Source organism: Columba livia, chromosome 2, assembly GCF_036013475.1.
Source record: "Columba livia isolate bColLiv1 breed racing homer chromosome 2, bColLiv1.pat.W.v2, whole genome shotgun sequence".
In the NCBI taxonomy this organism is placed as follows: Eukaryota; Metazoa; Chordata; class Aves; order Columbiformes; family Columbidae; genus Columba; species Columba livia.
In genome coordinates, this window is record NC_088603.1 from 116646036 (window position 1) to 116790214 (window position 144179).

Consider the following 144179-nt stretch of genomic DNA (forward strand, 5'->3'; position numbering starts at 1 on the left):
TGCTCAATAAAACCCATGGGATTAAAGAACAAGGTCCTGCACTGCAATACAGCCTCTCTTTTCTAGTGTTTTCTGTCGTGTAGGTAACAGATCCCTTCCAAAGAACAATGATTTCTCTGGCTTTGTAATTGATCTCTTAAAATAAGATGTTCTCTGGCAGCACATCAACACTTTCCTGTTCTCGAAGGACGAGTCCCTTAGGAAGCACTTATGCCATTTTTCTTTCAGAAGTTTTGACACATTTTGTAATGAAAAGAAAAACAATACTTAACCTGATTAATAGAACTGCAGCTAACAAAAGGTGCCCTGTGGGAGCAGTAAGTTTCCTTATTGGTCTTATCATCAAGTAATGCCAGAGCAAAGTCTCTAGCAGCACCTCTCCATCTCCTTTCCCTTCACTCTTCTTCCTCTCAGTTTTGCTTGATTTTAACTGCAGGCAGCTCTACCAGCCTGCTGGGCTTGTATAGGTGGTGAGGGAAAATAAACATCTCAGCATCCCAGTTCATTGTGTAATGGTTTCTGTATGACTGTCACCCTAAGTCAAAAGGAAAAACTGATCAGTGACACCTTTAGAAAAGAGACCTTTTAGGGATGTAGGGTATTTTTCTAACAGCAAAATTTAAGAAGGGGTTGAGAAAAAAAATTACACAGAACTGCACAGGATGCCCCCTCCCACAGAAAGCTAACAGTATTGTTATGTGCTATGCAGCACAGTACATTTTGCATCCCTATTACTTCTCCTTGCTTTGTAGGCTTTCTTCTATCAGTGCTTCTTTCTTTCATAGTCCATCCTTTCCATCTTGCTATGCTGGAGGAAACATAAGAGGAGACTAGACTTTACCTAGACTCAAGACTAGACCCTATTTGCCACAAAGGTACTATTATATTTGCTTCATCAGGTAATTTCCTCAGTACCTAGACACAGGCACCACAAGAGGGTCCAGCAATTCCTTTTCTTTCTGAGCAGAGCTCAGCTTGGGATAAAGGGCAAGTGTAACTCTAATGGGAGTTCCTATGTTAATCACAGCAGTTATGTAGGGAAATGTATGTAATTAAAATGTGAAGGACAAATTAGTCACCTTGTCATAACTGGATATGCTGACAAACAGCAAGGCTGCCATAGTCCTAGTCATTTCGTTTTCACAGGTGTAAGGAATTTAGTTTTTGATAACTCTGGTCAAAGATGGAGTTTAGACTAATGCAGACGACTAATCATGGAAACAGTAAGATGCCTGTAGGAATGAAAAGAGAATGCTCTTTTTGGAGGGTATCTTTTTTCTCTCCATGATGAGTTGAGATGAAGGGTCTTAACTGATCTTAGGCAAAACATTTTTTTTCTCCAAAAGCAGACTGCTCATGGGGGCAATCTGTGCATGCCACTGCTCAGAAGTGCACACTGGACCCTCTGCCTACTCGCTTCTCTGCTCTCCACCATCTCCACATGGAAGTTCTCCCAAGCCCTTACTTCTGGACCGACCTCTGGGCAATGCGTGATGAAGTCAGTGCTACCCATTCAGACTGAAATCCCAAAGAACTGTGTGTCAGAGCTGAAGATCCAAATGGGCTCAGATGGGAAGGAAAGAAAGGGAGCAACCTCCTGTCCTCATCCAGGCTGCTGTGCCAAAACAAAAGAGCTGCAAGGGCTGAAAACACCTCCTACAGCTTTCTGCTAAGGATGGAGAGAAATCACAACCCATTTCCTTCTTCTAGTCTGAAGGAGACTTATAACATACATGGAAAAAATCTGTTGTGGGGTAGGAACTGCAAAGTGAGTGTTTGCCTTGTGTTTGATCAGCTGAATTAGCACATCCCAGGAAGAAGAGTTCCATTTTTGGACCCACTACTCTAGTCACTAGCTACCCCCATGTGACCACTGATCTAAAACTGATCTTAACAAACACGGTGTCCTGTTTAAAAACAGCACAGTTATGTCCAAAGAGAAATTACATGCATATCTAAGGCAGGGTGGAGTGACAGGAGAATTACACAATCTCTTCAGAAAAAATGACACTGAGTATTCATTCTTTCTAAAATCTGAAACAAAAACAAACAAACAAATGTGTCCTTTGCAAGAGGCTCTGTAAAGCAGGATGTACAGCAAACACAAGGCCTTGAGTAAGCACATGGGCAGCACGTGTTTAGTGTCAGCTACAGTTTAAAATACAGAGACTGCCCCAGAAAATGTTATTTCAGTCTCGTTTTTTCCTGAGTTACTGCTTCCCTGGGAGACTCAAGCATAAAAGACATTGAAAATACCTGTCCCATGGAAAGCAAGTGTATTGATAAGGCAATAGGTAATGGCTTTAAACTGAAAGAGGGTATTTTTAGATTAGATATAAGGAATAAATTGTTCACCATGAGGGTGGTGAGGCACTGGAACAGGCTGCCCAGAGAAGCTGTGGATGCCCCATCACTGGAAATGTTCCAGGCCAGGCTGGATGGGGCTGTGAGCAACATGGTCTAGTGGAAGGTGTCCCTGCCCATGGCAGGGGGACTGGAACTAGGTGATTTTTAAGGTCCCTTCCAAGCCCAAACCAGTCTATGATTCTATGAACTTCCCACAGAATTGCTTTTCTATACATTGCTACTTTATATTTCTGTGTTTTATTTGCATGACAGTCTGTGTCTGTCATCTCCTGAAAGTGTATCCCTCTGTTTACCTCTTTCCCTCCACACATCTTTCCCTTCTGTTGTTTTTGCGGCTTTTGTTTCTGACCATCCCTCCATGCCAATCCTACTTTTTACTTCTATTTTAGCCAGTATATTCTTCTCCCCTTCCCTGCTCTTACTAAATGCTCAGCTCACTTTCCTTCCTCCTCCTCAGTCTGAGAGACAGGTCCTCACACAGCTCTGCCCTTCTTTCTGCCTCCTTTTTCTCGTATGGTTCTCCTCAGTGTAGCTTTTCCACTTAAAAATAGTCTGAACTGCTTTCCTATGCGAGGAGGTCTTTGCTTCTCATGCATCTGTGAATGCATGTGCTGTACATAACCATCCCCTCTCCCCAGCTGATAAACTACATCTCCTTGCCAGAAACTCTGTCTGCATACCCAACACCAGCCAGCTGTGCTGTTTCCTGATTTTTCTGTGCCTGTTTCACTGATTCCCTCTCAAACCCCACTCTAAGCAATTTCTGCCAGCGGTTAACCCTAAACATTTAACAATTGCTTTGGCCTCTCAGGTTTGTTTCTTCGTTCACTTTCTGAAGCTGCTTGACCACTTTTGCTCGAGAGAGTGGAACCGTGTTGGCTGGGAAATGTGCAAATGGGCAACCTCTGGAAGATTTGAACTCTCTAAACCATTTTATACACTCTTTCCTGCTTTCTCTGAAAATAAACCATTTAGAAAGATGAGGGTAGGACTTTAGTTTCTGATACCCTTTCCCCCAAGAGCAGAGACCCTTGAGGTACCCCAGAAGGTAGAGCAACCCTGGGATGCAGAAGCTGATGGTGGAAAGGAAGAGCCAGATGTTCAGGATTCTGACCAGCCCATGAGGGTAACAGATCTGTGGAGGGGTGAGGGTGGGGTAGGAGCACAGCAGCTAAAAATCAGTTCTCAAATAAGTAACTGAAATGTATAATTACACAAGAGCACTGAAGAGAGGTTTGTGTTAATCTATGATCTGATAATCTCCTTTTGTTGCCACTTAGCAACAGAATTACAAACTGAGGATGGAAAGCCTTAAGGGTGAATTAAAATTCCTGTCTTTGCTGAGCAGAGAGGAGAAAAGGTCCCTTTCTGGGCAGGCACAACAGATTTTCCAGGTACTGGCTATATTGTGCCTTTTAGCTCTATCATGCAGACACTTGAATTTCAAGTTGCCCAAAGTCCAGTTTACCTGGGCAAATAAAATCATTTATAAGAACTGGCAAACTTACTCACAGAAACATAGGATTAATCCAAACAAATATATCCACTGACTGTGTTATAAGCAGGAGGCATGTAGAAGGAGGGACCAGTGGGCCAAACCTGCTACACTGGAAATTACTCTTAACTAGTGGACAAAAACAACAGTCATCACACCTTTTTGTGGATCCACAATGTCACAAAGATGCTCACAGAGTGGTGCAGGGGGGTGTTATCCTGCTGCCATGATCTCTACCCAGAGCCACTAGCCTTCATTCTCCTGTCTTTGAGAGACGCTCCGCACCTGACAGAGTTCCAGCCTGCCTCAGCCCTGTTCCCGCTTCAGCTGTTTTCATGAACATCAGAAGAAGTGTTAGGTTTAGATGCCTATCACAATGTTTGTTATGTTTCAGCCTCTTTTTTCCACCTCCTTCTTACCTTTTTTTTCCTTTCCTGTGCTTTTTCATTAAAGAGTCTGGAGCAGTCAGACAAGCTGTCGTCCTTTGCAATGTTGCTATGAATCTGCAGGCAGAGAGGCACTTAAAAGACATTTCTACAAGCTGCTTGACAGTCAGGCTCAACCACATCTTGGAGGAGCTGGTAAGACTGCACACCCTGCTCATCACTCAGCAGGCTCTCTCCCATAGTCCAGCTTGGATAACTTTTTCTTTCTTTGCATGTGTCATGATCGTCAGAGACAAGACTCCAGTGATGACAGCTTCTTCCCACCTTGAGCAATTTGCTCCCTGCACAGGAGAAGGGATGGGCTCCCATCCCAGTGGTGCTGCCCAGCAGCAGAGACAGGAGGTGTTCCAGCCAAAGGGCAACAGACCCCAGGGTGCTCTTAAAATGAAAGTTTAATGTAATATTTACCTTTCAAAAGGATTAATTTTGCTTTGCCAGGTTTGTTTATCTTCAGTGAAGGACATGGCTTTTTTTTTTTGCTTTTTTTTTTTTACAGTGATGTTTTCTCTGAAACTGAGCAGCCAAGACCTGCCCATGACAGACCCATTAACAGAGTCACTTTGTACCATGACGTGACTCTGTTCCAGGTCGCTGGAGCTGTTTATTCCCCAGCCAAACCAACCATGGTGGCATGGGTCTGGCCAAGAGAGCTCTAAAGCTTTACAGCCACTGGATGACCTGCCATGGACCATGGGGCGGGGTCCCCTTCAGGAAGGAGCCGACAGGCAGGCAAAAGGGAAGGGCAGAACTGGGCACTCTGCTACCTGTCCTCTACTTTTTTTTTGGGTGGTTGGGTGAAAGGAACAGCCAGAGGAGTGCTGGTTTTCAAAAGAGCCCTGGGGGTGGTTTCTCAAAGCCATTACACTTGTGTTGGTAGATATTACTACTTACAGATGTCTGCAGGAAATAGACCCACGATCCCCAAGCCAGTCGTGTGTATGCAGCATGAAGTTGTGCATGCCACTGCAGGCAGAGCTGAGGAGAAGTCTTATAAACCATGTATACCTCCGTGTATTCATGCACAGAGTTTTTCCCTACTTCTGCATGCCAACCCTGGGTTTAAAAAAAAAAAAAATATATATATATATAGATATAAATATATATATATATATATATTGATGCAGAGAAATGAGTGTGACTAGCAACTACACACTTTTCCTGCTATTTACAGCCTTCCTTACACAATGGTATAAAGAAGGAGCTAAATTAGTATGTGTTCCTCTTTTTATGTGACTTTTTTGTACTTTGTGGAGGAGCTTTAACAGAATCATCAAGTTGATACTAATAAAAGATCTACAATTCCGTCTGGAGTCAAATATTCCCTAGATAATAGTCGTGGGCTGGAGTTATTTGCTGGTTTTGCCCATCTCAGGCTATGCTTCTTTTATCATTTGTCAAAGACTAAAGCACCTACTTGCTGAGTATCATCTTTAAAGAGAAAGATAAAATTTACTCCTGGTGACTCCTGTCACCAGGAGCCCAATAGCTAATGGTGTCAAGCTCATGGGAAATCATCAACATAAACTAGTAGCCAATAGTGTAGACAAGTCTAATACTGAGGACAGAGGGAATCTTTTAAATTGTATGAAGGAAAGCAGAATAAAGAAAATCATCCAGAGTGCATAAATCTTTAGTCCTCTCTTGAAGGAGAATGCTAATCAGCAAGGGTGGATGAGGATTTCGATCTAACATTTCAAAGCATTTTGAGGGACTAGGGCTCCTAAAGGCTTGTCTATTTGGTCACACTTGAGAGTTAGTTAAGGCAGAATGCGAACTTGAAGTGTGGTAACAATTCTGCTAGGTGTGAGCAAGCTGCTAGCTGTGAGGCCTTCTCTGGCCTGCATGGAAGAGGATTAAAATTCCTTTGAAACACGCTTAGAGGGGAAAATCACAGAGATGAAGAGGATTAAATGAATTTAGTTTACCAGTACATATTTTCCTAAGCTGGTTTCCAGTGGCTCCAACACTATGGGCTGTGATGCAGTTTCAGGAAGACGTGGGATGCTGTGCACTACATCCTGCAGTAGTGAAGGGACTGTAGTTCTGACCTGCTAACAGGAGGGCACTACCTGGCAGACACCTTTGTGTAGGAGTGCTTGTGGGGCCCCAGATCAGCTCTGCACCAACATTGAGGTGATGAGGAGCAGGAGTGGTCCACGAGCTCTGGTCTGGGAACTGCTGTATGAAGGGCCACTACAATAACCACAGCTTATACTATAAGGATCCCAGATTTTCTTGGATTACTCTCATCAGGTGGCATAGAATTCCTCAGAGATTTGAAAACCCAAACTCAACCTCTGTACAAAAAATTGTCTTGAAAGGTAAAACACAACCTGGGCTTTTTTTTTCTGGTATGTTCTACAGCACAATCTACATTATAGAATTTATAGATTCTAGAGCCAAGCAAGGAAAAGGGTTTTAGACTAATTGCCTGAATATGAAAGACCTGTGGCTTATATTGAAGTTAAGTCATTGGTATTTAGCACTCACTGGACAAACACCCAGTGTCAAGGGATCCTTTGGACAGCTCTGCTACTAACTTGAATTGCTGTATGCAAGGAAAACAAGCTTTTATAGAAAGTTGCTTGGACCTTCACATCCCATGACAGTGAGCAGTGGAGATAATTCCACAATAGTCCCATGCTCATCCAGCGCTGTTGATCACTCCATTTCCACAGCAGGTTTTTTTACACAATATTTAAAATCACTATTGGACTCCAGATTTGTAAAACAGGATGTTGGAGTCAGGAACTCAAACTTCCTACCTCTCTGACTGAAGTGCAGATATACATCTTTTTCCCTAACTATAGGAGAGTGCCGACTGGCTGCTGTAAGCCAGCTACTGTTTCACTCCCTGGACACTACATACTGCATGACACATAGAGGGACTGCTCAATAAAGTGATCGTTGTTCTGCCTGAGTTTGTCCTAAACACGCAGCAGGCCTCTGCTTCTTTATTATTATTAATGCATCCCTAGAAGCAGAACAATTCCTGAACAGTCCTATGACCAAATAGTTTCTCAGCAATGGTATGCAGTGGGCCCACACAAGCAGACCAAGAAAGAGAAGCTATATGCTTCCCAGGAGGAACATACAGAGACACAGGGCAGGGATAAAATGCATACACTTACTACAAAAAGCAGATTTCAGATCTAGAACAGCGGCACAACAGTCACACATACAGCTAAGTTGTAGCCTCAGCTGATACAAATTTTATTTTTGTGCTACAAGAGGCGTTCTGAACCTAGTTCAGAGATACTGAGCTAAGAAACTGCTATTTTTATCCTCAGCAAGTGTTGCACTGAACTATTTATAAGATCACACTCTATAAACCTGAGCATGTACCTGTTAAGTGATTAGAATTCAGCCTCCCAGCTTGGCTGGCAGTAGGCAATGCGGTTATAACTGTAGAGGCTTCATCAGAAAGAAGTATACACTTGTTGCATTCGTTCGTTCGTTTAAAGCAGCAATCTGTGTTTGCAACTATGGAAAGTCAACAGCACTCCATACAGAACACATACTGGAGAGTTTGTGTATTTACATATATGAAAACATACCCAGTCCAGATTTGCCCTTACAGTATACCAAGCCATAACTGCCAGTTAATCTCCTATTGACTTATGTAGCCTACAGCATTTCAAAGTGTACAAATGATTTTTTGACCCAGGCAGTACAAACCTAGCTCAACATAACTGGCAACATGGTGAGAAGCACTAGGAATCTCATAGCTACTCATACTTTTTTATAGTATGCCTTCAGCACATATTTCCTACCTTGCTCACAGAGTTAGCTTTCAGATCTACTGCAAGTTTAACAAGCAAGAGCTTTTGGCTCAGATAATCTGGTCTAAGAGTAGATGCTGGTCTACAATAGCTGGTGACTCTTTTCTTTTGCTTATGCACCACACTGTTTGCTGGTTCTGCAGCACAGAAGTGTCTAGCCTTTCTTCAACAGTTTTTCTTCTTGCAATGTTGTAGCATACTTTATGCTTAAAACTTGAGGGAGACAAAAAAGACCAAAAAAAATCATCTAGATGTTATTACTGTATTGTACATAAGGATCACAATCTGCCCTGTTCATGCCCTTTTCAGGTACTTCTTTCTCTCCCTCAAAAGATACAAGGTTTTTTCCTCTCTGATCCATTTTCATGCGGTACACGTTTGTTTTACCCAGACCAGTGACACTGATAAATGTACTTGGAAGCTGATGCGAAAGCTCAGTGAAGCCCGTGTCACCTACAGGAACACAGTTTATGAGATAAAATGATTAGCACAGCATTTCTTCAGAGCTTTTGGCAGGAATCAGGCACCGGTTCAATTAGTAAAAAGAAAGGCATAGATGTGTGACTGTCATTGTAGCTTAGTAGCTTCCCACTCAACAGCATGCTCAGTGGATCATATTCCAGGGCAGCCGGGGATCTTATTCCAAGGTGGGGCAGATTGGCAGGAGGGAGAGACCGGGCAGCCCAGGAAACGCGACAGGGTGTAAAGGTACCCTTGGGCACTACAGTGACAGTTCACATCTCCACTAAAGAAAGAACTGAGTCATTTAAGTGACATTATAGGATGATTAGCCATTAACTGATGGCTAATTTGGCCCTGTGCAAATTTGAAGAAGCTTTTGAGGAGACTACCCAGGTGTCCCTGCATGCTGGAAAAACAGGCATTTCCACACATCTATTTGTATTCAGGTACCAGGATGAAGTGCCTTAGACTCAGCATTTTACAATCTCGAATAGCAAGATGCTGAGCAAAGTACACAGCTGCAAAAGCTTCAGCAAATATATAGATAACCTAAGAAAATATTATAATTTAACCCTTCAGAATCTTTGTGGTGGTCATAATAGGTAGGGGAAGATTTTCATTGTCATGTCTGATCAAATTGTTCATTTGACATCTGCAGTCCACTGAGAATAAATTGAGAGTTTATGGAGATTCCCTTAAAAAAATGTCACGGCCTCTGTTAATGTTTTTTGTTATCAGAAACATTGCATCATGTTGTAGATTTACTGTGTATCTCTTACTGTAAGAAGGGAACAAAAAATAAATTTGTAACCTAAACCATCTAAGCATTTTGCTAGGAAAGAAATTGACCTTTAAAAATATTGATCTCATGGCAAGTTCCAAGCATCTTTCAGCAACAGGAAAGGTTAGGGCATCAGGGTTGGCACAAGGTTATGCAGTCAGCATTATGTATTAATTGATTTGTTGTTTTACTTTTTGCAGTCACTTGTCTAGACTGATGGATTAGTATGTAGACATGAATACATATTAAAGTTAAAGAACAGAAGTCTGTTTTAGAGGGATCACAGGGGCTACAGGGGTAGCTAATGAAGTAGTACCTCATAGTGATCAGTACCCAGTGACCTTGGGGTTTGAACACTTCAGAGCAAAAGCCTGCTGAGATATGCAGGTGTCAGGTGAATTCACACATTACAAATGCCCCAAAGCAACAACCATCTATTTAGATGTTTCTTTTTTCTTGGACTTCGGACTATGTCCCAGGATGCTCCCTGGACATAAACTTGAAATGATCAAAAACTGTGATTTTATACCTGAAGCTCCACTCAACCCATCCGTCTTTTAAATTGTTTTTTAATAGTTTACACTTCCTTTTCAAATTAAATGGACTTGATACAGGATACAAGATAAGGATGATTTTCTTATTTTTCTGTTTAGGATCAGTAGTGTTTCCTGACTTCCCATTAAAAAAGACAGTGCTAATCTTCTGAAATTCTCAGATATCTTTATCTGAGAATGAGTATTAAAACTCTAAATACAGACGCGCTCCCCACAGAACATCAAAATGAGCAGCAGGCTGATAAACATGCACATATCACACACACCTGAAATGTCACTGGTTTTAATGTAATTCTATACAAATTGAAATTCAAGCTCAAACATGAACATCCCTGAGCACATTTTTTAATTAGAAAAGTATTATCCCTGGCTTTCCAGAGAGGGAAAATGTTGCATAATTAACAAGTAGTGAAATCAACAGAAAATCTCCGACTGGCTTCATCAGTTACTGCATTGAGCACTTGCCGACATGCCAGAGCTCTGCCACAACAACTCAGCGCCAGATACCTGGAGTGAAAAATCAAAGAGTTCTTGACTCTAGTTCAGAAAATTCAGGCAAACTTCTTTGAGATGTAAATCTCAAGTCTTTTCCTCTAAGTCCCTGTGGAATGTTACTCCAGAAAAGTGAAAGAAGGTGACACATTCAGGTCTCTATACTATAGAAAGCATTTTTTCAAAGCTCAGGAATTCATTAATTCTTTGGAGACTGCTAGGGAAACCTATCCGGATTACTGAATGCCTTACTACCTATCAGCCCCTTTCACTCCAGTGTCACAGGAGAAGCTTACAGGTTTTTATGGTTGAAGTCAGATTTCCCAGCCTGTCTGAGCATTTTTGTCATGTAGAAGCAGTTTTCTTTCTAAATAAAAACAAAAGGGAATGGAGCAGAGAATAAGGAGCTTATCTATGTAAAACAAGTATAAGTGTGAGACCACATGGAAGAGAAAGAAAAATACTGTAGAGCAGTTGGAAAAATCCTTGACATAAACAAGAGTATTAGTGGGACATGTTTATTCTTGACCTGAACACTGTAATGCTTCAAAGTGGGGAACATACTTTCATTAAAAATAGGCATTAATTCTAATTCTTCAGAGATGAACTTCAACTGATGTGGAATTCAGATAAGCCTTAAAGCATTTACATATTTGAGGATTATCTAATTTTTTCCATAAATGGGGGTCTCATACTTCTTGGCTTCCATGAGGCTGAGGTTACTGTGTACACCATGGACTCTTTGCTCCTCTCCGGCCCCCTAATCACACTGTATGCTGTGTGACCAGCCTTTCTTCTGGGTTTTGTGTGTCCCCCTAGCCCCCAAATAGCCTTATGCTAACCCTGTACTAGCTAGGTAACCCTCCTGTTTCTTCCACACCACAATTTCTAAATATCTCTTTCTGAGGATGACTCTGGGTTTTGGTTGGTTGGTTTTTGTTTGTTTTTGTTTTGGTTTTTGGTTTTGTCTGAGTTAAGTTATTCAGTTCATGAACTTCAGAGTCCCATTGCACAGAAAAGGTTTAACAACCATAGACAACACTCAATCAGTACTTGTTGGATGCTCAGCAGTTACCCATCCCCTTTTCCTCTTCCCTGCCACAATCACAGATTTTCAGTCTCCACCAAGGGAGAATCACTCTTCTCAGCCAGCTATTCCAAATTCCTGAGCCCTCACACACATTTTATGGAAAGCACTAGCTAATAGATTGAGGCTAACAATGGAAGGAGGAACATCAACCTAGCATTGGTTTCACTGGGCTGTAGTAACTTTAAATTAGGTTCATATGGGATTTTAATAAAATTCTGTATAAATTCTAGATGCTCCATGGCCTTCCAATCAGAGTAACAATAAAGACTTTTCCTTTATTTTTTTTACCTTCTTGCTGAGTTCACTTGTATCTTAGAACTTAGAGAAATAACCTAATTATCTGCAAAATGTGTGAATGGAGATGCACAAACACACAAAGTGTAATTTCCCTTCAGAATGCTGCTCCTGCTAACAGTCAAAGCATCCCTGTCTAGGCCATGTATGGGATGGCGAGAGCTGAAAATAACAGCAAATGAAGGAGAAGAAAGAAAACAAAGCAAAACAAAACAAAATGTTTGGGGTTAGAATTTTCCATGCTCCTTATTCCCTTTAAAAACCAGCTGCCAAAAGGTCAATTTTATAAAAAAGGAAACTAAAACAGATAATATGGCCAGCTTAAATGTACTATCCCTGTAGACCTGATTTTTAATAAACTGCTACCTTGCAGGAAAACCTAGGAAAAATAATTATTTTTTAAAAGTATTTCTCCTCTCCGACAGCAATTTTACATGCAGGCAGGTGCCAATATCATTAGCTCCTTGGCATTATTTCTTTGCAGAACAGCCGACAGCAAATGACAGGACAGTCTACTTGCGTTGGAATACAGATCATTTCCTGACATACAAAGCTTTACGGCTTCAGATAAATATTTACAAACATGAGAGGAAAATAATGAAGTCAAATATCAACACACAGATCAAAGAGCAGTATTTACCTTTCCAAGATCTGAATACAACCCACAAGCACTGGATTGCAGCATGATTCCTTACTGCTGGGCACCTTGCATTGACTTTTACATGCACACAAAGCAAGCATAGAATGCTATCTACACCCCAGCTTACTTTGCTCTAAGTGCAAAGGGCACTTTGATCCCAGTTTAGGAGATTACTGTAATATAGATTTTTTTCAAAACCTAACTTTGTCTGAAGAGAACAACTGCATAAAGCATATTGAAAGCATGAAAGCCACTGGAGAATACCATCTACCACTTCTATGACCTTCATGGTAATCCTGTTCAAGGTAAGAAGCAAAATTGCCTTTTGTTGGAATACTGTGAAATCAGTAAAAACTTAGAGTGCCAGCTCCTGAGAACAGAAGGGTAGCCTCAGGCTGGTTTAGGACATGGGGAGAAGGAAATGCCAAACAGGGCTGTTTCTTTGTCTTTCAACTAGCACAGGGTACAGTATGGATAATTTTTATGTGATGCAGCTGAAGAAACCCAGCTACACCATGTCTGCTCCCCCACTTGACATCTTCTCCCAACTTAGGTTGGGGCTGGGTTCATCCCTGAACAACCTTTTATCAAAATGTACATTTCAGAGCATAACAAATAACATTTCCAACATAATAAGAGTTTGGCAACTAGGACGTTAGCTAGATGCTAACATAAACTACCAGTCTATGCTAGTTGCCTTGGCTCCTTCTGGGGTACATGGAGCAAGACAGGCCCTATTTCACTTTTCTGAGACTTCTGTCTTCCCAAGGGGATGGGTATCTCCAGGTGTCTTCCCAGTGACTAAGAAGAAATGTCAATGTCTGCTTAAAGACTAGGCAAGATGAATCCTCAGGAACTTCTGGTGAAAGGCAGATGATGTCTAGTAGGGGAACTGCTTGGGAATGTTTCCCAGCATGGACCATTAGCATTGCTTGAGACAGGTGATGCACAAGCTCCATCACCCATATACTGAGTCTGCATCTACACGTGGGAACTGGTCTTCAGAAAGCACTGAATACATTGAGAAGAAACATGGACCAGGCACAGAGAAAGCATTGGGGCATTATCCTGCGTAACCTGAGGGCAAGGTAACGAAGATCTCCTAGAACTGGTTGGATTTTTGGGCAAACAAAGGTCATTTGCATTATTTCATGGAGGGCTTTCTATGAGTCTAATCTCCCCGGGCAAGGGTCATGTTTGTGTGCATTACTTATTCTCTTTGCTCTAGTGATCCTGTGGTCCTTCCATTGACTGTAATGGCAGTGCTATTCATTGACTGACTTTAGGATTGGACTGTTTACTAAGCAAATAATCAGAATCAGCAGATTTGGAGTCATATGGGTACCCAGTAAGCAGCCTTTTTTTTTTTGTCGGATTGGCTATAAAAATCCCAAATCCCCTCAGCTCGTAGCTGCTGGCACCAAGGCTCACTAACAGCAAGCAGAATGGCCTTTCACTCTGTGCTCTTTGTTTTCTTAGCTGGACTGGTACTTTTCTCTGAAGCTGCACCACTGGTGAGTCTCTTTTTATTCAAACTCAATCATGACAAGAATGATAATCTAGATTTTCTAGATGACTAGCATCCTCCTCACCCATGAAATTCTGTAACCATTAGGCTTTTCTGGAGTGTTATTTTACTACCATTTTTAAAGCAGTTTCTTCAGAATTCTTAAAACTTTTTTTATTTTTTCTACTTACACATCTATTTTAAGATATTATGAAAGGGCAATGGATCTAGGACATGTGACCTTTTATTTCTGTCTGTTTCTCTCAGTTCATTACTCACATCCCCTGTCTTCAATGTAGAGGTAGCTCAACCTTCTTCACCAAACAAGAGCTTCTCTAAAGCACTAAAAAAATGTTTTCAAAGTATGACTAGGGTTTCCTTGTAGTAAAATGAATCTTAAGAAACTATTATTTCGGCCCTAGGAATGTCACAGGTATTTCTTCATTAGTTTCCTATGCTAATATAGGCTGCCTGCACTTTCAATAATTTACTATTTTATTACTTTTGACCTAATTAAGAAAGGTATACTTAATAAGATTTTACCAGGGCCATATGCAATTCTAAATACTTATCAACCAATCTCTTTGAGTGTGCATGTGTGCAATAAGGTTATCAGCATAAACCTCTAACAGACTCTGCTTTAAGAAACAGATGTTTAAAAATTAGAGTTGAATACTGTTTGTCAAAGAATGTGCTTTTAGGTCAACATTAATTCTGCAATAAGAATCCAACTTTTGTTTGAAGGAAAGTCTTTGCTGAGCTGGTGAACAGCTCCTACACAACCTCTCCTGCTTTCCCCAAGGTCACCCATGGCTCTGTTGATTCCAAATGCCCTCTCATGGTGAAAGTGCTGGATGCAGTCAGAGGAAGTCCTGCCGCTAACGTGGCTGTTAAAGTCTTTAAAAAGGCTGCAGATGGAAGCTGGCAGGACTTTGCTACTGGGTAAGTTATGTGGTCTTACGGAGCCATTTTCAAGGTACCTCAGGCAAACAATTGAGAAATAAAAGGAATAGAGCTCTGATCATAAAAGCAATATGTTCTCTAGCACATGCCACACTATCACTGTCAACAGCACCTGAATTCTGGTCTAAAGTGGAATCTATCCATGACTGAAATACATGCTAATTGCAAAAACATATTGAGATGTTCATCTTGCCTTTGCAAGGGGATAGGTTTAATAATTAATTTTTCTCCTAGCTTCAGTACTATCTTTCCTTTCTATAAAAAGAAAAAAATAATTACCTGAATTTTGTAGGTAATCCAGACTAACCTACTGTCTTCATGTGCAATGGATATAGAGCTTTACTTGCAGCAGTCATACAAAATCTTCTCTGTAAGCTTTGTCTGTACACACACAAATAATAAGCACATTAGTCACCTTTTCCTCTGTAAGAAACATGTTGGTTACAAGACACTCCTTGACGAGAAAGTTTTAAAGAGCCTCATCATAACACACACAGAAGCACAATCTCAGCATTTTTTGTGGTAATTGCTATAGATCTGCATGTTTTTTCCTAGAATGACATCTTAATACTTACAAAGCATCCTCAGAACATGACTGAGGGATGGGCAATAATACTATTCTCTTCAGTTTGAGGAAAGAGTATGGGTAACAGAGGAATACACTTTACTAAAATCCAAATAGGCAAGGTATTCAGCATTTAAGTTTCATTGTAACAGCCCATTGAATCAGATTTTTAAATATGTCAAGAGAAATCTCTACTAACAGCAGGATATTCAAGCACAGAATGACAAGCATAAGCATGGACAGGAGCCACAAGAGCATCCAAGTGTCTTTTACTAGGATTTTTATCTCATTACTTAAAAATCCCCAAACAAACAAACAAAAATGAAACAACCAACAAAAAAACAGAGGAGAAGACTACAAGTAGAGAGATTCCTTTCTTTCTATCTGAAGGGTTTCTTACAAAACCCAAAACACAAAATACTTTTCCACATTGAAAGGTAGCAAGAAAAGTTAGAAGACTGAAGAAGAAACAAACACTTCCAAATGCTGAGTGCTGATTTAGGAACAAATAACTCTCAGAATTGATTGATACACTTTACCCAACAGAGAAGCCCCATGAAAAAGAATTACACGTTGTTTTCAAGGAAAGTGAGGATCAGGATAATGTCTTGCCCTTAGTGTTTCTGCCTTTATTAGGAAACCCTTATTATTTCAGATGTTTCATCAAGTGTTCTTAAACATGTAGTACAAAATACAGTTCACAGAGGAATAAGATAAATGCAACATCATTGTTAAATTTCCTCACTTTTGGGGCATAATGGTGTTTTCTTGTTCAGTTTGCAGTGCTGCTATCAACAAGTCTAAGGAGAAAAATCTGCAGTTCTTCTTAGCCAAGCTATGCTGATCCTCTATTTCGGTACACCCCTAGAAAATCAAATCAGTTCTTAACTATAAGTTGATAAGATTAACCCTAGGCAGATGAGAAGTATTTTGCTGAGGGAAGGCAGCACAGAAACATAAATCCACAATTTATGTTGCAGGCAAAGGTTTTGACCTTTCCCTTGACTTGCACCTTAACCAAGGCTGCTTTCAGCAATACCTTTGACTTCAGCTGATGACACTTCATTTGAACTGAATTTGCACATGTGATTGCAATTTTTTTTTCTCTTGGGAAAACCAGTTCCTTTGCATTAAAAAAGATGAAAAGCTGAATGAAATCAAGGAATGCAATCTGTAATGACTACTGTCAGGTTAATAATATTTTGAAGTCACAGTATCTAGCAGATGCATTTTGTAGAAATATATACAGAAGTGGGGTTTTTTTTTACCTTTTGGTTTGTTTGTTTTTACTTTGCTAAAATATTAAGGGAATGAAGCAAATGCACCTGGAAGCCAGTGAATTTAGAGTAATAGTATTTAAAAAGTGGGGAGGAAACTAGCATAGTAACAGCAGACTTTACTAAGAGGCTTATTTCAAAATTAGTCTAGCCAAAAATATGCAAGAAGAGACAATTAGAGCTGGGATGTACTCTGAGAAAGGCTTTGGGGCACAGAGACCTGGGAAGCACATGATCTGAGATCTATATGAGCTCCTCTCATGCCCAGCTTTGACATTTTTACTGATCACGTTTTTGGAAAATTAGGTCTTATCACATAGTTCATTAATTGCGTTCACCAAACGTAGTTCTCATGTAACCTAGGTTGTAAATCATTTAAAAAAAACAAAACATGTTCCTGAGCTATTTCTTCAGCAGTCTCCATCTGGGAGCAGGGTTTATCTCAGTGCAGTTATGTGCCCCAAGAGTTCATAAATGTCATTGCACAGACAGTACAGATTTAACCTGGTCACAATATACAACTAAGGTCCAGACAGTGAAAAAGGGGATCAGGATTGCAGTCTAGGCTGAAGCCTTAGTAACTTAACCAGAGGCTTGCAAATTTTTTGCTGGAAAAGCACAGCTTTTTAAACTTAACTATCCATCTTACAGCAGATACTGGCAGTCCATATCCTATAATGAATGAGCAACCATACTATATTTATTCCCCTACTCAGACAGAAATAAGGGCTGTTCAGAAGGAATCATTTGTAGCATTTTGCTACCAGGGCTGAATGCAGGGCACCCTCTGCCTTCTGCTAATCCCAGACAGGCTCTGAATTGCACACTGTCCTGCTGGCTGTCAGTGCAGCAGTAATGCTGAAGGGCTTGCTCGTGAGACTACTTGCTCTGAACTAAAATTTGGAATGTGCCGTTAGCTCTTGGTAGTGGGCAAGACTCTTCAAGTGAACCCTTTTCCAGTTTTCCAGCTGCTCTGCATGGTTAACATCTGGGGCAGAACCCATTAGGGAAAGCAACATTCAAGCTGCATCCACACTTCTCTCAAACTAAATCTTATCTGTTTACCTGAACAAAGATTTTGAGGCAGACACCATTTTTCCCTTTAATTGGTTTGTGCCTAGACTATCCAACTTGTAAGCAGATGTATGTGAATTTTAACTTGCACTCTGAACACTTCTGCAGGATCTCAGCAATTCTGTTTTCACAGTTTCAAGGACAATCACCAATTAATTATCCACGCTTTTACCTTTGGTCTTTTATCAAGGCAATACAGGTTAAGCCAGGAAGTACTAATTAAAGCAAAAGAAAACAATGTGTACACTTCACAAACAGCCTGTGAACCATGTTTCAAACAGGGCAGGTTTGGTTTACCCAGAATACAGTTGATTTCATTTCTGCTGGACCAGTGAGACGCCTGTCAGTCTTCAAAGCACTGAGTTGAAATATAAGAAAACCTGAAAATTAGCATGGGGTTTTTAATTCTGTTACTTCTTAACTTAAGCAAAGGCAAAATTTTGATTCACCATCATTAACCAAAGATGACAAAAAAGATGAATGAGACAACAGCGTCAGGGAAATAAAAGCCACAATATCTCAACTGATTCTGTCTCAGATGAGCAGTGTGTTACTGCTTTCTGACCCCCACCACCACTCTTCCTCCTCAAGCTTCTGTTTTCTGCCTAAACAACCACTCCTTTCCACAAGATGGGCAAGTTCCGCTAGTTCTTCAAGTCAGGGATTTCTTCATTTTTCCTTCAACTACATCATCTGGTTATGAAGTTCTATAAAGTATTTTCAGCAGAGAAAAAACAACAACAACAACAACAACAAACACCTGGTAAAAAAAATCACAAATAAAAGGAAAGAAAAAAGATAAAAGGTGTTTAGGAACAAAGTATGTAAACATTCAAACAGCTGTCATACAAAGCTCACTGCTTTTCAAATAAACAGGGTGCAATGCCAGCTATATTTGCTTCTTGCTTCTGGATTTCATTCATCCACATTTTTTTGTTATAAGCTGAGTACACAATCTCTCTGAGCTGGGTATTCCTATTGCTCATTTATATGGCACCCAGTAGAAGAGGACCCTGTTCTTTGACCAAGGCATTGTAATTCAAATTAATAAAATATTATGATGTTAAATCGCTGTTACAAGACACTACCACTCAGGGTCACATAAAAACACATAAAACCCTCCAGTATAGGGGTAAAACCTATAGCCACAGTGATAATAACTAAATAATAAAATAATTTTCCACTAAAATATCTCTTCTCTCTTTAATTATAATTTAAGATTTGGCATCTTGCCTTTCATTATGACAGTCGTTTTCCTAAGCCACTAACATCTGTTGTCAGAGGCAACTTGGCAAAAATTAAACATGATATTAAAAGAGGAGCCTTAACTATAATCCCTGCTGTAGCAAGAGAAATCATGAAAAAAAAGCCAGCCAGCTTTGATATGTGATGTAAATGGATGAGTTGGTAGCAAGGGCAGGCTCTGCAATACAGAAACTTACCCTGTAGGAGGGAATTATTTCAGGTATCAGAAGCTATTCAATGTAGAATTTAGCTGTGCAGCACCTCTGCTATTTAAAATTCCTCACTGACTGCTATTTTACTGTTACAGGAAAACCACAGAGTATGGGGAGATCCATGACCTCACAACAGATGAGCAGTTTGTAGAAGGAATATACAGGGTTGAGTTTGACACCAGCTCTTATTGGAAGGGACTTGGCCTTTCCCCGTTCCATGAATATGCAGATGTAAGTATTTGCAAAGATACTTAATAACCTATATTTTGTGTAGTGGCATCAGTTGGAAAGAACAAATAAGGATTTGAAAATGCTCATTTTATAGGAAATAAGCTCTTCTTTAATCAGAGGGATTTCCCTCATATCACTCAGCTGAACATCCACAAATTCTAGTATGACCTGCAATTACAGGATAAAACAATTCTTTCTGATGGGCCCTTTATTTTTAAATGTTGCACAGTACTGAATTATGCAACAGAAAAAGAAGGCATAAAAATATGAAGTAATAACTTTACAAGGAAAAGTAGGTTGTTTCATCAACACCAAAATTTCATAAGCAGGCTGGCAATATAATCATGCCTTGTGTCTCTCTTTGCTCTCAGCCCTATACTGATTCATCATGTGCTCTATTCTACCACATTTACTTAGCACTTCCAAAAATGTTGTTTAAATCGTTCAGGCTTAACCTGCTATTAAAGTTGCTCCAAAATAAGTAGTCTGGAATGGCCACAGACTGTGTTGTAGAATACTTTAAAACACAAGTTTTTGGAGCTCTGTGGAAGACTAGAACGAATGACTGAGGCTTCGGTCTATAAAAGTCTGATGTGTGGCTGGGGTCATTTAGGTCAAATAAACAATCTCACAAAATATTTCCTAACCTTTTGGATGTCTGAAAGCTGCTGGAGGCTATGGAAGAACTTCACCTGAAAAGGTGCTTAAAAGAACCTAGTTAGGACTGTTCCAGCTAGGCAGTTGAAGCAGCTTTCCTTTGATGTAATACCCTAGAGGTCAACAAATTAGCCTGGGAAATGGGCAGAGTTCAATGACTGTCTGTGTACAAGGTAACTGAAGCAGACAGTCCTCATATCCCAGCAGTTTAGAGTTTGGCAGGACCAGGATGACACCAAGCAGAGCAGTGCAGCTGACATGCCTAAGGGGCAAGATGCCATCCAGACAGATCTGGACAAGCTTGAGAAGCGGGCCCATGCAAACCTCCTGAGGTTCAACAAGGCCAAGTGTATGGTTCTGCACCTGGGTCAGGGCAACCCCCAGTATCAACACAGGCTGGTAGATGAACGGATTGAGAGCAGCACTGCAGAGGACTTGAGGGTACCTGTGTATTAAAAGCTGGATGTGCCAGCAATGTGCGCTCACAGCCCAGAAAATCAAATGAACCCCGGGCTGTCAAAAAAAGAGTGGCCAGCAGGCTGAGGGAGGTGATTCTGCCCCTCTACTCTGTTCTGGTGAGACCTCACCTGGAGTACTGCATCCAGTTTTGGAGCCCTCAGTACAGGAAAGACATGGACCTGTTGGAGACGGTCCAGAGGAGGCCACCAAGATGACCAGGGGGATGGAACAGCTCTGCTGTGAGGACAGGCTGAGAGAACTCAGGTTGTTCAGCCTGGAGAAGAGAAAGCCCAGGGGAGACCTTATTGCGTCCTTTCAGTATATAAAAAGAGGGCCTATAGGAAAGAAGGGTGGAGACTTTTTAGTAGGGTGTGTTTGATAGGGATAATGGTTTTAAACTCAAAGGGGGTAGATTCAGGCTAGAAAAGAGGAAGAAATTTTTTATGATGAGGGTGGTGAAACACTGGCACAGGTTGCCCAGAGGGGTGGTAGATGCCCCATCCCTGGAGACATTCCAGGCCAGGCTGGACAGGGCTCTGAGCAACCTGATCTGGTAGAAGATGTCCCTGCTCATTGCAGGGGGTTTGCACTAGATGACCTTTGAAGGTCTCTTACAACCAAAACTATTATATGATTCTTTGTGGACTTGGGTCCAAATCTCACAAATTTCTCAGTCTTTGGTGAGCATCACAAAGTAATAGGGAGTATTACGCTCCAGAAGGGTAAAATCATTGAATGAACAGAACTGGCAAAGTAGGCTGCAGAGGAAATGGAATGTGCTTGCTAATTCTTAATAAGGTAGTTTTGAATGTACATTGTTCATCTGATCACAAGGTTTCTCTTTTTCAGGTGGTGTTCACCGCTAATGATTCCGGTCACCGCCACTATACCATTGCCGCTCTCCTCAGTCCTTTCTCTTATTCAACCACCGCTGTTGTCACTGTTCCCCAGGAATAAACACGTACTGTCATTACACAAATACCCTCCTCCACTAGAACTATCATAGGCTTTTAGGAGGAAGGTTTTTCCTACTGCTAATGCATAAGTTTTTGCTACATTAGGGTTTGGATTTTTTTTCCATTTTGTAACTTGGCAAACTTCAGACAAGTAATTAAATGTTACTTCTTTAAAACAGTTTTAATTTTATCAGTGAGTTTTATTGTGTTCTAAGGTGTGATGGTTTGTGTTCAAGTGCAAAAGACATCTGGAAGCCATGCATGGCACATGGATGCAAATTAACATTTGTTTTGGGTCTGTTATCTTCCTCCACTACCTTAAAGTCTCACCAAATGCATTTGCTCTAAATAAGAAAGAGTTGTGCTACCCTAGAAAATTTGACCAAACACACGCAAAATAAGAAAATAATCCATGCTACTCATAGTTTAGACACAGAAGAGACAGTCCCATATCAACTAGGTCACAGGATAAATAGGAGAAATTCCAAATACCTAGCAGAAGAACAAACAATGCAGAAATAGTGTTGAAATATATATATATGTATATATATACAGAGAGCTGAAAGAGTTAAAAATCTGTGTAACTTTACTTAAAATTTAAGGCAAACCTCAGCATTTTGTCCTTTCAAGAGGAAAGTTTGCTGATGATCAATCTAGGAAGTTGTGAGGCAATTTCAACTAGCACCCTTTTAACAACTTAGATCTTTAACCCAGTTGGCTACTGTATTCAAGTGCATTCCTGTTAAATCTCTAATAAGTCAAGTCTCTAGCCATTCTTAAAGAAAGTCCTAAAATAGAAGCATCATCTTAACAGTCTCTTTTTATTTTTAGAAACAGCAAAAGATAAACTGTAGAGTGACTGTGATTCAAATAATGTTGTTGATAAACTGACAAAAGAGTTTGAAGGCTTTAGCTGTCATTTATGTGGACTGATGGCCTATTATATTTATAATACCCTGAAGGAGAGGAATTGTTGTTTAATAGGATGACAGAAACTACAGAGATTGTTACTGAAATCATGCCATCCAGAAAGCAGCAGCACTGACCTTGGAGTTTATCTCTACACCTGAAGCCTGCTGGAGTAACTGCATACCAAGCGAATTCACAAGTTACAAAAGCTTCCCTTTAACGATTAACTAATTGGTTACTTTCCCCCCCCCCTGATTTCAGGACACTACCACAGTTACACAACTTTTGTAAGCAGTGCAAATAGTTCCAAAACAGCACCCACCTTAAAGCATGCAGATTTCACGGGATCCTACTATTCCTAAAGCTTGGAAACCAGTGAGTTTTGTTTGCGGTGGGCTATGCCCAGCCCTCAAAATAGGACAAATATATCCATACAGTCATGGTGCCATTATAAAAATAATCAAACAAAAAAACTGCTCTGCCTGTAGTCATCCACCTGAGGCCAGGATAAACCAAGTAAAAGAGTGTATGTGCATGTGTCTAAGTAAAAAGGAGAAAGACTAAGTTTAATTTCAAGAAGTAACAGTTCCTTAAAATGAAGCACAGACTTCTGGTGGGGAGTGACTTGCCATTGTATAGGGAAGGTCCTGAAACTTGCACTGAATCTAAGGCACAAGTGATGTGACAGGATTTGGAACACTGACTCTGCTCCAGGAGTAGGTATGTAGGTGTCTAGTTATCATGCTGAAAACCCTAAGTGACATTTTTCCCAGGTGAGTGCATAAGATAACTAGATAGCCCACACATTATCCACTTACCTTTTATCAGAGGTGGGGCTGAGGCCACCACAGAGAGAAATCTCATAATAGATAAACATGGGTGAGTCAGGCCGAGCTATAACCACAGAGAAATACTCACTGAAACAGAAATTGCTGAGTGGACAAGAAATTTGTATTTCTCTCAACTGTACGAGATGATTACAGCCCTATTCCTCAATGAAAAGAGAAAAATGAAACAGAATAGACATTGTTTCCAAGAAAACACATCACTGCAGTTGAGCTAGGCAATATTCACAATATTTCCACAGTCAATGATAGAAGAGACTTATTTTTGCAGACAAGGTTCATGTTTGTATGGGTTACTTATTTTCTCATTGTTTACCAAGTAAATAATATGAACCATCATGTTGAAATTCATATAGGTTTTCTGATAAGTAGCCTCAGTTTAGAGGCCTTGATATAAAAACCAGAGATCCCATCCGTTTCTACTTGCTGACACTGAGACTTCCTAGTGGTAGGCAAAATGTCTTTTCATTCTGTATTTCTTGTTCTCTTAGCTGGCCTGGCATTTTTCTCTGAAGCCGCACCACCGGTAAGTGTCTCAGGATTAAGGTCCTTCATACTGATGTAGTCCCAGCCTTTTTGTTGTTGTTCTTTATATCTTAATTAGTGTAAATGAAAAATAGGATATTCCATTTTCTTGCAATTATTTTGATTTTACAGTATGTGTTGACTGTAGTTCTATTGCTCTTTTTTCTGGTCCTTCTTCTCCAGTGACTAGTGAGAGAGCTTTACGGTTAGAGAAGCAGCACTTGTCACTAGGCTCAGCGACTACATGAAAAACAATGTGAGAGAAGAGAGCAAAAAAAAATATATCATATTAACTACACAAAAGCCTTGGGCCTGTTGAAAAGTAACTAATAGCCCCTATAACACAATGAACAAGCTCCTGCGGTGAGGGATTTCATTTGCTGTTGTAAGATCCATGCTGGAGAAATGCCTTCTGTAGTCCTCTCCTTTCCTGCTCTACCCACCACAGCTGTTACATGTAAACAAGAAGGGATCTCCACACTCATTGACACAAGCACAGCACTGAGCCAAAGCCAGGATCCCACTTCCAGGGGGCTCATTGATTCCAGCAAAGCCAGCTAGACAGACACCTCAGCCTGAAAATCTCCTAGGACAGACTTGTCTCTCTTTCCTCCCCTACTCATTCTTTCTCTCGAGCTCTAATTTTTGGGAAAATGAATACATGACCAGCCTTTGTGAGGAAGCAGACTTCCACTCAGCTCCCAGGGTGCAAAAGCCAGGAAAACGGCTGGTGGTACTAGAGCCCCCATTGTCAATGCCTCACAAGACACACTCACAAGGAGCCTGTGCCCTGCAGAAAGGGAGCCGGAGGAGTCACGGCCTACAGGCGGTATAGATACATGCCCATACATCCATCTGATATAGGGCAGGGTTCCTGGCCAACGGGGCAGTCAGTACATTACAGACTATGAGAGAGGAAGTAAGAGAGAGTTATTAGTTTTTAACATCTATATCGTGATCAATTCCACAATGACTAAAAGGACATCAGTGATTGCTATTTTGACATCATCCCCGATTAGCAACATCCACAAAGCACCGTTTTCTCCCTTTTCGTATACAGAATTAGGTAATGGAAGGTCGAAGCCCTGATTCAACTCTGCAATTGCATAGGTAAAGCACCAGGGCCTAACTACTGCTTGTGACGAACATCTTGGGAGTGAAACTACCATCACCTCTTCTTTGAAGGTTTTCCTCTCCTATCCCTGCATAGCTGCCAGGGGCTGACAAATATGATCCAACATTGTGTTAGGAGAGAGTTCTTGTGTGGTGCTTATCAGGTTTACAGCAGAATTAAGGTAACTCTATGGCAACAAGATATTAGTGGCTCTCACATCCAGAAAACTGTGCTTGAATTGCCACTTCAAAATGCAGAGGAAGAGTCGCCAGGTTTTAAACATTCCTACTATTTCTGACGATTATTTCCTGTTGAGGTTACAATTTAGTTACAACTTCATGCTGGAGATGATGTGTAGCTAGGCCACAACAAAGAGAAAACAGAGATATGTTCTCACATACAGCTGCAGTGCCACCCCAGTGCACATGGCTACTTTCCCCAGCAACTCCTGACATCTTCCTACCCTGTTCCACCACACCCAGCACCCAGAAACCTCCAGGTTACATATGTCTGTAGTACACAGTGATCATGTTGAGAAAAATATGGTATATTCTGCAGATCTAAAGAATAAGATTCCTTACTGCTTTATTATGCACCGCCGCTTATCTTTCTTACAATGTAAAAATTTTCTCTTCCTACCTGAAGGGCTTTGCTGACTCTAAGCATCCTCTTTTTATAAAAATTCTGGATTCAGTCCGAGGAAGTCCAGCTTCAAATGTTCCAGTTAAGTTATATAAAGAAGCTGCAGATGGATCTTGGGAGCTGTTAAATTCGAAGTAAGTCATACCAAAATAATGACTGAAAGAAGGGAAAGGCAATGGGAAGAGGCCAAATAGGACAAACACTGTCACATTCTCTAACGTGTCTTTTTCACTCAGAGGAAGGGTAACATACTATTGAATTAATTTATTGCAGACCGTCTTTTAACTGTAATACAGTTTCAACTACATAGAAGGTTTTAAAATGCTTTATAATTGTGGTGAGCACAAGAAAGTATTTTAAACTAGCCCTTAATTCAATCATCGCTTCTCTTCAATTTCATTACAAAGGATTATATTACTTTTTAGTACTCACCAATGAACTGCTGCATTATTACCAGAACAATCAGGCAGACTCTTCTAGTTTGCTTGAAACTAAGACTTTGGCTATTTTCCTTCTATCTAAATGGATTTTCATTTCATACAACCGCACAGCTTTAAAAAGAAAACACTGAACTATTTTTAACATATACCACGTCATAATTGATAGTTGACTTTGCTTCAAGAAAGAGGAATCAGCCAAAAGGAGAAAATTTGGGGACAAAGCCTTCTCACCTCCTCCCCCATAGAGAAGCAATTACATCTAAAATAAGAAAAAGAATCTCCTAGATATGTAAATGATATCATGTCTTTTAAAAATATAACTGCAGGATTTCAAATGTAGATGATTTTTTTTTCAATTTCAGTATACATTAAGATTTTTAAAAACTCAAAAGCATTTTTAAGAGTATAATCTGCAACAAAATTGAAAAGCTTCTTACGGGGTACACAGAATTAAAGCTCTCTCTCTGTTCCACAAGCAACTTATCACTTACACACCTTCTCCCCATGGTATTTGCAGAGTGTCACCCTCTTTCCTCTGTTAGTGGTCTATTCTACCTGAAAAAGTGAAATAGGTGCTTACTTATCACCAAATCTGAGCTTAGAGACTCAAAAGATACTTATAAAAATACCTGACTGAACAGCTGGATGTTGACAGAAACCTTAAAAACATACTTAACATGTGAAACAAAGAACAAAGTAACCTTAAGGTATGCAAAAGTCCTGATAATACTAAATTAACCTCTCCAGCCCTGGTAATTTGTAAATAACAATGTTACTGAGAGACTCTGAAATAACCATTCTCAGTTAAAGATGTGTGGTTTTAGCTGAGAAAGCTTATTGGAAAAATGAACAATTAATTATGAATCTATGTCAAAGAAAACAGAGACATTTGAACTGATAACGAGTCTGATAACTGACCACACAGCATCTTGTAAGACACAAATTATGGTCTATGACTTCAGTTATAAGCTACATTAAAGCACAAATTCTAAGTAATGCACTGGATAATGATGTTAAAATCACTCATTTATATTTTGCTGCAATTTGAACAAAATATGTTCAGAAAAAGATTCGTCAGCTATAACATAAAGGAGTTGCTTGTGACTACCAAAGTCAGGTACTATCAGCATTGTTATTTGTGGATAACCTACGCAATCAGAAACCTAGTATTATATAACTTATTTCAAAGAAATAGGCTTCAACCCAGACATGTCTGAGAGACAGCATTCAATATTGGTTCTGGACCCCCAAACTGGTTGGTGTTCAAAGGTCTCTAGCTTCATGCCAGTACTACGGCCTTGGACAGCCCTGATAGCATCTTCAAATCAAACAAAACCATCTGTTTGTGGAGGGTGAAAAAACAACTGATTGATATAGACAACAGGGAATTCCATAAGGCTACACTGTTGGCTGACCTACAGCCATTTCAAATAGTAAATCTCATATTTCAGCCATCTGTAAAAAATATTCATATTGATAAAACAACTCAATGTATTTCAATAAGAAAACAATGGAAAAAAAAAAAATCAAGAGTTAACCCTACTTACTACCTACAGAATAAGTGCATCATAGAGCTTCCACTTTGCTTACAGCAGTTAAGTTCTCCCTCTGACTGAGTTAATTTAATTAACTCCAAGAGTCTGCCAAGAGTCTACAAACGCCAGCTTTTGGCTCAGCCCTAAACCATGCTGTGGCAATCGTGGAAACAGCAAACACCAAGATAAGCTCCGAAGCATCCACAGTACAGATGGACATAAGCTATTCCAAATCAATAGAAGTATTCATCATATTACTTAAGTCACACATCACTCAAGTTCAGTTGCTAAGAACTGCATTTTTCTCAGGCTTTTAAACAATATATGAAAGTGCATTCTTCTGCCATCACACAGACAAACCAATGACAATGGAGAGCTCCATGAGCTCACAACTAAAGAACAATTTGCAACAGGGATATACAAGATCGAGCTTGACACAGCCTCTTACTGGAAGATACTGGGCTTGAATCCCTTCCATCACCACGCTGATGTGAGTATTCATTTTCTCCTGTACTTCAGTTGCAAAGAATAAAGATACTTTATATGCCTAGGCTTCAACTACTAATTGCACATGTTGAACTTTCTTTTCACTTTAAATCATTTTGGAATTAACACTTTAAATGCACAATCTCAAAGCTTTGTAACAACATACTCATGAGAAAATCTAGTTACCATCTTCCCCATAACTCTCAATAAGCTCTTAGATGCATTACTTATGAGGAGGCTTTCTGTCCTTCTAGCTCTACTTAAGCCTGTGAATCTTTCTGTGATTATTTCTAGACACTGGAGGGAGAACAGGCAGAGTACTCTATTAAGCCTCCTAGAAAATGGATTTTTCTGCTTTTGGATCCAGTATTTGTATGGCTGAAGACAAAGCTTATAATTTAGATTTTTTAATATGATGGAAGTATGAACTGCATTCTGGATCCTTGGATCCTCAGTTTACAAGAGGAAAAGCCAACACAAACAGGCCTTTTTAGTTTGCATGGGACAGATAAACTGGTTAGATGGTGGCCCTAACCTGGTAGGGTAGCCTCTGTGGGGGCTGCCCCTTTCCCCACCACAGCATCATCCCTTTCACAAGACCTTTCAGCAGCAGCAGCAGTCCAGTGTTAGTTGCTTGCTGGGCTGTGACAGATCAGTGGCACCACCAGCTGTACAGTTCACAAATGCTGCTCAAACAGCCATTCCTCACCTCCTTTGAAAAAAACATGTAAACGCCTGGGCTAAATTTTGTTTCTGCCTCCCTGAAATGGATAACATACTAGAAAGTAATGAAGGTTAATACTGGATAGTTTTGCCTTCAGTGATAACTGAAATAAAAATTACGGTGAAAGATTTACAGTGGAAAAGCAAACTGGGTATACATCAACACTATATTTAAGTCTACATCCCAGACTAGAATTTAATCCAGGCTGCAAGAACCTCCTTTCTTAAAAACAAGCCTCAACAGGGATCATGTTTTGCTCAGTTCCCTAGTTGTTTCATATGCACCTTTTAAATTAAGGTTGAAAGGAACACAAGCTGCACATCACAGAAAGTTAAACTGTGTCTATTTTAAAAGTTGACACCCATCATCTCTCAACACAAAATAATCTACTCTGTAGAGGGAGAAATCAAAGGACAGGACATGAACCTATCAGGGAAATGTTAAAACTGCTGTTGTAAATGATTCATACATAAGGCTATTATCACATTGTGGCCAAAGGACTAACACAATCCTTCTCTATCTACGAAATATGTAAGCAGGATTAAAGAAAATAATTGCTTCATATTTTGACCTGACAGTATTTACTGTAGCACTATGTTATGCTTAATTCTGTTCCTCAAAGTTCAGGACTTCATAAAAGCATGAAAAATATTCAAACACTTGAAAAAATGTTTGCCTTTTTTTTTTTAATAAAGACAATCAATGGGGTTCAATGTAGGTCTTCAACAGGGGAAAAAAAAAAAAATCTTGTTTCCTTTAATGAGTACCAACAAGGAAACATCCATTTGGATAATAAATATATTTAATAAAAGTTTAAATAATGTAAGTGACATGTATGCTTTTAACAAAGGATATTTCACCTGCGGCAAAAAACACCAACTGTGTGAGGCAGGCAATCACAGATTACACTGGTCAAATCACCACAAGAGAAGATATTTCCATTAGATGAAATGATCACAACGGTTCCATCTAGACTCATATCTAGAGATCATTTCTCATTTGTCTTCTATGCTTTTTCTTTTTCCAGGTGGTTTTCACAGCTAATGATGCTGGTTACCGACATTACTCCATTGCTGTTCTCCTCAGTCCCTTTTCTTACTCAACCACAGCAGTAGTTAGTGAGCCAGTGGAATAGAAGCTGATATAAAGCATGAAAATTTAGATGTGTAAACTAAAATTTCCACAAGTGAGAAGAACTTAGTTTTCAACCATATCAACAGCTTAAGATTTCAGTTTAAGTCACTAACAGTAACAGTCATTTATCCACTTCGTTAACTTCAGGAAGAATGTGTGTTGACTTTGTTTTCAAATACTCTCCTGAATAAAAGTATTCTGCATGTCCGCATTCTGTAAGTATTGCTCTTCTGAATAAAAGTTTAGGTTTGAAAAAACTCATTACATTAAAAAAAAAGAAAAAATGCATTGAAGCTCCATTACTGCGATTCTGAGAATAAACCGAAGTCTTCCATGAAGCTAATAAACTATAATCCTTCCTGCAGAGGAAATGAGCCAAGCACATCTGAATGGTGTCTCATGAAAAGCAAGCACACAGGAAACGAAGTCCACCACCTACCACCATCTCTACCTTATTACTGAAGCCCACAATATCTGAAGTCACATGGGACAACCACCCAGGGCCCCACATAACCATGAGAGAAACTCGCCTCTCAATTCTGATTTGTAAGATACAGAAGCAAAACAAGCTTAAAAGTGACAGAAAGGTAGAACAGCATTTAAGGATGCTACACATATTTAAAAAGCATTTTTTCCTGCTTTCTGATATATTATAAGTGGTAACACTTTCAAGGGGAGTCCATACCCAGTGTTGCAGAAAAGTATATCCATCAAACATACTTGAAAAAGTTTATTCATGTTTCTTCATAAAATCCTGCAAATACCTTTGTCCTCAGTTGAAGTGCTCCCAAAAATTACTTGTACACCTCTAACTGTCAGACACTTTTGTAATGGCTACATGATACAAAGAAAAATAAGGATAACCAACAACTCCTGAAAAAAGCAGCTCCCTATTTAATGCCAGAAGAAATATGGCTGGATACTTTTATTTCCCATTCTTGTAATCCATATATTTGGGGAAGATTATTCCTATGTATACACATAAAGAGGAGCCATTGGGAGATTCAACAGAATAGCAACCCTATTTTGGAAAATTACACAAAAATGTTGAGTCATTTAGCATAATAAAACCAAAAGCTGAAAGCATACAAATACCAACAAAGGAAAAACAATTTATTAGCCTAAGACTTGATCCCATCACAGCCTAACCTGATGTATTTGCTGGCCAGGTTTCCCTTCCTTTTGTTGTTACTTTGGGATACCAAGCACTATAAAAATGAGCACTTTGTCTATGCACAAAACAAAGATATATTCTCCACAGAACCCCAGAATAAACAAACCAACACAATCTTTAGAACATTATATTTCATAAAAGACAATGATAAAAAAGTACAAACATTTTCATGAACAACAAAAAAACCAAAACTATGATAGTACAGAGGAAATTCCCAGCATTTGTTTCAGTGCATTTTTCATTAAGCCTATCTTACATATCTCTACAAATTAAATAATCTTAAGTACACTTCTTGCCAATACGCAATGGATCCTTTTTATATTTTTAAATAACTGCTTCATTAGTAACCCACTACAACGTAGTCATTAGTAATCATAATGATAGAAAAATAGACTGGCAAGATCCAAGGAAAAAGGACATTTTGCACTTTTCAATATACTGTCTATTGCAAAATGGATTTTGTATTTTATATTCTCCTACTTAAATGTGAAATACAGCAAATGGGTTTAAGAGCATATCAACCAGATTCCACTGTTAATATTTCTGTACATTTTTATTTGTTAATTTGAAAGACCCTCAGAATCTCTTAAATTACTCCTTTCTTTCTCTTCCCTCCACACCCACTACTTGAAGAGATGTCTTTAATTTGCCTTGTCATCAATGCAAAAGCCAGTGTGATTGGCTTCTCTCTACATTTTACAAGAATCATGAAAATATCAAAAGGAACGTGCACAACATTAAGTTCTGCATCACATTTATTTCATTGAAGGCACTGTCTATGTTAAAAGTCACCACAGAATAGTATTGAGTTCAAGCAGGTAGTTTGCAAACACTATTTTTGATATAATTTGAGATGGCAACTTTTATCACTTTGTTGGGAAGTTTTAAAAGGTATTTAAAGAAGAGTGTTGGTTAACAAGTCATAATTTAACATCCATCTCTTTGGGGCACCAAAATGCAAACTTTAAGAACTCAGCTATATGTCATAATCCATTCACATACTGGTTTAAGCCATATTTTTCTAAGATCATACATGATTAATCACTTAAAGCTGTAAAGTTACATTAGTTCAGCATATGTGTAATATAGTATGCATATATGTATGTATATATACATATGTATGCATTAGCATTTTTTTAAAATTGAACATTAATTTCACAGAATGCCTAACAAATGGGCACAAACGCATGCTTTGGAAAACAGTACAGACCTACTGTATCAAAGGATGTTTCATAATCAGAAGTGTTAAATTGTAGGTGAATTTGTACTGAAAACCAGAAGTCACTTCAAAATTACAGCAAGGATGTAAAATTTTATTAAAGAATTGTATTAGTCTGTTATGAAATAAGACTAATTTTATTTTGAAGATGTAATTGTTCATACAGTGTATTAATAATCTCCCCCTTATCCATATGCTTCAGGATTATCTATACACTCAATTATAGAAAAATATATCAGGAGATGATCAAACCACATAAGCATAAGAAGGCTATTTTGTTCACTTTATGCTCACTTTTTGTTATTTTCATTGCATTATATCATTCCTAAAGCATATTAGAGTAACTGGTAGATTTCAAGGTAATTCCAATGTGGTTTAAAATATCCCTTACGATTTTCTCAACTACTTAAATTAAATCATTACATTCCTACTAAATATTTGGGATGCCTACAACTAAGTTCATAACTTTACTGAAGAATGGCTAAGGGCAAAATTTGCTGCTGGGATGTCAAAAAAATAAAAGCTGTTTATGGCAAACAAACTCAAATATACAAAGCACCACACGATCTGTGGCAGCAGTTTAGGAAACCAACACATAGTAATGAGTTCAAGTTAGTATTCTTGTCAACTCTCTTACAGAACACTCTATGGATGAACAATCCTTATTATATACTGCTTTCCGTTCTTCATGGGAGCAAGAGTCAGTCTTTGGTTCCTAAAGAGTTGAGTAACCGTGACAAACAAAACAGTTTAGTGGATCTTGGTCAGTATCTTTGCATTAACATAGAAAATAAATTATCTGGTCCTTTTCCTTAGTATTAAGAAAGGGTGTAAAAAAATATTGGGAAGGGATAATAATGCTTAGCAGTGGGATACTTTAAGGTAGCATAACATTACAAACAAACAGAAGATATGTTTTTCATTATAAGCCAAGGAAAGAGGCTAGTTACTCATACATCTAACACCACAGGAATAGAGATACAGACAGGACCAATCCTTAGTGGGACTGTGCAACCTCAATCTCATTGAAAGTCATTGACTTGAGGATACTTAGTGCATCATAGAAGCACACTCAGCACTCTAGGAGAATAGACCCTAAAATAGCTATATTGATTAATATATTATGGGTGGAATTTTAAGAAGGACTTGGTATTGGCCTGCTTTCAGTTCTGCTTACGCTACTATCATCATCAAAACATTGATCAACACCATCTTTCTGAAAATCCCACACTGCAAGCATTAGAACTATTAGAACTATGTTTTCTTATTTTCTTAAAAATCTAACTTTTATATTCTTCCAAAGAAGACACATTTTTGGCTCTTCTGATTTTGGAGGAATAAAAGTGCCGTTTACTAGAATTAAAAAAAAATAAAGAACAATACCAAAATACTGTACGCACCCAGACACATTGTTTTAGGCATTAAAATCCCTGACATTGACACTAGTGGCACACTTGGAAACAGTTAAGAGTTCCTGTAGATCATAATACGCAACAACTGCAAGATTTTCTGTAATACACATGCAATATGCATATAAATAGGATTTCAGTGACAGGCAGGGTATCATACAATTTTGCTGGCAATAAATAAAACTGAAAGCTTTCTTTCTAGCAAGTTCATATATGAAACTGATTTTTCTATATAGATATGCAGGAGGCCTAGAGCTCAAAACTAGTATAACAGTTTACAGTCATAGCTGGCCAACAATTAATATTTCCTTCATTTCACATAAGGTATAACCTTTTTAAGCATACATACATTTTACACTTGTTCTTTCATGCTAATGAAAACCATTCTATAGAACTAAAATGAGAACACGCTCAAGTACATACTGCAGCATAAAATATTGAGCAATTTAAAAGCAATATACACACATTAATTTACATCACATATTTACAAAACACATTTTAAAAAGAAACAAAAGCATTCATTTAAATATGAGGGGGGCGGTTTAGTATAAAAAAAATCCTGGAACAGGAGGCCTCTGTCCTTACTTCCAGAGAAGCTACAAGTCTCTTTTCTGCAGTTTATTTAGTTGAGTTTTAAAATAGAGAATATGAAGAATGAAGGCTTGAACAGTAGTCTCATGCTGTAAACATCTGAGTGGTAGCTGCTGGCTTTTCTTTCAGAACAAAGCACACGGTACATACAATCACTTCACTTCTCATCCCAAATATGCATCACCAAATGGTCAAAAATCTCTAAGCTGCTGTTTATTGTTTTTGTTTTGTTTTACAGTGTCTATTAGTAGCTTCCAGTGTTAAAAGTTTATTCTGGAAGGGTAGCTTGCTATTCCACTTCCGTCAATAGTCTCTAACAGGAGCAAGTTCTGGTACGAGATTAACAGTTATATTTTTATACAATCTACTGACAAGTATTTTAGGAGTATATATTAAATTGTTCAACCCATCAATATACTGACGTTCTCTGGAATACCTCAGAAGTTTATATCTGCAGAGAAAGTTGGAAGAAGAAAACGTAAGATTTGCAAGAAACAATTCAATTGATGTTAGACATGATACTGTAAGTAATTTCATTTTGAAATACTATTTGATTCTGAAACTACCTCTCAGCCCTTTAAAATTACCAAATTACCTACCTGAGGTTTAAAAGTAAGCCACATTCTGTTTTTATTACACTTCAATTTTATGTTCACATACACAATGTTAACATTAAGAATAAATAAGAAAGAAGGCATTTAGTATGTATACATCTCATGGTCCCAAGCTAAACTGATTTTTAAAGAACATTCAATTTTTTCATGTTCTTTCGCTATAAAAATCAACTATGGAGCTCAGTGAAGACTTAGGAAACTTCCCTGTTCATCAATACATACTTAAATGTCTGAATTGTTTTGCATGTCATCCTTGAGACTCCTGCATTTGCAAACATGTAAATTTCAGGTCATTTAAAAGAACAGTTTCCCTTCCCGTCCCCCTGAATACCTACTTACTCATGTCTACTGTACATGTCTATTTAAAAACTCTCAATAAAACAGAAAATAAAGATGTTCCCAGAGAAAGAGACACCTATCAAATCAACAACAGCATTGAGCAGTATTTATAATTATCTGAAAACAGATACCATAAACACTTTATTTTGCATTTCACATACTAATTTTTAGGTGTAGCTCATCTACTACATTCTGCTTGCTATTCTGATCTAGAGTAGCCAGAAGCTACTGGCCAGTTAAAGTGTTTTGCATCTTTGCAGCAAAAAAATGAACCCAAAAAGTACATGTCAATGTAAGCAAGAAATGAGAAGACTTGTATCTCAGAATAAGGAATAAAATATCATGTAAAAAAAAAAAATCTTTGAGGAGTTTTAAAATCTCTTTTCACAGAGGAGCCATTTCCCCCAGCTGTACTGCTTGCTTTTGTAAAATATCCAAATTAACCAGCTAGTGGAGCACTGACAGCACTAATGCCCAAACTATAAGAGAACAATGGCATTCTGCATCAAAGATTATGACGAAAACATCTTCTGACACACAAACTCAGTCTCTCTCATAGCTAAATAAGAAATATCTTAGCATCAAACACAGTATATTTAAGAAAATGCCAAGTTTAGCACTAAAGAGGGAACAACAGTGATAAGCACTGACTATTTGTATGTGTGGAAGATTTGCATGTAAGAAAAAAACATTACATCTTTAGCTCTAGTATTTGAACAGTTCGCTGTTTTTCTTACCGTCCTAAAAACTGGACTTCACCTCTGTGATGATGAGGAATGGATTTGTACTTCCCTAAATCTCCCTCTGGCCTTGTTACATTGTATCCAGCAAAATGAACCCTGCAGTATAACACAGAGACATCTATATGAAGAGCATTAAAAATGTTTTTATAAGTTACAGCAAAAGTGAAAAATATGCATCAAATCTTGGAGAGCTAAGTCTTTGCATTCACTGACATTCTCTCCCTAAAGAAAACTCATACCACTCCTAACACAACAACTAAAAAAGCTGACAAAAATCAATACATGTTGAAATAATAATTTCATATTTAGTATTTCCTGCTTGGTCCTTAAAGAAAAATATGAAAATAGCAAGGAAAAATATTATAAAACAAACTCTTCCTTTAAAATCTGTCTCTCTATATAATCTCATGCAGATACTTAGTTTCAACAGCTCAGCTGGAACATTTTGCAGTTGTTTACTGCCAGCTGTTAGTAAGACAGTGAGCATTGTTACACATTGTCCAATTTGGGACTATCAGTATAGTCACAAATTAACCTCTCTCTAAAACACTGCTCCTAAGATACAAACTATAATTAAATTCACACTTACTCTACTCTGTGGGATGCTATCCCATAATGCTAGCAGCAAGAGAGTTATAAAAGTAAAAAGTAATGCACAGTTGACTACAAGGAATGAGACTAAATATGCTTAATACTGTTATCTGTTGTTATATCTAATTTTTGTTGCAAGACCTCTCTCTTAAAAGCCTGTAGCTGTCCTCAGGCCAAGAAAGAGAACATCATACTTAACCCTTCAAATGGTATGTTCTGATATTTCTAAATTGAACTCTTTAGAAACGTTAGAATTTGTTCATCTAAAACAAATTTTTAAAAAGGTAACAACTAAAAGAAAAAACACCTCGTTACTCTCCAGAAGTGGATACCACAGAACAATGAGAAAGACATAAGCACTGAACATTCACCTGTTCCAAAGATCATCATCTTCTCCACCCCATCCCCAAAAGGCATTTGGAAACCCATTGATCTTCTTGAATTGTTCCACAGTCAGTCCACTTACACCACCAAAGAACTCATTGTATGGAAGACTGAAAACAAAAGACAAATTCTGCATTATTAGCTGAACTTTCACAGACAGCCCCTTTCTTTGAACAGCACCTTTCAAAAAAAGAACCCCAAACTAAGGACATGAACAGATGTTGAATGCATCCAATAATGGAAACTGGTTCACAGGTCACTGGTATTAGGTAACATATAGGAAAGCTGAATAAAATGTTTGCAGTAGTGTCTGTTTTGCATGAATGGTACTCTTAGACTGTAGCTCAAATTAGTACCACCACATAAAACAAAAGTTTATCGCAGATGGTTGATTTAGATCCAAAGTTGAAGCGTAAAGTGAAGCCCTCAAACTATTTTAACACTACTCAATGGAAATAAAACCCCTCTCTTTCATCAACTGAAAAAAAATTACAAATCAGTAATGCATCAATTCAGTAATTTTAATTCACGACTACATTCCACAGAACTGTTAAAACTTGAGGGGAACAGTTTAACAGTACATGTTAAACCACAGCAAAATACATACTTATTTAAAAAAACAATTTTCCAGGTTTTACATGCTGAAGCACGTATAGCATCTATAGGCAGTTCTGTCAGCACGCATACAGTAATTACTAACACATTATTAAGTAATAAGCAGCTGGCCAACATAAAGAGCCACTATTAGTATGTAACATAACATACTATGGCCCAAGAAGTGTGATTTCCAATTCTCAAAACAATTTGTCAATTATATTTAAAAAACAAGTATATTTAAGTATCTGTATTTACTTCCATCAATATTGACTTGCATCCTCAACCCTGAAGCTGCTACAGTAAAGAGTGTTCTGCTTTCAGAAACAGCACACAATTTCACCAAATGAAAGTAATCAAAACATTTCTCAGGAGATGCTTCCAAACCTGAAACCTTCAGGAGTTAGGACTATCTACAAAAAGATTTACCAATGCTTAGGACAGAATTGCCACACTAGCATGCAAGGGGAAAGAAAAAGAAATACAGGGTCACGTAATTTCTGATCTCTGTGGAAACACAGGATTCAAACAAATCTTAATGTTTTGGGGAAGGCTGTTACTATATATATCCCTTTCAACATTTCAATGAAATAACAGGTGTTCTCAAAACTACAAGTAAAAAAAACAAACGAAAAAAACAAAACCAAACAGAACTCAAAACCAGACCACAAACAAACGTCACCTCCCCCCCCCCACCCCCACCAAACCAACAACAAAAAAATGACATAAAAACAACACACCAAAGAAAAATAAAAACAAATGGGGTATGACAGTTTATGGAACTCTTTGTGGTTTTTACACATATACATGTATGTATTTTTCTGTGGTCAATGTGCCCTTTTTTGTATATTTGCATAAATGTAAATAGAAATATGTATTTATACAATATAATAACATTTTGTAAATACCTGTATTTAGACATTTTATAAATTTTACAAATGTATATATAAATTCATACAGTGTTTTATAAAGAAGTATAATGATAGATTAAATATCTTACATATTTATATGTGTTTATTTATGTACATATAAGTACTTTGAAGTTTTGACTGCTAATCAGCTGAAAATGTGAAGTCCAAACATAAGAGTCTTGTTTTCAATCCATTGCTTTTGATGTGTCAGGTTGACCAGGTTGTCAAGTTTATCAACTTCACAAATAAAATTTCAGGATAGCAAATAAATACATGTAGTAAGCAATAAACTACAGTTTCACATTAAGTGATTAAAACAGTGTCACGAGACAGCAGAATGTTAAAAAGCAAGTGAAATGTCATTAATGTAGAATGGCAGAAGGAAAAGAGGTAACATTAATCAAATTTCAGCAGAGTCTGAATACATGACAAAATGGTCTAGCAGTAAGGAAATCATTTAAAAAGTTGCACAAACCAGAAATGAACTGTACATTCATGAGAAAATTAAGACACTTTCTTGTGGAATTTTGCTGCAGATTATCTGCTTATCTTTGTTGACAGCCACCATAAAGTCTTACATAGCCAGAAAAGATTTCTAAGCAGGGTAAGTTTTTCCCCCCTGACACATGTAGCCACCTTTCTTTTCCAACACTGAAAATGATAAATAACACCTTCAAATTAGGAACATATCAAATATAGACACTAAACTTACATCTTCCTTTTAATTACTAGATATTATGTAAATAACATGGTAGAAGGCTGTTTAATTGGTTTCACCTACCATACATACCATCACAAAATTCATATACACTTTAAGAATGTTTCTGGATCTTAAAGAAACAATGCGAATAAGTCTAGCTACTTACATGTACATGTATTTGTCGAGCTTCGCTGCAAAATGGCGTGGCATTTCTCCACATCCATAATAATTTCGGTCATTTTCAGGTAAGTGATCCACATCATGAAATATTATGCAGTCCCAGGGAGCATCCTTCATAGCCTCTTTGAAGCCAACATTAAAGAGCATTGCACGATTAAAAGGTTGTGTACCTGTCTTCAAACAGAAAACAAAGCAGACACTGTAAGAATCAAGAAGAGACCAAGTTTAAATAGTATGAAAAAATACATCATCTACCACATGGAAAAAAATAATAATGGACAAAGATGCCTGTTACTCCTCTAGGTTAGCAGAGCAATAGCTCCAGTTAGCACCAACTACATCTACTGTGATTTTAAAAGTCTAGATATTCTCTCATCTTACACAAAACTTAACAGCATTAGAAACTTACAGCATTAGGAACTCTGAAATAACTAAATATGGGTGGTTTGGATTAATAGAGCATGACAAGTTAAAGAAATACTGATACAAACTATGAAAGAAATACTCAGTTTTGTTTCTTGTTAAAACAGTCAACTACTGAAAAACTTCGAATGATGTGACAATGCCTACAACTCGTTACATATTATAATTAACGTTAGAACTTACTTCCAGTTTCTTAAAAACTTTAAGTCAGATTCAAATATTTTTTTATCTCCAGTACAATTTAAATCTCATTTTGAACAAACAAGACAACATAAGACCTTTTGATATTGCAAATGCATCCTACATGCCTAGATAAACCATGAAAAATAAGTCCTGTAATTTGTTTAGGGATCTAGCTATTTACTATAGTCAACAATGGTGCAAATTCCTAAAGCTACCCATCCGAACTGCTTTATTCCTTGACTGTGGCTTGCAGAAGGCCCCTCTTTTTTTGTTAAGTGTTTGTTTTGTTTTTTTTTTTTTTTTTTTTTTTTTCTTTTTTTTTTTTTTTTTTTTTTTTTCTTTTTACTCCATATCCATTCCCTTCTTTTTCTGAAGACACCCTTAGCCAAGAGTACTAGTTGGTAATTTTATATCTCTAATGCCTCCACTCTAATTTACCTATATAAACTGGACAGTGTACATTCTAATACTATTGTCTTCAACTGGATTTCAGTGAGCATGTGCTGTAAATCTGCCTCCTACAAATGACCATTTCCAATTCTTACACATAAAACAACGATAATCAATTCAAAAAGGCCATATTATCACCCACAAAATATCAGTCTGTATTTGAAGAAAAGCAACATGTAACTGGCCACTGCTCAAACTGGGGAATGGAGTTGAACTTTCCTGTTTCATTCAAAGGATTATAACAGTAGGATAACAATTATAAAATTCTGGATTCAACCAAGTCTTGGTAGGAGTATGAAATCCCCTTTAGCAAGGAATCTTGGAGAGTCACTCTTCAAGTAAATGCTGTTACCTGTTCAACAACATAGAAGGCAAACTCCAGCCGCTGCTTCTGTAACATGGGTATCAGGTGACGGAAAAAAATTGGAAGATGCTCATGGCGATTCCGAAATGGAATAAGGATTGCCACCTTCAAAAAATTACATATATTTTAAGCTTTTATATTAGCATTTTTTTAATTTTAATATTTCAATACAGACCAAGTCTCCCATGGATTACATAAGCTTCTCGACTTTTGCATGTAAATTGGCTCACTGTTTTACACTTTTGTTCCCACTAGGAAAGTGTTGGAATTTTGTTCAAACAACTATAAACAGAAAAAAATTCTGAGTAAAATACATATAAGATTTCCCTTTTATGTTCACTTGCTTCTAATTACACTTTAAGTAACATACAAGGAAGTTTGCATCCATACAATAAAATGTTTAGTAACAAGAGCTAATGAACCTTTAGAAGTCCTTGACAATCCATTTCAGATTTTCTTTCAAGCTTTAGTCTCTTCTTGAGCACAGAGAGCATACTACCTATTAGGTGACATACTACCTATTACATAAACTATATGGCAGTAAAAGACTAACTGCTTGCACCAATGAACTAACAAACAACAACAACAAAAAACAAACAACAAACAAAAAACCAGCACCCACACAAACAGAAAAGCAGCATCTCACCTTCCACCGTGGCTTACAGTCTTTTGGTTTCCAGTGTCCCCCTGGTTTAATGTCTAAATCCTTTGAAAACAGTTGCTGAATTTCATCAAAACTAATTTCACTCATATTTACCTCAATAAGGCCTCCTAAAGAGAAGAAAAAAATATTTATTCATTTCAATTAAGACAACAAATAGCATCAGAAATTTCTATTTACACTACTGTGCTGGTTTGACTAAAAACAAATTATTTCCCTTAATGCAGTTAGAAACCTTTCTTTTCATAGCTAGCACGGTCATTGTTTGGACTTAGAGAAGAAGAAAACACCCCAGCACAGAGTTAATGTTTTTTATTGTTGATTTTGCCAAGGACTTTTTCTGAGCTCTCTAACCACAGGTGTGAGGCAGCTGGAAAGGGGGGCATAGATGGAGCAGACCTTGACTGACATCCAGACCAATCACTAAGAATATTCCATCCTATTCACATCATGCTTTCTAGTTAAGGAGAGTCAGGATCTTCTGGCTAGCTCTTGAGAGCCAGGACAGAGACCTCTCTGGGGGAGTTCTGTTCAGGACTTGTCTTTAGTTTGGCCTTTTGCCATCCTGCTGTTTTGCAGAGGCCTCTGAGCCTTTCTGCCTTTTTCTCTCTTCTCTCTCTGGGATCAGCTGTTCTGGACCAGGGTGCTGATTCCTGAGACAGGCTCCTCAGTGAGGATGGAGTTCAGGAGGAATTGCATTGAGTACCTTTTATTTTATATTCTATTTTATACACACACACACACACACACATATATATTTATGTATTTACTAGTAGTGTATTAGTATTTTATTATTTTATTAAACTGCGTTTATCTCAATCTACAAGTTTCTGCCTTCCCTTTTGATTCTCTCCCCGACTTAGGGGTGGGAGAGGGGGATAGCAAGTGAGCACCTGTCATGGTTACATTTCCTAGCTGGGGTTAATCCCATGACAACAACCCACAGAAAAAAAGAAACAATTTATACTATCTGCAAATGCCTACTGATGAGGCTGGAATTCAGTAAGACACTGAATAAAGACCACAACATGGTAGAAAAACGGTTAGTACTTCTTATGAGAAAATATTTACACTTAGCTGATAGCTGAAAGTTGTCAGTGTTAGCTTATGGATGTGTATAAAGTTCAAAACTGGAAATGATGATTCATAGTAAACACTCTAAGCCCAAAAGCAGAAGTAGAAGCAATCAAGAAAATGTGGGCAGAACAGTGTAACAATCATCAACCAGGATCTCAAGTTGCTCTTGGCAACTACTGTACTGGATAATCATGAAAGACCCTGCAATAACTATCTGACACCATAAAATATTCTACATTTTTTTGTCTAAAAATTTAAGTCTTTTGGTGAAGGCTGGAATTTCAAAGTCAATGAAAGAAATAACATCCATTTTCTTCCCTGTGCCCATACTCAAAAGATCCTATTTGTGTCCAAAAGACTGCTTCATGTTGTAACACTAAATTGACTAACTATCTAAATCTTCCGGAAATATTAACATTTTTGGAGCTTATTGGAAATAACTATTGTTTTCAGAACAAGGCAGAAGATACTGGAAGAGCTACTTTAGTTTTGGACATGATTAAATGTAGAACTACTTGTAAATGTAGAAGGTAACATAAAAAGAAAATTACAGGAAAAAAATCATCATGAACAGCACAATAAGGAGAAGATCTTTAAAGAGCAGATTTAAAGAAACATTTGTTTATTTTAGAAGAAAAAGGAAACTTGGCAGTTGCTGAAAAAAGTATAAATATACACCAGAACAAACTAATCCTACATGGCTTTAAAACAAAATGAAACAAAAAACAGTTTATATGGTCATTGTGGTTGTGTCTGAAACTCTTAAATAACCAATAACCTGAAAGATAAAAAAAAAAAATCTTACAAAAAGTAGAAACAAGGACAATAAACAAAGAACCAGTATATAGAGCATAAACATGTAGAAATTAAACTTAAAAAAAATAAATCAATAAATCAGTTTCAACTACCAAAAGACAGAAGTAAAAAGAACCTTTAAGTTTATTTATAGAATCTAATAGGAAAACAAAGATAAATAAAGGTCAATTAGTAGACCAGAAAAGGAAGCAAACAACACATGACGCAAAGGACTCGGGTGCCTTAGTCTTCTGAGAAAAGTTTAGATGTGACCACATGCTTCCAGAGTTTAAACAAAAAATAAAATTTTAAAAAGGAAAAATGGTGAAACAGTATTTATATAAGGCAGGTGCTTCTAACTTGGTAGGACATGATGAAATTCCCTCCAGACTGTTTAAAAAAATAACTACAGTAAACCCTGAAATATTGGTACTATCAGAAGTGCACAGGAGATAGGCAAATATTAATAGAAATCAGCAGTATTCCCCTGTTGGGGAGGGGGGATGGGGAGAAGAAAAGGCATCTCTGTAAATATCTGGGCTTAGCATTCACTACTTCCACTAAAGTCAAGCATGCTGCAATAAAACATGTATACAACCTGCAAAAAAAGAAAGCTGAGGAAGCAGAAAACATTTTGAAGAACAGAATCAGAAGAAAAAATAACTTCAACAAACCAGGATACATACTGAAATCAAGAGAGTGAAATTTTAAAAAGCATGGATTGTTACTGAAGAGGCAGTGAAGCATACACACACAAAAGAAGAAATACCTGACTATGCCGCAATACAGAGAAAGATACTTCGATGGTTTTTAATGGATTGTTTATTAATATGAGACAAACTATATTGCAACTGCACAAAAATGGCAAGTCTTATTCTGGAACACACTAACTACTGTTATATGAAAGACAATCACTAGTTTGTTTTGTCATCAGGGTTTTAGCCAGTTGTGATGCTTCAAAAGGAAATCAAATCAGAAAGTCTACATTACAAAAATGAAGAATGACAAGAGCTTTAGAAACTATGTAGTCTACAAAGGCTGAAGCTACTTGTTTATCTACAAAGGAAGAGACTGACAAAACCATAAATCTTTGCCAAGACAGAATAATTTGGTACATAGACGGTAACCAGGTTTTTTCCAAGCACCAAGAAGGGTAAGGGAAGATCCAAATAACTTGCAAGAGGATAGGAAAAAAAAGAAGATAGTAAATGCAGGTTGAGTATTAGGAAAAGCTTAACCAGGCAGTTGAATACTATAATATACTACTTCCGGAGACAACAGAACTTCCTCCACTGATTACTTTTTTAAAAATACAAAATAGGTATTTCTAATATCTCTTTAAAATCGTTTAGGTATATTCAACCCCAGTGTCCTGTGGTGATCAAACTAGAAGATATTTCTTATAGCTCATTAAGAGGCAGTTTTTAGACAAACCATGGAGTGACTTGGGTAAACTGTTTATAACTTCTTAACAGGAGGGGTTTATTTCATATTAATGAAAAAAACTTATCTGCTTTCCTTTTACCTCTCGAGTCAGTATTAAAATTATGCTGATTAAATATTTTTTGTACTGCATCTACCTTGAATTAGAGGTGTCTTGCTTATGAATTAGCACAGCAGTGCTCAATAGGTGGCTTACAACCCAAAAGAGTGAGTCACACAGAAAAGGCACCAGTTGGTCCTATTTAAAAGCATATGTACTTGGGACAAAACGTGATTTTACCATACTCCTTCCACAATACAAAGTTAGCAAGTTGATATAAAGAAGAGTAGTTGACTTTTATAACAACCTTAGACTATTAAACAGGTCAAAATATATGTGATTCAAGACGCTTTCTTCCCTATCTCAGGACTACCTACAACATTTCATTGCATTAAACAATCTTTGTAGAAGTTTTATTTAGATTATAATTACATAAACAGATGGTGATTTTAAAGGTATACCTGAAAACCAAAGGGTGAGACATACATCTCTTTGCTGAATAGTAACTTATCCAGTGAATTATTTTCCATTAAGATTATTATTTCTCTATTAATTTCAGCAGGACAGAGTAAGTACAAAGATGCACCAACACAAAAGAAAGAAAAGAGAGTAACAATAAGGAGATCTATAGACAAATTCTGGTAGAATTACATATAGCAAATGAAGTTGATAGCAAGGTTGGCAGCATAGAATGCATCCCTACTCTGGCAATTCTAAACACCTGCCAGTTGAAACAAATCCGCATCAATGACTTAAGATAACATGCTATAAGTAGGCTGACCTACTAAGACACCTTAGTACCTTCTAACTTGCCTCATCCCTCCACTCCTGGACAGCAGACTAATACACAGGTAGAACGGATAGCAGAAGCCAATACAGTGTTGAACTAACTAATCCAGCAGAATTCAGCTGCTAGATCCCTTGAAAGTTTCATTAAAAATACAAATTTAGATGCTTTTTTCAATCAACATAATCATCATTCTTGTTTCTCTGGTTATCCAGTGTTGACATTTTTCAAACTTCTCATTATTTTCCAAAGTAGCTAAAATATTTACTATTGGAATAATTTAGTTTTATTTGGTTACATGTGCAACATTGCAGAAAAGAACATCCACATGATTTAGAAAGTAAAACCCTCTTAATGGAGGGAAAGAGATTGAAATAAGGGTATAATCACATTGTGGCTAATTGCTACTTGGCTTATTAAGACAGTTTTCTACATGACTTAAATTCATAAGCAACAGCAACTGACATACTTTTGCCTACAGGCACGTTTGTTTATAATACAAGAGACAAAGTTTAGAATCCAGCATCATTAAAAAAAAACAAAACAAGCACTGTTACTGTACTCTTCACTGGATAAACTTCTCTGTTGAGATTAAAAAGGAAATTAGAATGGAATCTCGATTAGCCTAATAAAATCCACTATTTTTCTTTGAAGAAACTATGATCGGGAATTCAGTTTGGCTGTCAGCAACATTGTTTGATATGATATGGATCTGAACTGCTATATTAAATGCTTAATTACTTGTTCATGCTGAATGACAGCCCAAAGCCTAACCCAGGTGTTAGACTAAAACACAAGAGGTTAGAACACTGGACAGTGTCACAAATATCTTCAGAAATTATTTCTAATTTTCTCTCTTACAATTCTGTAGTTTACTTGTTTGGTTTTAAACATAGCAAGTAAAATAAACATGTTAGCATAACAGATACTGAACAGTCACTTCTAGTAACAGACCAAGGACTGCTTTCTCTACAATACAGAGGAAAGCAAACAATGCCCAGAATTTTGGCTGAATCTGAAAAGTGGCAAGTTTGTAGAAAATTCACATGAAAATTTACAGTTCTTACCAAGAATTTTTAGGAATGTTCCCAAACAAAACTATACTTTGTCTACAGAAAGAAGATGAAAGGGTCATACCACATGATTACACCAGAGTAAGGACACTGAATTACATCAAGGAACACCTCCAATATCAGTTTGTGTAACTGCTTTAGTTGTGCAATCCCTGCTTATAAGACCTACCCACGCTGGGATACTGCTGCTGAGCACAGCTGTGGTACTACAGGTTTTAGAAAAACCCAGCAAAGCAAAACAGCAATGGTGCCAAAGTACTCAACTCAGTTTCTTATTTCTGCATGAATAATCAGAAGTTTTGATTCTAGGCTTAAAGATAACGTTAGAGTTACCTAGCAAGTTCTGTTTAATAGCTTGAGATCTTAAACAGCTTGGTTTGAAAGCTTAATTTTAAAATTTCATGACTTGTTATTTAAGTACTACTTCCTCATTATGACAGGGCTTTAGCACTTCCTTACTTCCATCAATTCTCGCTTCACCATCTTGTTCAGTTTCCTACATATTGCACTATCTGTGATTAACTGAAGATTTGAGAACTTCTTTCTGACTCATAAATCTTTGTAATAAAAAAAAATTCCAAAAAAGAAATTTTTAACTGTTCCTCAAAATACTTTTTACAAGTTAGAGTATTCCTACACATTAATAAAAACATTTAGAATTTAATTTGTAGAAAGTAAAATTATGTAAATAAAATTAAATTTTTTAAATAAAATTTAACACACGACAAGTAAAGAGACCAGAAGTTTTAGTAATACAACAGTTAAGGCAAAATTCTGCTAAGCATTATTGTCCATTCTCGGATATTTTGTCTTAAGTACAATTCAATTTACTAGATAAGCATTAAGGTCAGTTTAAAAACTTACTCATGTAAGGCAGCTTCTCTGGACAAGCCTGGTAAGGAGAGTAAGTGAAGTTTTCTGGAAGATACATTGTTGTTTGAGCAACACAGTCACTAGAATTGTTTCCTTCTGGATAATCTTAAAAAGATAAATTGATTTCTGTAAAAATCTGTGTTATCCACTGAAATTTGTAACATATCATGCAGGTGAGAACATTAATTTTAAGTAACAAATTCCTAGCAGCATGATTAAAAAAAAAAGGCAAATAAAACCAAACCAATCCAACAAATTTTCTGCACTAAACAAAGAATAATTTAATTAATCTTTTTCACAGCTGTAACAAATATGTCTTACCAAAGTGAATGGATAAACAGCAGCTATTCAGCCATCACTGCAGTTAGAAAGAAGTAGGACTTCAGTCTGGGTTTTCATAAGCAAGCTATGTCACAAAGGTTCGGCATGTTTTTGTTTTGTTTTCGTTTTCATAAAGCTCTTTTTAAAATGAAATTAAAGAAGAAATATTCTTACCTGTGCCATTCAGTGTAGTATTTTTGTTAGTGTACAATCTGATCATGTGTCCTATTGTTTTCACATTTTCTCTCAACATTATACCACGAGCTTGCACCATAAAGAGATACGTGTTTGCTGATAAAACAAAAAGTAATTTTGAATTTGAATTAAAATAAGGTATTTTCAAATTAACATCAATTTATAATGTGTTCAATATTTTTTACTGTGTCTGAATCCATGGCTAGTGGACATCAGTCCTTCAAGATGAAGATCTACAGAGTGAAACCTAATAGCAACAAAACAAAATAAATGGATTCATAACCACTGGTCTGTATAAAGACCAAAAATTATAAAATGTCATTACACACTTTACATGACACTTCCTGTCTCTTTTATTTACAAAAAACAACTGGTAGTGCCAAGAAACAACTGAATTTACCAATAAAAAGGTTTTCATATGTAGATACACCCCTCATATGCATTTACATATACATCACAGAAACACAGGACAAAAAAAAATGTATTAAAAACATTTTAGTCCCATAGATTAGTCCCCCCTTTTACTAATAAGTTAGCACAACTTTCAGTCAAAATGTACTGCTGTTCATTCACGCCAACATCTGTTTCACTATACAGCTGCTGAAACTCATTGCCAATCTCAAACTATTCACATTTGATAATTATATGTGAAATATTTATTGTAGGCATCAAGGGTGAGCAAATCAACATTCTGTGTAATTAAGCAACTCACTAAAAACAAAAGCATGAAATATTCTTCTGTCTCAGCGTTGCACTCGAAACCTAAAATCTTATCTCAAAACAATTATTTGTCCTAAACAGAAGAAAGTAATTTGGAAAAGAAGGTGCATTTAAGAAGGTGCATTTATGTCTGAGTAAGCAAATGTCTATTCAGGACTCACAGAGCCCAAAAAAAAATAATGTAAAAAAAAAAGACAAATTTCCTCTGCAGAATAGTTTTTACTCTGGGCCACGAAGAGGATCAAAGGGATCACCTGTCACTTCACCTATGTTAAGCATTCATTTGTCTGGCAGATATTTGGCTTACTGTAAATAGTAACCACCCTAACCAAAAAATGCTCTGAGACTTTGGAGGACAGGCCTAAACATACCAGGAAAAACAGCAGAATAGTCTCAATCTGACCTACAGACATTAAAGAAAGTTAGAATATTATCTCAGTAACTTTACTTAATCAGATGACCCAGCACTGGTGGCATGACATAAATAACTCCAGACCAGCTGATACCTTCTTACAGCCCAAAGAGACTAGAGATACAGAGAACTTTTTATAAAGACTGGGGCATTTCCAGAAGAAAACACAGTGACTAATTCCACATTAGTAAACAATACTACTGACACCCACAGAGATACAAATACCAACATAATCGTTTAAAGGAAATTATTTGCAAACCCTACAATAATGGGGTTTTCTTCAAAATAATACATAGGGGTTGGGTTCGTCCTGGCTTTCAAAGAACTCCTTATTAAAACAAGAAATATTATGACTTAAAAGACAGGTTCTGAACATGTCAGGCGCTATGCATGGCATGTAATTCTCAAGCTCTTGGCCAGCATGACTAGCTGTTTTGTTTAACAAGAGTTTATACTTGTGTAAAGGTTACTCAGCTGCTAGGACCCTGAAGTTGTCTCAACACCTCACAGCCACTAAACCAGAAACAAAACAAAAAAATTACAACCTTGGCCTGATGACACAGGTAGGAAATCCAACAAGAATGATTCTTACTGGAATCCAAGACAACTGGATCCAAGACAACAGATGACGTTCGGATTTTCTTACAGAAAACGACTGCAAAATCATCTCAAAATTTTAACCCATTTAACTGTAAAGCAGCACTCTGGGGTTCAAAGTATTATCTTACATATGTCATTTTCCATTCAAATTCTATTTTTTTTTAGGGTGTCTTTATTAAACATTTCAGAGAATCTGTAAAAATCTTGAGTTCATATACAAAGTTACCTACTCAAGAAACCTTTTCCTGTAGGAATTAACATAAAAACAATTTGATCTGCTCCTCCAAGAACAATTTTTTATCTTCAAACAAACAATTTCAAAATTCAAAAGTTTTACTTTCAGGGAAGCCAAGTAGATTTGCGCCTTTCAAATAGGATAAAATTTTCCTAATTATCAAAGAATTACTTTCTTCCAACTTTAACATATTTCAAATTGGTATCCTCCTTTCTCTTTTCCCCACATATTATTGCACAGCTTTTCTCTTTGTTATCTTTAATATATATCAGTTAGTAAATATTGATTTCAGAGAAATTCTGGAAGTCTGTGTGCTATATTCTCCTTTTTAATGTAATACCAAAAGCAAAAGTCACTTGCATTTTTAGCACTGCAGAAGAGCAAATTTATAGAGACATAACCTTAATTCACACATATTGGGTGTGGTGGGTTGACCCTGCTGCCAGGTAAGTCCCCACCCACTCGCTTGCTCACTCCTTTGCAGTGGGATGCAGGAAAGAATTAGAAGGGTAAAAGTGATGAAAAACAAAAACAACGAAATAAAACACTCCAACCAAACTCACCACCGTGAGACAGATGCCCTGCCAGTCCCCAAGCAACAGCTACTTTGGGGAAAAAAATCCACCAGTTTTCTTGCTGAGCCTGACATAACCTTCTATGTGGTCACTACAGGTCAGCTGTGTCAGCAGCATCCCCTCCCAACCTCTTGCCCACCCCCACCCTACAGTGGAACACAAAATAGCCTTGATGCTCTGCAAGCACTGTTCAGCAATTGATAAAAACAATGTCTCTATCAACACTGGTTTGGTCACAAATCCAAAGCATGAGCCTCTGGAAACCTATGCTTAAGACCTCTTTCTAATAGCCCATAAATCATTTCATTAGCTGCTGCTTCTTCCTTTTTCATCATCAACACTACAAGCCCCTAACTTCAAACTTCCTAAGAATGACACCACCTTTCTTACAGAGAAATATCAGTGCTTTTTCTTCTAGTTACATCTTCACCAGCCTTAGAAATTTCTTTCTGGCTGCTACAAAATCTGTTAGACAAACAGATGTCACTTACTACACCCCCAGTGACAGAAACTATGGACACTGTGCAGCCAGTGAGCATATTCTCCAGCATTGCTCCTGATATGGTTGACATGAAAGACTTGCCCCAGAAGTCACTGCAAGAAACGACAGAAAAATCTACTCACATACGTTACTGTTGCAGTCCTACGAATCTGATACAGTACAGAACTGAGACCTCCAAACAAGTTCACAAGGAAGTCAACACAGCCATATAACTGTTCTCAATTCCTATGGGAAAATTTAATTGTAGCCCAGATGATGCAGATATAAACCTTGATAAATCACTTTCTCCAAAAGCATTTGCATCTCCCCTTTGCTGAAGAACAAGTTCCTTCTTCTGACAAAGCAGAGAAAAATTAGAACAAAAACATCAGACCTTTGTGAGAAACAAAGGTAGAAAAGACACTTCTCTCTAAAGTAGGCATGCTGAAAAGGCAGAATAAAAAAAACACCACACACACAAAAAACACACAAACCACAAACACCACACACACACCCCAAAAAAAAAAAAAAAAACAAAAAAAACCCAAAAAAAACAACAACAGGCAAAGTCTGCTGCCACCTTGGCCTAAGTATTGAAGAGCTGCTCTTGCTAATAGGAATATCTAGTCTTGCCATGTCTTCATCAGGCTATTCTTGTAGTCTGTCCCAGTCCAACACATCCTCTTCCTGGCTGATCTGCTTGCCAATTCTACATCCAGCTCTACCCAAATACACAAACACAATGAAACATCTTCCTTGCTGTGCACTCTTTGTCTCAGCTAGCTGGGTCTCCAGCACAATCATAGTTTCAAGGGGTACAAACCTGACCAGTTTATTCCACTGTCATTCAACAGCTGCTTAGATAGTAGCAGATGCTTGAGTAGCCAATTAATTACTTCAGAAGCTAAAAGCATCAGGCAAAACTTAGAGAATAATTTAGCCCTAAAAACAGAGCTCATCTACTGGCACAGGTTTGTCAGCAAAGACCTGTGAAAAAAAGCACAGTTCATATGTCACATCAACCCACAGTGACAGCAACAAAAGATTCAAGATAATCCAGAACACCCAGAAGCATCACAGAGAAATACATCTTTTTCTGCTAGAGTGGTGAGAGAACAAGGACGGCCATCAGAATACTAAGGGCTGGAGCTTGGTGGATCCACAGCAATCCTCTTTTCAGCTGTCATTGGTACTTTAATACTGTTCATCTTCCTGAGCTTGGCATGCATTTCCACAAACCTTACCTATGCTGTCATCAATATGACCCTTAATGTATTTGTGTGCCCATATAGTAATGCATGCAATATGGGGAATAAACATGATGAGTTAAGAAATCTGCATGCAGTTCCAGGGCTACAGTCTTACTGGGATCACAGAGACGTGGTGGGATGGTTCCCATGACTGGAATGTTACAATGGAGCGATACAGGCTGTTTATGGAGGGCAGGAAGGGAAGGTGAGGAAGGAGAGTTAACCTCTATGTGAGAGAGCAGCTGGAGTGGATGGAGCTCTGCCTGGGGATGGAAGAGGAGCCAACTGGGAGCTTCTGGTTTAGGATTAAAGGTGGCATTAAAGTGGGTGTCTTCTATAGGCCACCTGACCAGGAAGAAAAGTGGATTGTGACCTTTATAGATGATGGGAAAACAGCCTCACATTCACAGTCCCTGGTCCTCATGGGGGACTTCAACCATGTTGATTATCTGCTGGAAGGACAACACAGTTAAATAAAAGCAGTCCGGGAGGTTCCTGGAGAGCTTTGACAATAACTTCCTGACACAAGTGATAAAGGAGCCAACAAGGAGAGGTGCTCTTCTGGACCTCATACTACTTACCAAGAAGAGGCTCACTGGAGATGTGAAGATCAAAGGCAGCCTCAGCTGCAGTGACCATGAGATGGTGGAGTTCAGGATCCCGGGAGAAGGAAGGAGAAGGAAAAGCTCACAACCCTGGACTTCAGCCTCTTCAGAGATCTGCTAAGTAGACTCCCATGGCATAAGAACCTAGAGGTAGGCGGGTACAACAAGAAAGCTGGATAATATTCAAGGATCACCTCCAAGCTCCAGAGAGCTCCATCCCAGTGAATATGAAGTCAGGCAAAAATGCCAGAAGGCCTGCATGGATGAACAGGTAGCTCCTAGCCAAACTCAAACATAAAAACGAAGTCTACAGAAGGTGGAAGCAAAGACAGATAATGTCAGAGGAATACAGAAATAATGTCCAAGCATCCAACGATGCAGTTAGGAAAGCTGAAGCTCAAATGGAATTGAATCTGCCCAAGAACAAAAGACAACAACGGTTTCTATAAGTACATAGTCAGCAAAAGAAAGGCTAGGGAAAACGTGAGCCCATTGCTCAGTGAGTTGGAGGACGTGGTTACACACAACATGGAAAAGGATGCAGTACTGAACGACACCTCTGCTTCAGTCTTTACTAGCAAGACCAGACTTCAGGAATCCCAGGTCGCAGAGATCAGGAGAAATGCTGGAACAAGACAATGCACCCTTGGTGGAAAAGGATCAGGTCAGGGAATACTTAAGCAAACTGGGCATACGTAAGTATACCCTGATGTTATGCACCCACGAGTGCTGAGAGGGCTGACAGATGTCTTTGAGAGGGTACTCTTGGTAATCTTTGACCAGTAATGGTGACTTGGAGAAATGCCCAAGGACTGGAAGAAAGCAAATACCATCCCTATCTTCAAGGAGGAGAACCCAGGGAATGACAGGCCAATCAGCCTCACCTCAGTCCTTGGAAAGGTGATAAAGCAGCTAACCTTGGAAACCATTCTTCAGGTACATAAGCAACAAGTAAATCATCAGGAATAGTCAGCATGACTTCACCAAGAGGAAGGCATGCTTGACCAACTTGATAAACTTCTGCAATGAAAGTAGTGTCTTGATATGTGAGTAATGGAGCAGTGGATACTGTATTCTGGGACATCAGTAATGCCTTTCATACTGTATCCCATAAGACTGTCATAGAGAAGCTGTTGATGTACAGGCTGGATGAGCAAAGAGTGAGGTGGATTGAAAACTGGCTGACTGACCAGACCCAGAGGGTGGGATCAGTGGCACAAAGTCTAGCTGGAGGAGTAGGGCAACAAAGATGATTAAGGGAGTGGAGCATCTCCAGTATGAGGAAAGGCTGAGGGAGCTGGGTCTCTTTAGCCTGGAGAAGAGGAGACTGAGGGGTGACCTCATTAATGTTTACAGATATATAAAGGGTGAGTGTCATGAGGATGGAGGCAGGCTCTTCTCAGTGACAACCAATGATATGACAAGGGGTAATGGGTACAAACTGGAACACAAAAGGTTCCCCTTAAATTTGAGAAAAAACTTCTCAGTGAGGGTGACAACACTGGAACAGGCTGCCCAGGGAGGTTGTGGAGTCTCCTGCTCTGGAGGCATTCAAGATCTGCCTGGATGCCTTCCTGTGTAACCTTATCTAGGTGTTCCTGCTCCGGCAGGGGGATTGGACTAGGTGATCTTTCAAGGTCCCTTCCAATCCCTAACATTCTGTGATTCTGTGAGTGACCAGCAGTGTACCTCAAGGGTCAATACCGGCTCCAGTCCTGTTCAACATTTCATTAGTGATCTGGATGATGGGGCAGAATGTACCCTCAGAAAGTCTGCTTATGACACAAAAGTGTGATAAGTAGCTGATATGCCAGAAGGTCATGCTACCATCCAAAGAAACCTCAACAGGCTGTAGAAATGGGCCAACAGGAACCTCATGAAGTTCAACAAGGAAGAGCACGAAGTCCTGCACCTGGGGAATAACTTCAGGCACCAATATATGGTGGGGGCCACACAGCTGGAAAGCAGCTTGGCAGAAAAGGCCTTGAAGGTCCTGGTAGACACCAAGCTGGACATTAGCCAGCAAAATGCATCTGCTGCAAAGAAGGCCAATGGCAACCTGGGTTGCATTAAGAGGAATGTTGCCAGTGGGTCCAAGTAATCCTGACTCTCTACTCAGCACTGGTGAGACCACACCTGAAGTACTGTGTCCAGTCCTGGGCTACCCAGTAGAAAAGAGAGATAGGCATACTGGAGAGAATCCAACACAGGGCCATGAAGAACATGAAGGGACTGGAGCATCTCTCTTATGAGGAAAGGCTGGGAGAGCTTGGACTGTTCAGCCTGGAGAAGGATCAGGGAGATCACATTATTCTATATAAAGGGTGGGTGTATATGTATATAATGCATATGAAAGGAGGGTGACAAGAGGACAGAGCCAGGCTCTTTTCAGTAGTGCCCAGTGACAGCACAAGACACAATGGCCACAAACTGAAACATCAGAGGTTTGACCTGAACATCTGGAAACACTTCTTTACTGTGAGGGTAACAGCACTGGCACAGGTCACCCATGAAGGTTGTGGATTCTCTATCTGCAGAGATACTGAGAAGTTGTCTGGACACAGTCCTGGGCAACTGACTTGAGGTGACCCTGCTTGAGCAGGGGGGTTGGACCAGATGACATCCAGAGGCTCCATCCGATCTCAACTATTCTGTGACTTTCTTCCACTACTGTCTTTCTGTGTTTGCACCAACCACCATTCCTGTCACAATGCAAGGTAATGCACAAATCAGGAAAGCAAAACTTCACATTTAACTAAAGAAAATATCTAAAAATGTAACCACCTAGAACTAGTTGAATTCATGTTCTCCTGACTTCACTGTACACGGCCCATAGTGAGTAAGAAACAGCACTTCTTATACATAATCCTGATGGCCACATTGTTTACAAGGCAAGCAAATGGGAAGTGCGATGCAAGATATAAAACAATAACACCCATACAGGACACCTTGGAATAAATACTATACTAAATGTTCCACCTAAGCAACTGCAAGGTGAGCATGAGCTCATACCTAATTCAGATGAAATTTACACTAGCAATTGATCCAGACCTGTATCAGCAATCACAGACACACAGCTTCAAGTCAATCATCAAAAGTCCTGGTTTCAGGGTATTATTTAAAATTCATTTTGATAGAGCACATTAGGGCATTAGGGGGATCTTCCTGTATTTCAGAGGAGACCCTAAAAATATCAGATGGATCATTTTTTGTCTCCAGCCTTTACAGTTCACTGGTTATTAATAGTTTTATATGTTAGACTGAAAACAAGACCGGGAAGACTGGGGATGGGTGGGGACGTGGACGGGAACAGAAAGGGGGAAATGTAGTAATCCTTATAATACAAACAAATATCTGTAAAAATGGCTCAATGTTTTACCTCAGGTAGTTTCCTGTTATTTAATCATTCACCCAAGGACTATTTACATCTTTTCTAAAGAGAAAAATCCCATTCACAGATCACTCTCCATTAGGGAATCAAACTTATTCCAAGCCATATACCAAAGATGAAAGCACTTCTTACAACACTGCATTAATCATCCTTTAGCTTCACATAAAAAGCACAAAACTCAGTTTTATACACAAACTTAATAATTTATCATGCTGTACACATACACCAAAGCAAAGCCGAAATAATGTGCCATGCACTTAGAAGCAATCCAAGTAGTAAAGTCTACAACAGAACAAATAAATTTAAAACTGGATCAGAGTAACATTCTGAGGAACAGTAGGAAGTTAGAACTGTGATTATTTTAACAAGAATGCCAGAATAGCATTAACAAAATTACAAACTATGATTTCTTAAATGCCAAAAAGAAAATATGAACAGACTTGGAGACTACAAAATTTCATTTTAAAATGCAGCTTTTATTAAAAAAAAAAAAACAAACACACACACAACACCAAAAAACACACAAAACCCACACACACACAGGAAAAAAGGCCTTACATAAATAATGCTTTCAAAGCAATTAGCAAAAGAAGTTAACACCCACACACTTAAAAAGCAAAAAGATCAGAGCACCTCTAGCAACACTATACACTGATCTTCCAAGAAAACAAAAATACTGAAAAGCCCAGATAGGAGATACTTCATAGAGAATCCAGTGACACCACAAAATTCCAATGCAATAAACAGAGCTTTGCAGCAAACAGGCCTTGCCAAATGACCATTGGCCCTAACATTATTAATCTGCAAGTCAACATCTGTTTTCACAGGACTTCTGAAAAACATGTTCAACACATTGCACAAAAATTGACAGGGACTTGAATAGGTTAATAGAAACTTCTCCATTAGTAATTGTAAATGGGGAATCATCTCATGGGGACATTTCTAGAACAAGTCCCATGTGGATCTCTTCTCATCTCAAGGTTGTATGATATTCTCAGCAACACAAGAGTTATAAATATACTACTGCCAGAGTTCATACACAGCAACTTAACACAAAAGTGTTAAAGATTAAGTTCTACAAACTAATCTAAATATACACTAAGTGGAGCTCAGCTGAACATTGCATCTAAAACATCACAGTCACAATTTTAGGAGCTAGGTGTATTTTCCACAGCTACAGGGACTTTAGTCTATAAAACACTCAATAAACAATTTTGCAGTGAAGTATGATACCCAAAGTAATGTAATACTACTATAAACTGTTTCCTAGTCACAAATTAATATCTACAGAGAATATAGATAAAGCCTATTTACTACATTAAATAAGTAAATCCTATTTACCATAAGTGCTCAACTTCCATAGGATTTTATTGTTACACATTAGTTGATAATTAGAAGGTGTTTCTAAAACATATGCAACAACCAGAAAAAAAGCAAAAAAATTGTATGCATTGAAACATTTTTACTTGATTTGTTGTTGAATATATAATACCAGTTTTTGTACTATTTGTAATTTAACAATAAATCCAAACTTATTTCATAGGCATGGTGAGATTGCATTTGCATCTGCATATCTACACCTCCTCCTTGTAGGGAAAATATATTAGAAAGATAATGACTTCAATCTAATGAAAATATCAACAACTGCAGATATATCTGGAGGTTAACAGGGATCATTCATATGGTGCAGATGGATGAATCTGTATCAGCTACAGAGAGTCTTCAAAATTGTTTTTAGTGGTAGTGTTTTTCAGTGTGCATTCACTGCCACGAAACACATGCCAAATGGAGGAGTCCTCTGACTGCAAGTCTGAGGGTTTCAACACATGTCAGTTCAGTGCTTATTTGAGCCAGTAAAAGAGTAAATCTCATGGGTCAAAACCTCCATTTATTGGTGAAAAAATATTTCTCTAGCAGTATTTTTAAGCATGATACATTACACAACATTCAGTATAACTTCTGCTACATTTGACTCTATTCTGTCTTCCAATCTGACGCTATTAGTTAATTAATTAGCAAGTTCTAAATAATTCCATAGGTAATTCCAAAACAGCATCCTACAGAAATTTTTAAAAATCAGCATTGTTGTAACCACTAAAAATGCAATTTATATATTTACGTGGGTTGTGTGGTTTTTTCTATCTTTTATTTTTTTTTTTTAACTCTACTCAAGGTAAATTCAACCAGGAAGGCAATTATTTTTACATAAATATTTTTATTTTAATTTCTACTATTTTAGCAACATTTCAACTCCAGCTTTAAAATACTTAATTAAACTTAGTTAAAACATTGGTTCAATGAAGACTGTTCTAAACAAGATGTCTTTGGACACCAACAGTTACATGACTTTATACTGACATTTTAAGCTTAAGTCTCACCAATTCTTCTGAAATTTTGTCTTAAGGAGTTCAGTCATTGAGAAAAATAGAAAACTGTAGGATCTTTAAATCAAATATTCCAAGTATTATAATAAATTAAATAAATAAAAAAACACCACACACATAATAATAATAATAATGTGAAGATAAAGAAGGGCAACTGCAAATTTAAGAAGTTGAACCAACCATTGGGGATACTTTGCAAAAAGACATCTGTTGTATCTGAAAGCCCTGAAACCAATCTCTGCACTGTATTCACAGAAATATAGCACCAGACCCCACAACAATGCACAACCATTGCATGCTGCTACCTATAACATCATTGCATTATTTGAATACAAAATATTACCCAAAACAGAGGAAGAGCTGTAGAAAAACAAGCAAAGATAGTCACTTGCAGAAATGGTCTTAGTAAAGACAAGCCAGTAGATAAGCTATCTTTCAACACAGACAGAGGTGAAAATGGTTAAAGACTGACCCATATCAGTGAAGCACCTCAGTTCAAATAAATTTTCCCAGGGCACAGTTTCTCCCCGCAAACGGATGACAAAAACACATTCAAATAATTGGCTAGCTTAAGTGAAAATTCATTTCACATGAGGTCTCGTAATTACTTTGTCCTTGTGAAGTTAACTGCACACCATAAGTGCCTGTATTTTTTTTCCCCTTTTCTGACTAAAAGCAAGACCACAAAATAAGTACTCCATGAAATCTTATGCAGGCAAGTTCTCTGACTAATAACTAAGGGCTTTAGGAAAAGTATCAGATAAAGATGGAAAACAACTGATTCAGAAAGAAATATGCATGTTTAGTCAAAGCTTATGTGTCAGTAAAAGTACAAGACAGTCATGAATGACTGAACTGCAATGATTTATTCAGCATCAGGTGCTAGGAATGACTGTGCTGGGCCAACATCATGAAAAAATCTTTGCATCTCCCAGAATAAGGTGGAAAACTTACCCATGAAACTGCCCAAGTTCATCACAAGCTCAAGCTATTAGTCAGAATGCCAAGGAACTTTTTGATCACTGGAAACCAGTGATCCAGCAGAAGAATGTGTAAGCCTCATACTCCTCTTTGCACATGGAAAAAAAAAAAAAAAAGGGGGGGGGGCGGGGAGGGAAGACCCTATTGATCAGAAAGTTGAGTAATATGTTTCTGTTAAAGGGTTTTGTTGTAATTTGTGGAACTGAACTGAAAAGCTGCACAGCAAGCAAGGAAAGGACCACTGCAGTGAATGAAATTCCTCCTGCTTCCAAATAAAGCCTTAATAACAGATGAACCTTAACAAAGCAATATAGTTGAAAATAGCTCCCAAACAACAACTAGGTCTGTAATACAGACATCTCCCTGCAGAAATTATGAAACAAAGGGACAGGTAAGTTTACAGTGAAGAAACTTTTAAGAGAACCATGAGAACAACTCCCTAGAAAGGCATAAAAGAAGACAACAGCAGCAGAAAAAACATTAACATTGACAACATCAGATGATATTTCCACACAGCAAAGGAGGAAAGTAACGAAGGATCTGTTTTGTTTTCAACAGGCTAGCTGTATTATTCCTATTTCAGTGCAGCTCTTGAGCTGCACTAAACCTATCGCCTTGAAGACAATAGACACCTCAGAAAAGGTATTGTCATCTGCGTATCACTGTGGCAAACACAGTCAACAGTATGCTGTCCTCTATTAGCAACAGCATAACTAGCATATCAATAGGAGCAACTATTCTCCACTGTTCAGCAATTTGTGAAACCATATTTAGGGTACTGTGTCCAGTTTGGGGAGCCCAGTAAGAGACAGACATTAACATACCAGAACAAGCCCAGAGGAAAACTTTGAAGATGGAGCACATGATGTACAAGTAGAAACTGAAAGAAATGGGCTTGTTCAGTCTTTAGTAGAAACAGCTAAAGGGAGGATGAATTTTTCCACTGTCATTAATTATGTAGTGGAAGTATATAGAGAAGATGAAATTGAACACTTGGAGGTACCCAGTGAAAAGACATGAGGCAATGAACAGAAGATGCAAGATGGGAAATTAAAATGACATGTTACAATTTTCTCACAGTTGTCAAACACTGGAACAGGTTTCCCAGAGAGACTGAAGAATCTCCATCCCTGGAGTTATTCAAAACTCAACAGGACACGGCCCTGAGCAATCTGATCTAGTAGGATCTGCTTTCAGCAAGAGGTTGGATCAGATGACTACCAGAGGCCCCTGCCAATCTAAGTTGTTCTATGATCAACCAGAAAGTCTTTAGAAATATCACAGCTGCCAAGAACAAAGAATATTAGCACAAAGGCTGTGCTTGTATCTATTGGCTCAGCACCTGGAAACACTGACAACCATTTATCTTGCTGATAGAATTTTCAGCTCTTTCCTTCACTTCTGCACAAGTTTAAAAAGGAGTGATATCACCCTTTCCTGTTAGGAAAATTATTTCCTAGTAACAGAATAGATTGATATCAAATTGTGAGCTAAAACCAATGGAGATATTTTCACATTCCACCTAGCCTGCATAGCTGCCCTTTGGGTAGGATTGCCAGAGAAATAGTGAAGTTTTAATAAGAGAAGCAAAAGACCAGAAGAGAGAAAACATTAGTTGTATTTTCCTCCTCAATCTCATTCCACTATTCAGGATTTCTAGTTACTGATGTCAGACTGTATCTTCCATGATTGCTGCACTGTTCCATAACCAGTTCTTACGAGAACTATACAGATCATGTCCAAGCTGGCTACATTAGACTGCAATTAGCTAAAATATTCACAGCTCTAACGTACTCTTCCAACCAATCTAGCAAGAAAGGAGTAGCCCAGAGATGAGTAAGAGATCATTTTCTGAGATCAGTTATATTGTCCAAAGTGATGTCAGTTATAATGCTGACAGAAAAATGGGGAAAGCAAAGAAAAAAAATTTTGGCAACACTCAGATTGACTTGGCAGTGAAATTAGACCAGCAAATGATCTATCTTGGTCACCACCACCTTGCTACTTTGTCTTATTCTTGTCTTTGGATCCTTTCCATGATGTAAACTTGAACCTAAATATGTGTTCTGAATAGCTGTCAGCACCAGATGTCAACTATTCAAGTCCCTTTTATCAGTACTGTTATCTACAACATTGAAGAACACACTGGTGCCAAAGATTCCTGCTCTCAGCTAGCTTCTTCAGTCTCTAACTTGCAGTATACATGGATATTCATAACTGCCAGTGAAGTTTCAGGATCACTAGGCATCTCCATTGACAAATTCAAAACGAGCACCTTTAGTTTGTATCTTTTCACTTCATGTACCAGAGAAGGAGCACCAGATGAAGTACTGTCAGAAAAGCAGTCTTTCTGGAGAAGCAGCACCTGCTACCTGCTTCCATCAAATACTTGAGACTATCATATAGAAGTATTATTTAAACAACATTTTTTAATTTCAAACATTTAAAGTGTTTTCTACCATTTTATTCTGCCATCCTAACCCTCTAGGTTTTGCTTCAAAATATCCATTCAAACAGGGAAGATGAAAACCAGAAAAATAGTTGTTTTCTCTAATCGGCACTTGGAAATCTATTTGCTTCCATGTTTGAGCTCCTCTGACTTTTGAAAAGACCACCAGAGTGCCGGGGTAGTGTTGTAGCCATCTCTACCCCACCCCATCATCTGGTCTTACGTAAGAGGGGAAAGGAGGCACACAAACAACCCCAACATAACGTACAAATTCTTCTCAACCACATACACCCTGTAGGTTTATATTATGTGGAGTATTACATGTTTTAGTCTCAAAACACAGAACAGTGTCTGAAAAACTGAAATTTAAATGCTTTTCCTCTCCACATATTTTAAAATACACGGGATAACAAAAGTTTCTATTTCTCAATGAACCAACATTCTGTAAGGCCTCTACAAAAATAAAAATAAAGTGATACACAGGTAATTATTGTGCAAATTGTAATATTTAGACAGACACAAAACCTGAAAATAAGTAATTATTTTTCCCTCTAAATAAATTGTCAGTATTCCAAATTGACCTGAACTGCATTTGTCACAAAATCAGCAATTCCACTAAAAAGCACAGTAACTCCATCTTCTAATTAGCATGAAAGAGGGAATGTGATAATGACCCCTTTGAGAATTCTACCAGTGCTAAGAGTATAGTTGTGTAGACATCTCCCTTTAATAAGCCATGAACTGCCTGCTAGGAGGAAATTCCACTCTATTAGCCCTTACAAATTCAAATTTTCACTCAACTTTGACATCTCAGGAAGCCATTCCGCTACATCTTCACCCTCCCACCTTCCAGTACACTGCTGCTCCATTTGGGAGTGCAACTCCTCCCTCTCTTTTCAGTTCCTTTGACCACCAGGAAGAGAAACCAGCCAGGGAGCACCTCCAGCTCCCTACACTACAATTAGAACTTTCCTCCTCCCTGTCATGGTGCCTTGTAGCTTGTTGACAAATAAAGTCTCCTGATGTACCAAATATCTTCACTAACACATGTCGGTACACATAAATGATGACAGAACCCAACTATGACTTAACTGCAGAATATATTTCGTGAAAGCTGCTAACAGATAAGGTGGCTGAACTTCCATAAGCAACCTTAAGACCTCCTCCTCTCCATACACAATCGGCTTTGATTTAGATACACCTATTCCACCACACCCAATGGAAAGAAACAAGCACATATTGCAATATGCAAATGACATCAGCATTCAGCAAGGATTATTAGACAAATCATCTATCTATAAACTTGGGGGGTAGGGTGTTACTGGATTTTTTTGCAAATCTTCAATTCTCACAACTTACATTTTCCTCAAGAATACTGAGAGGATGCCTGTTGGTTTTACGATAATATTTCACCTTCTTCCTCTCCATTCTATACTGTAACATTTCCAGGAGCAAATTTCTGGGAAATTGGCATCACATCTGCAAGCCAAAAGGCTTCAATTACCAGTGTAAAATCTTCCTACTGCACTTTACCATGTTCTATATTCCTTCCCCCATTAAGACCAGCACAGGATGGCAGCATTTTGAACTGCCAAGAAGTGTCATAAACAAAGAATAAGCCCAATATTGTAAGGTTTTGATTTAAGCTGGATGACTTCACAGCACAACTGTATACAAAGGGCAGCATACTACTGAACAGTAGCCAGAAAGAGCTGTAATCTTGAAAACTAGTGTAACTACCGATGATTTTTATATTGTTAAACCACAGCTTGAAAGGACTAACTGCAGTATATGTCTGCGACAGCAAGAAAGACCAATTTAAGTTAATACTATTTTTTTCCTTAAGGTTGATCAGACCTAAATAACCTACCCCAAGAATTCTTTTCATGTATACTGCTGATTTCATTTTACTTCTGGTACAAATGAAACCTAACAGACATATAAACCCAGTGGCTAAGCAGCAAGATGCAGTCGGGAAAGCGTCATCACTAGAGGCACTGATTTTGACCAAGGTACTGCATAAGCCTTGTAAGAAGAGAATATATTTCTAAGAAGATATCTGTTGAAGAATAAACATTTAAATAATGAAGTAAAACTCCAGTTGCATATGTTATGCAAGATGTTGGTAGTTTTGTTTACAAAGATGCAGAAAATGCACTTTTCTAAGTCATACACCAACTTGCTCGTTCTTGAAGTCTACTCTAATCTTGCACTAGTGTTTCATAGAACTAAGATGTCTAAAGGGACCCTAGCAGCACCATTATCTCTCACAAGACTAAATTATATCCCTTTGAGAGGGGCAAGAATGACAAACAAGAAACTCAAAAACTCCAACCCATGATATTTCCCCAAATTTTTTTTATATTTGTTTGAGCTACAACCATGATTGACAGGCACGTCAATATTGTATGAAGTGCCTCAAGTATGGGAACAGTAATTGCATATTGAAAGGGTTTACAAGCTAAATAGAAGACTGTGAACAAGAGAAAGCCAAACAGCATGAAGACACCAATCAACAGGAAACTACTGTGTATATTCAGCAGCCAAATCAATGTAGACATTTTGTGGCAACGACTGCAACGAAGAGTTTTAAGAACTGAGGGCAAAGAGCAAAATGTTTTTAAAGGTATTTAAGTAGCACCTGATAAGCGAGGAGAAGCATATCCCGGGATAAAAAGGAGAACATTGCCCATCCAACACACATCCAATACAGTGAACTACCACAGAGCATCACAGAGGATTCAGCTTGCTTTAGCTCAGGGTAAGGCTAACCCGTTTGGAAAGGATCATCCAGCAAGAAAAAGCCTGACGGTCTTCCAGAAACAGCAGAAGAGCAAACTAATGAAAACAGCACATTTCTTTTTGTCTAGCCCAGATTTTCACAGTTACTTATTTAGCTTTTCTTCAAGAAACTGTTTGTCTCCCCTCTTAACTGGTTCTTTCAAAAGTGGAAGTTAACAAACTGTAAAACCTGTGAAGAGCGATACCACTGACAACAATAAATGACAAATATTCAAACTGGTTCTTTGCTCACACGTGCAGTATTATTAATGCAGTTACTAATTATTAGAATTCAGGTGACCCTATCTTTCCTGGTTTCTACTTTAAATTTATAACACAATGCAACAGTGAGCTGCTTTTTTGCCTCAGTCTTCTGGCCTGGGAAGCAAGAACAGCATTCACCTACCTCGCGACTGAAGATGAATCTTCCAGAGCATTTGAAACCAGCAGAACAAAGATGCGACGTTAACACCCGTTACCGCCGCTGCGACGGGCCCTTGTCGGCCGCCCCGACCCTCCCTCAGCAGAGAGGCCTGCGTTCCGACCCCCGAGCCGCCCCTCGCCTGCCGCCGCCCGCCGTGCCGGGCCGGGGGAGGCGGGTGCGCACCGCCCAAGACGCCCCCCGCCCTCACACTCCCCTGCCCACCCCCTCCCCCGAGGGGGGCGGCTCCCGACTCACCGATCCCGGGGGCCACATAGATGAAGTAGAGGCAGGAGGAAGAGAAGGAGAAAAAGAAGATGAAGGCGAGCATGGAGCGATTGGAGACCCGCAGCACCTTCCGAAGCAGTGGCATCCTCCCTCTGCGCCGGCGGCCGGCCGCTCCGCTCAATCCCGGCGAGCCGCGGCGGGGCTTCCCAGAGGAAGGCGGCCCGTTCCTCCCATGGATCGGGCAGAGAGAAGGTGACGAGTGGGCTCCACTCGCCCCCCACCTCCCTCTCTCCCGCCGCCTCCCCGGGCGCGGGCGGGCCGGTGGGGGCCGGCAGGGGCAGCGCCGCGGCTCAAGGAAGGAGAGCGGCGGGCGCTCTGTGGCCGGCCCGGCTGCCCCCCTCGCGGGCAGACGGAGGGGCCCTGCCTTCGCGCTGCGCCTCCGGGCGGGTTGAACCCGCCGCCGCGGTTCGCAGGTGTCGGCCGGAGCGGGGAGGGGTCCCTAGCGCTGCCGCGGGGCTCGGGGAACGTTCCCGCCGCTGCTCATGCTGCCGGGAGCCGCGGCTGCCTGCCCTCCCGCCTGCTGCCCCCTCATAAGCGGCGGCGGCGGCAGCAGCAGCAGCATCCCCGCTGCCGGCGGCCAGTCACCTCCGCGCCCAGCCCAGCTCCGCCGCTCCCACCTCCTCCCGCAGCGGCGGGACCCCGCCCCGCCGAGACCCGGCTACTGCGGCGGTTGGAGCGTGCGCGAGCCCCGGCGCGCCAGCAGCGGACTGCAGAGCTGCGGCGGGCGCGCGCTCGCCCCGCGCTCCAGCGGAGGGGGCCTGGGGGGGGAGAAAGGGGGACGTCGGAGGTGCCGCCGCTATACTGCGGCGCGCGCGCACCGCCCTGCGCTTCGGAACCAATGAAAGGCCAGGGAGAAGGGAACGCGCTCTCCCCATTGGCTGGTGCGGGGACGGGCGTTTGTATCAGCGGGGCAGGGGGAGGGGTGCGAGGCGGCCTGGCCGGCGCGGCCGGGGTCCGGAGGGGTCCCCGCGGGCGTCACGTGAGGGCGGGGCGGGAAAAGCTGTTGGGGAGCAGCGGCGGTGAGGGCGGCTTATCTCTCCCGGCGTTCGGTTGTGTCCGGCCGTCAGGCAGGGGACACCTTTTTCGTGCCACGCCACCTCGGCCTTTTCGCGGGACACGGCGGGGAAGGGCCGGGTTCCGCGGACGGTGGCACCGCCGCGCCTCTCGGGAATTCGACCTGCACCGTCCGTGCCCGCTTTTTGGTAGTGGGGCTGGCCTCTGCTTGTCTGCCCCTTAACAGCCCGTAGTGGTCCTTTGTCAAGTGCAGCCACAGGCTTACCTCTTACTGCAGCTGCAGAACAGTTGGAAATGGCAGTCAGGGCTAGCACACCCAACAGTTCTCCACAGCGCAAATGAGAAAACCTTTTCCTAGCTACAGTTGTGCTTTCATATTTGCTGAACTCATATGTGATGATCTACGTGCTCCGTTAGGTGTTTGCTCTCAAGCCCGTTGCACAAAAAAGGTATTTTAAAAGTCAGTAATATAAAGCTTCATGTCAAGTAGTTGTTCTTGCTTGCTTTAGCAACTAACCTTAGCTACCACAAGTTGCTAGGTGACCTGGTCAAGTCAGTGATCTCCATGCCTCTGCAGGACACTGTCACCGATGGGAAGATGTGTGCCAAGTGGCTGGCAGCTGGCCAGGATGTGCTTGAGTGCACCTGAGATGGCAGCAGGATCTGGTTGCTTAAGAATCCAGGTCTGTGTTGTTAACTGGTGTTGAGTTTATTCAGATATAGGGTAAAAAGACTGGAGATATAGAATCGTTTCCCCCCTTCCTCCAAATATAACTTAATCTCAGTCACTGTACTCGCACTATGGTTTTATGCAATATGCATTACTGGTAACTTCATTCTGTTTTAGCAATAATTGAGACAAAACATTCACCCAGCACAGCTCATGGTCAAATAGAGTTTATCCTGTAGCCTAAGGGGATGACCTTATCACTTCCTTCACTTCAGTCACAGACAAACAAAGAGTCTGTAGGCTTCCTTATCAGTATTTTTGTATCATAAATGTAAAAAGCCTAAGTCAGTTGACATGTAAATGTCAGAGCTAGAAATACAAAATGATTGGTTAATCAGTGAAGTAGTGATGCAAAAAATGCAGGTTTACTCAAGATCTTTTCCTTAAGTAGTCAAAACCAGGCTACTCTATGCTCCAGTCTTGCTATGTGTTGAACAGGAACATTTCTATGCACAGGAGAATACAGTACACATAGAAACTAACAATCTATAGCCACATCATGGGATTTCCAGATTATCACTTTGATGCAGAATATAGACACAAGAATTTCCCAGTAATGGTTTCCATAGGAGAGATATTCTGCTCCTTCCGCTCTGAAACAGATATCTGTCAGTAATAGTTTGTTAGATGTTATTGCAATGGTTATCAGACGGATGTATAGACTGAGTGATGCATTTTGTCACAAAACTTTTTCTGAATTGTCAGTAGTAGCTATGTAACTTGAGGTATGTCATTTATTTTATTGAAAAGAGTGTAAGACTAGCTATAAAAATACAATATTTTACTACTATATACATATATTGCTTAAATTTGAAGCTTCAGCTGACTGTAATATAGAGAGTCTGTATGGACATGAACTTTGGTTTATGAAGTAAAAATTTACTGCATCTTTATGGTTTGCTGCTATCTCACATTGAAGTAAAATTTATTTTATATGTCATCCAGTGTTACTGCTTTATTTTTACATACTAAAGCTATCGATTTACTCTGTTAACTGCAATAGCTGAGTATTGACACATCCTTCTCCAGTATTCCTCTTTTATTAGTGTCTTTCATACTGTTTTAGAATATTTTTTTCTATGCTGTAAACATAGAGGAGGACGTTAGAAGATCAAAGCAATGACAACCTGCAGGGTCTTGTCAGAGACAAGAGTGAGATCCGAGGTACATGAAATCTTAAGACCGGCCCTAACTTTTGTGTGGAGGAACGTTGAGCAGTGCCGTACACATCACAGTCTCTGAACGACTAAAAGCGAGTGCTCTGTCTTCAGCTCAACAGAATTAATTTTGTTCTAATTGCTTAGACCATTAGGTGCATTTTTGTAAGACTTTAAATGCTACTGTGATAATCATGAGAAAACCTGAGGGATAATATCTTAAATGTATAGAGACACTTGTGGAAGAATATAAAAATGGAATTTCAGAAGATAGATGTGTCGTGTTTAATTGAATCTCCAGCAGCAGGACATTGAAGTAGCAGCAGCATGACTCACACACAGTTGTGGTAGATGACTACGCGCAGCTATCTGCTTTGAAAAGAATATTTGAAACATCCTTCATCGTCTCTAAATATTGCTTTCTTCAGTAAAAAGATTACTGCACAGTAAGTAGATAACTTCTTTGAATAAGTTGCAATATTGCAATTTACTTATTGTAATAAAAGGAAATTCCATTGCATATATGTTGCTCTTTGCTGTTGTTCATCCTGCAATGGAATTTTTGCAGAAAAGTTTTTAAACAATTATAGGTTACTCTGGGAGAAGATGATATTTCACAAAAACTCCTCCTTCATTCCTGTTTTCAGTCTAACCATTCAAAAGTGAATTTTCTATGGATCAGCAAACATGAAATCAAACAAGATCTCACCAGAACAACAAGTGCAAAACCATCAATGTCTCTGAAGCTACAATAATCAACACATCTGTCAGTTGTTCCAAGAAGTCATATATTTCATCAAGTCCAACAAGCACTACCATAGGAAGTACATGTGTGAAACTAAACTAAAGTGCTTCCGTTGTCATTTATCTGTTTAAAACACTTTTTTTCAACAATAAAATACCACGTAAATCTTGCAATTTTTAACTGTCTTCTTTGTTTCTGCAAGTTTAATCATTAGCACCAACATCATTGTATCTTCTCTACATTTTGCCTTTATATTCCAATACAGTCATGTTTATTTAGTCTCTGGTTGCTGGCTGTCACTTTGTCTTCACTTTCAGCTAAGCCAGCCCAACCATCTTGTTTAGGCTGTAGTTAGTAGTTCATCAAGCAGAACAATTCTTTCACAGTCTTTTTGCAATAACTCTCTCCCACTCACAGCACCTGTTCCCCAAACAAGCCTGGTGAACTGCAGCCAAGTCACAAACCTCCCTTGGTTCCAAGCGACCCCCTGAGCCACAGGCAAAAGTACATGATCAGCTTTCTCCTCACCACAGAGAATTCCATGAAATCTTCCCCATGGCTTGACTTATTCAGTCGTTTGCCAACACTGCTTTTGTTTTCTTCCTTGCCTTTTCTGTTTTCCTAAATGATAGTAATAAAAAATTGGTAAATGAGAGTAAAGTGGTTTCATTATTAATCCTACATGTAGCAGTTACTTTTTTTGGTGTTGTTCATAAGAACGTTTGGGGTTTTATTTACTTGGATTTAGCAGCTTGATTTTTATTAACACTTTTTTATATAGGGCAGCTGCATTTTAGGATCTTGTAAAATAACTGATACATGATCCATCTTGGTAGGTCAGTATGGAGTTCAAATGCCTTGGGTTATAAAGCTCAGGGTAAGAAGCATGAGAACAGGTCCAACAGTTCCAAGAAAATACACAGTCTGTGTAAGCTTTATAAAGGTGAAGATTTTTAAGATAAATATTAATTACAATTTTTAAAGATTAAATAAAGTTGTGTCAGAGTGATCTAGACTGTAACCTAGCAAGGAAAGTTAGTGTCCCTCAATGTGAAACATGAACACATAAAACTTACATCCATAAATACTGAGAACTACAGAAATGTACTTAAGTGTGAGGTCACATGACCTCACTGCATCAGCTATAATCCCATTATTGAATCAAATGCCAACTTGAAAGTGTTTTGAGAATGTTTTGGATTTTTCTGGTGGCAGAACTTTGAACCTGAAACTTATTTTTAATAACTGCAGTCTCTGATTTCTACATTCAAAGATAAGTGTGTGTGTTGTTGCCACCATAAAAGAGCATTATCCAACAAGAAGTCCTGTGAACCTGTCACAGGTGGAATGAAAAAACTGAAACATTAGGTAAGGCCTTGTATTCTTCACTTTCAGCATTCCTCCCATGTTTCCCAGGCTGCGATGTTTTGCAAAATCATACTCTTTTATCTTCAGCTAAGTTAATAGATAACAACTTGGTTCACATTTCACTCACATGTAACTTTTCTAGCTGCTACTGCTTTTTTGTTTGTTTGTTTGAAGTAGATCCAGATGCCATTTCTTATAAAAAGCTTCAATTAGTAATTTAGGAAAGATTATGGAAAAAAAAGGCAAATTTTTCTAATTCTAATCTTGACTCTATAGATCACAAGCCATGTCCATTCTAGAGCTAACCCATGCAACACAGAGAAGAGGGAGGAAAGCTGTTCGTTTTCATGAAGAGACTCACCTTAGGATTTAATGTTTTAACGCTGCAGATAACCCAAAATAAAGTCATTTCTCTCTGTAACAGTTAAATCAAAAATCAGAAAATAATATTTTGGAGGGGAGTGTTTCTTTTGAAATTTTATTGTTAAATGTTAGAAGGCTACTTCTATTAACATAATTTACTAGCCATTATATATCTGTCTACCAATAACTACAAAAGGTGCAAAACTTCTCAGCCAAATTGTAACACACAGTTTTATAAAGTCAATAAACAGGAATATATAATAAACTATTATATGCCATATTAATATTTTTATCAAAGAAAATAGAGCATGGGGGAATAAGTTTTAAAGTCAACAAATGAAGTTAAAATATTCTTGTTTAAGAATATGTCAAGATTTTTCTGCCAGCAAAAGCCCAGTTTGTTGAAGTTGAAATATTGGAACACACCAGCTTAAGTGAAGCTTTTCTTGGAAAATGTGTCTGAAGTTCAGAATGGCAGTTCAGAGGGTTTCAGTCCTCATTATCCCTATTTTCAGACAAGTGTGTGTTCTGTTACAGAACGAGAACATGTGCAGACCCTTGCTTCTGAAGGGTTGGAGTTTGGTGCCCCGTGACTTTTATCATTTTTATATTTTGATTAAATCTATCGTGAAGTCTCATCTGTCTTATCTTTCCAATGATAGAGCACTGGTGTTCAATCAATTTACCCGAGTCAGTTTGGAGCAGTTAGTAGTTCTTATCACTAAAAAACTTTGTATTAATAGTACTGCACGGGACAAATAAAGGGAGACACAGTAAATAAAGAATTAACCATAACCTTTGGATTTACAGATGATCCTTTTAGCAAAATCAGTAGGAGCAAGGGACAGATCAGAGCCACAGAACACATCTTCTTGTATAGTCCTTTATTGATATTACTTAAAGAGAGTGAAGAGAGACCTGTGCAATTAGATAGAGGAGATAATACAGTCACATGACTTCAGACTTTCTCACATAATCAGTCAAATGAAAGAAGGACCTTTAGATTTTACAGACCCTGCAGTTGCCATAAGGAGCTTCTGTTAACTTGGCTGTGTGATTATTCCCCGTGTTATCAGAGGTACGCGAGATATCCAGAATCACAAATAATCAGTCATTACTGTGGGAGAACACTCATTGTCTTATACAGTGCTGTCGTGTATCTTCAGAAGAGTGAATTTAATAAGGATGATCATATTGAGATTAGGCAATTCATAATTTTGTATGTCACGGATGTTTGCTATGGCATAACATTATAAGCATCTTTATGTGGAAAAGACAGTATGTTGCAGTAAATCACGTAGAGATTCCTTTTAAATGGTGAGTGTGTAGTTGTTTGAAATCTACAAAGCAAGGTTAATGTGCCAGTAAAAATGTTTTAATTGCTGTAAAAGTGCAGTATGAAGAGACATTGATAAAATAATAGGTTTACTATTTGAATATAATCAGTGTTATTTCACTATAATTTGTACACGTGAAAAATAAGTGCAAAAGGAGACAAAATCACCACTAACTAACATCAAATATTTTTACAGAAATCAGAATTTATGTGTCCTGAATTACTGGCATCAGAACTACTCTGAAACCTCTATTTGCCACATTTGTAGTAATAGCAGTCCTTAAAACATTTCTGAAAAAGGAGTGTGACTAAGAAATCCTAAGAGCATACTGCGGGCTAAGCTTACACTCTTGGATTGCTTCCCTAACCTCGCTTTTGGAGATTTCATTCCAGTCTTAAAAATCAGTGTACAAAACTAAATCATGCAGTTTGGCTGTTAATCGCTTCAGTGCTAAAATAAATTAATAGAGGACTTTGTGGAAGGCTTGAAGACTTTTGTTTTGCTTTGTTTTTCATGGCTAAAATCTATCCTCTGAGACACAATTCCTTTGCATATATAAATAGAAACAATCTGTTCCTGCTCTTTCTACTGCAATTAGGAAAAAAGCAATCAGAATTTGTTAAACAGACTTCACAGAGAGTAGAGTCTTACGCTTTAGAAGACAGATGTTTTCTGATTAAGCTTTCCATCACGGTCTCATTTAGAAATTGCACAAGTCACATAACTTTAGCAAAGGTTAAAGTTGGTGCAATTCCACTGCTTTGCGCAGTTCTCAATACCAGCTTTATTTAGTTTGAGAGATAGTGTTTAAATAGTTTGAACCTCCTTAAGAGCTGAAGCAAAGCTTCTGTCCCCAAAAAAGCTCTTTGGCGTACTGCAGACCTAAATAATACAGTCTAAAGTTTTCCTGAAGTGCAATCTTGCTGCTTTTCTGATTATGCTATGGAAAAACGAAATGCTAAAAGTGAATAAATGTATTTTCATGAATACAATCTCATTTGCACAGGATACATACTGATAGTTGTGAAGAGATGGTGATGCTGACCATAACTTTTGTTGCTCCTGCTACAAAATCTCAGTTTATTTGCTTATAATTTAAGTAGCCATTAATTTGTTAAGATAAACAATTCTATGTAAAGTGTCTTTCCTAGGTTGAACTTTTCTCAAACCTAGGAAAAAATTCTCTATGTAGATAAAACAGAAAGCAAAAATCCACCAAACTCTTCACCTCTCATACTCCTCAAGAGAAAAGCAGCAAGACCATGTGGTCATAATTTAAATTATCTATATTTTTGAAAGAGAAATAGTGGCCTTGCTCAGTCATGGGCATGGACACCTTCCCAAATGTTGCCAAATAGTAAGCATTTGAAAAAATGCTGCTGATTTTTTAGAATAGGTGAAATCCTAAAGAATCTGCCCCCACCAAGCTTGTGCCAACCTATCAGAGTTTCAAAAGCTAACAATGAAAGTATGTTTGACAAAAAGATTAAAGATTATAACAGTATTGCAGTTACCCCTTGGAGAAGTGAGACATTCTGAGAGGAAAGGATAATATATGTAATATATTATACCTGATACAGCAAACACCTAGTCTTTGAAATTCTAGAAATAGTTACAAATTCTAGTGAGTGTTCGGGCAGCATAAGAAGAACACCAAACTGGAAGGATTTGGTTGTTTTTTTTGTTTTGTTTTGTTTTGTTTTTTTTGTTTTAATCATATTTAGGTCAAGATTTAAAATAGATTTGGTGTCATGATTCTAGGTTACCTTTGTTAGAGTTAGCTAAAAACTCCATAACTCTGTGGCTGGAATAGCCTTTGGCATAACCTACGGCAACATGAGACCTGATCTAGGGTTGTACTACTATCTGAGGGTCTCCAAGGTTCACCGCAGTTGCTTTTTTCTACTAATGGTACGCTTCCTTTCCCAAAGAAAACAAATAGCAAGTATCCTACACAACTCTGAGGCAGTCTTAGGATAGCCATCTATTCCCATTATTCATTACTGGTGTTGTAATGGTGCCTAAAAGTCCCAGTCACAGAAGAGAACCCTGGGATTGTACTACGATCTGTATAAATGAAAAAAAAAATAAATAAACCCTACATCGGGGTTTATGTGTGTTCCATTTTCAGCAATCGGTGCTTCCATGATAGATGTTCATACACACACAAACGCAGAAATGTCTACAAGTTGTAAAACTATAACTGTTTTCATCTACTTCTCAAAGCCAGTAATTTGTCTTGATCCGAAACACAATGACAAAAATGAAGTTCATGGAGCTCCATATGCCTAATAAGAACAACCAAAAACTGCTGTGGAAATCAGTCTGCCAAAAACTGATTTGATGCTCTAATGGTGTATCATTGCTCAGAGAGTTTTTCACTAGAGAAAACTTGGTAACATTACTTTTTCCGACTTCCTGTGGTAAAAGCAGTAAGAAATACTGAATTATTTTGAGCTCTGGTTATGAAATTATTTTTTGTGTTCTCAAATATAACCAACAACAGCCAGGTCTTAAATATATTAAAATTTATTTAGGAATAAACGTTTAAAAAAAAAAAAAAAAAAAAAAAAAAAAACACCCCAAAGCAAAAACAGCATCTTAAAGAAATACTTGATTCTGAACTTTTTCTGACCAAGCATCTACTTTTTTCCCCCAAGATCTTTTGGAAGAACGACATTATGAGCATTTAAATACAAACTCGGAAGAAGAGAAAATGAAAGGATACAAAAGAAGGAGGTTCTGTGTTTCAGTACACTTCTTGAGATAATCAAACAGACCAAAGAATGAGTATGAAATGTTATTTAAATTGAAGATTAGTGACATGACATCAAATGTACATGCAAGCAGATACAAGCAATCTGGAAAATATGTTTTGTGACATTTTTCTGTTAGGATAACATGGGCATTTGGTTTATTTTGGAGTTACCACTTTCTTTCTCTGTTTATCATAAGGTTTTCTGCAGCTACCCTTTTCATATTGCTGGGTACACTCCCCACAGTTTCCAGCTGATTGGCTCAAATAAAAGGTTCCAATTCAGCTTAAAAAATGCAGCTTAATTTCTGTGGAAAGCAAACAAAAAGTCACAGGAAAAACTTTGTATTGAAGAAACTATGCACAGAGCAACCAACCAATATTGACACAGTTACCCAACATCTATGTGATCTGTTAGTATAAGTTTCTAGTTGTTTTCCTTTTATTTTTTTGTCCTAGTTTTGTTATTTAAGTGTTTTTCAGTGCACTTTCTGTGATATTTGTGCTTTCACTAATTGTATTTAAATTGCCCTACTTTCTTCCATGATCTCTATTTCATTCTCTTCATTTCCTGTTTCTTGTTTCTTTTATTGTCGTTCCAGCAAATACAGAAGTTCACAAATAAATATGTGAACAAAAGAAACATTTGAAAATAAATAGTCCTGTAACACAGAATAAAATCAGTAATTTAAAATATTTGTGGTTCAACAGAAAATACTTTATGTTAGAAAATCATATGTTCATTTTGATTATTCCTTTATTCAGTGTGGCTTAGTTCAAAATCCTTAGCTGATGATTTTAGAGGTTCTTATGTTCAGCTAAATCTAGAAAGAGTTTAAATGACCCAAATGCTGTAAGAGGTGACACTAAACTATCAAATTCCCAGAGCTGTTCTCATTATCCTAGATGCATAGGGAATTTAGAGAAAGGTGGAGATGAAATATCCAGAAAATATGCTGTTGCAGTCCTGCAGGGAACTTTGTGATGTTTGTGTCCACACAGGTTTCATTGATGGATCGTGAATTAAGCAGGAAATGCGTTTTTTAAAGTGTTGTGTAAAAAACTTCTCTTTTTCAATAGGTGAATTAATGGTTGTGATTCCTATCATCGCACCTCTAAAAAGTATAAGTTAAAAGGGTACAAGGAAAAGTGAAAAAAAGATGGACAGAGCTGTGGGCCAGAACGCTTCAGTTTCAAATCAGACAGCTGAACAAGGTAATTAGTGAATGATTATTAATTTTTATCCTTCAAACACAGAAACTGGGAATCCTTCAACTAAATGATCAGGCTGCGAGTTTAAAGCATATAAAAATAAGTATATTTTCCTTGAATGCAAAATTAAATTTTAGAGCTGGCTGCTACAGGGACTTATAGGGGGCAAACGTTAATGTGGTTTGAGAAAAATGAGTCAAACTCAAAGGAGACACATTTAGTAATTACTGATGAACTCAGTGGTTTTGTCTGGATTTCTGGTTCCAGTAACTCCCAACCTGCTGACTGCAGAAGCTGAGGAGTCTCTGGGTCATGGAGAGGCAAATGTGTTCACCCTCTTTCTTGACATAGTCATTCTGTCTGGGGCAGCACAGTGAGCTAAATGAATCTCAGCCATTATGGACATATAAACATTTTGCAGTATAAACAATCACAGCAGGTTAAACAAGTAAACAAACTCTCTGTTAGTGGAATGCAGTAAAACACCATTCTAGCACTGAACCTAAATTTGTGAACTATTTGCTGCTTTTGGCATAGTAGAGTTCTTTCACACATACAGGAGCCACATTGCAAAGCTGTTGTGCCACACAGATCTGGATTATGGAGAGCCAAAGTTTCAGTGGAAGTTATCAGACAACCTGCCCCCAGAGCAGAACAGCAAGGATGAAACATGGCTAAATAACTTGCAAATTTATGACCCGGCATTATTTATGCTCTTGTAATCCATGAGCCATGCTGTGGCTTCTGTGATTAGATCAGTTCCGTGTTCATTTTTAAGTACTTTTCTTTGAAAGGATCAGCAACTAAGAATCTGTATTACCTACAGCTATAATTATTGTAGCTTTACTGAATATAATGGAGATTAAAGATTACAGTTCATATTGAACTATTATGTTCAGCACACACATGAAACAATACGAAAGGTAACAACTCCAAATGATGAGGATGCTTGTAAAAGAACAGCTTAGCAAGAGGAGCTGTGTCTAAGGCTCAGACTTATAATCCACATGGCTGATTTTGTAACTGACTGGACATTAGAAGGTCTCAGAGTGACTGAATACATACGCATTCTTAGCCCCAGCAAATGCAAAACACTAAGTAGGTTTGCATAGGAAGTCTAAGCCAAGGCACATGGTTGCTGTTGCCTGGTCCTGCTTTGTGTTCCATGCAGCTGAGGAAAAAAAAAAAAAGGTCAGTGCATTTTATTGTTCAGAAATCGTTTTGAGTGGCAAAGCTCAGATTCATGATCTTCCCCTTATTCTTGGGTCACCTTTGTGTCTAGAGACTGCTCCTTCTTCCAAGTCTATTGGTATATGTGAGTATGCGTGCTGAAGTCAGGATGATGCAGAGCAGAAAGGAGGGTGGAATCTCCTTTTCCTAAAGAATGGGGATCAGAAGAAGAAAACCTTCCAAGTTCCTGTCACAGAAGAGTTTGTCTCTCTCCACTTCCAATTCTCTCCTTTTGTCTCCTGTGAAAAAAAGATTCTCAAACCTGCCTCATCGCTTCACTTACAACAGTTTGACCGCTCTCTGGCTCTTCTTTCCCCTAGGCTGGGAGGTCTGCCCAGTCACCTTAGTGAAGGCCACACAGAAATAGGATGCAAGTACCCATAGCATCTAGGCATCCATTCTGTTCCACCCTTACTTAACTAAGCTGCTGAGGTTACAATCATCTCCTGAATTAGGCTAAGTCAGTGCAATAACTTTTCACTTGTAATTGTGGTTGGTTTTCCCAACTTTCGTAAAATAATGTAGGAACTTCCCATACCTGAATACCAGGTATGCTAGCTACACGATGTAGATTAACAGGTTTAAAAGGCCTGTTCTTTGTTTCAGGAGGTTCTACTGACTCTTTCGATGGTATGTTTTTGTTTGTTCTTAGGATCTATGGTTAGAATAGTATGCTGTAAGGTGGCTTGCCATACCAGCATCACAAACTTATCATCTCTCACCACAGTCAAGAAAGGGCCACTGGCATATTAGCACCTTCTTCCCCTTTACCCCTTCTCTCCCCCTCCTGCTTGTTCATTAGCCATGACCATGCTTCCAAACATTTACTCCTGTATTTATTGCTATAAAAACTTCTATATGCTGCTGTGTAGATCTATAAAAAAAGCCCTACACTAATAGGCAGATGAAAAGTGAAGATGTTTGTCACTGAAATAAAGTGACAATAAGGCTTTTTAATAATTTTAATTAATTTAATAATTTCTGTTAGCTCTCAGGTTTTGCTTGTAATGCCTTCAGATTTTCTTATCAGGATACAAACTGAGCACGTCAGCCTTGCTGGTGATTCAAGTCTCATTTATTGTGTTCTAGGTGGCCTGCCCAGGCAAGAAAAGGACAGATAGCTTTGGATGTTTCCATGGCAGGAACAAGCAAGGGAGCAGATTTTCTCCTGCATGTGCTTTGCTTTTCTAATTTGCCTTTTTTCTGGAAACAGTCTTTGTTGCTGCATGACCAATTAGGTGACAGTAAGTGTTCGTTTAATCCATTGCCATTCTAATGGACAGACTTTAGGTCTCAGATAATTATTGAAATGTCTGTAACAATCACAGTCTCTCAGATTAGTTTTTTTGTTCTTTCATAATATTATATTCCAGTCATTAAAAAGGTATATGTGGTAGAAGAAGAAACAAAAACATTGATATCTAATTTATTTTTTTTCTTTTTAAATCATGCTACCAGTATAAGTTGGGGAATGACCTGTTAGAGAGCAGCATAGGGCAAAAGGACCTGGGAGTCCTGATGGACAGCAGGATGACCATGAGCCAACCTTGTGGCCAGGAAGGCCAATGGCATCCTGGGGTGTATTAGAAGGGGGGTGGTTAATAGGTCCATAGAGGTCCTCCTTCCCCTCTACTCTGCCCTGGTGAGACCACATCTGGAATATTGTGTCCAGTTCTGGGCCCCTCAGTTCAAGAAGGACAGGGAACTGCTGGAGAGAGTCCAGCGCAGGGCAACAAAGATGATTAAGGGAGTGGAGCATCTCCCTTATGAGGAAAGGCTGAGGGAGCTGGGTCTCTTTAGCTTGGAGAAGAGGAGACTGAGGGGTGACCTCATTAATGTTTATAAATGTGTAAAGGGTGCGTGTCATGAGGATGGAGCCAGGCTCTTCTCAGTGACAACCAATGGTAGGACAAATGGTAGTGGGTTCAAACTGGAATGCAAGAGGTTCCACTTAAATTTGAGAAGAAACTTCTTCTCAGTGAGGGTGACAGACACTGGAACAGGCTGCCCAGGGAGGTTGTGGAGTCTCCTGCTCTGGAGACATTCAAAACCTGCCTGGACGCCTTCCTGTGTAACCTCATCTAGGTGTTCCTGCTCTGGCAGGGGGATTGGACTAGGTGATCTTTTGAGGTCCCTTCCAATCACTGACATTCCGTGATTCTGTGATACCAAATCAACTTGTTCCTCCCAGGAGTGCAGTCTTATCTGTGGCAGTGAACTCAATGAAGTGAACTCACTTCTAAAAGCTATTCCAGAATTCTTATTAGTTAAAAAAATGCAGAACTAATAAGATCTCAAGGATTTAATTTTAATGATTTCACTACAGTCGTGTTATTTTATTACAACTGTGGTATTTTACTACAACAAATTCAAGCCATAACTCAACAGTGCGGTTTTTCCTGGAAATAAATGAAATCTGGACTTGTTTTCATCATAAGTAAGCGTGAAGTGCTATGAAAGTGCACATCAAACTCTGAGTTACAACTGCCACATCTTCATAATCCAATGAAGCTTTAAATCTGCTCCTCAGACATTAATTGTAGGGTAATTAGTTAATCCTTGCATGATTAGTTCAGTCTTCATTGGCTCCTTTTGCAGGCCACTACCTTCTGCAAATTGGACATCATGGCATTGCAATAATGCACAGAGATCTTCTGATGTAAAGGCATGGTATTAACTTACATTTCTAAATGTTTCATCAGATGGTGTTTAGCTGTCATTTCTTAAATTATATAGTAAGTGTTGGATTATTTTCTGCACACATTGCATTTTGAGATATTTCCTAGGTATACAGCATTAGCTTTTCTGTCAGGAAGCCAGAAATCAGACTCAAGATTCTCTCAGCTGCTGTACACTGTCACAGTTCCAGTAAGCCAAATATCAATCAGCCTATTCAGCAAATTATAGAAGACAAACAAAAATGCACTCTTTAGCAAGGGTCAATATGTGCTGTTGCCTCAGTTAATAAAACAGTAAAATCTCATAGTGTCTGAATAGAAGAGAATGGCCTTTCAAAATAAGAAGAGGGAAGGAGCAAAATCAATCATCTTTACTACAGAATGCTTCCCATTGAGAAAGAAAAAAACCTGTGATACAGACAGTACACATATTAGGAAGAAAAAAGAAAGAAAAAAAAAGAAAAATAAATAAATAAAAAGGTACTGTACAGAAAAAAAAAGGAGGGTGGATTCTTAAAGGGAATATACATATACTTCTGTAGTTTCCAACAGAGGCAAACAAACATTTTACCACAAAGCATCACCACATATCATATATATGATATCCATCTTCCAATCTATGGAAATTGACTGACTTCTTATATTAAAATATTACCTGAATAACCAGCAAAAATGTAGGATAAAGCCCTTGGTTACTGGAGAAACTGAAACTGAAAACAGAGCTGAAGGAGAAAAGCACCTGATTCCTCCAGAGTGTCAAAAGCTAGAAATTATTTAGTGGTGAGTAATTAGTGTGAAACCAGCAGCCTGTCTCCATTACCTTATGCTGTGTAGGTCAGCAAGAAAGACAGAGAGACAGAGACAAGTATTTAAATTAAAGATTATTTTTGCTCCGCTTGCATAAATGCAAATCATACTTATGTTATTTGCCTTTTCCATGAACAAGGCAATGAAGTTTCACATTTCTGGCTTTAGAATTCTGAAATTCTTTAAATATCTAACTTAGAATGAGATAAATAACCTTCAGGAAATGTCTGGGGTGTGGTTTGTTTTGTTTTCTCTTTCTGTCTTTCTACTCACTGTAAAGCCTAGAAAACTTGTTTAAACATTAGCAATTTAATCCCATCTTTAGATCTTAGGACTGTTAGACTTTTCTAATGGACAGCCAGTGAACTTCAGACTCTTCAGAAAGACTGAGGTGAGAATGAAAGAGAATTAAAATTGGCCAAAATGAATTGTATGTATAGTACTTGAGAATGGCTGTATGTTGACTGAAGTTCATTTTAGGGCTAATCCAATTAACAGAATTAGGACTTTGTTTCACAGCATCTTCTTCTGATCCTGTCACTGTCATAACCCAGCTACCTTGCAGGATTATGCATTGGCAAATGTTCAGGCTGCTGAAGACAGATCTGAGTCACAGTAGCACCTACATTCCTCCTCTGCTGTCTTACTTCTGCCCACTTGTTTAAAGCGAGTGTATGTACATTATGGATGTCCATAGAATGATGTTTGCAAATAGTAAGTGAACAAAAAGCACCCTGGACTCCATGAGGAAGGGTGACAAACAAATCAAACATCGGAATTACCAATTTATGGTTTATTAGAGTATCTAAATACTCGTGGAAGCGTATTATGTTAGATCTAATGTAGTAAAGCATTCAAATGTTCATGCATAAAAATGTTCATGCATTTATTTAAACGTAATAGTAACAAGAATAATGATGATACAGACAACACAATTGCAATTAAGGCAGCTGGCAGTGTCATGGGGTCAGGTGTCTCTTGCTGAGAGGATGTCACTGTGCTAGTGAGAGCCTCAGCTGGTTTTGTCCTAACATCAGCTTTTGTAGTTGTTTTATCTACAAGCAATTACTTAAAGCTGTGATCCGAAAACAAAACTGCAAACCATCTGTCAAAGAGACTGATTTCTGTTTCTCAAAGTATGAGAGCAAAACTGCAAAAGGAAGAGGTGGAATTGGTCACCACAATCACCTCCATCGATTGCTTTAAGTTGTCCTTTATCACCTACATTAGCGTACTGCAGTACCATTTCTAAAAGTATTTCATTTGCCACATGTATTTTGTTGCATTTCAATTTCATGTTGCAAAGATCCTGTGAAAGAACATTGAATTCATGGTCACAGGTCACACTTCATAACCTCATGACACTCTTTAATAGACTGCAAAGTGACTAAAGCATAAAAGACACTCTAAAAGCACTTTATGGGAGTTATTTGTGGCAAGTGTCAATTGTTAATGACCCAACACAAAATGTCATCTAGATTTCACATATTAATGATCCCTTGTAACCTAGGTAACTCATTTTAGTTGCATTTGCAAAAACAGAAATGCCAGCTCTTTAAAATGAACCAGTAAAGTGGTGTTCTTAGTGATAAGCCAGCCTAGAAATTAAATATAAACTCCAACAAGAGAAAACTGACCTGAAAATTTGGAGCTTCTACTTCTGTTCTATGTCAAATATTGTCCATATTATAGTCATTTATTTTCATGAAAATAAAATTTTCCAAATGAAAAATATTACCAGATAATGGATATATCATCATTAAAAATTGCAAAAGTAGAAAAAAAATACACTTATGCCTGGTTTTGTATTTAGAAATCTCAGATACATAGTTTGGTAGATTAAAGTCCTTTGAAATATTGTGACATAATAAGACAATAGGAGAGGAGGCTATTTGAATTGAATTACAAAGGAATTATGTGGGTTGCCTTGTAAGCTGAACAAAAAATTATCTCTTATCAACATATATTAGAATCATGTTGCTAATCCTAACTCCATGGATCTCAATGAGACTTTTGGAACACTTGGTTTATTTGTCATTTAGATATCATTGCATTAAAATATGCTTATACATCACCCACATATGTTTGTTTTTAGTGAAGACCAGGTAAGTAGCTGGATATACTGTGTACTCTGAGAAGCAAGCAAGTTGTTAAATCCACTAGGTTAGCCCCAAGTCTACACATCTGTTTTTTTCTACTTCATAGTGTTAGGGAGGTAAAAGACAGATTTGTCAGGTTTATAACATTAGTTACATTATTATGTAACTAATTATAGCTATTGTAACTAATTGTAGCTATTATGAAATAGCTATTGAAATCTCATTACAATAGACATTTTCATAAGCAATGCAGGAAATAGACTTCCTTTTTTCCCTTTAAAAAGAAAAACAAACAAACAAACAAAGATAAAATGCCATACTGTGTTTTCTCATGTCTGTCTTTTGATATTTTAAAAACCTCTTTCTGTACCATTCAAGGGGAGGAAAAATCTCCCAATTTTTTTTCAGCAAAGTAATGTCAAGACGAAAACACAACAGTCAAGAGCTGAAAACCAGACAAAGGAATATTATTCCCATTTTATTAATTAAAAAATAGAGCAGAAGTAAAAAGTATATGCAAATATTAAAAAAAATAGATCAACCGAAGTACACCTTTATTTTTTAAGTTTTAAGAAAGTGCTATGTGATGACAAAGTAGATTGTTCTCAATGCTTATGTACAACCCCTTTTTTTCAGTTGAATGGGTTGTGCTCTTTTTTCCCCCAAAAAACAAATTGGAGGAAATTCCAAAAATACAGATAATTTTGTTATCTGTTAATTTATTTCTGATTTTGTTTATTCCATGTTGTGTCTGAGTCATTTAAATTTAAAATCAGTAGTATTACAAATGACTCTCCTACTTCTCACATATTTGTTATATTTCTCTGAAATATAAATCCATTTTTTCTGAAGAGCTGCTGAGTGCTTGGATTTGACAAGGACTAATTTATTTAAGCTACAATTCAGCCGTCAATTTAGAAGTGTATGGTCCAACATGAAAAGCATGGTGAAAATCTCTGGACACGTTCATTGGAAGGCAAATTCCAGGCAAATATAATATTTAAAGTGCGCCATTGGGACTAGAGATGAAGCAAATCACTCATTCTGGCAGCTGCAGTATTTTTTGCAGACTTGTTTTTAAAACAAGTTAATGAAAGGTAGTTAGGGTGCAATGCTCAACACAAGCCCCAGCACTTTTGAAAAGTATAACCAAAAGGGTATAATAGAGGAGACTGCAAATTAGCATATTGATTATCTTGATGACCAAGATAATGAGCAGCACAAACACTGGTTATTATATGAAAATGGAAGATGCAATTAGTGTTTCACTGGCACAGCACAATTACAGTAATTAAGAAAATCTTTCTGTGATTTTAAGGCATTGTGCCAAATGTGCTAATATCTTTCTTGTCTAGAAAGTTCATCTGTGATGTTGCTTCTGCGTTATCCATAATTTGGCTACTTGGCACTGAAAAGCATCTGATTTAGACTATCTGAGTTTCCCAGTTTAATAGTTTTGAGTGTTGCTTATTCTGAAAGTGGAGAGTTTGTGCAGAGCCAACAAGTCCTCCAGAACAGTCCAGTACATTCCTTCAGGTTCAGGCACCCCAAAATTCCCCCTAATAAGAGGGTGGGCAGATTTGTGAGTAGTTCAAATGATCACTGAGGTCATAAACCTGTTTCTCACTTAGTTAAACCAGTTATCCAGATTAACTCTGTAACGAAAACACTAGCGTTTCCCAAATATGAAGGGAATCATATAACTTTTCTCTAAGCACCCATGAGAACTCTGAGAAGATTAACTATAGCATTCCTCGATCAGTCGTGTTTAATTCGGTTACCCTTTCTGTAAATTCAGGCAGAACAAAAAATTCATTTTACCTGCTAAGATTAAACGTTACTTATAAAGGACTTCATCAGCTAGGACTTCAAAATATTTTTACAGAGATATTGCACATAATTAAAAGGTGACACATCAGTTATACAACTGGGATATTAGGAAAACTAGGTTCTGTTTAATATGCTTGCTTGAGTGTATTTTCAAAACTGCCGAAGTAGGCATAAAATTAGGTACTGTAAAAGGATGTATTCCTACTTTTTTCTTCTTTTTTTTTCTCATTTTTAAGTGTAAATCAGCAAGAACAACTACAGAGAAGTAAGAAAAACTGCCCACAAGTGGATATATTTAACTCCTGCAGCAAAGTCATTTTCAGCTGACTTTGGAAAGGGAACCAGGTTCTGTTGTCTGCTTGTACAACACTGCGCCTCGCTTCGGTCTGTAACCAGTGAGCAATTAGGCCATGGACGCAACAAAGTGCAAGTATTGCGCAAATAGATTGCTATATGAAGAAGCATATGCTCCTATATTATGAAGGAGTAAATCAGTTCATGTGAAAGACTAGTCAACTGTAGCCTTGAAATAAAACAAGAAATAATTAATATTTTTTTTGTCTCACAGAAAGTACATAATATATTTTAAGACAGTCACACAGGGCAAGCTCTTAAAGGTAATTATATATGCACATCTGTTTATAGGGAACTTAAACTTCAGTGTCTCCTGAGCATACCACTCCCATGAACAGTCAGCTCATTTCAGAGGAACAGTATATCCTATAGGAATCAACCCACAGTAATACTGTACAGAACAAAAGATGAACTCCAGCTACAAATACCTGACTGGAACATGAGCCATTACTCAGTTTTTTCTTTTAGAGGATACCAGCAGTTCACTGCAGCGTAAATTTTCAGTAAAAATCAATTCCAGCTAAAGAAGCCTTCTGATTTTCTATATTTTTCTGAAGCTTTCTAGGTTATACAACTTCTCTTAGCATTCCAACACTGCTCCAGCAGTTAAATCAACACAGGGCATTTATTTTAGTGCAGGCAAGAGAGACAGGCAAGAAAGAACCACTTTCTAGGAAAAAAGTGGGTTTTTTTGCAAATGTCCCTTTTCTCTGTTCAGCTACCTTTTTGTTCTCATCCACCTCGTCCTTTTCAACTTTTTGTATTTTTTTGTTGAGGAGGAAGGGGGTGGCTGGGGCTATTTTTAAAAGCACTTGTTCACAGTCTTTTGTGCTTCCCTATTCCCATCAGGCTGAGTGCTGGTTATTAGTGGAGTACGGTTTCTGGCATATACCACAACAATGCAATCACAGCATCACCTGAAATGACCCTAGGAATTTGCCAAAATTAAAATATCCACACATTTAACTTGAATGCTTTGGTTTCTTTTTAATGAGTTAGATGCATAATTCAGAGTTTATTTTAAATAAGTATTTACTACGTTCTTTCCTTCTAGGTTCTCTTAATCACTTGCATGAAGGAGGGGATCATAGCAGTTAGCTTTGTCAATAACCTCAACCAGTGTGAAACTAGCAGAAGAAGGAGAGACAGAAAGAGGCACTGAGGCAGAAGTTATTTCTTAGTCTGCGGTATTCATTAATATTTTTATTCATTTTTGTTCTCAGTCAGTCAAGTAGAATACATTCTATTTTTATATAGCTTCTTACTGCACAAATCTCTCTGAATTTCACTTACATGTATTTTATAACCTCTGGGCCAAGCTCTTCTTTCACATCCATCTTGTGCTGAGGAGCTCTGCTAATTTCTGTAGAACGATTGCCCCTTTCAAATAAAAGAAGAATGTATCTTCCCTTCATTCCGTCTCCATTAGAGCAGAGAGCGAGCAGCTGCTCTGCAGGGAAATATCTTCTGTCTACAATAGAGAGGTAGATATGAGATACCAGCAATAGTGTTACTCTGTTTAAGTAGGAATTGCAGAACTATTAAAACCAGACAGGTGTGCAAGATGTTGCTTGTTTTAGTAGTTGTGCATTCCTCTATGCCAGTAAAATAACACCACATTCAGAATAGTTCATCCCACTTAGCAAAGCAGAGGAATCTAGCTTTATCTCCATTACATCCACAGTACACAAGAGAATCAATACTTCTCAGCTAAGTTTTCTCATTTACTCCCCATCACCAGACAAAGACAGTACAAAAGTTAATTCCTTTATTATATTTAAGGGAAGCCCCCAGCTCCCGTGATCATCTTCAGGTGGTTGGCTCACTGATCTTGGTTACATTTAAATGCCGCAATCTTGCACAAGGATTGCTCTTAGTCATTATATTGGAATAAAACTTGTTCACTTCCTAGTCACTTTGGATCTCACTATTATTTAATAAAACCAATCTGACTTAAAAATGAGATATGGAGAGATGAACACCAGTCACAGAGAGTGACATGTTCTCTATCTATTATTTCAGTTAAGAAATGCCACAGCACTACCCCTGGGCAAATTGAAGGAAAAAAAAGAGGACAAAAATTAAAGTTCCTCTTACACATCTGTTGTGCATCCAGGTATAAATACACTGAGAAACCCTGAATTACAGTCACAGGACAGCTGTCCACAAGTGCACTTGGTCATGGCTCAGGAGTTGAAAACAAGAGGAAGCTTGAGGAGCAACTAAATGTGTGGTCTGATTAGAGTATACCTGTAGTTAATTGAGAAACCTGCATATGTTGGCTGAACCTAATAAAGACAGATGTTTTCTAAGATTCAGTTATGGTATTTTTCCTTGACATGGGAACTAGAAAGTCACATATTAATTGCTTCAAACTGTTTGAGATGCTGAACATCCTGTACAGCTTAGCATGTGATGCTTATTACAGGATTTGCTATTGCTAGCTTCTGTGAAAGTTTTCAAATGGCTCCCACCTGAGTTAAGAAAATGGGAAGTCATGATTTAAGATAACTGCAGCTAGGCAACTTGCCTGCTTATCAAGCAGAATAGCTTTGCAGTGCTGTGGAACTGATCTTGTTCTCCTTTTAAAAAGATGAAAAATATGCAAATGTCTTTAATATAGGTGATAAGCTCAGGATATTAGCAATCTTTTACTTCAGTGCAATATTCTTGCAATAAACGTTTTCCATGGTCAGTGAATAAAAATGATCCAGGCCATTAATTTCCTTTCAGCTTTTTTGAAAAAGAAAAATCTAGCAATGCAAGAAGATCAAAATATACAATAAAACAATGCTTGACCTGAACTGCCAGAAAGTTTTCAGATAAGATGTTAGATTTACCCCAGGTTCAGGGAAAATAAATAAATAAATAAATAAATAAATGTATAAATGTCGTGAACTATCTGGAGTTAACTCAGGCAAACCCACTCATTTGTTCTTTGTGGCAGTCAAAACCCCTAATTTTAGCTTTACATTGATTTTAGCAGGGCACTGTGGAGAGCAGAGCCCCACCCCTTGAGCCAGCACTAGACTATTGACTTAGTATTTGTTAGCATGAACCTTCTGTATATATTCTGTTCTCTGCAGATACCAGTAACTCAGTGATTTGTGTCTGTCTGAGGAAAAAAAAAACCCGAACAAATAAACTTAAACCAAAGCTAGTAATTTTAGAATAATTAAGGAAAATAACCTATGAGATTATGATCATCTCCCTGAATAACCCTGCTTCTCAGAGGAAATAAGTAATTTCTCTGTGATAAGTGGGAGACATTCGCATTCAACATATTGTAGGAAAGTTTTGCACTCAAAGGGGCGTTGGCACACTCCCTAGTGTGGCCTGTGCCATAGGCCTGTGCTCATCTTGTTTTGATGACCTCATCGTATGATTCAAATTGAGTTAAAAAAATGAGCAGGCATGAGGAGGTTTATGTTTTGGGAGCCAAACATGTTAAGAAATCTGGAAGTATCAGGTGGCTTGGAAGTAAGGTTTGCATGTTTATACTTCAGAAAAGGATTAGATAAAGAACTGAAAAACCTCATGGAATTGTTCCAAAAATAGTAACAGCGTAGGACATTTTTTGTCACTGCAGTTACCATAGATGGTGATTGGCCAGAGATTAATTCCTCAAAAGATATTATACTAATTCTATATATCTACATGGTTACATATATATTTCAAAATTTAACTTTTATTTAAAACATTTTGTACAGTAAAATGGAGTGTGTTACAATGTCGAGTTGGCTATTGGTGCAAAGCAGAGCACTGCAGTGAACTGAAGGGCCAACCTATATGACAACTAGGTAAATAAATGAGCAAAATTACATCCTCAGTTTCAGCTTGGTGTCATTTTGCCTCTATGTTTTCCTAGTCCTAGTCTACATCACTTCTTTGTGGTTTATTATCCAAGTGAAACCCCTGCAAAAGCTGGCCAATGCATACAAATACCCAACTGAACACACAGTTTAGAATTTGTATAGACAAACTGGGCTTTTGTAGAACAAAATGTTTGGTAATCGGTGTCTAGTAAGCATTAAAAAGAGCTTTAAGAAAACTCTTGATTCCCTGTCAGTATCCGTATCATCGCGTTTTAGTATCCCATGGGAAACAGTTTCCACAAATGCTCCAATGAAATTCAGCTTTAGGTTTGCAGAAGATAAACTTATCCCAGGATGTTTTTACTGAAAATTTAAGGGGTTTTCTGTCCACACCTTCAACACAGAACACTGTTTTTTCTCTGCAAGCCTGTCAGATCAGACCCATACTATCTGACACTGACATTTTCTGACCTTTTCTGTGACTGGTTCTCTTGTAAGCAATGCCCACACAGAGTGAATCAAACCAAACATTAAAATACAGACAATCCCAATATATTCCTTTCAGGCTTCCCGTTCACATCTCATTTTCTCTGTTCTTGCCTATTCATTTGTAAATTCTTTGTCTCTCATACATTGCAGTGTTCATTGCTGTCACTTAGGAAATGAATAAGGATGAAAAAAAGTTTTGTGTGCACTGACTATGCAGAATGCCTTCTCTCTGAAGCACATATTGGCTCTCCAGCCTTGCTGTATGCAAGTGTATCATGATACTGAATATATTTTATCCTCAATATCCCTGCATTTTACAACTTCCTCTACATTGTAGATGGAAATTTGAAGTATAGAAGTAGTAAGGGTTAGATCTGCCAAAGGAAATTAATTACAAGCTGTTCTAGCAGCCATATCAGGGTGTAAACCCCCATTTTGAGTTTCCACTCACACCTTGCCTAACCTGGAAACACATAAAGTCCCTTGAGAACTAAATCTGCACTATGAAGGTCACTAAATCCTGAGGATTCCCCCAGTTGTCCAAGCCTTTCCAGTGCCGAACAGCTAGGATCTTGAGACAAAATGAGATTCAGAAACTGAATGCTTCTCCAAGGATTTTGTATGGCTTGTTTCCACAAAGTGTTCCTATATAACTCCAACCAGAAAGTGCTGAGCAGACAAGATGCTGATGGTAGCCTTAGTCACTGAGCAGCCCCAGATCTGAAGCTACAGGACTGCCTGTACCAGTGCAACTGTAGTGATCAGTAATATCTCTATGAGTTAAACAAATGACAAGAGACTGGGATTTATCATAGGACAAGAGTAATGACGCATTATCAAAAGGCTTAGGAGATCCAGTGCAGAAAATGTATTTTACCCACAAAGGAAGATCCCAGGTAAAATCCAGATGCCATAGAGTTTACCAGTTTCAGAGCAAAGTATGAAATCTAAAACTTTCATAATGCCATCAGGTCACTTAGGTTTCTGTCTTAGCCCCTGTGAAGTACTCGGGCATAGCTGTATGCTTGAGGGATAGTGTAACATTGCCTGAAATTATGAGAAACTGTCTGGGGAATAAAAAAACAATCCTCAGAGTCTTATAACTTCAGCGTCTTTTCCTATGCCTTATAAATTTATCCCTAAGACATTTTCACTATGGCACAAGAACTCCATGCATAGGTATCAGAAAATGCCACCTCCCTCACATGTTATTTTACTCATATTTTAATAAGCATTAAAATACTTAACAGTGATATTTAGACCATCATGACTGACATTTGTACCTCATCACCGTTGTTCCGGTTCTCTACAGATTCAGGCAGATGTATGTATAATGATTACATGTTTGTTGTATTCTCACAGTTTGCTTTTAAACACTGCAGTTAGAGAGTCAGCTTTTCCTTGAAATGAAGCTGAGCCTCAGGAGAATTATCTTTGGCTCCATGCAGGTGTCCTACCCTGTAAAAGAAACATTCTTCTTATTTAGAACACTAGTCTGGTGTGTGTTCAGAAGAAGAAAATTTATTGGAAAAAATCTTTCATGTAATGAATGTGCCTACAGTTTTCTGGTTGATCTTTTTCAGCCACATATGAAATTATATACTAATTTTATACTATATACTAAATGAAAACAATTTGAATCTTCAGTCAAATTAAAAATTACTTTTTGTCTCTACTTTTAGAGATAGAAATGACTTCTGATCTCTCTACCATCCTGTTTCTCCCTCAAATTTCCATTCTCAAGAGCTTGTAGCTTTGTCTCCAGTAAAAAACAAAAACAAAAACAAAAACAAAAACAAAAACAAAACCCACATTTGCATCTTGTTAGGATAGACCAAAAACAGACTTTCCCCTGTTAATGTTAAAAATGCATGAGATACCTTGTGAACTCTTTATCTTTTTCGACTTGCTCTGTGATTCTGTAGAATAGTTCTGTTGAATGGAAGAGGACTGCTGATTATCATTCAAAAGCAAGGCTTTGGACCTCTGTCAGACTGTTTTCACAACATAGGTGAATTTCCATCCCTGATCGGGAATCTATTTGAAGGGACTTTTAACAAATTTTTCCGTGAGTATGTTCCATATAAAAGAGAACTGATAGATTATTTCCTCAGCAATAAATTCATATTGAAGAATGGGATACAATCCTAATTTTGAACTTCCAGAGTTCCAGAAACACAAAATGTTTATTGCTTTTTCTCCTTACACTAATACACTGTTTGCCTTTAACCCTAATTTACCTTGATTTTCTTTCAAATTTTAGTATCTCTGGATATGGTTTACAGTTCTTTATATTTATGTCTTTCATTAGGGGGCAGCAAAGAAAGAATCAGAAGATTGAATTGGTTTTTTTTGGTTTCTGTTTTTATAACTCAACATCAGAACCTGAATTAGACACTAGATGTCATTCTAACACACCAAATAATTTCTTTGAAATTATGCATTTTTCTACCATAAATGCTACCTACCTGTCCTTTGAGTTTCCATTTAAAGCTAAATGCTTACTCTATTGTTTCTTCTTCCTCTTACTTTCAATCCTCATCCATTTCCCTTTGAAGTCCCCATGGTATAAGATGGCTATTTTCCCGCTAGAAGTATTCAGTATTGAGGACAGTAAATTCCTCAAGTTTTCCTCCTGTTGAAACTTTACCTTAAACTCCTGCATGTGCCTGAGTACTTTTTTTACAAATCAGCTGAGGTATTTGCTGAAGAAATTCTCACCCTTGTTTGTTCAGGGCTCTTTACTGGAAATTATACCCCACTCACCATTCAGTAAAAGAAAATATGAGGATTCCCAGTCCATGATGATCAAAAGCAGTTACTTTAAATCAGCTAATCAATTAAATAAGTCTGCACAAACCAAGCTGATTTTGATTGAGGTAACCTAGGCAGGGGTCCTAGAAGCTCTTCAGTAAAGAAGCGGGAGTAGCACAGGAAAGCAAAGAACAGCTGAGGGCAGCCAAGGCTCCATCTGACATGGATCAAGAAGGGAACAGTGGTCCACAGAAAATGTGTGGTGGGAAAAAAAATAGGGAAAAAATTATTGTAAACATTGTTTGTAAAATTCAGTTTCATCTGGAAAAACATAGCTTGTTGAATGCACCAAAAGTGGATTAACTAAGCACAGTGAGAAACTCGCACATTGAGAGCTTGCTTCTCTGTTCATACTGTGTTTCTGGCCTATTTTATGACAGATTAAACCTTCCTTATGGTAATCCGTGAACCACCATAGCAGGAAAGAGTGGCAGAAATGTTAAACTATGGGTATGCTCTCATAAACAATTGTGCCCATACAATTTATATTATATTGCATATTGTTCTACAAGTGAACACAGTTTTGTACCAACTGATGAGCAAAGCAATTAAGAAGAATGACTAAAAAAAGGTAGTGATGCTTATACTCATTTGTATGGAATCTCTGAACCTGTGCAATTTTTAAATTGATAATTTGGGTAGATCTATATATATACACACAAACACATTTCTACAAAACATTGCAAAGCTACAGTGTGACACCTGATGATTTACAGCTACCCAGAAGGTCCATGAAGTTAGTTTGCAGCAGAAAAATATCTACATGGAAAGTTACTTATAATTTTTTTAATTGAGGACATGGCAGCAACCTAAAAGCTTTGCATTTCTATCCAGTTCTTAATTCGTGCAGCCACTCCTTTCTCCTGAGAATTATGTTGTTCACAGGATATCACTGATACATGATAAAGGAGGGGAAGGAGCAGATACTATTGTAGTAAGGAAAGATGAACTTCTAGCCTATTCATTTTTTATGTAGAAACTCAAAACTAGTAATTCAATAATTATTTTTAAAATAGAAATCAGCACAAATTTCCTCTTGACAGTAGCTCACTGGTAGAGATTATCATAGATTTTTCTCAAACCAGAGAGGTGTGAAGACCTTATTCATGCATGCAGCTAATACTTCATTTCAATAATTTCTATTTCCAAATATTGTTGGACACAGAGTTCTCCTAGATTACCTGCACTGTGTCAGAAGTTTCTTCTAGTGACTGAAAATGGAGTATGAGTTTTCCTCTCATCTTTGCTTCCATGGATTTCCTCTGATGGACATGGGGTAGGTGCTGCATTTCCTCAAGCATCATGACAGCTATATATGATCCCTCTGCACATCTCGAAGATGAATTCCATATTTTACCTTCTTGATGGACTTAGCCTGTCTGGAAGGAGGCATCTCCATAGCAACTGAAACAGTCCTTTGTGTGGGTCAAAGCGGGAGCAGGGGTTGGTCTTAATACTCTCTTTATGATTTTGGTTGTGTATGCCAGAAAACAGAGTGACCAGGAATAGCCGATGCCCAGTCCTGCCTGAAATTTTCTTAGCTGAACCACTGCAATATTTCAGGGTTATAGAAATTAGATTCCATTACATAAAAATGTTTCTCATGCTGTTTGCAAAGGGGACAAAGGAACAGAGAGTCTGAATGTAAAAATTACAAAGAAGATAAATATGCCCTTCAGATACAGTGAAATGTTTTTGTCTCCCAGCCTTTCAATCAGGCAATACAGAGCCATTGTCTTAACCCAAATGACTTGCACTGATGCAGTTTGAAACCAGCAAAGTTAACTGTCTTAAATTATTCTTTCTTATATCATAACTTCTCTTTGATACAACATTCATAATATATTGAAAAATTCTTGGGATTAAATTATCCTCCTAACAGCAGTTATTAGAAGCTAACAGGAATCAAAGAGATCAATTACATGATTTTCCAATGAAAGATTGTAGAATTGTTGCAGTTTTATATTTTTATTTGTCACCCTTTGTCAATTTAGTGTTGGCAGCAAAATTATTATACCCTGGACACTTCAATCTCAGAAATTTATAGAAAGTATTTCAGAAATATTGCATGTTGCATTTACAAATCCATCAGTGTGAAGCTATTTTAAAAGACAATCATTTCAAGCAATAATCATGACCGATTGGCAGACAAAACCTTTATTCTTTTGTGGAAGAGAACATCTCTGTTAGTGTAATTCAGGGCTTTATCTAGCAATTGTAGAAGCCTACAAAATATTTTTTTTCCATCCACCGATGCATAGAGAAAGCAAACTAAGGGCTTAAATGAAGTTCTGACATACATGTGGGATTCTTCAACATGGTCAGATTTCTCTGCATTGAGCCATTTTTACATCTTTGTTACAGAGGTGCTTCTGCTGTGGCTCTACCAACATAGTTGTGTTGGGGTGATGCAATATTTGCAGAAAAAAAGATTTTTCACCCATTTAGCTCTTCTGCTTCTCCAAGGTCTGCAAGCAGCTAAGCCTTGCTGTAAGCACTGTGGGCAATGACATTGTTTTACTGGCAAGCTGATATAAGTCTAGGGTTTAGGCCAATGCCACCCAGTTTGAGCCCTGTAGAAAGAAGTGATATTTCTCCCCACTTCTGGCAGATGTAGCCACGTCACCAGAATGTTCATACTGAGAACAGAAATTCATGCCTTTATCATATGCAGGATAGGTTGTCAATGCTAGTCAGATAAAATGAAGTTATTTGTGCAAGGTGATTTAAAGATTTGAGTCAGGGCTTGAGGGAGACTTTAGAATATAAATCATTTTTTACTGTTTTATTTTACATGAAGTGTATGTGAGTGCCTGGGTATGAAAGCTTTAGGACTATTGATCTTCCTCCTGCACACCTGAGACCCAGCCAGTCTCTTGGGCTGCATGTATAATTGCCAAAATTATTGTTACTGTAATTAATGAGCACATGAAAAGATGGCTGGTTCTAATAACTCACCTTGGACTACCCTGTGCAGTTGTTAAATTACCTTGAGCCCTGCTGCTGCTGATCATTATATAATTGCTGCACCCCAAGGGACTGAGACTCACTTGAGTATCAGATTATGTCTTCATTTTTTTGGCTCACAATGGGAAATGTACCTTTGCTGAACATGAGGAGATTGAAAAAAATGCTGTCTAAGATGAAAATGCCAAGGATGGGAAGGAAATTTAGCTCCTTCTTTGGCTTTGCCATTAGGAATTTTTCTTTAAGTGGTTAGCTTCCATTAAATTATCACCCGAACAACCATGCACTTTTTGTTGCTTTCATAAGAAACCAAATACTGCAGCTCATTCCACCCTGTTTTGCATCCTACTGGAAGTCCCTTTCTTCCCCCACCCTACACTCCCCTGTGTCCTCCCTCAACTTATTCCTCATGGAAGGAGATTTTAGTGTTCCCTGTCTCTCTCTATTATTATCCTCCACCTCTTTGGCTCCACCAGATGGATATGCCCCCTTACACATGCATTGTATAGTCTATATACCTTTTCTTTCCTTCTTCTACAATTCCATACTTTATGTGATCTGGTTCTAGAAGGCAATTGAGATGTTCACCTGCTCACTTTCAAGTGACTATTTGTATAGAGCTCAGTGAAATAGACATAAAATAGCTATGCAGTGGCTTTTCATTTTCAAGGAACAGCACAAAAAAAGCAATGTGGATTATTCCTAACAGAGCTAGGATTGCTGTTCAAGGTTATGCAGCCATAAAGGTTGTCAGGCTGGCTTGGTTAAAAGTGTGAGCACCTTTTCCAAAGATAGTAACCCTTTGGCTTGAGCCAAAGACGCAGTGTTAGGAAGGACCTTGCCACACCAAAACAGGGCAGTGGTTAGATGGTGAGTTTCACTCCAGGAGTGTGCTGGTACAGGATGTCTCTTCTGGTACAAGCTATATGAGAAATGGAGGAAGAATCATAGGAAAAAAATATAACATTTGTTAGCTAGGCAAAGGAAAACTTAATTGATAGCTGGGGAAGTATCTCTAAAACCAAGTACCATACACTTGCCTTCTAGGTCGGTAACAACGATGCCCCTATCACAACAAAGAGAAATGAAGAGCCTTCATAGTGCAGCCACTTCCTTTGCAAAGCACTTATGTTCTATTTTCCTAGAAACTTGCATGAGAAACTTGATTGATCACTGACAGAAGGAGTGGCAATCTTTAGCTGTCTAAAGACTTCAGCAGCTGTTACTCAGCACTAAATTGTCTCTGACAACACAGACCAAAATCAGTCCTGTATATTTTAGAAGCATATTTTTCCCCTGCTGCAGCTGGATAAAAGCATTTGCTGTCTGTCACCGCGTTGTGTTGTGCAGCTGAGCAGCCTGATCTCACCCAGGCTCTCACAGCATCTGCTTCCAGGCAGAACAGGCCATCCACATTGCAGCTACAACACGGTACTTTGTCCTGCTCTTGTCCACAAAGCACCAAATTCTTCGGCTATATAAACTGAAAGTGCTTTATACTCCTCTCTTGCATTTTAAACTGAAATTGCCTGGGGCTACTTAAAAAAATCAGTTAGAGTTGAAAGGCCCCTCACTGCCTTTGGCAGAGAACTCGTGTTTTCCAGCTAAGAGCAATACCTGACAACCTGGGGATAGATTTGGTGGGACCAAAAAGTCATCTCTGGTGTATTATGAAGCCATCCATAAAGGACGTCTTAACTCTCTCCCCACATCTTGTGGGTCTCCTTACAGTCAGGCGACAGGGCTGACCAAAGAATGAAGCCTGCAGCACCCAAGTGCAAATGCCATGCTTCAGGCATCGAGCCATTTGTCTTCTGTTTAACTGAATGTGGGAAAAGAATGGAAATGTACATTTATTCTGCAAAAACTGATTTAAATTTTTAAAAATCCAGAAAGCTGAAAACTGAAGGCTGTGGTTCATAGATCCATAGCTCAAAATTAATTGCTAAAACTGCTACCACAATAGGATCTGTTAATTATGGCTCTCTGGTTCCTTGCGCACTAGAGGACACGATCATCTCAATTTGCTGTTTGTATACCACAATGCACTGAAAATAGAAAATAAAAGTTACACATGACAAAGTATTGATTAATTGTCTCTAAGAAAAAACAAAAAGACAAAATGGCATTAACCAATTATACAAATCTTAAAAAGACAAACTCATGGAAACAACATTTCCTTCTGTTGCAATTTCATTTGGAACAGCAGGCTGTGCTCCTGAATTAATTTTACAGCTGAGACACAGCTAATCCATAAATAAGCCTGTTACAGCTGGCGAGCATAACAAAAGAAATGCTTGCCAGTAGGTGCACATGACATCTGGAGCTTGAAGACATATTCATGAGGAAAAGTATCTTTGGCAATATATTAAAACTTTGGGAGTAGGTCCCACAGAAAAATGTATCCACAAAAAATCCATACCTACTATAGATCCTCATGAAAAGCTCATGCTCACATCTGCAAATATGAGAAAAGTTATTTTTATGATTCCCACTGATATAAAATTATGCATAAAAAAGTGAAAACTCTTTAAGTGAAATTCTTCTACAGAGAGAGCTAAAATGATAGACTAATTTTAATTTTAATGTGCTACTACTGAAATCTATTTTCAATACATTAAGCATTGAAGTACAGCAGTCGTTCAGTTCAAACAAGATTATATGTAGTACAGGTGAAATCCTGGCCATTTTGAAGTCATTAGCCTATCTCTTGCTATTTGTAAAGGAGACCAGAATGTTACCCTGCATATTCAAGTCCTTGTAAAACCTAAATATGGTGATAGGTATAAGAGGAATTTGCTCTGGAGCACTTGTAGGTATTTAATTTCCAAGAAATATGGAAATTTCATGAGTTTCACATCTGAAAAGAGGAAAAGTAGGTTCATTTACATCCTCTCGCTGTCTGATAGACACAATGCCAACCAGGAGCGTAAGCTCACTGTGTGAGCGTTGGCACTGTTCTTACACCCAGGCAATAAGAGAATTTTAACATCCATAGGCCAATTCAAAGCCCTGTCCTTAGTGGAGAGGTAAGGATAAATTATATGCTAGCAGCAAGGAAAACTACATCTTGTCACCTGGCTGCTGTTTGTACTGCTCTCCTAATTGAAATGACATTCGGACAAACACTTGAGCATGTGCTAATATAGGTGGCCACTTCAACAGGATGACTCTCATGCTTAAACATTATTTGCATAATTAAGGGCTTTGAGAAGTAAATCTGTCACTCAAAGAAAGAAGTATGAGATGATTTTTAAAAGTCAGTGGTTAGTAGTTTCTCAAGCAAAAAAAAAAATTTCTGTTGGTCAAACTATGCAGAGTTACACATCTGTGGAACAGATTTGATTTCATTATGTTTGACTAAATTCAAGCCCTTTGAGAATAGCTAATTATAGTACCATTAAAACTATGTGTTCCACATCATTTAAAGAAAAACATAAAAGTAACGTGAAATTTAATGACAAGAAAGACATTCTTATTTTATATGGGAATGAATTGCTAATAAAGACTTTAATGTGAATAAATCGATGCTTTAATGCTAATTATTTCAATACAATGTGTACTGTTAAACTTAACTACATGTTGGGGAGCAACTAAAACTTTAAATGTACTGGTCTTTGCCCAGTGGTCTGAAAAATGCACTACATAGTCAAAACCATGAGCCAACTGTGTAAAACATTTTGATATTGTATCATGGGATGAACTGCATGATTGATATGAAACCTGTGGAAGTAGCAGGGCTCAGTATCATTTTTGCCTTGCTTTGACAATGGTACGACTACAACCCACAAAGTTTATAGTAAGCTCAAATTTTAAAAACCCAGTCTGGGATACTGTCATTTCTACTTATGAAGAAGTTGCATTAGATTTGCAGCTACTTTGCCAGTAGCATTTATGAAATAAAATACTGTTAATGATGCTGAAACTTTTGATCTTGGCTTAATACATTGGCAAGTTCAATTTCAACATGTATGACTGCTTGTTACCTTTGTAGCCTTCCGATAGGGGTGATCCAACCTCTAGTTTAGCTTCTGGAGTAGCACTGGAGTGATGGAACAGCCAGTCGAGTCCCTGACTTGTCCCAGAAAAGGTTTTGTTCATCAGCGACATGCAAAAAGAGGAGTTACAAAAACCAGCTGTGCCAGCTCTGCAACTTGCTTATGCAAAACTTGCTGTGAGAGCTTTGCAAAAAACTCATATATTTTGTTGTTCTTGCTTCAGGTTTGGATAGGATATAGTGGTTTCTGCTGTCAATATTTTCTTGGGAGAACATTAGTTGTTCCCTAGGCTGCACTAACTTGTCTGCAATAACCGCGCAACACAAGGGCGATAATTTTGAATGAATATATGCCATTGGGACAGTTCTTCAATATCTTTAATCTTCTGAGGTTTGCATATCTTTTCCTAACACAGGAACTGCACACAGCAGTGGTGGGACTGGAAGCTGACAGTTGCCTGGGAAGAGGCAATTGCATTCCGTGTGGCCAAGATGAAGTGAATCTATGTTCATAAAAGGGTGTGAAGCAAGTATTGGGCTGTTTCAGAAGAGTTAATTTCTCAAAGCTGATGGAAACTTTTCTTCTGCTCTTACCACGGTCACACATTCAAACAAAAAGGTGAGTGAATGTATATCAGTAGAGAACTGGTTAGGGCCCCATATGGTGTTTAAATCCCAAAGTAAGGGAAGCTCCATAGGAAAAGAAACCATTTGACAAGACAAACCCTCTCATCCTTTGTATGTGGCTCTTCTTTTCATCTTCAAGCAGCTTCTAGGTTTAAAATAGTTTTCTCCTCTCTTCTATGGATGGGAAGAACAAGATGATGATTCTCTTTGTGAACTCTCTGAGCTGTCTCTTCAACATCAAGATGAAGAGGTCATCTGCACAATACAAATGTGTCTTTCTGCTTCTAGTTAGAGAGGACTTTTCAGTGTGGAAGCAACCAAAATCATACTCCTGGGAGCTTTTTAAGATAGTCTTTGTAAGTTGATTAACAGATCCAGGCATCAGCTATGAGAAAGCACAGTGCAGTGCAGTCCAGAGTGGATCTGTACAGTCAGTAACTGCAAGTACTTTTGTTAGATCTCCCAGCAACCCCATGGCTAGACCCTGAACCTCTTTTAATATGCCCCAGCAGACCACAGTGACAGCAAGAATTAATATGGGTTCTACATTTTAAAATCCAGGATAATAAGAGTTCAAATATTCATAAAAGTACTGTGTACCATAAACTGGGGTGAACTCAGCCTGTTATGGCAGCAACAGTTCAGTGCAAAGAAAATAGAAGACAGTCTATCACCATCTATGCACTCCCATATTTAATTTAAAAAGCATATTAAGAACATCTCAGCTATCTGTTGAATCTGAAGGCCTCTAGCAAAAGCTGGCTGATATCTAAAGGCAAAAAACAAAACCTGAAAAGTCGCAACGTTGTCAGATTTGTCCCGCTTTTTTTAAGTTTACAATCAGATGTTTTCTCCTTAGTGTGTCAGTTTTACTACCAAAAGATCTCACACTTGAGTTTCATGAGCTGAAAAATTCAGCACTGTTAAAAAAGGAAAAAAACCCAGAAAATATAAATTGCAGTATTTGATGCATCATACAAGTAGTTTTATTTCAGATTTTTTTTCTTTTCTGCAGAAATACTGTTTTTCATTGGAAGACTTTGATTATTACTCCTCTGGTTTCTTTTGTTGCATAAAGTAGAATGATTTTTCTAATTTGCTGATGATCTTTTTTGTTACAGATTAGGAGCAATTCCTCTTTTTGCTGTCTTAGCAGCCTTAAATTTCAAGGCTATCAATCAGGACTATTTTTATTCATTTTTCAAAGGAACTGATAAAAAATCAATACCTGTACTATCAGCATCTGGCTGATAAAAAGTCTCGTCAATAGAGTATGTGTGGACGGGTTTTGATAGATAAAGATTTGTTGCTGAATTAGTCAGGCTCAAAGGAATCTCAAGGCCTCTTAGAGAAGCTGAGAGCAGAGTCCACTGTGAGAAAGAGGGGCGTTCCTCAACCACCGGGGTCCTGGCATGGCATGAATCATCGGACGTATCATCAGTGAGACTCCAGAGCACGGACAGCCCACGATACTCATTTAACGAATCCATGCTTGGAGCGTGGACACGTGATTAGAATATAGTTACGTATATAAGGAAAGTTGTTTCTGTAATAAATGGCTTAGCGTGATTCACATTGAATTGACTTGTTTTGCTGAGTCCTTATCTCGTTCCTACAAGTATGAGCCAGTTAACTAGTATGCATCTTACAATTGCTCAGCTTTAAACAGCAGATTGAAACAGTCCATTAAAATATTTGCTTTCTGTCACAAAAAGAAGCATTCAAACCTTCAGGTCATCTGAGGCACACAAGTGCAGCAGAAAGCCTCAAATTACCCCTCAGAAAGAGTGGCTGTGAAATGTGAAGAATGGGTAAAACCTTGGGAGAAAAGTACTGCACATTTGTAATACTTTATTAGATTACTAGACTCTCTGGTGATTATCAGTTAATCCCATGCTAAGAAGCTGTAAAAGATATGAAAAAGCATAAATCAAGATAAAATAAGATGTAAGAATCATAAAATAGTAGGTGGCTCTTCTTTCTTGTGGCTGATGTCGTCTCCAAGCAACTCTCAGTTGGCAATAGCAGCTTAGGTCTCAGGGATATCTATAACCATTTTTTTTTTAAGTGAACAGTTTGAACTGTTTCTCATAAAGAGCAGACAGTATTGTTAAATGTTGTAGAGTTTCTCCCCTGAGGAAAGAAAATGTTTCTGTTTCTCTTGCACGGGTTTCTCAAAAGAAGTGTCTTCTACCCAGGCAACCTGCTTCCTAGATGTGTGAAGTGATAACATACATGAGACTCAACTCCAGAGGGTCAGAAGTCTGTAGGAACTCAGAAAAGCTTTCTTCTCCTTAGAGAAAGATTTAGACTTCCAAAATAGTTCACTACAGGAACGTTTTTTGGATTTTCAGGGTACACAGAACAGACAGGGTACATAGACATGTGCTTGTCTGCTTATCCTTACTATAAGTACAATGCATCACAGCAACCAGAGCCTCTATTTGTAGTCATAAAATTCAATAGGATGCAAAGACTGAGGAGAAAATCAGATTGGAGATTTTGCTCATCTCTTGCAGCAAGAGTGGCTTTTAATGTTTTTCTTTGAAGAAATGTACAGACCAAATTTCAAATGAAGAAGGTAAGTACGTAAATTGCGCTTCTCCGAGCCAAAACTAAGCAGCACATTCTTTTTAGTAAAGTAATTGTAGGATTATGAATGTCTCCAAAAACACAGATTTAAAGACAACATTCTATTTGCTATTCATTATGTTAATCCTTCAGTTTTGTTATTTAAGTTCATATTCTGAATCTTATTGCTGTCCATATGATTTGGTTGTTCTCTGTATAAGTAAAAAGTAAACCTATTGAAGTTATTTGCATATCAGAATAGTTGACTGAGCACAAGACTCAAATACTGAATTTTAATTTAGAAGAACGTAAAACATACCAGCAGGTACTGAGCCAAATCCAAGTTTAGCTTTTGCCACCACTGAGAAATGTTTATAATAAACAAATGTATGATTATTTGCCTGCAAGAAATTTTACTTCCTACTAGTCAGAGCACAGCAAGTGTTCTTGAGCAAGAGTTTGTTCTCATTCCAGACCCTTGTGTTTTGTTTTGTTTAGGATTATTACACAGTTTATGATTTAATTCTGTATTTTGTCACCTGTTAAAAGTAAACTCTGTAATAGGTTAAAAAAGAGATGTAGAATCGACATTTCACTTTCTGTTCAACCTCAGTATCACTGCCTGTGTAGACACTCTCAAGAGGGATCATGCTATGGTTTCTTTGTTTTAAATTAACTTGTGGTTGTGCACCACATTAGTTTAATTAGTGTAAGTGCCAGTAAGTCAAACAGCTGTAACGGGTAATTATGCAATTACACATAATTACTTCACTGAGATGAGTTATAATTCAAGCATTCTTATTAAACTTGGAAGTCAAGAGGAAAGCAGCACGGACAAGCATTGGTCTGGTATTAGCTAGCCATAAGATGACACGCCATTGATTCTAGCATCATGAGTGTGTAGCAGCCATACAAGGAAACAGAGCCAAAGAAATAAATATTAATTTGAAAGTATGTGTGAAAATGTGATCTCAAGTACTCAAAGATGTACTGGAGTTTTTAAAGAGTCATGGTGGCCATTTCAGTCTGTTAGAGCAGGCATTCAACTGCTTAGGGCAACCAATAAGTGCATTTATTGAATAAGAAGATATCTAGTCACCAACAGCTCTGCCTCTGGTAAAAAAACAGTTAAGAAAAAGTCAGAGGGGGGGCGAGGGGAAAGAAACGTGAGAAATGAAACTGGTGAAAATTGCCGGAGTGAGAATATGTAAGAAATAAGAAAAATGGATGAACTACTGTGACATGAAAGTTGAAAAAACTGCTTTAATTTGAGGGTGACAGAGCACCAGAACAGGCTGCCCAGAGAGGTAGTGAAGGCTACAAGCAAAACCAAAAACTTTCTTCTTTAAACTGAATTAAGGGTAAGATTACTGGAAGATTAAGTATAAAGCACAGAATTTTGTAACTGTGTCTTCGCCTTCCAAACAACTTCCACCCAGGTCTCCAGTTCTTTTCCATGTCTGTTGATGCAGGCCACAGTTTCTGCACTAAAACACCAACACATTTGTATATAACAATGGCAAGTTAAAAGGGCACAAAAAGAATAATATTTACTAGTCTATGTAATTAACATTTGGAGAAAACAAGCAAGACACTGGAGTCATCTGAAAAGTGGTTCCCTGAAGCTCATTACAACTGATGGTTAAAACTTGTTCCACTAGAACAGAAGAGCAGTGCTGAGAATGTGTATGTGTCAATATTTGTTTCAGTGTTCAAATGTATATGTCAAATAGAAAAAGAAGCTTTAAAACTGAAAATACCATTCCCTTTTACAGAGATGCTGACAATTCAGGATCTCAGGAGTTTTGATCACCATGGATAAAATTTCTAAATAAATTAACTACATGGGAAACTAGAAAGCATCTTCACTGTCCACCTCACCTCATTAGCTAAAAGGATGATCTGCTACTAAACATTCGCTGGATATACTTTCCTGTATCAGAATGCACAGAAAATTGTGTAGTCACAAATAACCTCAACTTGGAGACATTCATTGGGATTTCACGTGGCTTTTGTACAATTTCAAAAAGTAGCAGTTGGTTATTTGTAAAAATAGAAATTTCTGCACTTTGAATCCCATGCTGACTGGCAAAGGAGTGTTAACATCTAAAATTAGCCACTGCACTGCTCCCCTGGTGTTGATTATATTTCTGAATCATGTCCCCATTATAATATACATGATTGGCACTCCATAATAACGATTTTCTGAAACCACATTTTTGGCATAAGTGGAATTTTTTGAATACACATGTATGCTTGTATACCCAAAAAGCCACAATGGGATTGCAATGTAGAAGAAGACATCTTGGCTAAAAGAAGGCATGAAAGCTGAAACAGGTAATTCAAAAAAGTAGTATGGGTGAAAGGATGATAGGGAGTAGAATGAACATGACACATTACATACCAGCATCTAGTAACTGAAGCTGGACAAAAAGAACCTAAAGTGAAAAAAAAAAACAGGAAATGCAAACATGTGAGCCTATCTGGGTCTTAAGTCAGGTGGTACAACAGTAATTTAAGACTCTATCAAAAATATTTAAGGCTAAAAATATCATGGCTGCTTGTCAATGGGGTTTCCAGAAAACCAGACCTTGTCAGCAATCACGGAATCTACTTGCAGGCAGAAGGACCCCCAGGTTGGCATTTTGGCCTGGCACAATGTTATACAAAAATTAGCGTCCTAGATGCAACAGAAAACTTCTGCTGGTGGTAGTTTTCAGACAATGTGGACCAAAAGGATAATAAAGGGGATGTTTCTGAAAGAAAACTTGATCTGGTTACATGGCCACTGTCCAAATATATGTGTGTATGTAGTTTGTATATATATTTATTTATATATGCGTACACACAAACCTACCCACACATATATATATATTAGTCCAGCCAGACGAAATTTATAACATGTAGAAGAAAAGCTACACTTCCAGTATATGGGATTGTCTTACTGTAAAGGGAAAGGGCAAAACACTTGTAGAAGTTTGGAGAAAATCCACAGAAATACCTCAGAGTTCTCAGAAGTCTGATCAGGTGAAGAAACTATGTTTTGATCCTCAAAGAAAGTTTGTTTATGCAGTAACTTCAATCACATAAGTTATATGTAAAGCAAAGAATTTACAGTAAATATCTACATTGTCACAACCAAAACAATTTTTTTGGTAATCTGACACTTGTTACTAGTACTTGTCTTTAGTTATCAGCTGCCTGTATAGCTTAGAACAAAACAAACTTTGGTGGTTTTTTTCTTGAAATGAACAGGTTATTAAATACGTGAAAAAATGTAAAACTTGAAATGAATAGATCATCTTTAATCAGTTAGCCATTTAATTACCAAAAATCTCATTAAGAGTCAACATATGTGTAAACAATGAGCACAGTGTTAAGGAGTGAGATATTTTATTCCAATTGAAATGTAATCATGGTGATATGTTTAGAAGAAGAATGTATAATGCTGGATTATGGTCTGAAACCTTTACTGATGTGAGTCAAGGATAAGAAAGTGTTGCAAGTTGTTTCAGGCAACATCAGGCTGTCAGAGAAAGGTAAATTTGGCTTTGACCATTCAGGTCAGATACAGGGAAAGTACCAGTCCAGTCACACATGGAGGTACACAGGCTGTATAATAAAACTTCCTAGCAAGGGCTTTCAACCGTAAAGATTCTCTACGTATGTACATAAAATTCATCCTTGGCTAGTGGAGTCAAACACCTAGGAAGAGCTCATCCTCCTTGGATGAGCTGAAAGAGGACTATTCTTCAGCTGTTCTTCTTATGTGTTCTTTAAGCAGCAGAGCAATCCCATTTATTGTTTTGCTGTCTAGCTCAAGATTCTGTGGCATGACAGGAAGGACCAGAACATTCTTTCCCTCCTGAACTTGTTTCCCTGAGGATTAAAGACCCCAGGACTAGGTCATCCCTTAAGAAGTAAGTTACCACTACAAAACAATTTCTAAATTAAAACATGCAATGCTGAAAATGTATTTTTACATAAAAATCAGTGTGTTGGGGGAGATCGAGGGAAAGAGAATGTGTAAAATATCAGGATCTGTAGGATGTGCCCCCTTCCCACTGAGCTGTTAAAATTGGAAGAGACCTCTGAGGTCCTCTAGTCCAACCTCCTGTTTCAAACAGGGTCAACTTTGAAGTTAGAGCCAGTTACTCACACCTTGTCCAGTGTAGCTTTGAAAGTCTTCAAGGATGGAGATTACAAAGACTTCCTGGTTAACCATTTGCAGTGCTAAATCCCTTTATTGATGAAGAATTTTTTTCCTTATGTCCAGCTGGAATTTCCCCTGCACCTTGCTGTAATGCGTGCTCATTGCCCCTTGTCCTTACATTTTATACTTCCAAGAAGAGTCTGTCTTCACTATAACCCCTCCTTAGGTCACTGAAGACTGTTAAACCCACCTCTCCTTAGTCTTCTTTCCTCTAGGATGAGCAAACCCTTGGTGGTAGAACAGCACCCAGCTTGACATTATAAGCCTTGCATGGAGTTAGCGGCTCAGACCTAATACTGGGGTATCATGGACACTTGCATTGTAGATCAGAGCTGGTTTGCATCCACGTGGTGCAGGCAGAGCAGGCTCATACCAACCTGCAGTCTCTCAGGCTGGCAAAGCTGTAAGGATACTACTGAGTTTGCAATGAATATTTAATCCGGTGGCACTCACTAGAACAGAGCACAGTAATAACTAGTTTTACCAGCTGAGCAGCATTAGCAGGGAGTTAAGAGTCTAAGCTGCTGGAACTGAGCCCAGATACTTGGCTCCTGTGACACTGCTTCACTTTAAAAGGATATACCATGAATCATCATATCACTAAAGAAAATAGAAAACCCCATATTTGCTATGGATCTGTATTTCTGTAGCAGGGGGAGCCCCCCCATTTTAGGTGAAGAACAAATGAACACAGAAGGAAAAGTTGATCCCTGGTCAAACACCTTGCAAGTATTGTATATTCATTGTACATCTCACTTTGTTAAAAGGGAGAAAAAAAATCATCTTCCTTGAAGAGAAAGGTCAACAACACATTATAAAATACTGAAACTGATGTACCAAGAGTACCTTGATAACATTAGAAAACAAGTTACTGATTACCAAAGTGACTAGTTAGTTTTTGTCGTTCTTTAAGAATGTAGGACAAAGCAGATAGCATCCCTCCTGACTTGTAATTGTTTCTAATGCAAGCAATTAAGCAGAATATGTAATTTATCACCTTTCATTCAATGAAGGACTAATGAGATTCCATCTAATTTTAAAACTCCAGTAGCAACAATTGTGTCACTTTATTTTCCCATCACCTCTTTAATCGTATCACTCCTTTAGACTTTACTTGAAGTTATCAGATGGTGTTAGATATGATTCTGATAATGCATTTTCTTTCCAATTTATTTAGTTTAGTGGAAACACTTCTCTACTGTGCTCTGGCATTCTTGACAGAGTTTCTGGCACTCCAGGATTTTGTATATCGAGCCTTGCTAGCTTCCTCTTAATTTTTCTAGTATTCAAGGTGGAATCAAACTCTGAGGAATGGAGAAAGGAACAATGGGTCTTGTAGCTACCATTTTCCATGAAGCTGTGGAAGTAAACAAGCACTAATATGGGGGGAAAGGTATAAAAAAAAATATATAAAAATAAAAATAAAAAAACTGACCTAAATTTTGTATAGTAAAAATGTAATAAGGGAGTGTTGTTTGTACACCTGCCTGCCTTGTTGAATCAGTCACTGTAGCATTTTGTGAATGTGCCAGGTAGGTTGGCCGCTTAAGATAGCACAGTATCTCCCAGAGAACTGTCTCGCAAGATTTTCTGTGGATCAAGAATAGATCACTGGGAGCTCTGAGTAATTACAGACACTGTACAGTAGCAACATACAGACATTCTGGCTGGACTAACATGACTTGCTTGAAGTGCGCTTTTGCACAGGCTAACACTTCTGGTTAGCAGCAAAGCATTATGGAATGTTCTGTCACCTTTAACTGAAACTGAGACTACAGTTGTGTCTCTGCAAGACTGATGAGGGTCTCTTAGCCTCTCATCTCTGCCAGCTTTCACTTGAATGACTCTTGGATAGATTCTTTGTTTCAGGATGACTGACATTGTAGGAAGCGATTACATGCATGGGTGCTTGCTCTAGGAGTTTGGTTGGAGGCTTTGTCACAGTATGTTGGTTCTGGCGGCCATAATTATTAACATCAACACATCATAAAAATTGGCTTACTAGTATGATACAGTGAATAATCATGAAACAGCTATGTCACACATGGCGGATATGCACAGACCTCGAATACCTCATCCCCTCCTCAGCTTCAAAGAATCAAACTCAGCATCACATGAGAGGTGCTTCACATCAGTATGTGAAGATGTGGACCAAACAACACATTCTTCCTGCGTATCTTCTCTGCCATGTTTTTCCTTCTTTTTCTTTGCTACTGCTCCAAATCAATAAAACAATTTCATTTGAAAAATACCAGAATCAAAATCTCCTGACTTGATATTTCAAATGTAAATGCAGAGAGCCAATAGTGAATTCAAGCGCACAAGCCAGGAAAACATTTCCAGCATGCTTTCAGGTATCTGTACACCCATATACATCTTCGTTCTCAGAAATATATATTTGCTCATATACACAAAAGCTTATGTCTGGCCCAGTCAATATTCCTACATTATTTTCCTATTTAATGTATTACTACTACATTATTGCACCTGTCTGTTAAGCTGACTAAAAACATTCCAAAGAAGGGAAAAGAGAGGAAAATATTTATTTGAGAAAACTGTGTAAAGCTGGCATGCAGTTTTCCATCCTCAGCAGACAAGTGCATACATCAGGCAGCTCGAGTCTGTTGCTGACACCACTCAGGCTTCAGGCAGATGAACCAGGCCTGCAGAGATGCAATTTTCTCATGTTCCCTGTTCCAAAATAGCGATCAGAAGTGCCATTCTTATGTAGTCTTCTTCCCTTCTTGCCAACGTTATCTACAAATGTAGCACCATTTGAACATAAAGCTATCAGGAAGGAAACACTTGAGAATTTAATACAACTACAGTTGCCTAAATATTCACCAGGCTAAGCAGCCAAATTGGGCCAAGTGGTTAGCCATTACTAAGAGATGCAGCCAGGGTTTTAAGGCAAAAGGCATTTCCTCTGCTGAGGCTGAAAGAATGCCTACCATAATCACTGACTTCAGTAGGTTTCTTCAAGTCTTGCCAGTGGAGCTCATTTCAGTGCATTTTCCCCATACCTTTGCCAGAAGTTCCTTCCAGGAAGGGAGAATAACATCTCAGAGCATCAAAGTGAAATCTGACAGTGCTCATTACATCAGAGCCTTTAAGCTGTTGCTAGTACTATAAGGAGAATACCGTGGTGCTTTACTTTATGTGATGCATTAAACATCCAAAAGGCTGACTGAGATGTTGGGTTCCTGTTTTGTGACAGGACATCCCCATCCTGCCCTGTCCGTTCCAGCAGCCCTTCCTCTCAATGCTCATTTTTCTCAGCCTAGAGAAGCCTCCAAGGCTCTTGGGGGGATCTTTGTTACAGTAGCTGATGTCCCTGCTTCCAGAAACAACTCTCAGACTTGAATCTTTATGAATCTGACTGTTCAAAATGTGTTACTGTGCACATAGGCCACAGGGCACTGGGGAAATCAGCCTTAATTACTCCATTTTGCAAATACAAATGTATTTTTTATATTACTATGAAGTCATATTCCAGAGGCCCTGTGAAGTCTTCTACTTGATGAGGGATGAATGTCTCCCAAGTGATTCTTTAGCAGGGTCTGCTCTACAAATTTTTTTTGACATTTTTGACCAGTTTCAGGGTTTAAAGAGATAAAAAACACCTTGTTTGTGTTAAGTGTGAGTGACAGACAACACTAATGAGTGAGGAATTGATGGCAGTGATTTGCTGTAACTCTGAGAACTCATTGCCACTCAGTATGCTACATCGCATGATAAATGCTATGGCAGTAAAATCAAAGAATATGTCACTTGCTCCCAGGCCTATGTTCTCCATCACAGCACCTCCCTGTGAATGAATAACTTCCTGTAGGTTTGTCCCTGTGTCTAGATAGATTTTAAGGTTATTCATTAAAAGGTTACCTTTTGATATCTTCTCAAACTTGAGACTGTCCAAATGTTACACTACCAGTATCCACTAAGTAATATTTAAATGCAAGAAAATTGAGGCAATTTTTGTTGAGAGTATAAAATCATAGAATAATAGAATTGTTTAGGTTGGAAAATACTTGTAAGACCATGAAGTCCAACTGTTAACCTACTGCTGCCAAGTCTACCACTAAGATATGTCCCCAGACACCACATCTACATGTCTTTTAAATACCTCCAGGGATGGTGACACAACCACTTCCCTGGGCAGTAAGGATAAGTTTGGGTAAGCTTGGCAAATGCTTTTGCATGTGTTGTAGAGTTTACATTTTAAATCCAAGCTAACACAGAATCTGTAATGCAGAATAGATCTTGAGGCAGGGTTTGGTGGTTTTTTAATCTCTTAAGGAATATAGTAAAAGAGAAAGAAAAAAAAAACATAGAAGAAAAATAAGCTTTCACACAACAGGTCACTATCCTTTAAAATCCGTTAGTTAGATCAGAGAAATTGGAGTTTGGGAAGGTGTAGTGTGCCAAACTGGCCTTGCTTGACCCCTCAGCCACACAGAAACTTCAAGGTGAGAGAAAGGGGAAAGATAGCTGGTTACATTTTTCTTGTCTTTTTTGGTTTGCTATAGTTGAGTAAAATCCTACATAGAAAAGCTTTCTATTTCCATTTCCATTTCCATTTCCATTTCCTCCAGCTCACTTGCAAGTATTCTGTTTAGCTAGGAAAGAGTCATGCAAAGAACTGCCTATTTTCCTCAAACGCATTTCTGCTAAGTCACTCAACCTCATTGTAAGGAGTGTTTCAAGGTGGCTTAGCAAAATCTCTTTTCACAGAAAATGCACTGTCTTGAATCAACCTGAACAATTCCCTTCCTCTCAGCACTCAGATGTTTTGACTTTGTTAATCCATGGGCAGTACATATAAAATAAAGTCTGCCTGACCACAGAGATTTTGCTCCCTCCTATTTTTTTACACTAGCCACTGTGGTACTATGGTAGATTCTGTAATCTTTCTCAGATTAAAAGTTCTGGTATGGAGGAAGAGCTAGGCAATACCCAGCCACCCATTTTCAACTAATTCTGTGAAATGGATATGGGACAAGGGAAATAAAAAAAATGCAGCTATATTTAGTTTGATAATTGTCCTGCCTGTGAAAGACTCACTTTTACACACTTCTATCTCTGTACTGTATCTGCTTATTATGCTTCTAGTAGAGTCTGAGTCCTAGATCCTCTCACCCCTGGAAAAGGGCAATGGGACTTTAGGATGAATTGGCTCTCTGCTCTCATCAGCATGCACATCAGAAGTCTTAAACAAAGGCATAGTACAACAAACTCAGTGGAAATGAGAATAATTCCTAGGTTCCTTGCCAGCTACCATTCTTTTTAAAAATTCAAATTAGATATTCTACAGCTGTATATTTTTAAAATCAAAGTACCTTATGGAGGACTGTTAACTTTGATTAACTTCAAGGTTAAAAGCCAGGCAGATTACCAGTGAAAAAGTGCTTTCCAGACATCTTTTGTACTCCACCTTCTTTCCTGCCAAGGTACTTGGCAGGGTAATGAACTGCTGAGAGACTGGAAGCTTTCCGATTTTTTATTTGCAGGTAAACCAACCATTTGAACTGCCTTGGACCTGAAGCCCTCGTAATTTTCTCATCCTCGATTTTAGGAAGTAAAAGATAAATTATATTTCACTGACAATTATACAGTTATTGGGACCGCATTCTGGAAAACCACCATGAAGGGAAATTAGCATTCTACTTGCTCCATCTTTCATCTCTGATATGAATATCTGTTCTAGAATAAGCCATCTCTAGGCCTCTTACATATTAATGTTAAGTATCAAGGTGTTATCTGTCTCAAACTACCTAGCAAAATGCTAAAAAAATAGATAGGCTGTTTTCATGCTCTCAATAATATATTAAAATGTACAGTGGTTGGATTTAAGAAAAATATCTGAAAGCCATATGAAAAATCTCTTCATTCAAAGAGCAATACATTAAAATCAAGCTATAAGATAGCATTGACCACAAGGAAATAGTAGGTAATTAGCCAAAAGCAATTAGGACAAAACTCAGTCCAGATTGATTGATATGCAAATGTGCTGGACTGGCCACTGACCTTTTGGATAAAGTAAGTTTTAGTAGATATAAAAAAATACATGTTTCATTCTCTAGGGGGAAAAAAAGTACAAGTTTCACTATAGAAATTAACCAGTAACCTCTAGATTTATCTTTGATGTTTAAAAATCGTAATGCACATATTTTATAAGGATAATGAGACAATTTAACTGGAGATGAACATCTCCTACTGGTGGCATGATGCCATTTTACGCTTTTTTCAGACTTCAGAGGAGTCACAAACTAAGTTAATATCTCCATAGAGCTGGTAGTTTTCCCAATGCCATGTCATCGGTTACTGGTGTACAACCTGGGCAAGAAAATACTCAAAATGTCAAAATATTTTGAAAAGTCTTTTCATATTTTAAATATCTTCCCAGTATGACATAAATTCACTGTTTCTATTTGAAAACTGTATTCTTCCATGCAGTGATCATAAATTTTGTTGACTACCTTGTTGGTATTGCCTTTTTTTAAGAATGCCTCTTTTTAGGAATGTCACAGAAGACACTGCCACAAACTCCCCTAAGTCAGAGTCCATCAGTCACATTTTTCTAATTCACCAGGTCAGACACCTTGTCAGGAAATTAGACGATTTTATTAAGTTCCGTTCTCAATAAACCCATTTTATCATCTTGCAAATGAAGCTTAATAACCTGAACAGAATCTTTCCAGTGATCGAAGTTCAGCTGCCTAAAAAAAACAGAAAGCTATGGACCTTCTGCCTTTTAAAAATGCATAGTGTTGATCCTTTTCCAGTCTTCCAAGACCTTTCCTGTCCTCTACTAATTCTCCAGATAAGTGCTAGTGGTTCACAAACTGTATCAGATGCTTTTTCTCATTTCATTGTAAGATGCTTTTCAATATTGCTTTGCCAATAAGCTGTAACACATCTCCATTAGCTAAATGTACTTGATTCTGCGCTTCAGCCTCTTGTGAACTTATCTCCCTTCTATAACCACTTAGTTAAAAGTATCTGATTACCTTAAATTTTTGCAAAGGCTGAAGTGAATAAACAATTGAATTCTTCAATATGCTTTGCTTCCACTTTTATCCATTCTTTTCTTTTTGCCAGTACTTCCTTTGCTTTTCTTTTACTTCTAACAGAATCTTTTCTATTTGTATGCCTCTTACTAGCTGAGATCTACTATGCATCTCCGCTTTCTTTACATTCTTTAATTCTTCTTTCATAAACACAGATTGTTTTCACTTCTGATATGATATCTTCTTGATTTTTAGGTCAGTCAGGTTCAGGTTTATCATAAAAATGCCCTCCCTGACAGCCTTATGGATGTGTTGCTATTTTGAAATACATTCTCCTTATTCTATCGCTATTCCTCTGTAAAATTTTGTAAATATATATATGTGTATATATATATATATATATACACACATTTAATTTCATTATCTTTAACCTACACCTTCTTCCACTGTGGTACTTCAATCAATTCCCGCTTATTACTTGAGACCACTGAGAAAATAGTTTCACCTCATACAATATCCCCCATAATTGGAACGGTACTTGATGTCCAGCTTATTTTGAAAACTGTGTTCCATTTTTTAATAAGTTTGCCATATAAGTCTCTTCTTATCTCCTAGTAGTTATTCAACTAGCTTAAGTCCTTTAATTCGCTTAGTGCTGTGAGTGTGTAGGTTCAAACCAAATCAAACACCTTCCACTTTTTCCCAAATAGGTGATTTGTGGCCAGTTTCTTAGCAAAATCTCATACATGCTCATTTTCAATTTAAGCCTTTTCTTTCTGAGATACAAAGCAGAAATTTTCAATCTCGACATAGAGGACAAATCTCTCCTATTTTTCTGGAATTCTTTCCCCAAAGAGCATCGTGTTTTTCTGCTGATAGTCTAGTCCTGCAGATAGATTGTGCCACCTCTCTGTGGTCCAGTTATGTTATACCTTTCATTCTAGTTTCTTCTCATTTCCCAGTTTCTGTAGAGGCATCTCAAAGGGCCAGTGCGCTGCCCTCTTATTTTCCTCCTGGCATTCTTACAGGAATGAGGGATTTATCCCATGAGGGGATGAGGGGAGTTGCCTACAGTTCCTCTCTCCAGTCTTCCCCTAGTGTTTTAGCCTAGATCTACATTTAGCTAACAGTGAAAAAAACAGTGTTTGAGGAGGTTCTTTGTTCTTCAAACACATGAGAACATCCAGTGTTCAGTATGTTAAACATACAAAGTAGTTTGAACATCCATTAACTTCTAACTTCCACATTTAACAGGGTATTGAGAAATTTCTGCTTTGCAAAGAGCTTAGTGCTCTGGGAATGCCCATATTGCTTTTTGAGCAAGGCATAAGGGAAACCTGGATGCTTGGTTTGTCACAGAGCATGCAAAATGCTGCATGTTGGAGCATTTGCTCTTGCATTGGGGTGCACCAGCAGTGGGGTACTAGACAGTCTGTGTGTTCCCAGAACCACTCAGCCTGGCTCCCTGCCAGCTGTGCACAAGGCATTTCTGTGAGTAACGATCAAAGAAATATGGGCAGGTGATAGATGGACCTGAGAGACTGTTGTGATCCTTTGTACTCACTAGACCTCAAGCCAGAAGCTTTATCTGTGCTAAGGGTAATTTCCTTCCATGGTAGTATCAGCACAAAAAGTGTTGCTGAGGCAGATGTTGTTATACTAGAAGAAGATGAATTTTGTACTAGTAAAACCATCTCATAATTTCCAAGAGATAATATTCAGTACAAGGCTTAAGAGATATCAAAGTCACCTACCATAAGCGGTTTCTAAATTAAGGTTACAAAGAAGAGAGTGGAGTTACACATTGTCTGTGCCACAGAAATTCAGCAGCTGCAGTTTCAGCACTTAGGTACTCCACCTTTTACAATGCATGCAGCATCACGCCACATCACCTCAGCTTGGGTACATTTTTATTCCATCCCCCTCTGTTAAGTTTTCTGAGAAGATACAAATACCTGTATCTTCTGTGAACAATTTCACACAGATAATTAATTCTTCAATAAGAACTTTAAACTGTGTTTTTATTATTAATTTAGCACCTGCTACTAGAATTCAGCATGATTACAAGGCATTTTGAAAATGGTGTTTGTTGTAGATGATTGTCATTGTTTTTATTTGCTCCAAGGGCAGTTAAAACCTCATACTTCAGGGCATACTGCAGTGGCAGGGGGAATCCACCAGCTTACCCAAGGAGAGACTTAGGCAAACATGGCTTAGTACTGCATCATAAAAGTTACAGTGTGTATGGAATTACCTTAGCTCCTCTCTAGCTTTAGGCTTATAGGCTATGCTTGCTAGAACCTGCATCTGCAGAAGAAAAGGTCTCCAGAGTTCGTTTATGCAATCTCCTTTGTAAAGCTGCATAAAATGTCAAAGGAAAAATTTCCTAACTTCTAAACAAACTTTACAATTTTGAAAATCATGTTTTCTTCTGTTGGCAATAGTACATACAAAGTTTTTTATTAAAATGTTTGTGTTAGAAAATAAGGTTTTGATTACTGATTTTCTTTTCCCTTTCTACACTTTTTCTCTGTCTCCTCCTATAGGAGGACAGGCAAAGGCAAAAGGACAGGCAACTAGAAATTGAAAACTTCTGATTTTTTAACTTCCATATTTCAATGAAAAGCATGACTGAACATATTCATTTTTGAAGATATGCAATATGTTTTCAAATTAGTTTGGTTGCTTTAAACATTGACCAACTCATGATCTTCAAGTGGCCAGGAGTCCTGCAAGGGTCAGAGCCGCCAACATAATTCAGACAAGCATAATAGAGGAAAAGATCCCTTCTCTTTCTTTGCTTCTGAAACATCCACATATCCTTTGCAGTCTAGTGGAAACAAAAATAATTAACATTGAAAATTACTTACAATTCAGCATCTTTGGATTCCCTGCAACATAACCCTCAATTAAAATTTGTGATAGGCAGAATGATGTAGAAAATACAGTTCCGCGGAGGTCTGAACTATGTGGGTGGTTTAATCTCCAATGGACACATGATGACCTTTGAAATTTCCAAAGTAAATTAAGTCGCTCCATACATAACATATATTCACATACCTAAGAACTGCACGCTGAATCCTGAGATAGTCACTCCATGCAGAGGTAACAAATTCAGGAACATGTCTCTGAGGCGGGTTAAATGTACAGGCATCAAGGTTCAGATAACAATACTACAGCCCTGGTTTGGGTTCTGTAGGACTTGGGAAGTGAATGCAGACACGATCCTCTTCTTTATCACTGAAATTAACTAGCTAGGTCTTCTAGTTTTCCCAGCATGCAAGTACTGGGATTTTCTAGGCACATAAACCCCGCCAGGCTTTCAAATCAGAAACACGACGTTAAAGATTTAACAAAGACAGGAGTTGAAACAAGTTTTTCTAGCAGACTATAAAGGCAGAGGGTTTTGTCCTCGGCTTAAGCAGAGTCTGCAGTCCTTGCCAAGAAAAAATTGCTGTTGATCTCCTTGCATATCTCACATATTCCTTCGGTACACGTGACAGCCCATCTAACAGGATAGAGGTTTTAAATCCTCCATCCATGCTGAAGGAAGAGACATTGTCTTCACTCTCTAATGAACACTGAACAGTGAGTCATATTTCCAAAGAAATTTCCTGGAGAAAAACAACTTCTACCTTTTGTTTTTAAGACTAGATAAATAGTGAATACATAGCTAAAATGGTTTTCATTTTTTTCAGTCTTGTTGCATTTTCAGTGTGTTACATAGATCACTCAGTGGCTCTGTATTTTTCTTCACCTTTCTAACCATCTGTCACCACCCTCATATATTGCAGCCTATACAGCTTTTTAAAATTAGATTATAATTATGTTAATTATGGAAGCATTCACAAAGCATTCAGAAGATGCAGTGTTACAACAAAGGGAAATAACAGTTTCGTAAAATAAGCCATAATGAGTCTGTCCTGTGTCAGACAGTACAGTCTGTACAGTCAGAACATCTTTCCTTTATCTCAGTTCTGGTTTTCTTTTTTTTATCAAAATCCATTGAATACTGATACCAGGAGGCTGGCACCAGTGAATTCATTTGGTCTAACACAGCAATCTGCCTATACACAGTGAGTTGCAAGTACAAGAGCACAGACGTGGAAGGAGCTGATAATTGACAGAAGCAGAACAGCGTCAGCTCCCATTCAGCTGGGCTGGACAAGGACCAGACTGAAAAGAAAATAGGACCTAATAAGTGTACCTTCTGGAAAATCACTCTGCCTTATGGTTTGCTTAACATCTTGGTTTCATGGGTCTGGTCAAATTTGGTTTAGCTGGGAGTGCTGGTTATTTTGATCTGCTGAGCAGGCAGTGCTCTGGTTTGGGTAGTGCAGAAGGATGAAGCTGCCATAGGATTCCCTCTGCTTCACAAAGTGGCCAGCTGGCAAAGTGGTGAAATTCACCCAGAAAATCCACATTCAGAGCAGATGTTGCGATGTCACTGCTTCAAGAAAACTGAAAAAAAAAAATGCATGATAAAACTGTCGTGCAGTTCCCTGCCACAGATATCCTGACTCAGGACTGTGGATTTTGTAGGAAAAGATGACGGGAGAAAATCCACTTGCAATTGGGAGTAGAACTTAATCCCACACAGGTAAGAACAGAAAAGAATACAATCTTTTGAGATTCCCTCAGTTCAGGAAAGACATTGAAGTGCTGGAGCGGGTCCAGAGAAGAGCAACACGACTGGTGAAGGGACTTGAACATAAGACCTATGAGGAGAGGCTGAGGGAGCTGGGGTTGTTTAGTCTAGAGAAGAGGAGGCTTAGAGGTGACCTCATCACTCTCTATAACTACCTGAAGGGAAGTTATAGCCAGGTGGGGATTGGTCTCTTCTCCCAGGCAGTTAGCAATAGGACAAGGGGGCATGGGCTTAAACTCTACCAGGGGAAATTTAGGCTGGATATTAGAAAGAAATTCTTTACAGAGAGAGTGATCAGGCATTGGAATGGCCTGCCCAGGGAGGTGGTGGACTCGCCGTCCCTAGAGGTTTTTAAACTGAGATTGGACATGGCACTTAGTGCCATGATCTAGTAAACGGACTAGAGTTGGACCAAGGGTTGGACTCGATGATCTCTGAGGTCTCTTCCAACCCAGTCGATTCTGTGATTCTGTGATTCTGTGACAAATCACCTCCATGAAGACGTGCAGAATGCTTCCCAGCTTTCTTTGCAAAAGTATTTAAATGTTGGGGAATTTTCTGTCTTCCAGCTTTCTGACTCTGACTCTGCCTCTGTACTGGAGGTGCAGCCAGGGCATCTTGAAGGAAGCCCCTCCCTGGGTAATCAGGCCATTTAGGATTGGCCTGATATAGAAAGCTGTTTAAAACACAACTGTGATGAGCTGCAGTGGGAGAATCACGAATTGGACAGTGAATGAAAAGCAAAGTGTTTTTATGCTGCGGCCTTAGCTAGTATTTTAAACCAGCATAGTAATTTCTGTTGTACGCTTCTGTACATCAGAGAGTACACTGACTGTGACCAAAGCCTGTAGAGAGGCTGTCTGTTTTCATACATGTAGACTTGGAAAAACTGCCTGTAGAAAAAAACCATCATTTTTCCCGAACAGCACGTATTCAGTATTCAGCAACAGCCTTGTCTCGGCATGAAGCCTGATAGGAAGCAGTGTGTCATAGCAGAGAAATAAGATAATTGAAAAGGAAAATGTTTTAGCACTCAGGATGACTTCTGCCAGTCTCTCTGAACTGAATCTCAACAACTGACTGGAAGGCAGTTGTCTGCCAGTGTCTTTCTGTCAATGGAATAGGTTGTCCCTGACCCTCTTCAGAAAGTGAGACACATCAAACAAAAGACAACAAGACTTATCCGCATTTCAGCTCACAGCTATTAATTATACGGTGTGACTCCTCCAAATAACAGATGCGTAGCCAGAGCTGTTCCTGGATTTCAAGTGATGGGAGACCAATTTCCAGTACCTTGACTCCTCTAATTACACTGACAAGTCTCCTGAAATCTCTGCTGTGGTCTGTCATCTGAAACAAAAATGCAGACAATTCTCAATAGCGTCTGTTAAGCTGAGAGGAATGAGAGGATTAATTAGTTGCAGTTCATAAAAAAGTAAGATTAAAATCCATGAGTAACTGCAAAGTGTAATTGGCAATAATGATGCAAATCACCACAGTGCAAGAAGGACAGAATTGGTCCCAGACATTTTACATTTGGAACAAAATATATTGATAGCGCTAAGACCACAGACCAGGGACAAGCCTGGATCACCAGCTGGCTCTTCTGCTGAGCTGGCCTGGGCAACTGCCTGCCTCTCCTCAAGGCTGGCAGAGGAAGTTCTTCAGCAGAGGAGCATCACCTCTAAATCTCCAGGAATCCAATTGTCCTCATGGGTCTTACCAAAGGGCTGCACCAGGGAATCTTTCAGCTTGCTGGGAAGGGTTATGGCTTCCTTTGGTGTCAGGGCCTGTAAGATGTCCTGCAGAGAAGGGAGTGTGCAGCAGATAGTACAGCTGCTGGATGGAGGGCTGCTGGTCAGCTGCCCCCACCACCCTACCAAGCACCATTGGCCATCAAGCATCACACAGGGACAAAGGGTTTGTCTGCTTTGACACCTTTTGAATGGTACCAAACACCCTTATGATTCCAGACTGAGAAAGTCAAAGCCTTTCAATTCAAAATTGCTATGTTATCAGTTTTGACATTTCCAGTAGCGTTTCTCCCACACACACAAAACCATTCAATGCTTTCACCTATATCACAGTTGCATTTTGCAATTCACTGCAAAATATATCCCACACATTATGGTATTTTTTTTTTTGGTGGGTGAAGCGACCGTTTGTCTCATGATCGCTCTGCTTGCACAGCCTGAGAAGGCAGAACTGGTCCAAAGTACAGCTGTTGCTTGCTTATACAAAGATGGTGTGCAAAGAGTCTCTTTCTGGCCTTCCTAGGGGCACTAAACTTGTAGCATGCCAATCATAGATTTCCTGTCCAAAGAGCCTCTCTTCTTGGCTTTTCCTTCCAGGTGTCCTTTATGCATGACATAACAGGAGAAACATCACTAAGCTCTTTGTTAAAAGCACATCTCTAGGAATAGACACATTTCTCTTACAGAGGGGCCACAGCATGAGAACCATGTTCTGCAGTAATGCCTTTACTGCTTCTTTCTACAAATAGTATTTTTATCTAAAGGGGAAAAATAATGGGGATATCCCAGTGTCCCTCCCAACCCCATTGCAAGAACATGTCATCTTGGCAGGTGTGCTGGAGAAAAACTTTAATGGTACCTTGCTAAAAGAAAACCAGAGAGTCAACAGAAAAATGAAAGAATGAAACATATAGCATGTGCTTCTGGCCTCCACAGACTAGCTCAATTTGGATAACAATTGGAAAAGCAAAAACTGTCAATCACAAATGTTTGACATGGTGCACAGAAACTGGTCTGTTCACAGCTTTTTACTACCATTTTCATTGTGATGGGAGTGCCAGGTGCCTACTGCAGAGCTCCCCAGGGGTGTGCTGAGTGCTGAGGAGCAGAGAGGAGGGGAAGAAAGATTGGGGTAAAAAATAGGAAACTGATGGAAGGCAGAGAGCAGAGAGGAAGAAGAAAGCCCATCAGAAAAGGGTACAGTGTAAAGGAGGAAAAGTGCCACAGGAGGAGCTGGAAGCTGGCAGAAAAGTCATGAAGAGCTATTGCCAGCTCTTCTGGCTGAGATGGACCAGCTAGTTCAATTGCCTTCTGCAACCTCTGACAGACTCTCCTTCCACTGCAAGGACATCACTGTCCAGCACATAAAATGACATAAACAGCAAGCATAATGCACCCAAAACATGTTGGAACAACAGCTTACAGCATACATTGCCTGTCCACAATGGGTAGAGTAAAACCAAGAGAAGAACGAGTCTCTCCACAGTGACTCCAGGCAAGTTCCTCAGCCCTCCTGTGGCAGTGAGAAAAGACTTGGTGTCTCCCACCTGGTTTGAAATCCTTTGCATGCACAGGAGAAAGCATTTCCCACCCCAAAACTTACCATCCCCTGTAAGACAAATGCATAAATAAACACAAAAGGTAAATACAGAAGGGGAGCAAGGTTGCTGTGATCATGGAACACAGGCACACACACTTCCCATTCCTGCTGTTCTGGCCCAAGGACTAACTATCCCCAGGCCAGACCCACCTGTTCTGCCCCACTCTCCTCAGCTCAGTCAGCTGAGCCTCCTCATCCCTTCAGTCTGAGCAAAGAGGGATTTTTATGCATACTCGCAGTACAAGGCCTTTGTCAAGAGATGTGTGTGCAATGCAGTCATCTGTTAGCGTGTAAGCTTGGCCTATGTGCATCATCAACACTCCCAGCAGGTGGGAATGACTTTCTGTTCCCTCTGGTCAGGAACAGGCTTAGATCAGTGACCTTTCTGAGCAACTGAATTCTAGAAAAATAATGTTTCCCCTTCAAAAAACCATAGCAGGCAGGTGGGTCCAGCTACATCTTCCATGCTATGCTACACTAGTAACCTCACTGGTTTGCCTTACCATTTCTGTCACTGACATCGTAAATGTTGTATTCAGTGTACTTAAATACAGTGCTAGCAACAAAAATTATAAGTTGATTTGTCAGGTGAGAATAAGTTTAATTGTTTTCTCTTTAAAAACAAATATTCTGTTTAAATTCTTTTAATATTCCAATAAGCCTTTAATTATTCCATCAGACCTGAATGCATAAAAATAGAGTCCATGCAATAGATGGCATTTGATTTATACACTTACTAACAGTAAATTATGATTAACCCTGATGAACAGCAGATGGCCAAATTGAAAAACTTGCAAGTTTGAAAGGTTTTTTGAGACTTGGTTGCTACAGAAAAAGCTACCCGCACAAGAGGGAAAACTTTTCCCCCCGCTTAGTGGGAACATAGTCTGAGTGCACTGTCATTGTTAATGTCTACTATATGGGGAATTCTCTGCATAGGCACAATGTTCTTCCCATTAACTTATAAAAGGAGCTGGCATGGATTCTACAGTCATTTTTAAAACATTTTGTGTTCTACTCAAAGTTAAATGTGACCTTCTGCGTAAATGTTTTACTCTATACTCAGAGCCGACAGCCAGGTTCAAACAGTCCAATGCCAATTTGAAGTAAACTAAAAAGACACAGGTTTGTTTTTTTCTTCACATTAACAGACAGACATTATGTAAATATATGCTTACATATGTCCCACTGAAAAAGTAACATCTAATGCAAGTCAGCCTTGGCTTCCACTACAGGGAATGCTAAATTGAAAGTGACTGTAAATCCAGGCACGGAGACTCCAGACTTCCTGACTTACCTATCTAGATCCATTAGAAAAATTGTATTTGTGGTTTAGACTAGTAGCTCATAATATTATCTCATAATATGTAGCTAACAGACAGCACAGTTCAAAGACCAGTCACAGCACAAAAACCCCCAACATTTTTCTGATCGTTTTAAAGAGATGCATGTTACAGCTGGAATTTAAAACATTTGTATGGAAGCTGGGCATGCAGCCCCTCTGCACAATGCAGATTATATTTTTTTGTCTTTTGATAGTGCAATGCTTTTAGGCTTGGCAATGTTATGCCAGTTAAAACCCCCAAACATACGCCTTTTTTCAGTGAGTCCTCCAGAGATTTATTCACATACTCAGCTTTGTGCACTGACGTCAATGGGACTCGGAGCAGTAAGGACAAGATGATCTCTGAACGTAGCTTCCACTGTTATTTTTCACCATCTGAAAAGGTCAGCATTGCCTGAAGGTCCTTGAAGCCTGATCCCACCTCACCTGAAGTGAGAGACAGCAGGTACAGGAGTTGCAGCCCCACAGAATAGGGTACCTGTTTGTGCTGCACTGCTGACCCATATGTCTTGGGAAGTCTTGGAGAAAACACACACTGAGAGGACCTTCTGAGCATTCAAAGTCCAGCTGCCTTGTTTGTTTGCTTTTTCGGAGTTCCTGAAGAAACATCTTGAAGGGGTGTCTTTTCTGTCATGCCTTGTAAACATTTTGCACTCTTCATCAGGTCATGTATTTTAAACATAAATGCATCCGTGGTATCCAACTGAATGTATCTTAATTATTGTTCATGTATAAAAACACTGAAGTTAAAAGCTTCCTTGGGGTGGGAGGGTGAGGGGAGTTTGAAAACAGAACAGAGAACTCTATGTTCCAAGTAAATTTGACAAGTGCACTGTATAGCAATCAAAAATCCCTTAAAGTGGCTAACTGGAGACTTTCACAGAGTTTAACATGGCTGTCCCTTTTGCAATCAGATACTTTTTCTCGAAGTCACCACAGAAACAGGAGGAAAATGTGTTGTTGATAAATCATTATCATTCTAAAGATACAGGCATTCCACTGAGGCTTTGGTAGTGTCTCCTGGGGAGCGTCGGAAGAACTGGCCCTGCAGATGGCAAAGTTCAGAGGAAGACTACCTTATTGCCCAAAGTAACTCCACCCAGAAAACAAAGTTATAATCACTTTTAATGAGAAAAATATGGCAAGCCTGGCCAAAATGACAGCTTGGCACTTCCAGCATGTCATTGGCAATGGGCCTGATGGCAGCAGCAGAGGATATAGTGCTCTCTGATGGCAAGCCATGAAACAGCAGCAGTTCAACAAAATCCTAAGCAGTAGAAGCAGCCATTTCAAATGCACTTTCTCCAACACCCCTTCATTTTCTTCTCATTTCTCTTCCAAGGGAGAAAAAAAGGAGCCCAAGAACAAGGGAAAGAAGAGCTGAGCCTGTTCTTACTCTGCAGCAGTGTCCTTGTAAGTCAAATTCCTGAATTCCAGGAGGACTGGGATCTTCATGTGGGATAGTTTTTACAGGTTTCAGTGATTTGCACCAGCAGAGATTCTTGCCCCTTGTGCTATTTCTGGGTCAGGTCTTCACCCTCCTAATTCCAAGGTCCTATTCAGGAAACTGGGAATAATAAATGATGTCCTAAGGCAAGTTCTAAAATTACACCAAAAGGTAAACAAAAAACCCTATCGTGAATTACCAGAAATATTTTTATTTCATTCACGTGGAATGAAGCAGAAACCTGACTGTTCATCTCAAAGAAAGGAACAAAGTGACCTATACCTCCTAGCAAATGCAACATGTGTGGTCATTCAGCACCACTTTTTGGAAAACAGGCATTTCAGTTAGCATTTACCTTTTCAGTTGCTATAACAATTAAACCAGCATGATCTTGTGTTTTTAAAACTCTACACTGAGTTATTTCTTTTGAACAGACAGACTATAAATGTACGTAGTCTAGAAAGCATAAAATTCTTTATGGAAAATCTCTCAATGGTTAGTGTTTTATCTTGAAAACAGAGTGAAAGGATGTTACAAAACACAAAGAGGATTTGTTTGACATAGGTTCATGATATGAACACAGCCCCATGTACTAATGTTGGCATGGCAAGAGTCAGACAGCATTTACAGCATGTCCATGCTGTAGCACATGACCCATCAAAGAGTATGAGAAAAACCAGAAAAATAGTCTAGAAAATGGGGTAGTAGAAAGACTCTTTAGAAAAAGTTACATTCATAAATCCAGTATAATAACAATACAGTCAGAGATCTTCATACAAGAAGCTCTAGAGGTCTGCAGATGTACGATGCGCAGGTACTGCTTCCAAGGTGATTTCCAAGGTATCAATTTCAGTACTTTTTTCTCCCTGCACAACCACCTTTGCTGGTTTCTTACTGGCCTGTCTCACTTTCACTTGGAGGTTGCTCTTCAAGGACAACGTTTCTTGAAGAGGGCATTGCATAGTGCTTGGCCTCTCCTGGCAGCATTTTGGATAGCTTTGAAAGCATTCAAAAGTATCACTGCACTTTTCATGGGGGAAATAAGAACATTCTCCAGCAACTGGCAGAGAATTACAGCTGAATTCATTTTTGGCCTTCAGTGTTCTCAGGTTGGTGTTTGAAGCTGATATGTAGTTCTGTGGTGCCTTGACACAAAAGCAACTCCTGATGCACAACTGTTGAAGAACTGTGAAATCTTTGGAGATGGCATTTCGGAAATTTGGCTTCAGGAGGAGATAGATAACTGGATTGTAGAGTGTGGAGGACTTTGCAAAGACAGCTGGCACAGCAAAGGCTAACGGAGGAATCTTATCAATTGATCCAAAAGCTACCCACATGGCAATGATGGCGTAAGGGCTCCAGGCAGCAAAAAATCCGATGCACACAGCAACACTCAGCTTGCAGAGAAAAGGAGAAAACAGTGAGTTTAAAAATAGCCAACAAAATAGTATACGCATAAAAATACGACCTGATTGAACCTCCTTGTTAAGAGTCTTCCCAAGTCTTCCATCATATCTCAACTGCTCTCCAAACGCAGATTTGTCTAGCAAATTAATTCTATCTGAAACTTAGTTCTGCCTGAAGCTTCAGTCAAAATCTATCAGCTCCTATATTTCTCTTCCTCTTCACTGAAGTGCCAAGAAAACTCTTGTTTTCAGCTGCTAATTGTGCCACCTGCCTGAGTTGCCCTCTGCAAGTGCGAGTACAGAGCTGCTAACTAGCTCAGCTAATTGCAAATCCACAACTTTTCTCAGTGAGGTTCCGGCTATAGATTGAAGATTGGAAAAATCATGGATTTTTTTCTATTGAGACAGATGACATTATTGTTTTCAGAGAGAATGAAAGAAACTCTGAACACTAGCACCAGAGGAACACACACTAGACTCTTTTAAGACATAGAGAGCTCCTTCAAATGTTATTATTTTCTCCCTAAGTTGGGTAGTCTCACAAATTTTATTTTGTAAGAAGAAATGCATGGTGATTGCCAAGAAATATATATCACAAGTTTTATAAGGAATGTCTGTGTCATTTAACTGTTTTTGCTATTAGGCTAACATCTGTTTATGAATTCTTGCATTTCTCTACAAAGCCATCTGCTATAGTAACAGTGGCACAGAAATTTGTGGATGATAACCTGTTAGAGCTTCCATGAAGTCCAAAGTTAAAGTGATTTGACAGAACTGTAAATGAGGTATTATGACAGAATGAGACTAGTTAAGAAACAATGAAGAGGCAAACCCATAAGACAGGGTAGACTTATTTTTTCTCTTTGTTTCCATAGCATTATATTTCTTGACTGAAGGTCTGGATCTGCCTATGGATATACTGGTGCAATATGCATGGGTTTTGTAATCCTCAACTGTCCATGGTCCGTATTCAAGACTGAAACTAAATGCAGTCTCTCTGGCAAGCAATATGCCTTGGCCCTTTAGAATCACAATAATAAGAAATGGGTACTAGAATCAATTGATGCATTTCCCAAATGGCTTATTTATTACAGCAATTAAGCTTTGGGATTGCAATAAGCTTTACCTTGTTCATGTGGAAAAAATAAAATAAAATAAAATAAAATAAAATAAAATAAAATAAAATAAAATAAAATAAAATAAAATAAAATAAAATAAAATAAAATAAAATAATAAAATAGGCACATATTTTCAAGGAGCTCACAGCCAACTTCCTGGACTGCATCAATACAGTTTCTACAGCAAGGAGGGGATTAATCTTGCATAGCTTGAGCTGTCAAAAAACTTACATGCTAAATCTAAAGCAGTCTAGGTTCTTTACAGTGTCAATGGACAGAGAGACTTCTATGTCTAAAACAGGTGTGACAGATTGTTCTCAGGTCTTTGTCACTGACAATTTTCAAGATGTACTTAAGATAATTACTGAATTTTAGCAGAGCACAATTAGGCAAAAGGAACTCCCTTGAGGTATTTAAGAATATCAACCATATGTATACATACATGAATGTAGAAAGAGACTTTGTTATCATTACTTATATTGTCATGCCACATATTGAGAAGTCTGGAGTTTAATACATCAGAGCAGAAAAGGACTTAACACACTCTGCCTATGGTAAGAAGTTTCAAGACGAGTCCTTGATGAAGTGCCTTCATCTCCGTAAGATCAACAAAATTACTGACATGGTTCCAAGAAGACAGGTATGAGGAGTGGACTAACCAGTGATGCCAACACGAGATGGCAAAGAATGTCAAGATTTTCACACACACAACTTTGGAACTCGGATAAAGGTCCACTATATCAACCTGTTTACTATAGCAAAGAAGATTTAGAAAATTCTTCCATCTAGATAACAAACTTACTAAAAATACATTACACTTATCATTATACTTGTACAGAGACTACAACATTATTGCTTAAGATTGTCAGGATTATCAAGAATTTCATTAAGGAGGACCAATGTACAGAAAGCATGGAAAGGAGTTTCTGCTCAAGTTCAGGAATGATATTTAAATGTCCACAGATTTCTTGTAAAACCCTGTGCCCCTACAGATCTTTCACCACAGATGAGTCAAATCTGTCAGGGCCCATCCATCCAACACGCCTGAAGCCAATGCTAAGAATAGGCAGGGAAGTGGAATTTTGGAGTATTCAGCATCTCGTGTGTCTGGACTTGAAGTATCTCTTTATACAACAGAGAAATTTGTTGGCATACGAATGTTCTTGGTATAAAATTATTAATAAAAGATATTTCACTGTAATAATAATGAGAGTTTATAACAGAAAGTCAGAAGTAAATTTTCTGCTTGTTAAGAAATATATTGCAAAATGGTTTTGAATAAGAAGACTTGAACATTAATGAATTAGAAGAATCCAGCCTTCCTGAGATCATGTCATTTAAATTGAGAAGATGACATGTTGTTCTTCTTGTGGATCATATGTGGTCCATCATTTGTCTCATTTGTAGAACCTTTTGCTTACTTCAGCAGCAAAATTCATTCTTGTCCGCAAAACAGAAAAGGATATTTGCAACAAGCGCTTAACTTTTCTCAATTTATTTATGCAATATGCTTATTGCAGCTCAGCTTTAAAGGATTCTCAGTTCCCAGAGGCTGCAAAGAAGGAGAAATGGGCTTTTAGGAGGTAATTAGATAAGGTTATGACAAAGAAAATAAAATGGTGCTTTCTTCTTTCACTTTTAAAGGAATTGATATGGGTGAAGCTATTCTGCTGAGAATATAAAGTTTTTCCTACAAATTGTTTCTGACAGGGTAAATGCAACTAATTTCAAAATCTGTGAGACTCAGTCCAAATGCATGCTTATAAGCAGCAAATTAATTCCACTGATTTTTTGATGCCTCAAGGGACTATTACAACCTCTGCTTTGTTTTTCTGCAAAATAATAAGCCAGTGATCCAATGCATTGCTAAAACAGAAGAAGTAAAAGAAATTAGAAATTCACAAGCTAACCTCTGAAAATTCAAGTCATGAATTTTACTTCTCTCTTCATTCAACAAAGTACAAAAGAGTGAAAAAGTAAAAAGAGTAAAATACTGCTACAGTACCATGGTTCAGAAAAGAATACTTGATTCATATTGGTGTCTGCTCTAAAACTAGTAAATTGGCCTCTTTCCAAAGATTACTCTGCTCTCAAGACCTTGGAACAGACCTTTGGCAGCATTTTTTTAAGCAGTCTGGCACTATTTTGTTCACTTATTCTTTTGTACATATGCATTCAATATCGTAAGTAAGGTAACTGTGAGTTGGGCATTGAGTGTTTGCGTCTTCATGTGCATTTTCTCCCTTCACATGCATTTAGAAACACCACATGGACCACTTCTCTCCAAATGGCTTTGAAATGCCTGCAGCAAATTGCAATATTGCTGTGCCTTACAACTAAAACATCTGTTTAAGGTGAACAAAATCAAGAAAGGCATTGAACAGCTGTAATTCTTTCACTTCAGGAGTAGATTTGCCCATTACAATGAATTATCCAGATTTAGCATCTGGTATTCTAAACTGTAGATCTTCTTTCAAGAGTAACATTTATCCAATTTTATTTCATTATATTTTCTATTATGCTCATAGATCTTCCCACCTGTAATTAGCCACAGCTTTCAAGATTGCTTCTACCAGTGGATATATAATACTTTCAGTCTCAGAGCAGTAGGATATCCTCCGTTAATATTGGTAGTGAAATTTATATTAATTGAAAAAAATTTATTTATTGAGGAGTAAGAAAACCCACACCCTATCTTCATGCATTGTACAAACCTAATTTAAGACCAAATAAACTCCATGGTGTGTAGATTTCAGTCATTTCTCTGGAAATCTTTGCATTCCATACTAAGAAAAAAATCAGTTTATTCAATAAAAAAACATTAGAAGAGAGATGTGAATTATTCAACATTCTCCTTTTCAGTGTTTTAAATAAGGTACTTCTGATGTATCATAAATTACAGCCACAAAAAAATACGAGTTGAGTACCAGGAGTTTTGTCCAAGGTCACACACGAAGTCTGAATCACAACAAAAACTGAACACAATCTCTCAGGCTTATCCCTCATGATTAAAACTGAATGTATGGTAAACTATTCAGAGATGGTATTTAAACAAATATTTGATAACACATGAAGTTACAGTCATGGTGGTTTTGCCCCTGCAACATCTAGGGGGACCTAGGGTGCATTTTTAAAATGGTTTAATCCTAAGGAACTCTCGGAGAAGAGGCAATTTTCTGCATCTCTCTGTTTGCATTTGTAATATTTATCTGTCTTATCTATATGCTCAGAGCATATTTTTTCCAGAAGTTTGGAAACCCATGCAGCTGTGAAGAGACCACATGAGAACAACAGTGTCCTCTGTATGCATTATAATTCATTTTTATAGCACTATTTAATAATAAAAGCAATACCAGTAGTTAGCCCACCTAAGCACAAAAGTGCTAATAGCACTATACAGTTCCCATCTAGTTTTTGTCATTCTAAAATAGCACAGAAAAAAACCACTACAGACAGATCTTTTAATATGGAAAGTATATCAGTTATAGCAAATGTTTTCTGTATTTTATTGATTTTTTTAATAAAAATATTCAGTTACTAATAAACAAATAGACTAAAGTGGGCATTAATTGAATGGTATGACCTAGTTATATTAATACAGTTTAGGAAAGAGATGGGCATGTAGTGTTCAGGGCAGTACAGCTTAAAGCAAATTGCAGGAACCCAGGAAACCTTTAGTATTACAGAGGAACTTGTGGCATTTTCTTGGCCTAGGCAGCTGCCAAGCAGGAGCTTCCATAACCATATACCTGGGCTTAGCTGAATTCTTAAGTCTCTAAGTCCAGTTTTAAGTGCCTAAGCAATTTCCTGGATTTAGTTTTTCAAGACTGAAGCAAAGTCCAAGCACTTCAGCTGAAGCTGGATCAGACAGCAGAGGTACAGGTCAGACCTGACCAGGACCCCTAAGCTACAGTGACCTGATATCAGAGCCAGGATGGAAAAGGCCAGAGGAAGAATGGGCTATAAATTGTCTTTAATTTGACAAGTGCTACAAAGTAGGCGGTGTTGGAGCTCAAATCCAGAAGAAAGAACTACAGTTCAACAAATAATCATTCCAAGTACACCACAAAATTGACATATTTGGGATGGATTATTTTAGTGGAGTGTCTTAAGGAAAAAAAAGTCTCTTATCTCCTCTCTGCATTTGAATTTCACTTAAATCATTCTCTTAGCAGGTATCTTCGAGGGATTATCATATAAAACTAGTTGTTTGTATTATTATTCCAAGGTGAGATTCTCTGCAGATAAGTAGTCTTAGAGTAACTCAAGAGTTTACAATCTAATAGTGAAGATCAAAGCAATTTTGAGGTGGAAGAAAACAGAGAGCAAAAAGAAGAAATACTTGTCAGTACATGGTAAGGAGTTCTGCTAGCGTTCCAGCAGCCAAATAAATATAAACCTCTTTGATATAACAGTGTGTCTTTTTATGTTAACATCATAAACGAAATTTTGAAGTAGATATTATTTTCATTTTGCCAGTGTTTATTAGAAGGAACTCATAAGAATGACAAGTAGTATTGAACATGCTTGCACATTTCTGAAGTGTTGTGAACATATACTGTAGCCAGCATCTTGGTCTCACTAAGCAGGAGTATAGAAGTCAATTAGGATAAACTATGAAGGGTCTTAAAAGTTAATTAAAGAGTTAAATTGTAGTATCCTGTGGTCAAATGAAATACTTAAGAAAATGAATATTTACTGAATATCCAGGAGTGGGGCAGGAATATATTTAAGAGCTTTAGTTGGGAAATGTTCCGTCTAAGAGTTATTACAAAGGAGGAGTAGGTAAGACGTGGACATAACTCTTTAGTTCTTAAACTGTTTGGACTAAGGATGACATTTAGGTTATGAGACCATGCAGCAGACAGGAGGATGGTGTTTCCCACAGTGGTCAAAACTAAGATATCCAAAGGGAGAGAGCAGGAAGATTAAGATCTCTAGTGCAACTACACTGCACTTGGTAATCTGAAGAGAGATGTCAGAGAGAGGACAAGTTTGCTATCATGAAAAAGATAAATAAGATCATCCATACAGCATCAGATCTGTGAGATATCCAGTTGTATTTACAAATTAGAGTATTCATCTTCCTGAACAGAGAACAGAAGGACCAAAGATGACTTTAAGCAGAAAACAGAAGGGTGGAAAGGAAGATACTTAGAAGAACATGCTAAGCAAGCAACTAGAGAAATGAGAGAAGGATTCATTGAAATTAAGAAGAAAACAACAACTACAACAACAAAAATATTTTCTCACTGGAGAAAATTAACAGAGTCAAGAAGAAACGTTCATGTCTTTCAAGAGATACATTATCTAAGGAGGGAAGCACACCAGATGTTAGCTGCAAGCTAATGCTGATCTTCTCCTGGAAAGGAAAGCAACGTAGTTTGGCAACAGGAAACAATTTCCATAACAAATACTGCAACCACAGGCTTAATTTTACTGTATAATCTAGTAGAACACAAACTTTCAGAAATTTTGGTTCAAAAATATTTACAGAAATACGCTTTTCTGTGACTTATATTCTTTGTTCAGTTAAACACAAGAGAATTTGACCTCTACACTACTATTTAAAATCTCTAATGATATAAAACTTAAGCCTGGATATCCTCTGATATCTGCAGCTAGGCAAACAGAATTCACCCACTCAAACCCAGACTGGATTTCATAAGCACTGCTTCAAGAGCATGAGACCCAAACTCACTTCTACATAATGCTCTAATTTTTAACCTTCCTTTTGATCAAAAGTCTGAAATACTAATTTTCACAAGTAATGAAGCTCCATGAGCTTATCCCTCTTCGGAAACAACACAACTACTATTTGTATGTTTACCAACTCATTGCCATGCAGCAAATCTGCACAAGAGAATAGGGTTGTCTGAAATGAAAACATGGTAAAGATCAATTTTCTTTTCCATCTTTATTCCCTTTTCAGGAGCTCTCTTGGTCCTTAAGTAGTGCTGCCCAGCTGTGTTAAAAACATCTTGCCAAAGGCTGACTTTCAAATACCTTGACAGTAATGGTTTGTGCGTTGCTCATCCTGGTAGAGCCGGAGACGTGCTGTTCCACCGCTTTCCTAGATTCTTTCACAGTTACCAGAATAAGAGAGTAGGAAGTGACAATTACTCCAAAAGGGAGAATAAAACAGAAAACGAAGAGGACTACAGTGTAAGACAGGGCCACAGCATTGACACTGGTAGAATGCCAGTCAATGCAACAGGCTGTGCCATAGGGCTCCGCTCCATATTCTCCCCAGTGAGCTAAGGGAGAACAGGCAAAAATTGCTGCGTAGGTCCAAGCGCAGGCTATCAAGATTTGCCCATGTTCTCTCCTGAACCTGTTCCCTGGAAGATACAAAACAAATAGTGAAGATTAGCATAGTTGACATGTCTGAAGGGAGTTTCCCATATGCTAGCCATTGAGCAGGGTAATTAAGAAGGATCATTTTAATGGGTGTTCAAAATATTATAGTATATTCAAGGTTTGTAAGAATAGGGCATGGCTTACAACAAATTGTGAAAAAAAATCACAGAATCACAGGATGGTTGGGGTTGGAAGGGACTTCTGGAGATAATCTAGCCCAACCCACCTGCTAAAGCAGGTTCACCAGAGCAGATCACACAAGAATGTGTCCAGGTGGGGTTTGAATGTCTCCAGAGAAGGAGGCACCACAGCCTCTCTGGGCAGCCTGTTCCAGTGCTCTGGCACCCTCACAGTAAAGAAGTTTCTCCCCATGTTTAGATGGAACCTCCTTTGCTTCTGTCTGTGCCCATTGCTCCTCTTCCTATCGTTGGGCACCACTGAAAGGAGTCTGGTCCCATCCTCTTGACATCTACCCTTGAGATATTTATAAACATTGATAAGATCCCCTCTCAGCCTTCTGTTCTCCAGGCTGAACAGACCCAGCTATTAATTGAATTAATAACTGAATTCTCTAATACATCTAGATACTTAGCACAACATAAACCTGTATGAATAGATCTCCATCAAAATGTAGAAATAAACTCTGAAAAAAATAATTCATTCAGGCTAGCCATACTTTCAGATTAGAACTCTTATTTTGTGTTTCCAAATTGCCACCCTGACTTAAAAGACCTTAAAAGTAATCAACTGCATGTATCTAGCCTTATAGTTAATTATCAATGATCACAGAAATAAGCATTGTTTGACCAGATGTAAGAGATATTCTAGAAGACTGTTCTCTAGGATATGCAACTCCAAAATGGTGGTCTGTGTTCACATGAAAAATTGAGCAATCTAGGGCAGAAACATTAACTTACCATAAGCTGGAAAACAAATTTTGAGGCAGCACACAGTGCTCAGTAATGTCAGCGTTGAGAGACTGCAGATACCAAAGAGCACCCCACAAAATGCATAGAACAAGCAAATCTGTTTCCCATACAGCCACCTGAAAAATAACCAAGAAAGTTAATTCTTAGATGCTCTCCGTCTTTCTTAAATGTAATAGTAAATGGTAGAAATATACCTGCATTTGTAGCCTTAAAAATTCAATAAAACTGCATGCTTAAATTATTTGTTGGTCAGCAATCAACTACAGAAGATATCTTCATTTGAAAACCTTACAGCAATCATGTCCTGCTCTATATTTATGATTCATATTTAAGGTTTTTTATTCTTATAAAACAAAGGAGTATATATTAATGACAATCATACTCAAAAGAAAAATCTAAATGTTTATCACTAGTAGGCCTAGGTCATAAAATAATATAGCTTATTGTTGTTTTTGCTAACGGTATGTATATTTTTAAAACTAGTTTTCATCAAAATCAACACATTCTCTAGTGAAAGCTGTCCAGAAGAACAAAACTTTGATCTGAATCATTATACCTCCTTGCTTTCTATTCAGACACCAGCAGTACTTGCAGTAGCAGCTATCAAAAGCCCCATTCTGGATTTTGAAGACACCTTCTGTATTAGTCAACATATTTAGCAATATTTTAACACAGAAAGTAATGTGGTAAAACCCAAGTAATTAATGGATTTTTTTCTCTAATGTTTTGTTTTGATGTAAATTGAGAGAGCACTAGATGGGAGAAGGACAGAGAGAGATTTTTTCACTTCAAACCAAATATATTTTTTCACTTTGGTTAGCTAAAAACAGAATGTTTCCCAGGGTTTATGTTGGATGAAGTGTTCTCCATCTTGTTAAATATAATTTACTTGATTACATTATTAAAGACTTATTCCTATTTTTCTCAGTAAAGTGTTTCGGGAAGCCAAATCAGCATTGCATATTCACATCTGTACAGTTACAGGACATTCTGCAACAACTGGGATAGACCAAAATATTACAAAGGTCATTCTTTCCCAAACCATGCAGAATAACTCCTAACAACCAGTTCTGATCTTCCTTTACTTTTTCTATCTAGTTCCCTTCTCCCAAACACTTTTATACTGCATGAGTTGCACAAATACTATCTGAGGTCTCGTAATGAGCCTCCTAAACCTCCCAAATTTTAAAAGAAGATCACAAAAGATAGATTTTGCACGATTGTCTGAGGTTGAATTCATGTGGGTAAAGGGGAGAGAAGCGAGGAAGGATGGAAGAAGTTCTAAATTCAGAGTGCTGGCCTCAAAACTAAGCCAGAACACTACATTTCTATGCACCATCACTACCACTGCTTTTGGAGATCAAAAGTAAATTCAGAGTTGTTTTTTTTTTTTTGTAGTACTAAATTTCACTGCCAAATTGGAAAAAAAATAAAAAATAAAAAATTAGGCATTTAACCATCACTTGAATAATACTACCCACAAAGGATAAATGCAGTAGGAAGAGGATGTTTGGAAAAAAGTCTCAGCTCTACAGAAATCAAGACGATAGTGATGTCAAATAGACAAAAGTGCTAATTATCACCAGCAGTCCCTAAAGATGCTGTTACAGAGCATACGCCTCTCAATCCATCTAATTAATTCCCACTTTGATGGCAAGCAAAGTGACAGAGTAATTCAGTCTTCATCACTGACAGACCTCCAGAGCCTGCCAAAGATGTTAAATATCGCATGTACAGTGAACAAACCTGTGTGAAAGGCTGGAGGTTACTGCTAGAGGGTACAGCGTCAGGGTCATACCAAGGTCACTGATGGCAAGGTTAATAATGAAGTATTCTGCTGGTTTCAACAAATTCTTTTTCTTGTAGGTGACGTATAGGAGAATACTGTTCCCACACAAGGAACATATTCCTGCAGAGAAATACACGATACAAAGAAATAGTTACTTTCAGACATCCTTTTTTCTTCTTTTTTTCCATGTACAGGAAAAGGGTGATGTCATCATAGCATTTATCAGATAAACTTGTCTGGTTTTTATATTTGTGGATTTCTCTTGTTTTTTGTTTTTTGTTTTTTTTTTAATTTGATTTTTTTTTCTGATTTCTTCCTGTTTTGTTTTGTTTTCCCTTCAAACTGTCTACAAAGAACTAATAAATAATTTTATCCATTAAATTAACTGACCTGCCAAAAAAAATACTTCCTGTAGGAAGCTGGCATGAATTAAGCCAGAGACAACATCCCTATGGCACTGAACACATTTTCCCAGTTCGAGGTCCAGAGCTCTCCATTCACTAACCCTTCTTCCTTTCTCTTCGAGGTATTTTCTCAGAGGTGCCTGTTATAGTTCCTATTAATGACAGGCAATATAGCAAGAATGTTGAATTATGCATGAAAGAGAAAATGTAGTTAAGTATTGTCTCTACGGTGTGTAGACAACTATTTCCTCTGGGAATGCTGGTTTACTATACTACAGGAGAGTCATACATCACACTTTTTCTTAGGAAAAATTCCATTTTAATTTTTTGCTTTTATTTCCAATGGTGTGTGATCTTGTATGGGTTACCTGCTCAGTTTTTTAGCAGGCACCAACTGACATCATAGTCACTTTGGGATCTGTTTGACTGTATGATCAAAGCCATCCCTGTTCATGTACATTTCCATTGTGAAATTCTTGGAGGGAAGAGGCTTTACCTAAAACATTTTTTTTTCCTTTATAAGCATATAATTTTTCTCTCAGATATTTTGTGTGACTTACACAAAATACATTCATCAATGTCAGAAACAAACTTGACTTTTACAGTCAAGTCTCCTTACCACATCAAATATTGCCAAAGCTCTATAAACACGCACACCATGAAATTATACTTACCAAACACCATATAACATATTCCAACAAAAATATCAGCTGACTCTGTTATTTTGGACTGGAATGTTGAGTTACTGAAAGATGGACTCATCTGAAAAACAAAACCGGACACAGTATTAGAAATCCAATATCCATGCAGACACCTGTGGTCTCTCTGTAAGGCTGTAAGCTGTTTTGTGAGGAAAGGACAGTAAGAATTTTATTTCATTTTATTTCATTTTATAAATTAATATATCTGAGTGAAGGATGCAAAGAAGACAGAGCCAGGCTCTTTTCAGTGGTGCCCAGCACTAAGACAAGAAGTAATGGGCACAAACTGAAACACAGGAGGACCCCTCCGAACATCAAGAAACTTTTTCACTGTGAGAGTGACCAAGCACTGGCACGCGTTGCCCAGGGAGGTTGTGGAGTCTCTATCCTTAGAGATATTAAAAAAAACATCTTGAGGAGAGGAGTTGGACTAGACAACCTCCAGAGGTCCCTTCCAATCTCAACCATTCTGTGATGCTGTGGAATTTACAGGTGAAACCACAACCTAGAACCGATGCTGAGGTAAACTGATTTCTGTTAATTTGAGGGACTCATCCAAATCTCAAAATGTCGCAACATTACAGCTGATGAGCAAGGGTGCATTCAAATTTGAAAACTTGACTTGGCTCAACAAGGGTTTTTTTCCAGAATATTGCTCATCACCACTTTACATCAACCATAGGAACCAAGGTAGGAAATCTTAACAACAGCAGATACAGAACTGCAAATATAAACCTAAACCATGCAAATCAAAACAAAATAAAACAAACAAACAAATAAAAAACAGAGAGAGAGAAAAGTTGGAAAAGCATCAAGATAACTAGCAAGTGGAGACAAGAATGTGTGTGATACATGCACTTAATTCCACAGTTAACTCGTAACCTTATGTAGGCGTGAGCCAAATAGATTTCCTTTCTTTCTGTCTTCCACAAGCACTCCACTACTCCACTTTTATTTCCAGTCCCCACTGTCCACTTTTCTGAATCTGTCTCATTGAGTGTATTTGTAAACCTGTCTGTAGAAATTTGTGCTTCTCTGGCCCAGAAATTGGCAAAGTATATGAGAGAGTTAGGGGCTGAAGGTAAATCAACAGTCTTCCTTTAGTGTGCAACTCCTGCCAATTCCCTTTAAACCACAACAGACTGAACTCTCTCAAATGTAAGGAAGAGTCTTATTAAATTTAAAAGAGTCTATAATCCAGATATCCTATGTGTCAACTCTGAACATATCTACAGGCGTTAGTATAAAGTCTTCATCAAGGAGACATACTGTGTGATGAGTCAAGTCAATGGGATATTGCTCAGCTTTTCCTAGCAAAATCCTTTGTGAAGAGGGTTACACTAATGAAAAAAAGCTTCTCTCAGCTGTCTTCATGTTGGTCTGAGATACATACTGGTATAACTCAGAAAAATGCCATAGTTATCTCTTACTGTCCACTGTCACTCCTCTATTCAAGGACCCTGCCATGGGACCAGCCCTGTGACACAGTTCAGACCTTATTGCCCATGCAGAGGATCAACATAAGGAAAGTAACATGCAATAGATTTGCAATACACCTGCTAGAGCCAAACCCAGACACACAAATGCTCTCACATATAGGGTTTAACATATCACACAATTGAAGGGCAAAGACCTCAGGTGGAGCTGTCTTCTAGCACAGTCAGAAGGAAAGTAAGTCTAGTAAAGGCTAATGATTTTGTTTGTTTGCTTTTCTTCCTCTCACAGATGCTGTTGCTGTATTGTCTTAACCAGTGTTAGAGAGATTAGTTCTTGGCAAACTGAAGTTACCACAAAAATTTGATGACAAAAACTCAGCAAATTCCTCCAGATACATTCACAGGCCTTTACCCTGGATAATGATAAACGTATTATCACTGCCAGTCATTTCTCACGTTCTCTTTGCTTCTGTTGAGTTTCTTGTGGCAAAGGGAAAGGTCCTGTCTCCTGCTTGATCCCTGTGGACACTAACAGTCTCTCGCTCCATCCACAACTCAAGAGCAGCTCACAATGAGGCAGCAGCACAGCCTTACATGTTTCGTTTGAGGGCAACATGGGAAATGTCCAAGAAAACAACACCCAGAGGAATGAAGTCATCTCAGCAAATGGCTAAAGCTCCCAGTCACATAGCACTTAAACTCACTGTGTTTTAGCTAACTAACTGGTGTGTATGCACATTAAATGATGACCTTGTATCTGTAAGGCAGAGTATCTAAATTCAGCTTGTCCATCTTTCCTACAACTTCCTATAATCTGCTAATTATCCCAGTGGCCCCTCAGTTGTTCTGACATACAATTGTCTTTCCCTCTGTTGCTATAATCCAGGACACCTCCACTGAAACCAAAGGTGCTGTATGTTTGTTCACCAGGTGTTCACTCAGGAGGAATTTTAAGCCCAGTGCATAACACTACTATTTATTATTTAATCCTTTTACTAATTTTTGTTCCATTCATTAAGCAGAAGCAGTATCAGCAAGATTTCACATCCCAAGCCTCACCTCTAGCATTTTCCTGGTGGCCAGTGCTGCAGCATGTGACTGCCTTCAAGAGACAGCGACAAAAATAGTGACAGGACATTCATCTGCTTTTTCCCTGAGGCAATCTATTCACAAAGAAAGGCTGAGCTCATTTCAGATGTTAGTGTGCCATTTTCAATGCTATCTCCTGTGAAAAGCAGATTTCATATTTGCTGAAACGAAAGACATTCTACCCTAGAAAATGCAGATCTTCATTTGGTCATGAGTTATGGAAATCTGCTTGAGCTCTCAGTTTTCCAAAGCTGTGTGCTCACTTGTCAGAAGTAGAGTCTCTTAAGCTTAATCCTTGTGGTCTTTGGGATTAATTTTGGACAATGAAATGCCATGCTGAGAAAAGGGGAGTTTTATTCCAAGTGCCCAGTGCCGGCTGGACTGAGGTAGGGGAGCATTTAAGCCACAACTTCCATACTTCAAAAGAGTTGTTCAGACATGACAAAAACAGTCTGATATTCCCAACAGATGCAGTGTCCCTCATCCAGAAAGCATCCAGCCAATTTGCGTTTGATAGGAGTGACCCCCACTTTTCTGAGGAGACAAAAAAGCTCTCACTTAGAACTGTCAGGAAAATGTTTTGGGTTCTTTTTTGTGCCGCTGACAATGAGGCTTCTACTTGTCTCATTTACTTTATCCCTGTTCCAGTAGTAGCAGTTTTTGCCTGCCACTGTAGATGAAAATCACTTCAAGGTTGTTGTAACCTATTTCTCTCTTTCTGTTATGGAAAGCATAGTCCCCAGAGCCTGCCCTACTCAACTCCACTCTGACTTATCTCCAGCACCAGAGCTTGTGTGAAGCCAGTGTGACAGCTCTGTGAACTGACAAGAATTGCAAGAATAAGTGTTTCAGCCTTCTGTGTGTTATCAAAATAAGGAAAAAATATAATTATAATAATAAGGGAAGTGATGATCAAATAAGAATGACCCCATCTTTGCTAATAATAATAAAAAAATGCCTCAATTAAACAGCATTTTAATAATCACCTGAACAGTCCATTCCAATAGTTCTTACTTTTAGTGTTTGGAAATTTACTTTTTTTCTGAGCACTGTAAATATTTCTTGCTATTCTTTTACAGTAATTTTTAACTAAAATTTTGCCTTCTCAGGAGCAGTAAAGCCATTTTAATCATGAATTCCCAAGATGCCAAGTCTCCAGGAACCTGCCACCTCAGTGGTTTCCAAGCACCACCTTTTTGCAGACATTTGTAGTAATTTTACAGCTAAGTACAGTGATTCATTTAACACATCAGAAGAAAACAGAGAGTTGGTTACATTAAGAAACATTTTAAAAACAAATAATATTTAGTCAATTTATTATTTAAAAGCAAAATCATCACTTTTACAAAACATGTATAAAACCATCTTCAAATAGGAACCAGAATAGAAAAGAACTGCATCCTGATGTTTCAAAAACTACTCAACATTCCCTAACATGCTATGCTGGCAGATAGCTACAAGTTTCACTATCACCTTTTTCTTTTTTTTGTCTGGATTGATGAACCACATAATGATATTTTTGAAAAAATACTTTACCTGTGTTTACCTGTAAAATTTTTTATCTGAAAAATACTTTCTCTGTATTTTTCTCCCACCTTCCCTCAACAACTAGAACAACTTACCAAGATACATGAAATCCATTAAAATTTTTAAAAATCTACAAAATCTATTCACAACTTTTAAACTTTTAATAGTATGTTAATTACCACAAATCAAACAACAACTGAGGTCTGGACATCTATATTCAATGTATCAGTTTAAAATTCACAGTCTTAGTTACGCTATTGTCATTGTGAATATGTTATAAATCTCTCATTTTCTCCCTTCAGATAGTCTTCTGTTGACTTCAGTTCTTCCGTCTTCCCCAAATAACATTTTCCCTAAGTATTCAATGCTTTGGTCTTTCCCTACATTGTATATATTAGCTTAAAAAGGTAGAAAGAAAATAACCTAGTAGGAAAAGTATGTAGCAGATGGAGTAGCAGGGAGGAGGAGGTAAAATCAATAAATGAACACAGGCTAATAATTCAACATTAAATGTAAAGTATTTGTGACAACTGGCAGATACTGTTTCATTTCAAATCAGGTTAGTAACATCAACACATGACTAAGGAACTAGAAGCAGAATAAATTCAATTGTGCTTTCAATAATTTCAATAATATTTTTAATACTAAAATCTCTGCACTTTTTAATCATGTGTATCTACTAAATATGTGACATAAGACAAACTGCTATGCCTTAGTTTAAAAAAAAATCACAGAAATCTCTTTTTTAAAGAAAAAGTTTACTCCTCAATAGCTCTGACAAAAGAATTAAGCCAATAAAAGGTACACACAGAAACATTGACGATTTCACAGTGCATGAAAGATTTCTGAAATAAGGAAGAAATAGAGGCCTTTACCAATAAAACCAGAAACTTCTTTTTCTGCCATGGCCATACTTTTGAAGACTTTGGAAGTTATAATACTGTATTAGACCACAATCACTTGTTCACATGTATGAATAAATATTTCTGTATACACATTTCTAGTTTCTCATTTTTTTCGCTCCCATTGACATTTAGGCACGCAATCATAAAGTCAGCTGGCTATACACCCGTGCATGGATGCACTGACGTCCTATCGTTGTTCAGTCATACGGAGAATTCTCTTGGAAATTAATCTGATTTCTCACTCTGGCTATAGAAAGGCATATTTTTGGAGCACAAGGACTGAAATAATGCTCATCTCCAACATCATGTCACTCCACCTTCTATAAATAGCAATTGCCGGAAGAATTAATTGGAAGTCAAAGAGCATTGTGTTGTGTGCAGAAGCTTATCCATTAATGTACAAGGGATAGTTCTGCAAGAAGAAAGCAGGGATACATTTCAAAAGTTCTGATATTACAAATCATTAAATTACCCTGAATTATTCTTTTTTTTTCTGAAAATGCTCGATGCCAGATAATGTGCTTCTCTTTGTCCTGTCAACCACATTAAAAGCATTCACATGAATTAAACACATTAGGATGAAAAAAGTTGTACAAAGACAACCTGAGACAACCTCTGTGATCCTGAATGGAATATGACAGGAGAAACCCCTAAGCTCCAGCTTAGCAGTACTGCTACTTTCACAGCCCACCACAGAAAGGTGAAATTTTTAAGTAGATCTGTTAAATTTAGTAAATAAGAACAGAATAAAATAAATAAATACATTAACATAAAATAAAATAAAATAAAATAAAATAAAATAAAATAAAATAAAATAAAATAAAACCTGTTGTGTACATTACTAAGACCAAGTAATTATTTCTATATTTCCACCACCAAAATCAAGACAAAAATCTTCTCAGAAACTTCTTTATACTAAGAAGTTACCTGAGATTCAGAGATATAAGACACTTCATAAGAAACCTCTCATAAGAGGCCACAGAGGTCACACAACATGACCATCATCTGATACAAGCTATTGAACTTTACAAAATTAAAGCAATTATCCAGGCTTGACCTAAAACGCAAGGTCCAGCATACTCCTTAGGAAGTCGCTCAGAGGATTCATCGGGAAAGGAGAAGACGATGCTTTGTTTTTGCCATTTGTCTGGCCCCAATTTCCAATCTCGCCAGCTCCCACATCAGCACAAAAAAGACCAAAAGTAAGTCACTCTTAACCTTTCCTTGACAATTTAAATGGAATGAACTCCAGAGGTTTAGGACAGAGGCTGTTTCTGCTCCAGCAAACTGACTTCACTGGCCTCAGCAGGAGATCTGGCACTCCAGGATTTTGCCTTTCACCTACAATAAACCAATCCAATATCTAAAACTTCTCAAGATCAGCGCCATCTCTTAGGAGTTTTGTGGCTATCAGCCTCTGTTTTCAGTATCCCATAATGGTACCTTATTATTCCTTATTATTAACTTTACACCTCAGATTATCTTCAGGAGAAGAAATCTGATCCAGCCTAGTCACCTGTTTCTACCCCAACCCTGTGCATTCAGACTAAAATCCTGATGTTGAGGGGAGTGTTGACCAACCTTTCCACCTGAGCAGGACACACAATTTCTACTGGCAAGGTGAGCTGCTTTGCCATGATATCACTGAACTCGTATTAGATCTGATGCATCCCAAGGGGTCAGATTTAAATGAATGAACATAATACATTCTGCCACTTTCCAGAAACACAGGTCTTATACATATGGGATGTACAGCGTGCACTCTCATTTACCAAATGTTGCCCTTCTCAGAAGGTGAGGTAGTTCTCAGCAAAGAAAATAATTATTCATAGCATATCATTATTCATATTCTGAATCTGTTGCATATACTAAAAACTCGCAGATTCAACTATTATAATTCAGTCACCTTCTAGCTAGACAGCTGCAATTGTT

At 38.2% G+C, this 144179-nt stretch overlaps 4 protein-coding genes and 1 long non-coding RNA gene across 7 annotated transcripts; 3 read left to right on the plus strand and 2 right to left on the minus strand.

The window, feature by feature from the left end:
- The first annotated feature begins 13678 nt into the window (after positions 1-13678).
- On the plus strand, positions 13679-21727 carry LOC102094228 (transthyretin). The gene is made up of 4 exons (XM_005504230.3): positions 13679-13917; positions 14713-14852; positions 19342-19477; positions 21443-21727. Exons 1-4 carry the CDS (start codon positions 13849-13851, stop codon positions 21548-21550), a joined length of 453 nt encoding a protein of 150 aa, XP_005504287.2. The 5' UTR covers positions 13679-13848; the 3' UTR covers positions 21551-21727.
- A 1969-nt stretch (positions 21728-23696) lies between these two features.
- On the plus strand, positions 23697-30110 carry LOC102094413 (transthyretin). The gene is made up of 4 exons (XM_005504231.4): positions 23697-23829; positions 25588-25718; positions 27914-28049; positions 29797-30110. The coding sequence occupies exons 1-4, from the start codon at positions 23761-23763 to the stop codon at positions 29902-29904; spliced, it is 444 nt and encodes a 147-aa protein (XP_005504288.1). The 5' UTR covers positions 23697-23760; the 3' UTR covers positions 29905-30110.
- A 1080-nt stretch (positions 30111-31190) lies between these two features.
- B4GALT6 (beta-1,4-galactosyltransferase 6) lies at positions 31191-65896 on the minus strand. 3 transcript variants are annotated; one of them, XM_065053404.1, is made up of 9 exons: positions 65581-65896; positions 48017-48133; positions 47513-47626; positions 41419-41543; positions 40761-40877; positions 39339-39526; positions 36955-37077; positions 35987-36088; positions 31191-34747 (listed from the first exon to the last, which is right to left on the minus strand). In XM_065053404.1, the coding sequence occupies exons 1-9, from the start codon at positions 65693-65695 to the stop codon at positions 34600-34602; spliced, it is 1149 nt and encodes a 382-aa protein (XP_064909476.1). In that variant the 5' UTR covers positions 65696-65896; the 3' UTR covers positions 31191-34599. The 3 variants fall into 3 exon arrangements, with proteins under 3 accessions (XP_064909476.1, XP_021145750.1, XP_013222998.2); XM_021290075.2 differs by lacking the exon at positions 65581-65896 and adding an exon at positions 65308-65471; XM_013367544.3 differs by lacking the exon at positions 65581-65896 and adding an exon at positions 52892-53054.
- Positions 65897-66848: 952 nt separating this feature from the next.
- Positions 66849-69425, plus strand: LOC110360014 (uncharacterized). The gene is made up of 4 exons (XR_002415633.2): positions 66849-67073; positions 67202-67307; positions 68813-68957; positions 69159-69425. It is a non-coding gene; the product is annotated as an uncharacterized LOC110360014 (long non-coding RNA).
- Positions 69426-124778: 55353 nt separating this feature from the next.
- LOC102094720 (opsin-5) lies at positions 124779-137351 on the minus strand. Its single transcript, XM_005504233.3, has 5 exons — positions 137264-137351; positions 136143-136305; positions 134385-134512; positions 133114-133448; positions 124779-125980 (listed from the first exon to the last, which is right to left on the minus strand). The coding sequence occupies exons 1-5, from the start codon at positions 137349-137351 to the stop codon at positions 125369-125371; spliced, it is 1326 nt and encodes a 441-aa protein (XP_005504290.3). The 3' UTR covers positions 124779-125368.
- Positions 137352-144179: the final 6828 nt, after the last annotated feature.

Bases quoted from the DNA above. Each gene is read 5' to 3' on its own strand.
- LOC102094228 (XM_005504230.3), top strand. From the start codon at position 13,849: ATGGCCTTTCACTCTGTGCTCTTTGTTTTCTTAGCTGGACTGGTACTT. The intron at 13,918-14,712 runs GTGAGTCTCTTT...GCTTTCCCCAAG, and splicing joins TCTCTGAAGCTGCACCACTG to GTCACCCATGGCTCTGTTGA. The intron at 19,478-21,442 runs GTAAGTATTTGC...TCTCTTTTTCAG, and splicing joins CGTTCCATGAATATGCAGAT to GTGGTGTTCACCGCTAATGA.
- LOC102094413 (XM_005504231.4), top strand. From the start codon at position 23,761: ATGTCTTTTCATTCTGTATTTCTTGTTCTCTTAGCTGGCCTGGCATTT. The intron at 23,830-25,587 runs GTAAGTGTCTCA...TCCTACCTGAAG, and splicing joins TCTCTGAAGCCGCACCACCG to GGCTTTGCTGACTCTAAGCA. The intron at 28,050-29,796 runs GTGAGTATTCAT...TTCTTTTTCCAG, and splicing joins CCTTCCATCACCACGCTGAT to GTGGTTTTCACAGCTAATGA.
- B4GALT6 (XM_065053404.1), bottom strand. From the start codon at position 65,695: ATGCCACTGCTTCGGAAGGTGCTGCGGGTCTCCAATCGCTCCATGCTC. The intron at 48,134-65,580 runs GTGAGTCGGGAG...TTGTTTTATCAG, and splicing joins CTATGTGGCCCCCGGGATCG to CAAACACGTATCTCTTTATG. The intron at 39,527-40,760 runs GTAACAGCATTT...TTCTGTTTGAAG, and splicing joins CCTTCTATGTTGTTGAACAG to ACAGGTACACAACCTTTTAA.
- LOC102094720 (XM_005504233.3), bottom strand. From the start codon at position 137,351: ATGAGTCCATCTTTCAGTAACTCAACATTCCAGTCCAAAATAACAGAG. The intron at 136,306-137,263 runs GTAAGTATAATT...ATTTCTCTGCAG, and splicing joins AATATGTTATATGGTGTTTG to GAATATGTTCCTTGTGTGGG. The intron at 125,981-133,113 runs GTATTTGAAAGT...TTTCTCTGCAAG, and splicing joins CACAAACCATTACTGTCAAG to CTGAGTGTTGCTGTGTGCAT.